The sequence below is a fragment of the Paramormyrops kingsleyae genome, chromosome 4 (assembly GCF_048594095.1).
Source record: "Paramormyrops kingsleyae isolate MSU_618 chromosome 4, PKINGS_0.4, whole genome shotgun sequence".
In the NCBI taxonomy this organism is placed as follows: domain Eukaryota; kingdom Metazoa; phylum Chordata; class Actinopteri; order Osteoglossiformes; family Mormyridae; genus Paramormyrops; species Paramormyrops kingsleyae.
Window position 1 is genome coordinate 42,585,984 of NC_132800.1, and position 142,397 is coordinate 42,728,380.

The 142,397-nt window shown below is 44.6% G+C and overlaps 7 protein-coding genes and 3 long non-coding RNA genes across 26 annotated transcripts; 3 read left to right on the forward strand and 7 right to left on the reverse strand.

The window, feature by feature from the left end:
* Positions 1-12,670: 12,670 nt before the first annotated feature.
* On the reverse strand, positions 12,671-20,378 carry zgc:112982 (uncharacterized). 6 transcript variants are annotated; one of them, XM_023845224.2, is made up of 10 exons: positions 20,224-20,378; positions 19,705-19,789; positions 19,023-19,613; positions 17,999-18,691; positions 14,328-14,497; positions 14,075-14,213; positions 13,926-13,983; positions 13,636-13,754; positions 13,423-13,507; positions 12,671-13,272 (listed from the first exon to the last, which is right to left on the reverse strand). In XM_023845224.2, exons 2-10 carry the CDS (start codon positions 19,743-19,745, stop codon positions 13,105-13,107), a joined length of 2,064 nt encoding a protein of 687 aa, XP_023700992.1. In that variant the 5' UTR covers positions 19,746-19,789; positions 20,224-20,378; the 3' UTR covers positions 12,671-13,104. The 6 variants fall into 6 exon arrangements, 5 of the variants coding, with proteins under 5 accessions (XP_023700992.1, XP_023700991.1, XP_023700994.1 ...); XM_023845223.2 differs by having other exon boundaries at positions 19,705-19,818; XM_023845226.2 differs by having other exon boundaries at positions 12,671-13,019; positions 13,152-13,272; positions 19,705-20,378.
* A 331-nt stretch (positions 20,379-20,709) lies between these two features.
* Positions 20,710-27,332, reverse strand: map7d2b (MAP7 domain containing 2b). 8 transcript variants are annotated; one of them, XM_072711394.1, is made up of 13 exons: positions 27,076-27,332; positions 26,047-26,109; positions 25,734-25,837; positions 25,391-25,527; positions 25,020-25,246; positions 24,777-24,927; positions 23,904-24,063; positions 23,679-23,783; positions 23,537-23,587; positions 23,006-23,036; positions 22,494-22,638; positions 21,878-22,134; positions 20,710-21,788 (listed from the first exon to the last, which is right to left on the reverse strand). In XM_072711394.1, the coding sequence occupies exons 1-12, from the start codon at positions 27,257-27,259 to the stop codon at positions 21,882-21,884; spliced, it is 1,611 nt and encodes a 536-aa protein (XP_072567495.1). In that variant the 5' UTR covers positions 27,260-27,332; the 3' UTR covers positions 20,710-21,788; positions 21,878-21,881. The 8 variants fall into 8 exon arrangements, with proteins under 8 accessions (XP_072567495.1, XP_072567494.1, XP_072567493.1 ...); XM_072711393.1 differs by having other exon boundaries at positions 22,494-22,641; XM_072711392.1 differs by having other exon boundaries at positions 23,006-23,084.
* Positions 27,333-28,828: 1,496 nt separating this feature from the next.
* On the reverse strand, positions 28,829-31,090 carry eif1axb (eukaryotic translation initiation factor 1A X-linked b). The gene is made up of 7 exons (XM_023845252.2): positions 30,977-31,090; positions 30,255-30,338; positions 30,040-30,143; positions 29,798-29,848; positions 29,454-29,535; positions 29,244-29,335; positions 28,829-29,112 (listed from the first exon to the last, which is right to left on the reverse strand). The coding sequence occupies exons 1-7, from the start codon at positions 30,990-30,992 to the stop codon at positions 29,107-29,109; spliced, it is 435 nt and encodes a 144-aa protein (XP_023701020.1). The 5' UTR covers positions 30,993-31,090; the 3' UTR covers positions 28,829-29,106.
* Positions 31,091-33,659: 2,569 nt separating this feature from the next.
* On the reverse strand, positions 33,660-56,224 carry rps6ka3b (ribosomal protein S6 kinase, polypeptide 3b). 4 transcript variants are annotated; one of them, XM_023845234.2, is made up of 22 exons: positions 55,734-56,224; positions 54,097-54,150; positions 42,853-42,969; positions 41,699-41,780; positions 41,419-41,499; positions 39,988-40,067; positions 39,793-39,899; positions 39,541-39,578; positions 39,255-39,454; positions 38,364-38,434; positions 37,727-37,815; positions 37,551-37,615; positions 37,047-37,149; positions 36,802-36,926; positions 36,586-36,708; positions 36,318-36,407; positions 35,989-36,147; positions 35,735-35,896; positions 35,570-35,646; positions 35,281-35,398; positions 35,041-35,181; positions 33,660-34,962 (listed from the first exon to the last, which is right to left on the reverse strand). In XM_023845234.2, exons 1-22 carry the CDS (start codon positions 55,794-55,796, stop codon positions 34,840-34,842), a joined length of 2,268 nt encoding a protein of 755 aa, XP_023701002.1. In that variant the 5' UTR covers positions 55,797-56,224; the 3' UTR covers positions 33,660-34,839. The 4 variants fall into 4 exon arrangements, with proteins under 4 accessions (XP_023701002.1, XP_023701001.1, XP_023701004.1 ...); XM_023845233.2 differs by having other exon boundaries at positions 36,586-36,711; positions 55,734-56,218; XM_023845236.2 differs by having other exon boundaries at positions 39,255-39,397; positions 55,734-56,216.
* A 2,744-nt stretch (positions 56,225-58,968) lies between these two features.
* LOC111860968 (uncharacterized) lies at positions 58,969-60,687 on the reverse strand. Its single transcript, XR_002842143.2, has 2 exons — positions 60,377-60,687; positions 58,969-59,155 (listed from the first exon to the last, which is right to left on the reverse strand). It is a non-coding gene; the product is annotated as an uncharacterized lncRNA (long non-coding RNA).
* A 920-nt stretch (positions 60,688-61,607) lies between these two features.
* pdha1b (pyruvate dehydrogenase E1 subunit alpha 1b) lies at positions 61,608-64,288 on the reverse strand. Its single transcript, XM_072711720.1, has 9 exons — positions 64,277-64,288; positions 63,582-63,755; positions 63,358-63,486; positions 63,198-63,320; positions 63,029-63,121; positions 62,749-62,936; positions 62,638-62,698; positions 61,885-61,952; positions 61,608-61,806 (listed from the first exon to the last, which is right to left on the reverse strand). Exons 1-9 carry the CDS (start codon positions 64,286-64,288, stop codon positions 61,608-61,610), a joined length of 1,047 nt encoding a protein of 348 aa, XP_072567821.1.
* A 3,961-nt stretch (positions 64,289-68,249) lies between these two features.
* prdx4 (peroxiredoxin 4) lies at positions 68,250-70,990 on the forward strand. Its single transcript, XM_023845181.2, has 7 exons — positions 68,250-68,524; positions 69,315-69,432; positions 69,516-69,632; positions 69,810-69,932; positions 70,086-70,216; positions 70,322-70,356; positions 70,726-70,990. Exons 1-7 carry the CDS (start codon positions 68,311-68,313, stop codon positions 70,774-70,776), a joined length of 789 nt encoding a protein of 262 aa, XP_023700949.1. The 5' UTR covers positions 68,250-68,310; the 3' UTR covers positions 70,777-70,990.
* Positions 70,938-91,533, reverse strand: LOC111860979 (acyl-coenzyme A thioesterase 9, mitochondrial). Of its 2 annotated transcripts, XM_023845179.2 has the most exons (16): positions 91,457-91,533; positions 90,781-90,872; positions 90,418-90,444; positions 89,946-89,991; positions 88,538-88,708; positions 88,380-88,417; positions 86,822-86,905; positions 86,599-86,702; positions 86,374-86,447; positions 84,456-84,523; positions 84,069-84,180; positions 75,329-75,419; positions 75,159-75,244; positions 74,984-75,071; positions 74,754-74,904; positions 70,938-71,537 (listed from the first exon to the last, which is right to left on the reverse strand). In XM_023845179.2, exons 1-16 carry the CDS (start codon positions 91,468-91,470, stop codon positions 71,488-71,490), a joined length of 1,296 nt encoding a protein of 431 aa, XP_023700947.2. In that variant the 5' UTR covers positions 91,471-91,533; the 3' UTR covers positions 70,938-71,487. The 2 variants fall into 2 exon arrangements, with proteins under 2 accessions (XP_023700947.2, XP_023700948.2); XM_023845180.2 differs by lacking the exon at positions 90,418-90,444.
* A 39,362-nt stretch (positions 91,534-130,895) lies between these two features.
* Positions 130,896-131,738, forward strand: LOC140588865 (uncharacterized). The gene is made up of 2 exons (XR_011990083.1): positions 130,896-131,231; positions 131,480-131,738. It is a non-coding gene; the product is annotated as an uncharacterized lncRNA (long non-coding RNA).
* A 2,214-nt stretch (positions 131,739-133,952) lies between these two features.
* Positions 133,953-134,633, forward strand: LOC140588863 (uncharacterized). The gene is made up of 3 exons (XR_011990081.1): positions 133,953-134,044; positions 134,142-134,323; positions 134,566-134,633. It is a non-coding gene; the product is annotated as an uncharacterized lncRNA (long non-coding RNA).
* Positions 134,634-142,397: the final 7,764 nt, after the last annotated feature.

Genomic DNA, 142,397 nt, shown 5'->3' on the forward strand with positions numbered 1-142,397 from the left:
AGCTGTTTTTTGTGTTTTGATGTGGGTACGTGAGTCTCAAGATAAGAATGAAGGTCAGTTATTTAAACATTAACGTGATTAAAAATTATGCTGCGTCCTGATTTATAGACGTCCAGAAAGATATCCCCCTACTGGCCGTACTTGAGTACTACAAGCTACATTCCAGCTTTTCGCACAAGCTCTGATCTCTTCCTCCGAGACTGGACACTGTAACCCAGACCACAGGAACACAGAGCCGCTTCCCCGTATGAAGCCAGAAGGCAGCGCTACTGAAAAAGGCACAGCTTGATGTGAGGCATATACGTCACATCACCAGAATCATAGCGTCAAACTCCATGCCTCCTAAAGGGAGGGGCGTCCTCGTGTACCACTTTAAGATGCGTCTTGGGTATTTATCGTCGATCCCTATCAGGCATTTCCATGCCAACCAGAGAAGCAGAGTTAATGGGGAGCTGCCAGGCATGCTGGGATTGCGCTGGGAACTTGAGGTGGAGCAGCAGCATCGCAGTGTCAGGCTGTTGGACTGTTTCATTCATCCAGGGCACTGGAGAGGCACAGAGTGCAGTTCCTTTCATGGCACTGCTGTTACCGTAGTAACTCACTGTTTGGATACTGATGATGACTGTATTAGATGTGATAATTATGTTGCAGTTGAAGTCACGGAGGTATTATTGGTATGGATGAGGTGTGTGTTTGTTTTAAGCCCGAGGGAGCAGGGTACAGCTCCTCGGGTGCTACTTGGGACACCACAAACGAATGACATGCCATTGAAGCCACAAGGGATGCTGCCAGCTTGAGTGTGCTGGCATGCAATGAGGGGCAGATGCCACCCTCGCTCACCGCCTGCTTCTAACCAGTCGGATTCATGACAATACAGACGTTTCAGCTTCAGCTCTGCCATCTTCTCCGTGCTTCGCCGTGGACGAGTGCTGGGCTGAGCGACACCTTCAGCATGAACCTGCTGCCCTTGCCTGGGAACATATATGGATTTGTGATGATCAGGTACAGTAAAGCCAGCCTTCAGAGCTGGGGCAGGAACGGCGTGACTGTCTTCAAGACAGGGGCTGCGGAATGCTCCCCGGTGATGAGAGCCGGGGCCTGTGAGCAAGACTGGCGGGTAACGGGATGAATATGCTGACAGCAGGATGACATGATGGAGGCATCTTAAGCCTGCCTAAACAAAAGGAGCAGCGGGAGACATTTTCACAAGCCAAGCAGTGCTCAACCCACCAGTGACACCAGGTTGCACATCAAGCCTCAGGATGCAAGCCCACCGGCGGTTGCTATAGTAACAGGTGTGGTGACAGCTGCCAATAATGGCAGCATACTGTTTTGTGAAGAAATGGAAGGCTGCCAGAATTGACTGAAAACATGCTTTTGCATGGTTGTGGACAGTAAGTGTTGTCACGGATTGGAAGGAGAGCCCTGGGTACTCAGTACTACAGCAAGAGTAAAAGAGTATCTAGAAAAAAAACAACTTGAGTAGCAAGCTACTTTACGAAATCTGAATTTGTTGTTAACAAACTTTACAGTTACAGGACTGCCCAACCAACAGCACATCCAATCAAAGAACAAAATTTGAAATTAAAATATGCTCTCCCAATAAACCAACAAAACATAAAATTTGCTAAAAAAAAACCTTATACCCTTTTATGACAATCAAAAACAATGTGTGATGGGCAGCAGCCTCATACACAGGAAAACAACAGTGTGGATGTTCATTGGGAAGGTTTAATTGGACAACAGCCTGTGCAGATACTGTATGAACTGTAGTGCGAATGTGGAAGACAAGGCTAACAGCAGGGAGACTGTTGTGACTCCTCAGGGAAAACTGATGCTAGCATTTTCTAACATTACAATGTCAAAATTTGAAGTGGTTCTTTGTGTAAATAAATGTGGGTATTAATAGTAATTTTTCTCTAAATACTAATTTATCTTTGGTCCAATGTCTTAAAAAACATCTTTAAAAAAATTAAGATGTTGCCTATAGTTAGGAATACTCCATGCTATTTTTATTCTTTAAACAAATACTATTATTGTTAAGAATTTCCTGCTTTAGGTTTCAACATACAGTATGTAATAAATAAATGGCCTACATGGTAAAAAAAATTACACATATCTTTCCATCCATTTTCTGCCGCTTATCCAGGGTCAGGTCACGGGAGCAGTAGTCTGAGCAGGGATCCCCAGACCTCCCTCTCACCAGCAACCTCCTCCAACTCCTCCGGGAGAATACCAAGGTATTTCCAGGCCAGCCGAGGGATGTAATCTGTCCCGGTGCCTCCTCCCGGTTGGACATGGCCAAAATACCTCCCCAGGGAGGATTCAGAAGGCACCCTAGTCAGATACCCGAACCCCCTCAGCTAGCTCCTTTTGATGCAGAGGAGCAGCGGCTCTACTCAGTGCTCTTCCCAAATGTCTGAATTCCTTACCCTGTGTTTAAGACTGAGCCCAGAAACCCTGCGGAGGAAACTCATTTCGACCGCTTGTATCCGTGATCTCATTCTTTCAGTCACTACCCAGAGCTTAGCATAGACCTTACGAGGGAGGCTGAGGAATGTGATCCCCCTAAAGTTGGGACACATCCTCCAGTCCCCTTTTGGGACCACCACCCCAGCCTCCCAATCAAAAGGCTATGCAATGTTGAAGAGGTGTGTCAGTCAAGACAGCCCAACAACATCAAGGGCTTTCAAGTACTCAGGGTGAATCTCATCCATCCCTAAAGTCTTACCACCAAAGAGTTTTTTTGACTACTTTTGTGACCTAGAGATGGACAAGTCCCACTCTGGGTCTTCCAGCTCCACTTCCTCCAACGAAGGAGGAACCTTTTTGAGGTTGTCCAAAAGTCCTTATCCATATCCTTACCAAACTCCTCCAACACCCAAGTTTTTGCATAAGCAACCTCCTAAGTCGCTTTCCACTTGGCCTGCTGATACCTGTTGGTAGTTGCTTCCGAAGTCCCACAAGCTAACCCAGCTCAGAAGGCTTTCTTCTACAGCCCGACAACTCTCTTTACCGCTGGTGTCCGCCACCAGGTTCGGGGATTGCCACCACAACAAGCACCAAAAACCTTAAGGCCACAGCTTCGCACCACCGCCAAAGCAATGGAGGCTTGGAACATGGCTCACTCAGGCTCAATATCCCCCGACTCCCTCAGGATGCAAGAGATCAGAGGTGCGAGTTAAAGATCTTCCGGACAGGGGTCTCTGCCAGATGTTCCCAACACACCTTACTATCCGCGTTTGGGTCTACCAGGTTTATCCAGCAACTTCACCCACTATCGGATCCAACTCACCACTAGGAGGTGATCAGCTGACAGCTCAGCTTCTCTCTTCGCCCAAGTATGAAAAACACACGGATGCAGATCCAATGATACGATTACAAAATCAATCATCGAACTGCAGCCCAGGGTGTTTTCGTGCCAAGTGCGCTTATGAACACCCTTATGTTTAAACATGGTAATCGTTATGGACAAACTGTGGTTAGCTCATAAGTCAAATAACTGATCAATGCTCAGGTTCGGATCGGGCAGGATATTACTCCCAATCACACCCTTCTAGTTTTCACTGTTATTACCCATCTTTAAATAATTTTTTTATTTAGCTAACTGATAATAATGACTGTATTTTGTGCAGCATCATCTGAATTTGTGAGTCAGACTAACATCACTGCATACTCTCGCCACATGAGGCCGGGCATTGTCGTGCACCAGGAGGAATCCAGGACCCACTGCACCAGCGTAGGGTCTGACAGTGGGTCCAAGGATTTCATCCCGATACCTAATGGCAGTCAAGGTGCCGTTGTCTAGCCTGTAGAGGTCTGTGCGTCCCTCCATGGATATGCCTCCCCAGACCATCACTGACCCACCACCAAACCGGTCATGCTGAACAATGTTACAGGCAGCATAATGTTCTCCGCAGCTTCTCCAGACCCTTTCACGTCTGTCACATGTGTCACACTGACTCATCCTGTTCCTCCTTGCACAAAGGAGCAGATACCAATCCTGCTGATGGGTTAAGGACCTTCTATGGCCCTGTCCATCTCTCCTAGAGTAACTGCCTGTCTCATGGAATCTCCTCCGTGCCCTTGAGACTGTGCTGGGAGACACAGCAAAACTTCTGGCAATGACACATCAATATGCGCCATCCTGGAGGAGTCGGACTGCCTGTGCAACCTCTGTAGGGTCCAGGTATCGCTTCATGCTATCAGTAGTGACACTGACTATAGCCAAATGCGAAACTAGTGAAAAAACAGTCAGAAAAGATTAGGACGGAAAAATGTCAGTGGCCCCTACTTGTTAAACCATTCCTGTTTTGGGGGTCGTGTCATTGTTGCCCCTCTTGTGCACCTGTTGTTAATTTCATTAACACCAAAGCAGCTGAAACTAATTAACAACCCCCTCTGCTACTTAATTGATGAGATGAATATCCAAGAAGTTTAGTTTACTTGATGCTATACTCTGATTAATAAGCGTTCCTTTAATTTTGAGCAGTGTATATACACTCACCTAAAGGATTATTAGGAACACCATACTAATACGGTGTTTGACCCCCTTTCGCCTTCAGAACTGCCTTAATTCTACGTGGCATTGATTCAACAAGGTGCTGAAAGCATTCTTTAGAAATGTTGGCCCATATTGATAGGATAGCATCTTGCAGTTGATGGAGATTTGTGGGATGCACATCCAGGGCACGAAGCTCCCATTCCACCACATACCAAAGATGCTCTATTGGGTTGAGATCTGGTGACTGTGGGGGCCATTTTAGTACAGTGAACTCATTGTCATGTTCAAGAAACCAATTTGAAATGATTCGAGCTTTGTGACATGGTGCATTATCCTGTTGGAAGTAGCCATCAGAGGATGGGTACATGGTGGTCATAAAGGGATGGACATGGTCAGAAACAATGCTCAGGTAGGCCGTGGCATTTAAACGATGCCCAATTGGCACTAAGGGGCCTAAAGTGTGCCAAGAAAACATCCCCCACACCATTACACCACCACCACCAGCCTGCACAGTGGTAACAAGGCATGATGGATCCATGTTCTCATTCTGTTTACGCCAAATTCTGACTCTTCCATTTGAATGTCTCAACAGAAATCGAGACTCATCAGACCAGGCAACATTTTTCCAGTCTTCAACTGTCCAATTTTGGTGAGCTTGTGCAAATTGTAGCCTCTTTTTCCTATTTGTAGTGGAGATGAGTGGTACCCAGTGGGGTCTTCTGCTGTTGTAGCCCATCCACCTCAAGGTTGTGCGTGTTGTGGCTTCACAAATGCTTTGCTGCATACCTCGGTTGTAACGAGTGGCTATTTCAGTCAAAGTTGCTCTTCTATCAGCTTGAATCAGTCGGCCCATTCTCCTCTGACCTCTAGCATCAACAAGGCATTTTCGCCCACAGGACTGCCGCATACTGGATGTTTTTCCCTTTGCACACCATTCTTTGTAAACCCTAGAAATGGTTGGGCGTGAAAATCCCAGTAACTGAGCAGATTGTGAAATACTCAGACCGGCCCGTCTGGCACCAACAACCATGCCACGCTCAAAATTGCTTAAATCACCTTTTTTTCCCATTCTGACATTCAGTTTGGAGTTCAGGAGATTGTCTTGACCAGGACCACACCCCTAAATGCATTGAAGCAACTGCCATGTGATTGGTTGATTAGATAATTGCATTAATGAGAAATTGAACAGGTATTCATAATAATCCTTTAGGTGAGTGTATATAAACACACACACACACACACACACACACACCATATAACAAATCCTAAATTAAACCATAAGCCTATTAGTATTTGGTGTTAATTAAATCGAAGTTTTATTAAACTGAGTTAACCAGACTGCGATTCTTTGTCTGGAGGAGTCCAGGCCTTCAGTCAGAATAAGGCTGAAAACGGGACTGCAAGATACATTCGTGCTACAGTTTGGATCAGTGCTCAGTCCCTTCAACTGTTCAATCCAATGGACCATTTCCTTCCATCTAAATATATCAATAAACATTAGGATATGATAAACTTTTATGGTAGTCAAGAGCAAAGGACACAATAATTTTAAAAATGCTCTTTTACCAAGGTGGTCTAGCAGTCAATAGTACAGAATTTAACTTTTTAATACACATAACTACATACACACCTGTGTGCCATATAAATATTGTAAATCAATGCATTTATTGACTTAATTACCAAAAATTGATGTTCTGACTCTGTATTTAATATATTCATATTTGTATTGCTAACAATAATGTAATGACATAACATAATGAACCTGGCTAGAACCAGTATTGCTGAATAGCTTTCTGACTTGTACTGGAACATGGTTAACTCAAGTGTGACATCATTCCCGACTGACTTCCGGCCTCCGAGGTAAATGGAACGCAGCATCTCTCTACATGACTCTGGCACTCACATACTGTAGTCCAATTAAATAAATCTTATCAAAGGTTTGCAGTTACGGTGGGGATGGGACGCTGCTGACCTCAACTCGGGACATTGTGGGTCGGTGGAAGGAATACTTCGAAGACCTCAATCCCACCGGCACTCCTTCCAATAAGGAAGCAGTGTCTGGGGACTTGGGGGTGGACTCCCCTATCTCTGGGGCGGAGGTCACTGAGATGGTTAAAAAGTTCCTCGGTGGCCGGGCCCCAGGGGTGGATGATATCCACCCGGAGTTCCTCAAGGCTCTGGATGTTGCTGGGCTGTCCTGGTTGACACGCATCTGCAGCATCATGTGGACATCGGTGGCAGTGCCTCTGGATTGGCAGACCGAGGTGGTGGTCCCCCTCTTCAAGAAGGGGGACCGGAGGGTGTGTTCCGACTAAATTGGGATCACACTCCTCAGCCCCCCTGGTAAGGTCTATTCGGGGGTCCTAGAGAGGAGGGTCCATCGGATTGTCGAACCTTGGATTCAGGAGGAGCACTGTGGTTTTCACCCTGGCCGTGGAACAGTGGACCAGCTCTATACTCTCGGCAGGGTCCTGGAGGGTGCGTGGGAGTTTGTCCAACCAGTCTACATGTGCTTTGTGGACTTGGAGAAGGCATTCAACCGTATCCCTCGAGGAGTCTTGTGGGGGGTGCTCCGGGAGTATGGGGTGCCAGGCTTCCTTAAGATGGCTGTTCGGTCCCCGTACGACTGGTGTCAGAGCTTGGTCCATATTGTCGGCAGTAAGTTGGACTCGTTTCCGGTGAGGGTTAAACTCCGCCAGGGCTGCCCTTTGTCATCGATTCTGTTCATAACTTTTATGGACAGAATTTCTAGGCGCAGCCAGGGCTTTGAGGGTGTCTGGTTTGGTGACCTCAGGATTAGGTCTCTGCTTTTTGCAGATGATGTGGTCCTGTTGGCTTCATCAGACCGTGACCTTTAGTTCTCACTGGAGCAGTTCGCAGCCGAGTGTGAAGCAGCTGGGATGAAAATCAGCACCTTCAAATCCGAGACCATGGTCCTCAGCCGGAAAAGGGTGAAGTGCTCTCTCCGGGTTGGGGAGGGGGTCCTTCCCCAAGTGGAGGAGTTTAAGTATCTCGGGGTCTTGTTCACGAGTGAGGAAAGGATGGAACAGGAGATCGACAGGTGAATAGGTGCGGCGTCAGCAGTAATGCAGGCACTGCATAATTCTATCATGGTAAAGAAGGAGCTGAGCCAAAAGGCAAAGCTCTCGATTTACCAGTCAATCTACGTTCCTACCCTCACCTATGGTCATGAGCTGTGACCGAAAGAACAAGGTTGCGAATACAAGCGGCCAAAATGGGTTTCCTTCGCAGGGTGGCTGGGCTCTCCCTTAGATATAGGGTGAGAAGCTCAGTCATTCGAGAGGGAGTTTGAGTAGAGCTGCTGCTCCTCTGCATCGAGAGGAGTCAGATGAGGTGACTCAGGCATCTGGTCAGGATGCCTCCTGGACGCCTCCCTGGTGAGGTGATCCGGGCATGTCCCACTGGGAGGAGGCCCCGGGGAAGACCCAGGACACACGGGAGAGACTATGTCTCTTGGCTGGCCTGGGAATGCCTCGGGATTCCCCCGGAGGAGCTGAATGAAATGGTTGGGGTTAGTCTGGGTTTCCCTGCTTAGACTGCTGCCCCTGCAACCCGACCCAGAAAAGCGGTAGAAGATGGATGGATGGATGGATGGATGGTTTGCAGTTAAGTCAGCTGTGGGGCATAGTTTGAGCTGAAATGGTTTGGGAGAAAAAATGACACTGATGGAATGGCTGAAATACACTCGTGAGACACACAAGTCATTAAAAGGTGAGCCACGTGTGACAAAGTAGCGAGTAGTGAGATGATGCTGGCAAAAGTAATGGAGTAAAAGTACACATTTCTTTTTCCAGATATACGCAAGAATGAATATAAAGCATTCACTGTTTAAGGGGTTGATTTTTTTCAAAAAGTTACTGAAGTAATTTTAACGGAATGTCGCACATTACTACACACCTCTGCCCATCACACTGTAAAGGACAGTTGCGGAGATGTCTGCCTATAAAAGCCAGGAGATGGAAGGGAGCTCCTCCGTTGTGGCATTAATAAACACGCCTCACCTTCACCTGGCCCAAGCTATCTTTCACCAGAGGACAGACTGTGAAAACTGTCCCATTGATGGAATTCTTCACCCCAAAACCCTCTGCTCGTGACAGCACTGAGATCAGCTTTTTCCCCAGAGTTGCAAGTGCGACATGAGGTCTAGGCCGCGAATACGGAACTGTGGAAGACAGCGCCTAAATTATTCACATGGGGAGTTTTTTATATATTCCAATGAATTTATTTCCTGTCATGGAGAGAGTGGGAGTGCTAGTAATGGGGGGGCGTTGGCATGACTTTGGGACCTGTTAGCTGGTGCGCTCTGGGGAGGAAACACCTTCTTAGTGACTGGGGCTGTGTAGAGATACTGTTGCACTAACAAGATGCATTTTGGCATCAATTTGTCCATCCTTTATTTCAAATTTGCATTTATCTATGTTTATTAGACACAGAGACAGAGACACATATGGAGACAGTGAGGCAAAAGAGACAGACAGAGAGAGAGACAGACATTAGGGACAGATGCGAGACAATGAGACCATAGAGAGAGACATGGGGACAGTAAGACCATAGAGACAGACGTGGAGACAGTGAGACAATAGAGACATACGTGGAGACAGTGAGACAATAGAGACAGACACAAAGTCAGTGAAGCATTAGAGACAGAATCAGTAACAGTGGGACTGTGTGTCCCCACCCACACTCTGCTTTCAGATCATTCTCCAAACTATTAAAAAGCCAGTGGATCCACGCCTACGAGCCCAGGCAAAGCAAGCTGGAAAGAACAGAGTCCTTGTGCCATAATAACCAAAGGCATAGATTATTTACATTCTCTGCCAGCTCTGTAATGGGCTGCAAATTTAGCCCCTGCCTTTGGGGGTGATTTCTGTATTAAAAGGAGAACACATGATCGATACTGCAATTTTACAGAAGCCAGCTGTGGGTCAGTCCTTACTGACAGTGTTAATCTAGCTCCTTGGCAGACAATATCCTTCATGTGTCTCCATCAGAATGGAGACAATGTCACATGCATCATGAACTGGCAACTAGCTCACTGCTTGCCAATTTCATCTTATTACATCAGCGGGAGGTCTCTGTGCCAGTTTGTGCCTGTCTGCCTATCTGTCTGCCTATCTGTCTATTTGTGTCTGCCTGTCTCTCTGCCTGATGAGCTGACTCGGCCTATCCATCTGTCTGCAGGACTCTCCATTGTACCTTTTAGCATGCGCCTGTTGAACCACAGGGAGGACTACAGTTCCTGTAGGCTGCAGGTGGGATCGACCATCTGCTTCGACAGGTACTGCAAATCCACTCCATTCCCTATAGTCACTACACCTCACTGTCTCTGGGTGTCTTCATCCCTCCCTCACCCCTGCAGCGCGTGATGACCCCCGTCTGGCCACTCCCTGTGCTTTATGTGTGCACCACACTGGAGGCACTGCCTGGCTCTCTAACATCTACCAATTTCGCCCAAGCAAAACTATCCTGACACAGTTACGACTCAGTGCCAATGTGGTGCAACTCCATTCAGTGCCACTGCCGCAGTTAATGGGAAGTCTAGGTCCAGATTCAAACGTGGCTCATTAATGGCTTCCCCCCCCCCGTCAGGGTGCGCTGTGATATAGAGGTAAAGCAGAAAGCACCACTCATAAACGGGGCAGCAGGCAAGGGATAGAATAAGGAAAAAGCACTCTGGAGAGACACAGACCCTCAGCAAACTCTCCCCCAGCTAAAGGCAGGAGGTGGTGGAAACATGTGGCTGTTTAGAACCCATCCACCTCACATGGACAGGCATCATAAACCCAGAGGGGAGGGGTCTGTCCACACAACTGCCACACAGGTCAATCAGGGAACTGTGACCAAGTGTGGAGGAACTCGAAGGTTGCAGGAAGTGTGAGTATGCAAAGTGATAACAAATTCATCAGTTATAACAAGTTAAAAGGCTGCTGGGGGAAACCCTAGAATGACTGCAGTTTAGTAAACAGTCCAAGCTTATGAAATATGAAATGACAGCATTTAAATATGTAATAGTGCTTGGCAAGTTATGCAAATCTATAATAAAAGTACATAAATCACAAGAGTACATTACCACCCTCTGAAACCTGAAAGTTTACATAATGATCTCACATTGGATTCGTCATTCGGGGGGAGGAGGTGTCGCATTCACCCATTTCGGTGTCCTTATCCTGTTATCATTAGATGGATTAAAAACATAGTTTTGTAAATACATTACTGTTGTCAGTCACCAATACCACTATGAATTACAGGCCACAGTAGCCTGCAGAATCAACATGAAAGAGACCAGCTGTGAGTGACCATTGGGGGCAATCTCAGTTTGCCCTGGCCCCACCCCCAATAGACAGCCTGTCTGCCTTGGCCCCACCCCATTCCTGAAACATGGCAAAAATTAAACATTTATAAGAGGAAGACAGACAGAAGGAAGATAGCAAAGAAGAGGGGAACCAAAAAAAGAACAAGTGTCATGTTCTCCGTCAATGATGAACAGCTCACCTGAATAGACCCTGACGTCTAGAACATTCCTAATGACGCAGAATCATTAACTTCAAACAGTCTGGTAATTAAGCAATGCACTTCTAAAAAATTAGGACAAACCTGGGACAGAGGCATCATGGCGCTCTGTCGCCACCTAATGGTGGTGAATTAAAAGGTCACCCTGCAGACCACAAAATAAATCAGGGTTCCCCAGTTCTGACACAAACCGACCCACTAAATTACGAAATTAGCCAATTAAGATGTATTTGGACAGGGAAATCTGTGAACTAGGGAACCCTGAAGTAAATCTTTACCACTGAACTGTGGTCAAGCAGTTGGTCCAAACAAAAGTGACAAGTTACACAATTAAGGAAGAACATGAGTTTTGCAGTGTGAAGAGCCACTGTCAGTGGCTCTTGCTGAAAACACCTTTTTTTAAAGCAGTATATAGCCAGATAACAAATTTGTCACTGAGGACATCCATCAGGGGCCCAGCCTAAAAGCTCTGGTGGTGTCCTGCAGGAGGCAAAGCCCCATACTGGGAAAGAGGGGAACGGAACTGCAGGAGGTGCTGCTGATCACACATTAAACTGTAGCAACCCCAGGGGGACAGACAGCAATGAAATACAGGGCAAGAATGACACAGCTGAGCCAACAAAGCAGAAACATGGTGGAGGAAAGACATCAGTGCTCAGGGGACAGCAAGTGCTCAAGTCGAGTGGAGCGGGACTAGGGTGCAAGTGGACACAGTGACAAGGGCAGCAGTACACCAAGGATTGAGGCAAAGGCGAGGTGGTCAGGGACACACTGGGGATCAGGCACAAGTCAGCGAGGGGGGCAGGGACGCAGGAACAGGCTACACCATCAGGAAGGTATTAATTCATGCGATTTACAGCATGATCATTAAGCACCCTTACAGTCAGTGAGTCAACAAATGGTGCAGCTGCTGCCTGAGACAGGATGGAAGGCAGCACCAGACAGGGGGGTGAAACCGCTCTGGAAATGATACTGAGATACTCTAAGGCAGGGGTCTCCAACTCTGGTCCTGGAGGGCTACTATCCAGTAGGTTTTCTATAATACCCGGCTTCTGATGAGCCACACTAGCTCTCAGGTAAATACCAGGGCCAGCTGTGGCTCATCAGAAGCCAGGTAGGATAGAAAACCTACTGGACAGTAGCTCTCCAGGACTGGAGTTGGAGACCCCTGCTCTAAGGACTAAGGCCCAGAGACAGGGGGGAGGCAGAAAAGGCCGCTGCAGGGAGGTACAGTTGTTTGAATCAACATTAAACATAAATCAAATTCACTAAACATGAAAGAAGCGACAGGGATGAAACATGAAAGGAGTGGCAGTGTTTCCGAACGGACTGAGCTGTAAACATCACACTGAGGGAGCACATGTGGTGTGGTGGGTCTCTGTCAAACAGTGCAACACAGGCCGCCCTCAGGCTGCATCTGTCAGTGTCGCACTGCTGGACCTTCACCATGACCTGAAAGACGATCCAGTGGGCTGATATCCCCACCCCCAAGGGCTGCTCTGTGTTTTCCTTTTTTGGCCATCAAATCCATAATAGGCTGACCCACAGCCAAATGTAGGAATGGTCATGATCAGGCTCTGAGAGTGCTTTAAGACCCTTTGCATCACCATGATACAGAGAGACAGGAAACAAACCTTTTAAAACGCAGATTTATTCAGGCCCTGATTCCCTGCGGTGTAGCTGAGAAGAGACCACAAAACAGCTGGCAGCATAAAGCAGCAGACGTGTCTGTTACATGGCCTCCCAAAGTGTTACTGCCCTCCCGCATGTCCGTACTCAGAACCGCCCTCCCCCGCAGTTCAGACCGTATGCCTCAGACACAACCAGGGAGGTACAACAGAGGAATAGCGCTCCCTTCGGATTTCGCAGGGCATACTGCTACACACAGAAGCTGCAGGGCCACAGGTCACCCAGCGCTTCTACAAGCCTCACGCATCTTCATTTGCTGGAGTATCTTCCATCTGTCCAACTCACCAATCGGTGACTGGAAGAGGGAGAGAGAGAACATGCTGGGGGAGAGCGAGCACACACACATGACCCATCTCTCTGTCTCACACACAGAAACAGCCTCAGGGAACCAAACATAAGGTGGGCACGAAGCTGCTCTGCAGCTGACCTTTGGCACTGTTTTCAGTCTGGCGCCAGCGTGGTCCAGGGCGGTTCTGAATGCGGCTTGATTTGCTCTGCAGACCGAAACCGGGTCTAGTGAATCCAAGCTGCATCTCGGAGACACCCCCCTAGAGGGATACATAGCACATGAACCACATGAGTTGCTGCCCCCTATAGGAAGTAGATAATTAAAAGAAACTGCTATTAATGCTCCCAGCAGCCCAAATTGCACTATGGCAGTGACCCCCCCCCCCAGGAGAGCTGGTCCCGCCTCTTACTGCCTTGTTGCCCCTCTGCCCAGCTGCCGTCCAGCCTCCCAAACTTCCCTGGGCCTTGCTGGAAAACTCGGTGTCACTCTGCATGCTGGGACATAAGATTACTGCCGTTAGCCGCTAGCCCAGCACTGCTACCATTCACATAACTGCGACATCACTGGATCATTGTTACTGCTGTCCCAACGCACTGACACAAAGCACTTGTATGCGTCTCACCTCCCAGAGGCCTGGTGAAAGCCCACACCAGGAATGGTGACCTTGACCTCCTCCAGCCGCTCTTGCCGGCGGCGTTCCAGGTCATGCCGGAGGTCACTGGGGTCATCCGGTGCTCGCCGCTTATGACAGGAGAAACAGGAACTGATTTGACAGAGTCAAACAGAACCGTGTGGCCCATTTGTGAGCCATAGAAACAGAAACAATCAGGAGGATAAAGAGAGGATAGGAATCCTGCACTGCCACGAACACCAGTATAATCTGGTGATAAAACACGGCATCATTGCACCTACCTGTTTGGGGCTGACCTTCCGGAAGGCTCTCAGCTCTGACAGGGACATGTCGATGCGTCTGTGAAAGCCAGATGACGTTACATATGACACACATACACCAACTGACAGACTGCATGTGAGCGACAGCATGTACCAGTATGGATGGTAACCTGTTTATCCGGGGGCTGCTGGCTCGTCCAGGCTTCCCCTCCTCCACCTGCTCCTCCTCCACGTCCTCATTTAACTGCCTACTCTGGACATCAGAGAACCTCTGGTTGAGGGTCAGGAGTGGCCTCTTAAAACAGCGCTCTGGTAACAAGACAGAGATCAAATCAAATAGTCAATGGTGAAAAGGGCTGCTGTATGATCTGCAAGAGCTGCCCATACTCCATGATGGAGGAGGGCCGCTCGTGCATGGCTGACCTTTGACCTGATGCACCAGAGTGATGATCTCCTGGGCGAAGGTCCCTGAATGGGCTGTGTTCTCTCCATGGGTACCCAATTGCTCCAGTGCCGGCAGGAAGTCCAGACGCTGCCGGCCCACGCTGACCAGGTCCAAAGACAGCTGCCGGTCCGCAGAGGACAGGGACTGGCTAGAAAGACATGAGAGTGTCTGTGGCTGCTTATCTAGGGAGTCCTGCTGACCTGAGAGCACCAACAGTTGCGGCAGGTCCTCGGGATCCTGCATGGAGGAGCCATTTCCCAGCTACACGAACGACAGTAACACTTACCATCTACAGAGTGGTTTCTTGTTAAAGTTATGAACAAAATTTTCAAGAGGTCACAGCATCACTTTGGGTGCGTTGGAGATGATTTGGAGAATGAGGTTTACATCTGGTTAAAACCTCCCCCTGGCAGGCAACTCAAAGCCAATGGGACAAGTGAAAGTTCATGCTTCCTTTCCAAATTTACTGTGTTAGTATCTCAACTGATTCAGATCAATAAATGTAAGATTTCCTGTTTCTCCTCCAGGGATGCTGGGCGCTCAGCTTCAGGACAAGATGCCCACAGCAAGCTTCCTTCAGCATAGCTCTGGGGTAGAGTCACATCCAGAGGGTGATTGGAAATTGGTAGCTCCGATAGACAGCTGGTGAGGAAACATCAGTCATCAGTATGCCTGTTCTCCAAGATGCATCTTCAGGCCAAAGCTCAAGCTCCTCAATCCCATCGGTCATCTCTGATTTCATAAGGTTCTGGACATTGCATTCCTATCAACTGTCAGCAACAGGTGACGGTGGGAAGAAATATTTTCAAAATTATAGGAGATGTGTATCAATCCATGAATAAAATGAAACAAACACTGAAACAAAATGAAGCATTACTTTGCAACTTCATCTATATTCTTCTCAGTCTATTGACACCTGTGGACTTCTGAAATAGACATTAGAAAACCTGACTTTGGATCCAGTGATAGCTGGCTCAGCTCAAGACTGTAGGGATTTAAAATGGTTCAGAAACCCAGACACATCCAGAATTTAACATTCCAAGGCGGTAATGCCGTCAGCTAGAGAATCACCAAATAAAATACAACAGCATGGCCCTCTTCGAGTCTTCAACTGAAATCAAACAATACTGAAACCTACAGAAGTGATTTCAGTTGGCAGTTTGGTTTTTTGCTTTATTGTTTGTTCTTTAATTCTGACAGTTGTAAAACTACAGTTCTACTTTGAAAGTAAACTTAAAGCTCATGGGTCCCATGTAGCCGAGAAACCAACTCATCAGTTAGCCAACTGATCATCACAAACAGAAGCATGATGCCGCTCTGTGTATTGGCACAGTCATGGTGGTGGTCAGTGTTCATGGCCAGCAACATCCAGCTTGCCTCTCTTTGAAGACACTGTAAAACTGGCGACCATTCAGCCTCCAGAGGGAGCTGCTGCTGCATCACTGGCTCCTGTCTTCCAGATGACCCCATCTGGCATCTGCTAGCTGCTTCCTGTGCTGAGAATCCATCAAGGCTCTACCCTTGGACCCAAGTGTACATCTTCCATACTGCAAGGTCACTCGGATGAGAAGTGATAAAGCTGGCATACCATCCACTCCGCATCCTGCCTTGGGGCCTGGGCTTCCCAGCAGACATCATGGACATCAGACAGGCATTAAAAGCTTCTGTCTTCAGCTTCATGAGTGATGAACACAGAAATTCATGCCTAGACGAAGAGATCTATTCAAGCTTCAGCTTCACATTCATGAGAAGAATCACAGGACGGGATTTTTGGTGAGTTTCTCCTGACCATTTGTTGGGTCTTCTGTGACGCATCAAACACACCAAGCCAATTTTCAGCCATTGGAAGCCGTCGGGTTGTTGGTGAGAGTCAGTGACTGTTTGTGGTGCTGGTGTGAGAGGCACAGTTGGACACAGCTAGTCCTCATCAGCGCTGTTTTGGCTGATTTAACATGTTGAATCGGTGTCAGAGCTAGTGGGAGAAACAGAGCTCTCTGATACGACTGTATGTCAACTGGTTCAGCACAGTTATCTGAGGCATGAAAGCAAACTGACAGGCATTTATCCAATCAGCCAGCCAGCCAAAAACTTCTGAAAAAGGGTGATTTACCAATCATCTCAGAGGGCTTCATCCTGCAAGCCCTCCAAATCAGACATATGCATTGCTTAAGGATCAAGAAAATGATGATCATTAGCTGTCAGATAAAATGGTGACTAAAATCACATTAGTACGTAACTGTGGGAAGAGGTACCTGTAAATACTCCACTCTCCTTCTTGCATTTACACATCAATAGAGGACATGAATATATATCATAAATGACTTTAAACTGGAATGTACTGATGAGACCTTAGATCTTATGTGAGTACGTTTACCATGACTGCTTGAGTTCTTCACCTGGTTTTTGGCATTGCGGTAACTCATCCACAGAGTCAGATTCCAGCCTTCACGGGTGTCATTTTGAAAAATGCAACTGTATTCCAAAGACTGAGCTTCTTCAGTTCCTTTTGGCATCAGCTGAAACACAGTCAGCCAAAATACTCTAATATTACACTCCTCCTTTTATCACTTCATATGCTCCCTATAGGCACTTGCATTAAGGTTAAGTCCTTGGTGATGGCTTTCAAAACCATTAATGGACAGGCACCGATCTCCACCAAGATGCTCCTCAAGACCTAGTCCCATGTTACAGTCCTCCATCAGCCACTTGAAGATTCCTCCACCATGTGAGGAGTCTCACTCCAAATGATTCTCGTGTGCAGTTCTCTGATGGTAGAATGAGCTGACGAACCACATCCAGTTATCAAATTCCCTCTCCACCTTCAAGAAAAGCCTCAAGACATACCTATTCCGGGAATTCCTGTACTAACCTGACACCACTCTATTTTCCCTGAATGTCCTTAATGTTATACTTTCTGTTCATTGAATAATCGTCTTACTAGGTTCTTGATTTGTTTGAAAGATGATGTGTAGCTCTTGCTCCAATACTGCTTACACTTGTACCTGTACAGAGGCTCAGTCTAGCTGCACTGACCCTGTTTCGACTCCTCGATGTCCGTTTGTAATGTGCTATTTGCATCATTTGTAGGTGATTTTGGACAAAAAAATCTGCTAAATAAAAATAAATAAATGTAAATTCAAATTATCCTCCCCTTGACTCAAAATCCAGGACAAGTACTGATAGACTTTCTTCTACAGGAAGAATAAAATGGACATTAGGAGAACACACTGCTCCTCAGTGTTTTTTCCCCATGTAACACAATTTTCTTAAAGGAGCACTTCCTCCATCTCAGGCCTAGAGGGTGCACTTCACACTCCAGCTCTGAACTGTACCATAAGACGATAAACCATAACAGATGCAAGGTTGGCAAGTTCACAAAACAAACACTATATAGTAAGTTTCAACAGCAGACTACGTAGCCCTTTATCCTTCCAGCAGAAACCAGAAGCCCACAGCCATACAACACTGTTTGTACCACAAAGATCCTCCGAAAGATGGGGATACCACAGTGGGCACAGAGACCACAGTGGGCACAGAAACGTAGCAATGAACACCAGTGTGTCTTACGCCCTAGCGTACTATAAGCACAAGAGGGAAGCATGAACTTTCACCACTGCCTGAGCTCCCGACAACTGCAGCGATACTATACCTTTGTCTCACTGCAGAGCCCCCCATGTCCACCTTGATAGTGAGAGTCTCCTGGGGGCGGTCTCTGCCACATGCTGCAGTGGGAGTCTTCTCCCCTTTGTCAGGCCGCCTTCCTGTCGCCTTGATCTTGTTCTGCAGTGGCATTTGCAGCATTTTCTTTGTAGCTAAACTGGGTCCAACATATCGAAGGTCAACATCCCCATTAGCATCCATTGCCAGGCAATTAAGGAGGTCCTGAGACATGGGCTTGGTCTGAGATTCCTGCTGTCTTTGCAAATTTTGGGTTGAGGTCCCCTTATTCCGAACAGGGCTCCTCCTTTCGCGCACGGGGCTCCTCCTTTCGCGCACGGGGCTCCTCCTTTCGCGCACGGGGCTCCTCCTTTCGCGCACGGGGCTCCTCCTTTCGCGCACGGGGCTCCTCCTGTCCTGCAATGGCCCAACTCTGGGCTCCTTTTGTCCAGGACGAACCCTCTCCTGCTGCTCCTCTCCCGACCAGTCTCGCTCTTCACGACCGTGTCTTTGGTGTTCACTACGATAGTAGCCATGGACCTGTGAGGGTGGACCATGGTCTGAGATTCCATGGTCGTATTCCACAATGACGTGCCCCCGCCCTGGGCTGCTGGGGTCCCGATGTTCCCTCCCTGATCTCTCCCGTAAGTGCTGGAAATCCGTTGACTGAGCACCTTCCACAAACCTGTGTCGACAAAGCAAGTAACAATGTTCAACACACATACACACAGAGTATTAAGCTCAGTGCTCCTCATCACACCCACCACCAGTCCTAACTTTGCATTTTGGGGCTCTGCACTACATGGTCACCTTCCACATTCACACACACAGGCATCAGTCACACCTTACAGACAAATGGACCTTTTGCATGGGGCATGCAGTAGGTGAGTCTTTCTCTTCGTGGCCTTGGGCTTGCGAGCACAGCTACACAGATCACTACGTCCCGGAATCACCCCAAGTGGGAGCTTCTGCAGTAACTGGAAGACCCACTGGCGATGTCCCCAACACTGACACACCTCTGTCTTCGTCCAGGATGGTAGAAGGCGGTCTCTCTGTGCTCCCTTGCTCCTCTCTCTGGAACCCATTCTTGCTGCTCCTGATGGTTACTGCTATGGCTATCCCTGTCCCATCCAGGAGGCGAGTCTCTCAGGTTGGGCCTGGCATCATAGTGAGCGTCTGGCGAGAGCACCCTTTTCCTGGAGAAAACCCTTTCTTCGGGATACCTCTGGAAGTTGTCATGGAAGGCTGCGCCCCTCCGGCTGCCACTGCCACTCCGCTGCTCTGGGCTTTGTGGCCATCTTCCAGAAGAGTGTCGGTGTTCATCATGACCCCTGTCCAGTGCTGATGGTGGGCTTCCACGTCGCCTGACAGTGCTCCCAGAATGAGGCGATCGTCTCAGGGGACTACGGGAACGGCCTCTCTTCCACATCCGGTGTTGGTCGGGTGACCCTGCCCTGGGCCGGTCCTCATGGTGCCACCTGCCTCCTTGGGGCCAAGTGTCGCCTCTCTCACCAACCTGTCTGTGTAAGTCAAAATCCATAGCATGGCTGTCGGGACAGTGATGATCTTCAAAATGCCCCGAGCTCCTCCTCTTCGAAGCACTCAATCTGTTTTAACAGACAGGAGATGCTTGTCTGAGGAGCTCCAGGAGAGGCTCTCTTCAAACACACAACCCACCCCACCTCTCGAGGCACTGACCTGTACGGATGCACGGGAGATCTTGGGCGCAGTCTTGACATTACTTTTACCTTGATGTGACAGTGATAGCTGGATCCCTGGAGAACTTGAATTTAGTCGCAGACATAAGCGCTGCTGCTTGCGCAAATGACGGCAAAACATTTGACACAAAAAATGAACTCAAGAAGAAGCATACAGCACAATCAGATATATGCACAGATAAAAAAAAAAATAACAAGATGTAACTGAGATAGGCTGAATCCAGAAGTGATGCAGTTTAACAATCTCAACCTGTTAATAATAATAATCACCAGGTAAAGAATGCATCGCATACAAGTAAGTGATTTAGCTGTAATAAAATTTACGCGGCATTCAAAACAGAAATCGTTTTCCGTGTGGCCCTCCAGGGCACCCTCAAAGACCTGGGTTCAAAGGAGACAGGGTTAGCTGTGCCCGTACTGGGGAGCCCGACCAGCAGCCACAGAGTAAAAAGTCCCCGGCAGTCTATCTGTTGCCTCGGATAGTTAGCGAATTACTTACCGCTCCCTTTACAAGCCGCGACACCAAAGTACTAGTCGGCCTCACACGGAAAAGTTTATAAACTGAATTCCGAAAAAAAACAGAGCGAGAAAAGCGGATTTCCATATAACGTGACGACTCCAATTTCCACTATTACTTATTTTTTAGGCGCTAGCCTACTAGTGCGCGAGCCGCTGCATCTTCGTGACCCGGAAGATTTCGGTCCACCGAGGGGGGCAGTCACCCGGAAGTAATATCAAAAGGCACACTGCAAGGCTGTGCAAGCGTACAAGTACTATAGGGAAAAAAAAGTGTTCTTTTGTTCTGCTTTAAAAGTGCATAGAATTGCAGTCATTTGGGGAACTGACTTTTTTTTCGAATATACGACATTAATTTTAACGAAATATGAGTATTATCAATGGAAGATATTCTGAGTACCAATTACAACAGTAGCAGGATAATTTCTCTGGAACGTTGTGTTTCACAGACAGACAACCACAAGCAAAATCTGGCTTTAAGATTTTATTTTTCTTATCACTGAAGCTAAATTTCATGCATCAAGTCTACAATGGGTTATGCAGCTGCTGTCTGCTGCAGCCACTGCTTGACGTAGGAGACCACAGTGCACTTTCTGTTTCGTTCCAGTGCAGAGCTTCATCTTCATTGGCTAAACTCATGTGTCACAGTGATCTTCACGTACCTCCTTGTAATCACTCATTCATCAAAACACATTACAAAAGGTTCAAAAAACAGTGGCAGGACACTGTGACCACAGTGCAAAATGACATATACGCGCATATAACAGTAACCCCCTAATAATTATACACATCTGAGCACAACATCATTTATGTGCAGATTCCCCATGGCAGTCAGTCTGACCAGACTGGGGCAATTGTCCTAACCTCCAGTACTGCAGGTGGGGTAGCTGGATGATAATTTGCAAGAAAACCACGGCACACAATACACTCCCAAATACCCTGACTTACAAAGCAGCTGGTTAAATGCAGGGTTAGCATCTTCGCAGGATTTTGTAGGGATGATAATCCTATTAGTGAGTAGTACGCAATATTTGCAAAATAAGCTCATTTGTCCTTCAAAAGATGTAGAATATGTGGGTATGCTGCTTTTCCACACTAGGTCATGTTTGCTAATAGCTCTGTACACGTGCGGTGAATGAGTGGCCACCAGCTTTCAATACTGTCCGGATGCAGAGCTACAGCTTTTGACTGTGCAGCTTATGAAAGCAGGTTGCAGTACATGACTTTTCTTTGGCAAATTTACACAAACACACACATTTGCGTTACTTTGACTGAATATGCCAAACACACTCGCTACAGAAAGACTTTACATACTTAAACCCATCTCTGAATTGCCTTCCATGTTAGACCTAGTAGATGCTACATTAAACAAACAGCACAAGATAGACAGATTGATAGATGAAGGTATCCCTGGGACAGAGGCTGTGGGAGTTTGCAGGAGATTCCAGTGCAGGCATCTATATAAGTAAAGTCTCCCGGTTCCATTGGGTTGCAGGAAGGTCTCTTTTGGACGGCTGCGGATCCATCCATGTGGTATTCCGGGCATTTCTGCAGCCGAAAGGGAATTCAGTCAGTGCACAGGAAAGACATGGTCAATCGTAACTCCAACATGATCACACCAGGTATGGGGTTACTACCTGACTACTGCAGGCTGAGGGTGCCTGACCTCTGGGTCAGAGACTGGATCATCTGTGAGTCAGCGCTAGGGCAGAAGCCCTCAATCACGTTTTTGTTGCAGTCACCCAGGCTGGCCTCAGGAGCAAGCTTAGGATTGGACACGAAGCCCGTGAGGCGCAGCAGGTCATCCAGGACCTGCCCACTGCTCGTGCTCTTGTTTTGGATCTCAGCAGGCAAGAATCCCTGGACAGGGAGGAGCTCCTCCTTAGAGACTGGGCTACATGGGAGAGCCAGGATAGGACATGGCCTGAGCGGTGTTCAGCTGCTTTCAGCTTCCCAAGGTCCATGCAAATATATACCCAGTGTGGTCATTTCGGTCATTTTTTTTTTAATCAGAGTGGAAGGGAACCATATATTTTTATCAGATTGATGTTATATATGATTGCTGCTTTTAAAAGCTTTTTAAAGTCATATTTACCAGAAATACATCAACCATCAAATCAAAAACATGCTATATTTGAGAGCATATTTTTCTACACTAATAATGACTGGAACAGATTTTTTTTCTTCTGATTTTAGAGGGTGTATTTTTGTAGACGAAGGTAAATAATGCTGGGCATCAATACAGCAGCCCACCTGACATCCATGGCCTGAACTTCATCAGCAAGGTCGTCCACTCCCTGGCCAATGAGACAGGACACTGGCGGCCCCGGTGGCCCCAGCTGCCCGAAGCTCCGCCCACTCACCTGGACATTTGTCTGCATGTTGACTTCCCCTGTACCTGCTAGACACAACATTGCCTCATTGTCCAGCATTTGTGCAAGAGCCTAGACAGTCTTTTATTTTTATTTGGGTAACATGTTTCTATTCAGTCCATCAAAATGCTATCTCCTCTCTGGTCACAAGATGGAGCACTATCCTCATAGCAGTGGTGTGTGTCAGTCCTGTGACTAACAGGAGGCAGAAGTAAGAGACAAAGGGTGGGTAAACCAGGATGTAGGTAGGGATATGGTGCTGCAGGTTGGGTGGGTGTGGCTGGAATGTGGCACTCCACGGTGGGTGAGTGTGGCTGGAGTATGGTGGGCATGGTTGGAGTATGGTGCTGCAAGGTGGGTGGGTGTGGTTGGCAGAGCTGTTTATGCACCTACCTCTGAGGTCATGTAGGGAGGACGAGACAGACTGCGGGAGAGAGACAGGACATGACGGCTCCACCCAAACAGCATCCTTCTGTGTCGACATGAACACAGCTGCATCAGCGATCAAAGCCAGTCTGACTGTGAACCATATGCAGTCAGATACAGAGCACAGCTTCGCTGAATGCAAACCAGTGATACACACTGAAGTGACACAAGGATGCATGCAGTGCACACCGCAGTGACACAAAATGGTAAGGATGTGTGCAGTGCACACTGAAGTGATACAAGAATGTATGTAGTGAACACTACAGTGTCACAAAAAGACAAAGATGTGGACACTCTTTTGGGTATTTTACCCTGTCTAGATCTTCACCACATTACACTCTTTCAGGAGCATTTAGAACAGTGTGTGACCTCATGGCTTTTTGTAAACCCTGAAATGAAACCACAGAGCACAGTGACTGTGTGTGCACACATGGTCAAAATCATGCACTGAGTGTACTGACATACATGGTGCTGGGTTCATACACTGCGGATTCTGACCTTGGTCTCAGGATCTGTCTTCCTGGTCCTCTTCATGATCTCTTCAATCCTCTTTGGAGAGACAGAAAGAGCGTGTCTAAGCTTTGCTAAGTAGTGACAGCTGATTTTTTAGCCACAATGCTATATGTGTGAGAATGGGCACCTTTTTCCTCTGCAGTCTCTCCTGCTCTTCCTGCAGTTTCAGCATCTCCCTCTCAATGCGCTTACGTTCTGCCTCCTTCTGGGCCCGAAATTCCACCTCCTCTCTCTGTAAGGAAGACAAACCCCCGCATCGCTCATGATCCTGCCATGATCCCTCATGATCCTGCCAATGGCTGCCTTTTAAGCTGTGCAGTCTTCACCTTTATTTCAGCTCTGTAACACACACCTCTCTCTCCAGCTGGGCCTGCAGATCCCTCCAGCGTTGCTCCTTGAGCCATCGTTCCTCCTCCAGTGCATGTCTCCGCTCCTGCTCCTCCCTCTGCCTCTTCTCCTCTAGGAGACGTTCCTCTTCCTCCTGCTGCCTTCTCAGTTCCTCCTTTCTCAGCCTTCAAGATGGAGACATGATGAAGTGTTGTTGTGTCAGTCCCCCCCCACACACACACACCTCTCCTCTTCCTCCTACCTGCATACATATACCTCTCCTCTTCTTCCTTCCTGCACTCATGCACCCTTCCTCCTCCTCCTATCTGCATGCACGTACCTCCCTTCTTCCTCCTGCCCACACACATGCACCTCTCATCTTCCTCCTGCCCACACACATGCACCTCTCATCTTCCTCCTGCCTACACAGACGCATCTCCCCTTCTTCCTCCTACCCACATACACACACCTCTCCTCTTCCTCATGCCTGCACACACACACCTCTCCTCTTCCTCATGCCTGCATACACACACTTCTCCTGCTCCTCTGGCCCACACCCATGTACCTCTCTTCTTCCTTCTGCCCACACAAACACACACACACACACACCTCTCCTCTTCCTCCTGCCCACACACATATATCTCTCCTCTTCCTCTTGCTCACACACACACACACCTCTCCTCTTCCTCCTGCCCACACACACACACCTCTCCTCCTCCTTCTGCCTACACACATGCACCAATCTTCTTCCACCGGCCCACACACACATACCTCTCCTCTAACTCCTGCCCACACACCCAAACACCCTAATGCCTGCACACACGCACCTCTCCTCTCTCCTCTTCCTCCTGCCCACACACACATATTTCTCTTCTTCCTTCACCCCACACACACACACCTCTCCTCTTCCTCCTGCTCACGCCGCTGCTTCTCCTCCTGCTCCTTCTGCAAACGGGCCTGGCGTCGTCTCTCTGCCAGGATTCTAGTGGCTTCCTCTGCATCTGTTGTCCCGGCAACAGGTTTTCCTGTGGGCGTCACTGGGGATGCATCTGTCACAAGGGTGGAAGTAGGACACCATTGCCAGGGATGACCAGAGCGCACAAACACTGGGACAGGAGGGCAGAGAGGAAAAGCAGCTGACCTGCAGCCAGCTCTCTGCTCGCCGGCCTGGGCATCTTCCTCTCGGGAGTCTCTGTCCTTGATGACCTCCTCTCAGAGGGGACGTGGTTTCTGGCCCCCTTCTCTTCCCCATCTAGCTTTCTATTTTCTGTGCCGTTGTAAGCAGAGCCATTTTTCAGTGGTGATGGGGGGTACAGCCCCCCAGGGCAGGGCGACTGGCCTCGCCTCCCGGGAAGGGAAGATTTTATCCTGGCAGTGTGACACCAGTGTTCAGTAACCCACAGCAGCCACACAACAAACACAGCAGCAGTTCTGCAAGCACATTGACATTAACCAGGTAGGAAGTACATTCCAGTTAAACAGGAAGTAACAACAACAGTTATAGGAAGGGACCTTCTGGGTGTGCCAGGGCCCTGGTTAGGGGTGCGGAGAGAGGGTCGCCTGGTCGGGGTGGCGGGTGACTCAGGGCGCCTGATGGGGGAGCTGCTGGGCAGGCTGATAGTGCATCTCTCTGCACCCAGTGGCTCTGTCTGAAAATACAGGAGCAACATTCCCATCAGTTTGCGTGTGGAATATAATTTTAAGGCCTTGTCACCCTGCTTGGGTACTTAAAGGAACATTCATGTTTTCATACAAGACAATGAAGATACAGAATGAAGGTGGCAGGCAGCAGGAAGTGAGGGCCATCAGGTAAACAGCAGTACACTATGTGCAGCAGGAGGATCCATGCACTGACCTTAGCGAAGTCAGAGGTTCCAGCTGGTGATTCAGTTCTGGTCCTCTTGTCGTCAGTATGACTTAGAGAGCGCTGGTACATGGACCTCTGAGGGCTAGGAGGCACTAGGGGCAGATATTAGGAACTGCCAGGTTAGACAGAAACACAGAGCATTTCCAACTTCCAGCAAGTGTAATGGGGGCCGAGCCCAAACAGCCACTGTAACTGGGTTGCTGTTTCTGAATAATGGTCCCCACAACGTCAAAATAACAGGTTTTTATTACAATATGGGGAACATAATCCACACACACACACGTGAGCTCAGTGTCATTACTGTATTCATCGATGATTCCAGGCAGGGTCTCAAGATCCGGAGTGAGGCTGCTTCCGTAGGTACCTGTGGGGGTGGGCAGAGAGGCTGTTAAATCTCCTCCGCAAACCTGACAGGAGAAAGACGTCTGTGTGATCATAATATCTGGCAGAGCTAACAGCCATTTCACTGCTGTAAATAAATCTGGGGCCAGGGTGCAGACGGCTTCCATCTTCCGCTGTGGGATCAGCATCAGGCTCCTCTCTCCGGGGACCCAGACGTGGCAGTGGAAACCAATGCAGAAGACTGTGTTGGGGTCAGTGTACTTGGCCACATGTATTCAATTACATTCTTCCTTATATATTTAAATGATGACACTGATCCCAGTGCTGAGGCCACCCTGCCAGGCAGTCCTTAACCTGCAGCCTTTCGCAGAACTGAGGCTGATCCCAGATCAGTCTGCTTTTGCTTGCAGCTTGTAAATATTTGATGTCCCTGTGCAGTCATTTTTACTGCAGCCCCAGCACACTGATGGTAGCGGCCATTGCGAACCGACACACGCCCAAAGCGACGCACTATCCTAGAAGGATCATATACACAAACACACACACGCAAACAGACACACAATGACGCGGTCCTGCCTGTATCACAGACACATACAATAACACAATCCTGCCTGTATCAGAGACACACACAATGACAAGGTCCTACCTGTATCACAGACACACACAATGACACGGTCCTGCCTGTATCACAGACACACACAATGACAAGGTCCTGCCTGTATCACAGACACACACAATGACACGATCTTGCCTGTATCACAGACACACACACAATGACAAGGTCCTACCTGTATCACAGACACACACAATGACATGATCCTGCCTGTATCACAGACACACAATGACACAGCCCTGCCTGTACCACACACACACGCACTGCGCAGAGCGAGATCCACACCCCTGCATTGCAGGATCCACACCCAGTCTCCAGTCACCCCCCCTGCTGGTGCCCCATCTCGGCCTACAGTACTGCCAGGCCCTGACTCACCCTCTGGGGGGGTATCAGTGCCTGCCCAGGTCCAGCGCTTGATGCGGGGGTCGCTGTTCTCAGGGCCCCACTGGGAGAGCGACACCAGTTTCTGCTGCATGTTCTGCTCGAGCACGGGGAAAAAGAGGTTCTCCCTGACAGAGCCATCGCTGCGGCGACGCAGGCTGGGCACTGGCTGCTCCATGGCACAGACTGTCTGGCTGCTCCCAGCTCTCTGCGCAGCTCTCTGCCAGCAGCCTTTCTCCTCTCTCCCTCTCTCTCCCTTTCCCTCCCTCCCCCCTCGCTCGCTCCACCCCCACAGCATCCCCCATGGAACCGTAGACTCATCGCTTACAGTGGTTGCTTCTCTCTCTATCTCTGAAACACCTCCATTACTAATTAACCCCTGCCAGACCAGAGGCAGCACAGATGCAGAAAAACATTCAATCCAATCAAACTGGACCACTGACACTGATTTGGGGGCAGAACCATTTATGAAAAGAGCCACCTTCACATTGGCATTTAACCTTAAGCCCAGGGACAAAGGAGCAGCAGCTCACTGACCCCACCCTGCTGGTGGGCTGACAGATATTGCATCTGAACAGAGCAGGTCTGTACAGCAAGTGGGGGCTGTCAGAAAGCCAGCCTTTATTCTGACAGGAAGCAGACAGCCACACCCAAGCCCAGACACCAGGGGAGGCTGCGTGCAGTTACACACGCACAAGGTTACCTGGGTCACTGAGAGCCAATTTACCGTGACATCAACACACAATAGAGGCGCGCTGTCATGTTAGCCCTGGAAGAGACCATTCAACATTACACATGGGGGAGTAGCAAAGGCAACAGCAGCAGTTTGCCTGATGCAGCGGTTTTGGCTCTGCTCAGCACGTGGGTGACTCGAGCTTAACAGCCACTCTCTCTAGGGCACAATCTGCCCGGCCGGAGAAGTTTAGTGCTTCAGGGAGACAAGGTTACCACACTGGTAATGTGAAGGTGGAATGAGGCAGGATTTCTATCTCATAATGAAGGTGGAACAGCTGCTGCTGCCCAACCATGCGACTGCACATAGACAGCCAATCGCAGACAGAATTGATTTCACAAGGTCAGAGGTCAGCTGCAGTTGGACCCTATGCACCTTCTGGCCCAAGCTGCCATGGACTTGGAATGATTAATTATAGTGGTATCCATGGATACAGAATTCTAAGAGCTACCTTTAGTTACCAGTGCTAGAAATACAGGTCCTGCATATATATAATGGATTCGCTTGCCATGACTTATCCTAGCCAAACACAAAGCGAGGGATTTTTTTTTTGGGGGGGGGGGGGGGGTCAGTGGTTTTGAAGCCTGCTCCATCAAAGCAGAGCAGAGCACAGTCATCACGCACAGCTGACTGATACTGAGGCACCAACCAGAGGTACAGCTGTGCTGGAGATTGAGACCACCAGCCCAGTTCTGCTGAAGGTCCAACCCTGGAAATAAACAGGGTGCATTAAGGCTGTCATTAAGCGAGGCCATCACCCATCTTACTCACTCGCTCGTACCACAGGGCACAGGGGAGCACATACTTGAGTCAAGAGTAAGAGCTGGGAAACAAACGGGGCTGGTTTCACATGCCGCTACAGAGACACATCCTCACCGGGCCCAGACCAGAAAGGCTTTATGATGAAAGCAAAAAAAAAAAAAGAAAGAGTCTGAACACACAGACCCACAGATAGTAAAATGCTAGCAACCTGGATGAACAAAGGCACAATCAAAACGCCAAACAAAACACAAGATGGTTCATCCTTTTATTGCAAATCCAGATATTCTTTATTCACACCAAGTGTGAAATAAAAACATAAATACAGTAAAACTACAAAGTTTTTTGTGAATGAGTGTTAGCAGCGGCCAAAGGCTCCTTCCGCCCTCAGGAGGGCAACAGAATAAACTTCCGTTTGAGCTCCAGCCTTATTCTTCTTCAAAGAGGATGATGATGAGGCCATCTTCGTCCTCACAGATGATGATGGCCATGGGTTGGGGGGAGTCACTGCGTTGTGAGGGGGGGGGGCTAGCCTAGATCTGATGGGCAGGCACATAACCCAACTGTCAGGGCACATTCTATGACTGTCAGCGACACAGAGCAACACAGAGCACCCCTCCCGCCACCCAACCCAGACACACAAATCACCATCAGCATCCTGCACACTTACATCGTCGATGTCATCATCATCATCGCCAATGTCATCAAACTGAATCTCATCATCGTCTCCAGGTCCGAATGTGTCCGTCTCATTGATTTTAGCTGATGGGTCAGAGGGACACGATTTAGAGATCCTCCCGTCCACCCATGACATCCGACCCCCCCGACTCACCAGCAGTGTGTCAGCGTTCACCACAAGTGTAACCTTAAGCGCACTCACCGTGCTCTGGAAGCTCTCCATAAGCCTTCAGACTCCGAGCTTCATCTGCGTTGTACTTCAGGATGACGTCAGCCTTGTTGTCCTGGAGATTGTAGGGGCAGAGTGAATGAGGTATACAGCACATAAGCAGCCTGGGGCAGTTTTTCTTGCCATTCTCCTGGCCTACCTCCAGGCCCACACTCATTGCGATCCCCTCCCCCTGTCACAAGGTACAGCTCAACATCCCACCAGTCTCACATATAAGCTGGTGTATTATATTAGCATTACACTGTGGATGTGTGTGCTGTAATGCTTCCTGACTTGCATCAGCACCTAGGTGTGAGCCTACAGGGAATCAGGCCCACCTGGTAGTCTCTCAGCCCCACCAGGATGATGTCAGATGTGTTTATCCAGACCTGGGACAGGATGAAGAAAGATAATCAGCCATTTCAGATGAGAGTGGTGTTGTTACGGCAGACAGAGACAGCAGACAGAGCACCTAATCAGATGGCTGTACGGCCGCAGGAGACAGGAAGGCTTCTAGAGACAGGAAATGGGGTGCAGGCCCAGGGGATGCTGGGAGTGGGAGGCTGGTTCAGGGACAGACCTTTTTCCTGAGCTTCCCCCGGATGTGGCAGAGCCGCTTCACGCCATCAAAGCACATGGCCTCCAGCCGCCCATTACCCAGCATCTTGATAACCTGGGCGTATTCTGTAAGGACCAACAGGGGTGTGGGAAGGTCAACGCTGTGCATCACTCACACAGGTATAGGAGGGGCTTTATGAAAAGCCATGCTCTTATTGGCTGACCGCTGCCACTCACCCTGTCCATCCTCCTTGAAGACCAGCTCTCGCTTCTCAGACTCATTTTCATTCTTACCTCGTCTCCGGTTCTTACCTCCCTTACCTGAAAAAAAAGCAAGTTAAAGATTTTCAGCCTGTAAAATCCTTCTGTTCTCCTTTTATCCACAAATTGAATTAGCATTGCGATAACCCCGCGCCCATCTCAGGTACATCGAACGAAGGGCAGAGTACATGACGGACGGAAGGCCAGTTCATCGCGAGGTACACACACCCACATGGACAACTCAGTTTCTAATGCCACTGACCAAAACACCAACGTCTCTGACATCAACCGGCTGTCTCTGTCCTGTACGGCTTTTTTTAATTAAGCGGCATTCGGCGGGATTATTCGTCCAATAAATCAAACAAGAAAGCGAAACGCAGCCAGTTTACTGAGCTCGATCACCAAATTATGTTTAACCTATATAACATAGACAGGGACTCGCTCCCCACCTCCCGGTCCGGGTCACGGGTTTCTGCTGAATATATTTCACAGCGACAGAGGCAGACGGCTCGTGTGGGCTGAGCCCTGACAGGCCGGTACAGTGCTCCCCTTCCCACGGGTGATCAACCCGTATGTCCAGGCGGATGGTGGCCAGGCCAGCTAGTTTACAAAGGGCTCTTGCCGTTAGTCCGTCAGCGAAATCCTCCGGACAAAGAACCTAGCCCGATCGGCGACAGAGCATCTATTCCGCGAATTACCTTTATTCTTGGGCATTGCGGCTTCCGGACTGAGAATTCACCGAACAGCGCAAACGAAACACGACGCTCTACGAAGATCAATTACGCATGCGCGAGTGGCTCTTCAACTCAAACTTTATTCATAACAGCGGACGCAAACGCAGACAATGAAAGTTAATTTTTCTGTATTCTTTAAGTTTATTGTGCTATTCATTTCATAATAATAATGTTTTTGTGCATTAAAGAAACGCTGTAAAGAAACACCGAAGTTAGCCTGGCACTGATTGATTTTATTCCTGAAAAACATCTGGAAACATGGCATGTTGAACAATTGTGCACATTTATCTGAATAAGAAGTCATATTTCCAGTTGGAATTTGGAGGTCTTATTCATCTTGGCCCAGGCAAACATGAAATGCATAGTACACAGCAGGTATACTTCTGTAAGGAAATACTGAAACTAGCCTGGCTCAGACAAGTTTTATTCAACAAAGACAGCATTTAAAAACAAAGGGGAGTGGAATTAAATTTTTTTAACAGGTCATGGTCAGGGGATGACTATTTAAATTGTTCTTGTTGTTTAGTCACGCAGTCGTGTTCAAGTCTTCGCGACTCCATGGACCACAGCAGGTCAGGCCCCCTTGTCCTCCACCGCCTCTCAAAGCCTGCCCAAATTCATGTCCATTACTGCCACTACGCTGTCTGTCCATCTCATCTTCTGCCATCCCCGCTTCCTTTTGCCTTCAACCTTTCCCAACATTATCGCCTTCTCCTGTGACTCCTGTCTTCTCATCATGTGGCCAAAATATTCAAGCTTCATCTTCATTATTTGTCCTTCTATTGAACAATCAGGATTGATTTCTTTTACAACCTTGTTAAACTCCTTTCCCAGTCTTAAACTACTCTGTTGTTCCATACTCAAATGTGACTGTTGCTTCTTGACTTGCATACAGGTTCCTTAGGGGAGAGATAAGATTGTCTGAGACTCCCATTTCTTTAAGAACTTGCCACAATTGTTGCTAGAGCCTAGCTTGCAGAATTTTTAGCATAACCGTGCTAGCATGTGAGATGAGTGCAGTAGTTTGAACATTCTTTAGCACTCCCCTTCTTTGAAATTGGAATATAAACTGATATCTTCCAATCTAGTGGCCACTGCTGAGTTTTTCATATATGCTGACATATTGAGTGGAGTACTTTAACAGCATCATCTTTTAGGATTTTGAGTAATTCAACTGGGATTCCATCAACTCCGCTAGCCTTATTGTTACCAATGCTTTCTAAGGCCTTCTTGACTTCATTCTGCAGGATGTCTGGCTCTAAGTCAGTGTTTCCACCATTGTTGTTATTGAATATGTTCAGATCTTTCTTGTATAATTCTTCGGTATATTCTTGCCATCTCTTCTTCTTGTGTTAGGTCCATACCCTTTTTTTCTCTTTTATCACGCCCATTTCGGCCTGGAAGGTTCCTTTGATAACTCTGATTTTCTTAAAAAGAACACTTGTTTTTCCAATTTTATTGTATTTTTCTATTTCTTTGCATTGATTTGCATTTGCATTTAAGAACTCCCCATTGACTTTCCTTGCTCTTCTCTGGAAATCTGCATTCAATTGGGTGCATCATCCCCTTTCACCCTTGCATTTTGCTTCTTTCCACAGGTATTTGTAAAGCCTCCTCAGACAGCCATTTCGCTTTCTTGTTTTTCTTTTTCTTGGGAATTTGTTTTGTTGCTGTTTTGTTTTTGTCTCTTGTACAGTGTTATAAACCTCTATTCATAGTTCTTCAGGTACTCTATCTATCTGATCTAATCCCTTGAATTTGTTTCACTTCCACTGTGTATTCATAAGGAATATTACTTAGATCATATCTGTATGGTATAGAGGCTTTCCCTTCTTTTTTCAGTTTCAGTTTAAATTTTGCAATAAGAAGTTCATGATCTGATCCACAATCAGTTCCAGGTCTTGTTTTGACTGACTGTAGGGAGCTTCTCCATCTTTTGCTGCAGAGTATATAGTCCATCTGATTACAATATTGGCTGTCGGGTGATGTCTGTGTATAGAATTGCCTTTTGGGCTGCTGGAAAAGTGTTTGTTATGACTAGTGAGTTTTCTGGACAAAACTCTATGTCTCTGCCCTGCTTCATTTTTGTTCTCCAAGGCCATATTTGTCAGCTATTCCAGTTACCCTTTGATGTCCTACTTTAGCATTCCAACCACCTATGATCAAAGTGAAAAATTTGTTATTAGTTCTAGATCTTTTAGGTTTTCATAAAATTTTTCAATTTCAGTCTCTTCAGCATCAGTGGTTGGGGCATAGACTTGCATTATTGAGATATTGATTGGCTTGCTGTGTATTCGAACAGGGATCAATCTGTCATTTTTGAGATCGTACCCCAGCACTGCTTTTCTTACCATTGGCTTGTTGTATCATGGCTACTCCATTTCTTCTTTTCAGGGATTCCTGCCCACAGGTGTACATGCAGTGGTCATCTGAGTTAAATTCACCCATTCTTGTCTATTTTAATTAACTAACACCTAAGATGTCGATGTTTAATCGCCAGCAGTCACGATGGTGTTATAACCGCAGAGGACACGGTGCAGCTGGTATGTCTGCAGTGTGGGCATATATTAAATTAAAAATATGAAAGCAATCCAACTGTCACTGGTAATTCCTGCAATGCAGAGACATTGAAACATGAATGCTCCCATACGTAAATATATACTTTTATTAAATTTTTATTAATGTCCTTGTATGTCGTATATAACTGCATCTGCAATGCAGATATTGTTTTTTTGCATTGTTTTGAAAGACAGCTATATCCATATAGGCGGTTCACCCACTAATGGATTCCCGCTTTTGCTAAAAGTTCTCACTTTCAATCACCGGTCATTCAGTAGTAATAATACGGGTTGACATCCATGGACCATCAGTGTGGCACTGAATCACCAGCTCATTGTACATATATACCACCAGGTGTCACTGTCATCGCGTCTGTGTAAACCTGAGATCTGCGGAGCTATAAATACTACAAAATAATGTTCGATGCAGCCACCAGAACGAAGAACTGGGCATGACAGGCTGAGGTGCACACAGGTCCAGAACGCCCCCCGCCGCAGGCCGTGACGTACATCTTCTGATCCGATGTGGAGAGCGAAATATGAGAGGTCAGTTAAAATGAGAAAACCCAGAGACCAGAACTTAGTTCCGGATGCAGAGAAGCAGCCATAAATGAGGCTATTTTCATGTGGTGCGGAGACAGGTAAAGACTACACAGGAAGGATTGGGACACCCTCTGCTAGGAGGGTAATAGGAGGAGTCCAAAAGGACACAGTCACATGGTCTTTTTTACAATAAAATGCCCTGCGGCAACCTTGAACAGATGTGTAAAAAAAATAAAATCAGAAGAGATGTGGCAGCTCTGGTGGCTGGATGGGGTATACAACAGAGAGCTGCCAGACCAGTTTTGGCCTGGCCACCTCTGTCATTTTCGAACACTAGATAGAGGCAGACTTTTGGCTATGGCCCAGCAGACATATCTGTGAGGATCCCAGCTGTGTGGCTCTCTCACCTTTGCAGTAGCCCTCCACTCATGTTAATGACCAATAGACTTTTACAAGACACAGAAGTCATTCTCACCCACTTCTGCTCAATTTCTTTTGCTTAAGTATCTCTAATTATTCAAAATAAAAATACTTATGCAGAATTTCAGTTTCCTAGCTTCTCCTGCTTGGATGCAAAAATGATTGTACAAGGCCATCTGTTCTCTTGGCCAGGAGGTGTGATGGTAACACTACAGGTCCAAGCTCTGCTACTCGTTCAGTGTTCGGGTCCCTACAGGGTGGCCGGCTGGGTCACACTGGGTGTCTGTGCCGCATGGAGGTCAGGGCTCACAGGGCAGTGGAGGTCAGTTTCTTGATGCCCCGTCGCTGAGCGATTGTCGAGGAGCCTACAGGCTCCAGCACTGGAGACACGTTTCTGTTCAGAGCTGAGTATGTTGCGGCCATCGCTCCCTAAGGGACAGGACCACCATTAGTCACCATGGCAATGATGCTACCATACTCACACGCATGGCCCCCACCTAGCCTCACCTTGACCAGGTGTGGGGCATCCTGTCTCCTAAGCTGGTACTTGGGCAGCTGGTCCTTCTGCACAATCCAGGGGTGTCTGAGGACCTGGGCTGCCGTCAACCTCTGATGGGGGTCCACATGCAGCATCTTCCACACCAGGTCCTGGGTTAGCGGGGGGTTCACAGTTAGAAGGTGTCCTTTTCCTATCATACAGTTGCATGTACACTAGGGGGTGCCGTTTCCGGTCCGAGCCAAACCCACCTTGGCCTCTGCAGAGACTGAGGTCCAGTAGCCCCCGCTTAGGGAGAACTTCCCACTGCCGATCCGGGCTAGAATTTCTTCTGGAGTATCATCAGGGCCATTTGCGAAAGGTGTGAACCTTTGTGGACAGAACTCATTTCAAACCCACTGGACAGTTCATTAACCCCACATTGTCACCATGGTGTACCTTCACCCTCAGGCCCCCACCTCAGTCAGCGTGGGATACCTACACCTTCAGGCCCCCCTCCCCCAGTCAGTGTGGGGTACCTACACCCTCAGGCCCCCCTACCCAGTCAGCATGGTGTAGAGGAGCACACCCAGGCTCCAGATATCACAGGCAGCATCATAACCCTGCTTCTTCAGCACCTGTAGAGGGTGACACAGACACCTGCCTAAGTAACAGAACACTTTCCTGTTCACCAAATTGGATTAAGGTGGGAGGAGCTACTGGAACCTCAGGAGCCACAAAGTTGGCAGTATAGCAGGGGGTCATCAGCAGCCCGTTCTCGGCACGCAGCTGCTTGGCAAAGCCAAAGTCACAGATGCGGATGGACTCGGGATTCCCGGACTCATCCACGTAGAGGATGTTACTGGGCTTCAGGTCTCTGTGGACCACCTGGCCACATGGGGGCAGTGTTATAGAAAGGTATACTAAGGCGTCATTATTCATCACCTTAAAAAACATTCTGGGAAACGCAATTCTCTTACCCCTTGTGCATGCAGGTACTCCACGGTTTTGGTGATGGTGTAGAGAACAGCGCTGGCCTCTCGCTCAGAGAAAAACTTCTGCCGGAGAATCTTGTCCAGCAGTTCTCCTCCTTTCATCAGCTCCGTTACCAGGTACACGGAGCGGCCGTCATCATAAACCTGCACGTACAGCCACATACAAGCAGAGGTGGAGGCCGTCGGCATTTGTCCGTTTCCCTCTTCAGCACCGAAAGCATTACAGGAACTGTGAGTCACTGAACCTGATATGAGTATGTCTGTAATCATAGGTAACTCCTAAACTGGGCCTGCCCACATGTGCTCCAACTCACTTCCTTCAGGGTGATGATGTTGGGGTGTTGCCCATATCTCAGCAGGATCTCCACTTCCTCTGTGGGGTCCCTCTTAGCCTTGTTGATGATCTGAGAATAAACAGAGATCTGCTCAGATGGCCTGGGAGAGGAGTATGGATCCAGGAGCAACCCAGTCCCCCAGAATACTCCCAAGAGCATGGACTGCTGAGTAAGGCCTGGGTGCAGGGTGCAGGGCCATAGCCCACCACCTCATCCAGCACTGGCATTAATACACCGTTGTTGTCACCTTGACAGCGAACTCCATGTTTGAGCTCTTGTGGATGCAACGCTTGCAGATGGAGTATGAGCCCACTCCGATGTCCTCTTTCATTTCATACACGTCAGAAAACTGCACTGTGGGTCTGTGAAGCTGCTGTAGGAAGGATACGGAGTAGAATCAGTACCAAGAGCACCCCCTTGAGACTGCCCCCACAACACCATACATGAATATTGGTGTGTGTACCTGTACAACAGAGGACACGCCCACACCTGCCAGTGGCTCACTCTCCTCCTCAGGGCACATGGCCACAAAGCTGAACCCACGGAAGAGCTGGTGGGCGTTGGCACTGGGGGGCACCCCTGGAGAGTCTGGAACAGCCACCACACACAGTGTCCTTACAGACAGAGCCCCCAGTGGCAACCTCCAGACACTCTTTATAAAGCGTGACCTTAATGTGTTACGTTACTTATTATAATGGAGACCCAGACCTTTGGGAGTTTTTGTGGTGAACTCCGGATCGAAGTAGAAGGTGTCATCCGGTCTAGTAGTCACAGGTTTGAATGGGGGGTAGATCTCTCTCCTGAATAATTTCTGTAATCAGAAATCCAGAGGTAGTAAGGTGCTGACACAAACAGCCTTGAAGCACACCACTAATAAAAGTAGCTGCTTCATGGTAGAGTAACACACACACACGTACGTGCACACACACACAGGTTTGTAATTATATCTTTGTGGGGACTCTCCATTCATTTTTATGGGGAATACTCTAATTCCAACATGACGACCATAACCCCTACCCAGCCTTAATCTTAACCATAAGTAACCAAACAAAATACAAGTCTTTTGGCATTTTTAGTTTTTTTATTTCATCCACAGGTCTTTGTGGGGACCTGAAAAATGGTCAAAATAACAGGTCTGTATTACAGTATGGGGCACATCTGGTCCCCACAATGTAATATGAAGCTAACGCACAAACACACACACACTCTTACATTCCAGTCTATGCTGGAGTAGAATGGGTGCCTCTTGATCTCCTCAACTCCATCTGGACCAGCTCCTGTAAAAAGACACCATGGCATTTAATTATACATCTCTTCTGTCCACATATCTGCACAATCACATACACACTGGGTAAAAACCAGTGGGTGGGCCAAGCCTCCCTGCTTACCTAGTCTGTTGGCTGGGTTGCGTTTGAAAAGATTTCTCAGCAGACTCTGTGCCTCCAAGCTCAGGAACTGTGGCATTCCCAGCTTGGCTCTTCAGACATAGAGACAGACAGCTACAGTGAGAGACATTGTCCAGCTGATGTGGCGAATACAATGAGAGAGAACATCCAGCCAATGAGGTGCATACAGTGAGAGAGACCACCAAGCCAACGTGGCGGATACATCAAGAGAGACCATCCAGCTGACCGGATCGATACAGTGACAGAGACCGCTCAGGAGACCCAGTGGATACAGTGAGTGAGACTGTCCAGCTGACAAAGCGGATACAGTGGGATAGACCATCCAGCCGACCAGGTGGACACAGCGATAGAGACCACCTAGCCAACCCGGTGGACACAGTGAGAGAGGCCACTCAGCCGACCCGGTGGACACAGTGAGAGAGACCATCCAGCCGACACGGCGGATACAGTGAGAGAGAACACCCAGCCGACGCGGCGGATACAGTGAGAGAGGCCACCCAGTTGACCAGGTGGATACAGTGAGAGAGACCGTCTAGCCGATGCGGCGGATATTTTGAGAGACCGGGAGACTGTTCCCTGTGTGGTCTATGTAACAAGGGCAGAGATCAGCTATACCCACTTGAGGATCATGGTCATAGTCTCCTTGCGGTCCTTCCCTTGGAAAGGCAGGGTCCCAGTAAGCATCTCAAACTATAAGAAAAAACAAAGAGGATCATGCCAGGTAGGGCTGAATGATTTGGGGAAAATATGTCATCTCAATTTTTCTGACAGAACTGATCTATATTCTATTGCAAGGATGAGAACTTGCTTGATATGAATAGCTTCCAACATGTATTTATTATTATTTTTTAAATGCACGATAATATATTGTCATATCAGTGCAAATGCTAATAAAATAAGTATGCATTTGCACTGTTGCAACAATCGATGACCACATGTATCACTTTTAAATGTGAATGTGCACTTGCGTACCCTTTATGTGCATCCTTGAACATGAAACAATTATCACAAAAGCTGTGTTAAGTTAAATAAACTAATAAAAATAAAACAGTTCCAGTAATAAAAAAACAGGGATCCTGCAGCTAACACTGCTTGTACCCCTACTAATAGAACCTTTATGTAAACAATCTCTGACTATGAAATAGGCAAGAAATTCACTTACAGTTCCGCAGCAGAATCAATATTTTTTTGCACCGCAAATGTAATGTTTTCCTTGGGTTTCACATGTTTGTTGGCATATACAGAGTTGTCTTCAACCACTTCTGCTTGGTGATCAAGACTGACGCACAAGGAGGACGCCATGAATTTGTAAAACTGTTCTCATGGCATTGTAAAACCCTGAGTCAGAAGTGCTGTATGATGTACCCTAAACCGCGGCCTTTGCCAATTTGAAATCGATAAGTTGTTCAGCCCTAATGCCAGGACTCACGAGAGAGCATCAGGAACCGCAACCCTCCACACAACACAACCGCAGCACACCACAGTGAGTAAGAACGCGGCAGAGACTCACCATGAGCACGCCGTAGGACCACCAGTCGGCGCTGTGGGTGTGGCCTCTGCGGTTCACCACCTCAGGGGCCATGTACTCCACTGTCCCACAGAAGGAGTACGCCTTGTTCTCATGGTCTATGGACTCCTTGCTCAGTCCAAAATCTGCAGGGGTTTTAGCTGTAAGTGTATCTTCCGGCAATCCAAGGCAGACCCACCCTTCTAAAGCACATCAGATCAAGCCATATTGAAACTGAAGAATGTGTTGGAGTCCCCTGGCTGCCAAATTCCAATATGAAATGACACACCTGTCAGCTTAATATGGCCGTCTTCATCCAGCAAAACGCTGAAATGACAGGAACAAAAGAGGAACATGGAGTGTTAGACTGAAATCTGACAAGCAAAATCACCTTCAGGTAAAGTACAGCACCGTCTGATGATGGGAACAACCACTAGCCTGAGGGTACGTCTAATGCAAGCAAGAATCATCAAAACGAAACAGGGAGGTGCTGGTGTGTCTGTGAGTAATGGGGGGGGGGGGTATTTCTGCTATCTCTCACTTCTCAGGTTTCAGGTCCCTGTAGATGATGCCCAAACTGTGCAGGTGGTCCAGAGCCAGAGCAAGTTCAGCCAGGTAGAACTTCACATCCTCTTCAGTGAACATCACCTGTGGCAAGGAAGAAAAGGGGCAGAAGGAAGAGGATGGTACTCACCCTCACAAACTGACAACACTCCAATCAGTAGAAGTGATTTACCTCTTTGGACAGACGGGTGAAGAGGTCACCACCTCGAAGGAAGTCCAAGATCAGGTAGAGTTTCCCTTCTGTCTGGAATGCTGTCATGAAGACAGACACAACAGGGATCAATGTCCTACCCCCTCCTCCTTCCCTCTTTCTCTTTGTGCCCTATCCCCCCCTCATGCCCTTCCTCTGCCCTATCCCCTCCTCACGTCTGCCCTCTCTCTCTGCCCTATTCCCTCTTCACGCCCTCTCTCTCTGCCCTATTCCCCCCTCATGCGTCCCCTCTCTCTACCCTATCCCCCCTCACGTCCCCTCTCTCTACCCTGTCCCCTCTCTCTACCCTATCCCCTCCTCACGTCCTCTCTCTCTGCCCTATCCCCTCCTCACGTCCTCTCTCTCTGCCCTATCCCCCCCTCACGTCCTCTCTCTCTGCCCTATCCCCCCCTCACGTCCTCTCTCTCTGCCCTATCCCCCCCTCACGTCCTCTCTCTCTGCCCTATCCCCCCCTCACGTCCTCTCTCTCTGCCCTATCCCCCCCTCACGTCCTCTCTCTCTCTGCCCTATCCCCTCCTCACGTCCTCTCTCTCTGCCCTATCCCCCCCTCACGTCCTCTCTCTCTGCCCTATCCCCCCCTCACGTCCTCTCTCTCTCTGCCCTATCCCCCCCTCACGCCCTCTCTCTCTGCCCTATCCCCCCCTCACGCCCTCTCTCTCTGCCCTATCCCCCCCTCACGTCCTCTCTCTCTGCCCAATCCCCCCCTCACGTCCTCTCTCTCTGCCCTATCCCCCCCTCACGTCCTCTCTCTCTGCCCTATCCCCCCCTCACGCCCTCTCTCTCTGCCCTATCCCCCCCTCACGCCCTCTCTCTCTGCCCTATCCCCCCCTCACGCCCTCTCTCTGCCCTATCCCCTCCTCACGCCCTCTCTCTCTGCCCTATCCCCCCCTCACGTCCTCTCTCTCTCTGCCCTATCCCCTCCTCACGTCCTCTCTCTCTGCCCTATCCCCCCATCACGTCCTCTCTCTCTGCCCTATCCCCCCCTCACGTCCTCTCTCTCTCTGCCCTATCCCCCCCTTACGCCCTCTCTCTCTGCCCTATCCCCCCCTCACGCCCTCTCTCTCTGCCCTATCCCCCCCTCACGTCCTCTCTCTCTGCCCAATCCCCCCCTCACGTCCTCTCTCTCTGCCCTATCCCCCCCTCACGTCCTCTCTCTCTGCCCTATCCCCCCCTCACGCCCTCTCTCTCTGCCCTATCCCCCCCTCACGCCCTCTCTCTCTGCCCTATCCCCCCCTCACGCCCTCTCTCTCTGCCCTATCCCCCCCTCACGCCCTCTCTCTCTGCCCTATCCCCTCCTCATGCCCTCTCTCTCTGCCCTATCCCCTCCTCACGTCCTCTCTCTCTGCCCTATCCCCCCTCACGTCCTCTCTCTCTGCCCTATCCCCCACTCACCATAGTGCAGTTTGACGATGAAGGGGTGGTTTACTTCTACCAGGATATCCCGTTCCATTTTAGTTCGTACTCGGTCTCGCACTGAAACGTGAACACATAGTAGCTAAAGATGTAGGCTGCACAATGACTCTCACTTCAGCATGATATATGATAATATAAACCTGAATTAATAACTAATAATTTGCTGAACTGGGTGGTTGCCATAGAGATGATGCAGATGATGGGGACACCGGGATATAGTGCAGTTCCCCATCCCCTCTTGGGTTTCTGGCTCAGGTACCTTTCAGGGTGGCCTTTTTCAGCACTTTCATGGCGTATAGCTGGCCTGCATCTGGCCCCGTCACCTTCTTCACCAGGAACACCTGCAGGACAAACAGAGACTAGGATAAGCTGTTCCACTGGGAAAATTAAATACAAAACCTCACATCCAACCTCATTCATGTTCATGTGCTCCAGTCTGCATCTGTCACTCTGAAACGAGGGTACATTTTATCTGCGTGGTCCTAGGAGATGGACACACACATTCTGTCTGCTTAACGCATTTTCATCACACCGATGCTTCTCTCCAAAGGTCAAAGGTCAACTCTGATCCTGCTATAGTCTCTACACTTGCTGTTCTAGATAAATCTCATTATGACACTGCTTCTGAATGCCCCCCATCATTCTGCTTCATGGTGCCACCCTGTCACATGACATTTGAGGTTCCAACAGAACCAGACTTTATGAAGCGGCCCGTACTGCAAACTGCAGGCCCACTGAGCCCAAGGTGTCCTATAACCCTGCATGTATGGTTTTGGGGTCACACTTACTCACACCAGTCTTCAGACCTGAGGGTAAACATTACTCTCAATTTCAGCTCTTGCTGTTCTGATCTGGGTGTGACATGAGACATGGTTGAGGACACATTACACACACACCTCAGCCATGGCAGGTAAATCTGTTCACAGTTGTTCTGACACTGGGGGGGCTGTATATGTGCAACATGTACGTCTCTCAGAAACAGCTTCACTCTGATCTTTGCTACTGCCAAGATGACGAGGAATATCTGAGTAAATAATTAACGAAGCTGCCGGTCATCCATTATTCACTGCGGAAGTTATGGAGGGTCCACCATAACAATATGATGGCTGTGTGGGAACCCCATCAGTGTGCCTGTCTACAGGAATACAAGTATTCTGTGTGCGTGTGTGTACTTGGGGTGGGGGATAATGCACATGGTAATCAACATGGTAACTACGAAAACTAGTTGTCACTGTGACATGGCCACACATCATCATGACAACCACCACCACTGAGCCCAACTAGGGTCAAGACTGGTCTCACACTCGGTGAGCCCTGCTGATACCCGGTGTTATAGTGGAATACAGCTGTAGAGTGCCACCTGGTTGTGGTTTCCCCATCAACTGTTTCAGTGAGCACATCCACACCACTCACCTTCCCGAAGGAGCCCTGTCCCAGGACTTTGCGGAGCTCAAATTGTCGTGGGTCAGCCCGCTCAAAGCCCTCTTTCACATGCTGGGTAATGCTGATCTCCTTCACTGAGCCTTCATCCTGAGGAGGAGGAAGAGAGATAATCAGAGTGTCCACATGAAGAGCTCTTTTCCAAAATGGCATAAATCCATTATGATAGTTTTCAGGAAAATTACATTTTTTTACCTAGACCAACAAATTTTGTTAATATTTAATTTATTCTGGTTTTTTTTCCCCCTTTTTTTTTTCTTTTTTTTTTAAATGTGTCCTGTCCGGCAGCTTTAGCAAGCAGAATAATGGTCTGAATGCACTGCTGTGTCAGACATATTTGCTTTGCCATGAGGGGCTCTATAAACTCTGTATAGGCCCTTCATGTTGGTCGATTTCTTTTTATTTGTATATTTATTGTATTTTATTTTTAACACATGTAAAATATTCCAGTTGCCGAGCTGTCCGGAAGGGAGTGAGGGGGTAGGGAGAGAGATTAAAAAGGAGGTGATAGAGGAGAAAAAAAAAAAAAAAACACGAACAAAGGGGGAGACAACAGTGGAAGAGAGGCTAAGAAAGACAAGAGTAACGTAAAAAGCACATATCAAGGCAAGGAGAAAAAAAAAAAACACAGCATTTGAAATACAACCAAAAATGGACGAATACAAAGACACAACCAGAATTAGAATAGAATAGAATAGAATATTCCTTTAATGTCCATCAAGAAAATAAAACAGATACACAGACATCCAAAATCGTTGCATGTGCTTGGAAGGGAGCGTGGAAGTGGGTTTGCATGTGTGTTCTTCTGTGTGGGGGTATACGTGTGTTGGGTGCGTGTGAATTTCTCCATGGAATGCACTTGATAGCAAGGGTGGGGGGCCGCAACCCCACCCCACAAGAGCCAGAGGCCAGCGGAGATAGACCCAGGAGACCCAAGCCGTCCACAGCCCCCCAAGAGCACAGAAGAGCCAAGGCCCCACGTCCCCACGACAGCTGCGTCCCCACCCCAGCAGGAGGAGGAGGGGGGAGACCCCAGGCGCAGCCCCCCGCAGCCAAAAGGGCACGAGCCCCAGAGAACCAGAGGCAACAGGCAGCCGACCCCGCGAGGGGGACGGCCGCTCCCGCACGGGCCAGAGCCAGGGCCCCAGGACCCCAGGCGGCCGGGAGCCGACCGGCCCCCGGTAGAGAGCCCCACCCACGCCGGAGAGGCCCGAGCCCCCCCCAGGCCACCACCCGGGGAGGAGGGCCAGCAACCATGCCAAGGAGGCAGCCGCGCCCAGGAAGGAGCAGCTAGCCCCGAACCCAGGCCCACACTGCCCACACAGACACCTCGCAGACACACCTCTCAGCCATACACATAGACCATACATCCACTCACACAACATACACGGACACATACACAGAGACAAAAAGACATAAGCCCATCCCCTCCGGACTGCCCTCCGCCATGCGGGGGAATGGACGCCACCCCCCAGCGCCAGCCGCAACCCCAGGGCACCGCCAGTCGGACGACCGCCCGAGTGCCCCCCCACCATCGCGGGCAGGGAGCGGGGGTGTAGGAAGACCCGCCCACTCTCCTCCCCCACGCACCTGTGTGAGAGGTGGAGTGTTGGATGCATGTGTTGGTGAGTGTATGTGGTGTAAGGGATGAGTATGACTGTTGAGAAACTTAAGATGGATTTAAAATTGACGGGGGAAGCGCGGAGGAGCACTGCTTGCAAACAACTCTCCTCCTCATCACCCCCCCGCCAAGACCCTCAATGTATACGGTGTAAGTAAAATTGAGGGGTGGGCAGCAGTGAAGAGGTGAGTGAGACCACCTCAGCGGCCCCACCCACCAACCTCTAGGTAGTGCCCCCACCCCCCAAGGCCCTGTGTGTATACTGATATGTGATGACTAAAGTGCCATTAAAACAAGGGGAGGCAGAGGGCCGCGCAGCACAGCGAGTAAGGCCATGTGAATGGCCCCCCTCACTGCAGCGTGCGCGGCACATTCCCACCCCGAGATCCTACATGTGTGCGTGGCATGTCATGTGAGTGAGGGGGGAGAGGGGCTTATTCTGTTAAAATGGTTTGTTGGCTCCGTCTGAACATGTTGAACGATGATTGTTAAATCAAACAACAGTATTGTTGATTATAAATTCAAAGTTTTTTTTTTCCAAAACACTATAAATCCATTCATTCTTTTCCAAAATGCTATACATCCATCCATTTATTTCCTAAAAGTTGTTTGTGTATGTGTGTTATGTGTGAACATGCAACATTTGACATCAAGGACTCATACAATAAATGAATATAAATCAAAATAAGTGCAAATGCATTAAATAAATTAAATAAATAGTAAAATAAAATAAATATTGTGGTGACAGCTTCTCGGTCGCAGCAGCCTTCTTTTTTTGTTGTTTTTTGTGGTTTTCTTTGTCCAGTCAGCGTTTTCTACCTCCAGCTTTTGGTCTCACTGGCTCATCGATGCCATCAAAAGGGTTTAAAGCACTCATTCTGAAGAGGACACTAAACAAGATCGCAACAAAACTCCATCGCCTCAGAGCACTGCCAAGTTCAATTAAGTTGCACACTCAGCGAATTCTGATTGGTCGAGAGTACATATCACGTTTTGACAAAAAATAGGTACGCCGCTTATTGCAGTTTGGATAGAAACGGCATCTTGCAGTACATCTTAAACAAGGAAATATAGCGATTTGGCATGAAATGTTGATGGAGCAGTGAATAGGTTCAGTGCACAGCAAAATAGCATGACAAACTCATTTTTTTAAAAATTTGTCGTTCATCGCGTTTTGGAAAAGAGCTCTTCACATGGAGATATACATGATCCTGACACAGGGCACGATTAGCGATGGAGACCTCAGGACACTCTGGGATCTACCTCCTGCTGGGGGGTGCCGGAACACCACCTTGACCCAAAAGCAGGTCATGCTGACATACCTAAAACAAAGATGAACAGATTTCATACAGAAAACGTGTCTGAAACACTCAGCGAGAGTATCAATCACAGCCCCATTAAATAACCATTCAGACTTTGTGAATACTGATCTCAGTTTCTCTCTGGCCTACAGGGGAAGTGAATGTGTCCTGGGATGATATTTTAGCATCGCTGACTCAGAGCACAGATGGCATGAGAGATGAGAGAGGAAGAGAGAGGGAGGGTGAGAAAGAGAAAGAATAATCAGTGTAACTGGGGAAAAAACACTAACTCTCCAGCAAACAAACCACCGTCCTTCCTGTAACGGTCACTCTCCAGCAAACAAACCACCGTCCTCGCTGTAAAGGTCATTCTCCATCAAATAAACCACCGTCCCCGCAGTAACAGTCACTCTCCAGCAAACAAACCACCGTCCTCGCTGTAAAGGTCATTCTCCAGCAAACAAACCACCGTCCTCCCTATAACGGTCACTCTCCAGCAAACAAACCACCATCCTCCCCGTAACAGTCACTCTCCAGCAAACAAACCACTGTCCTCCCCATAGCACAGATGGCATGAGAGATGAGAGAGGAAGAGAGAGGGAGGGTGAGAAAGAATAATCAGTGTAACTGGGGGAAAAAACACTAACTCTCCAACAAACAAACCACCGTCCTTCCTGTAACGGTCACTCTCCAGCAAACAAACCACCGTCCTCGTTGTAAAGGTCATTCCCCATCAAATAAACCACCGTCCTCCTCGTAACGGTCACTCTCCAGCAAACAAACCACCATTCTCTTTGTAACAGGAACTCTCCAGCAAACCAACCACCATTCTTCCTGTAACAGGAACTCTCCAGCAAACCAACCACCATTCTCCCTGTAACAGGCACTCTCCAGCAAACAAACCACTGTCCTCACTGTAACAGGAACTCTCCAGCAAACAAATCATCGGTTTTGCTGTATTGGGCCTCCCACCATACAACCAGGCACGCTCGCCAAAACTGACATGATTCACATTGCGTTCTGATCCAGAACTAAAGCAGAAAGTCAGTAAAACACCAGAAGAGGATGAAGCAGGTGTCAGAGAAACTGTGGGTGATTCAGCAGCTCTGCAGGAGTGTGTGTGTGTGTAGGGGGGGTCACTCCAAACAAGCAGTCAGGCCACAAACAGACACACACAGCCCATATATTTATATCTTGGTGAGGACTCTCCATTCACTTCCATGGGCATAACCTTAATTAATCCTCACTATGACGACCCCTATGTATCCCTAACCTTTACCCTAAACAACCAAACAAAGTACGAAAATTTAGGCTATAGCAGTTTTATGAAAATCTCTCTCTTTGGGGGGGAGGGAATGTGCCCATGAGGTTTTAATCACATTGTGGGGACATTTGGTCTACACAATATAGTATATGCATGACTCCCTCCCCCCGACACACAGACACACACACACACACACACACACATACATATATACATATATACATACATACACACACACACACACTTACTTAAAAATGCAGTGTCCCCCCATTCCATCTCTCTGGCTTATCATGTACAATTATGTAACACAATGGAACACCAAACTGGAGAAGCACACAGGGCAACTGGGAGATCTCTCTGGGTCGTGTTACACGATCGATAATCTTCAAGGTTACCGGAGGAGGCCGTGGGGGGTGTCTGCTCCGAGCTCGAGCTACAATGATGTGGTAGGGAGCTCAGGACAGGGGGAGAGAGCCTGGGAAAACAGCGGCTCGATGTTTTGAACTCAGCACATGGAGCCTCAAATACTGCTCATGCCATGAGGGTAGATTGACTGTTAACAGCCCTACTGTCACAGACACCAAAACATGGATCATTATATAATCAGATCAATAGAAGACACAGCAAAGGCACTATTAATCTAACACATAGGCAGCTGTACTTTTATAAATGTAATTTCTATCATGGCAGATCCCTGTATTTGTTTAACTAAAGGCTTTCAGGAAGCAGTAGGATCAGGACATTGACGTCATCATCCTAAGACCATCATCCTGTCAGACATTCTGAGCCTCAGGGGGTCAGGGGTCAGCTGCACAATAGCACCCAAGGCAACATGGCAAGCAGAGCTGATATGGAGTGCTCCTTCCTGCTGGCATCCTGGGCTGACGGGGGCATTTTTACCACACATTTCCTCCAGTGTCACGAAGTGATGCACAGCCAGCTTTTGGAGAGGCGTCTCGGTGCATCACCTGTGTGTCCATATGGGGGTGCCATTGTGCTCTCCCCCAGCTCCCCACTTGTCTCCATACTGCTCCCTTTGTTCAGCGTCCAGCTCCCTCTCCAGGAATGGACCCCACACTGCACACATTGTTTCCCTCACCTCATTATCAGTCACATGATCCTCTTTTATCCGACCTCATTATGGAAAGATTCAACATTAGTCTCAGAAATTAATTTGATTTCAGAAAGGATCCTACAGACAGAGATCTGAGCTGGCAGAGTCTATAGTCACTGTCAAACCCAATAAATCCATTACAAAGGGGACTTTTCCACTGTACCAGGTACCATAATTTGGTACTTCAAGGCACTGGTCATCCACTGCAGCTGAATGACATCACAACAGGAGGCAGGGTATTTTGTACTGAATGTAAAAAAAAATGGCTATAGTATATTATAGAGCTGGAAGATGTGATATATTAATAAAAACGTTGCATGTTATGCTCATTTTTTTTGTGACATGATGCATTATCCTGCTGGAAGTAGCCATCAGAGGATGGGTACATGGTGGTCATAAAGGGATGGACATGGTCAGAAACAATTAATAAAAACGTTGCATGTTATGCTCATTTTCTTTGTGACATGGTGCATTATCCTGCTGGAAGTAGCCATCAGAGGATGGGTACATGGTGGTCATAAAGGGATGGACATGGTCAGAAACAATGCTCAGGTAGGCCGTGGACACTCAGTGCATCACCTGTGTGTCCATATGGGGGTGCCATTGTGCTCTCCCCCAGCTCCCCACTTGTCTCCATACTGCTCCCTTTGTTCAGCGTCCAGCTCCCTCTCCAGGAATGGACCCCACACTGCACACATTGTTTCCCTCACCTCATTATCAGTCACATGATCCTCTTTTATCCGACCTCATTATGGAAAGATTCAACATTAGTCTCAGAAATTAATTTGATTTCAGAAAGGATCCTACAGACAGAGATCTGAGCTGGCAGAGTCTATAGTCACTGTCAAACCCAATAAATCCATTACAAAGGGGACTTTTCCACTGTACCAGGTACCATAATTTGGTACTTCAAGGCACTGGTCATCCACTGCAGCTGAATGACATCACAACAGGAGGCAGGGTATTTTGTACTGAATGTAAAAAAAAAATGGCTATAGTATATTATAGAGCTGGAAGATGTGATATATTAATAAAAACGTTGCATGTTATGCTCATGCAGTTCACATATCGTAGGGACAGCAAGAGTCAGCTGGATTGAGATCAGGCTTTTTCATACCTTTATACTGTCCAGACATCACAGCATGGAGGGTTTGGCATGGTGGGTTTAAGTTTCGCTAAGACATTTCTATTCTGTCACAGGAAACAAAACTTACCAAGAATTGCAAATTTAATGACTGTTCCTTTTCAAGATGATCTAGTTTGTGTAAAAAAAAAAATCAGTTTTCAGATGCTGCTTTTGCATGAGGTTTGTATGCACTTTCTAAACCAATCGTAATTATTTTCATTTAAATCACTCCTGTGTGGGATTTTGATTATTTTTTTAACTCATTTGCTGCATTATACACTCACCTAAAGGATTATTAGGAACACCATACTAATACGGTGTTTGACCCCCTTTCGCCTTCAGAACTGCCTTAATTCTACGTGGCATTGATTCAACAAGGTGCTGAAAGCATTCTTTAGAAATGTTGGCCCATATTGATAGGATAGCATCTTGCAGTTGATGGAGATTTGTGGGATGCACATCCAGGGCACGAAGCTCCCGTTCCACCACATCCCAAAGATGCTCTATTGGGTTGAGATCTGGTGACTGTGGGGGCCATTTTAGTACAGTGAACTCATTGTCATGTTCAAGAAACCAATTTGAAATGATTCGAGCTTTGTGACATGGTGCATTATCCTGCTGGAAGTAGCCATCAGAGGATGGGTACATGGTGGTCATAAAGGGATGGACATGGTCAGAAACAATGCTCAGGTAGGCCGTGGCATTTAAACGATGCCCAATTGGCACTAAGGGGCCTAAAGTGTGCCAAGAAAACATCCCCCACACCATTACACCACCACCACCAGCCTGCACAGTGGTAACAAGGCATGATGGATCCATGTTCTCATTCTGTTTACGCCAAATTCTGACTCGTGCAAATTGTAGCCTCTTTTTCCTATTTGTAGTGGAGATGAGTGGTACCCGGTGGTGTCTTCTGCTGTTGTAGCCCATCCGCCTCAAGGTTGTGCGTGTTGTGGCTTCACAAATGCTTTGCTGCATACCTCGGTTGTAACGAGTGGTTATTTCAGTCAAAGTTGCTCTTCTATCAGCTTGAATCAGTCGGCCCATTCTCCTCTGACCTCTAGCATCAACAAGGCATTTTCGCCCACAGGACTGCCACATACTGGATGTTTTTTCCTTTGCACACCATTCTTTGTAAACCCTAGAAATGGTTGTGCGTGAAAATCCCAGTAACTGAGCAGATTGTGAAATACTCAGACCGGCCCGTCTGGCATCAACAACCATGCCACGCTCAAAATTGCTTAAATCACCTTTCTTCCCTATTCTGACATTCAGTTTGGAGTTCAGGAGATTGTCTTGACCAGGACCACACCCCTAAATGCATTGAAGCAACTGCCATGTGATTGGTTGATTAGATAATTGCATTAATGAGAAATTGAACAGGTGTTCCTAATAATCCTTTAGGTGAGTGTAAATATCCCAATGTTTAAAATAACAGCAATATTTTATTTTTTTCCAATATCGTGTAGTCCTAGTATATTATATCAAAAAATCTTTTATTTTTTGTCATGCCAACCAGATCTTCTTATGGTTCTTCTAACCAGATTGCATTTAAAGCTTGGGTCTCTTCATATGTTCAAGTTTTTCTGGCCGAATTAATGTGTTTAAAGCCAGGCTATTTGCATAACCAACCCACAAAGAAAGCATTTGTAAGTCCCACCCCACTGAAGTACCAAAGAACCAAAAACATACTAATTTAGTACTTTGGGTACTGGAACTCAATTGGAAGTTAACGTAAAAAGTCAAGTACTAAAAGTGCTGTCCCAAAGTATGGTACCTGGTGCAGTGGAAAAGCGCCCAAAGAGTAACTCACAAAGAGTAAGCCACAATTATTGACTGTGTGGATACCCTTATCAGTCTTCCCTGCGCCCTGGCAGGTCCTGGTTCTGGCGCGTCCTGCCCAGGGGGTGGGCCAGCAGTGGGTTTTGACCCAGCAGACGCTTATCAATAACACCTTCAGTGTGTCACCGTGGCTGGACGTGCACCTGTTTGAACGTGCACCTGTTTGCCAACATACAGGCAGCACATTTGACATATATGAAGGCCCAGCCCAGAAAGAACTCTGTAGCTGACTACAGAGATTTGAGCATGTCCTATGCTCGTTCCCCTAGCAACATCAGCACAGGAAGTCGGACATGTGCCTGACTGGGTCCCACGTGCCGCTTGTACTTGCACTCACATGGAATATCTTATGGCCCCGCATCAATCACCCGTCCATGTGCTCATCCCACCCCTCACCTCCAGAGGGCAGTGAGGGTGGCCGCACAGCTAGCAGGAACAGGGTGTCTGACCCGACAGTAACAGAGGCGGCGGGTAGAGAGCAGTGACATGGGGGCGTAGGGGGTGTAATACGTTTCCAAAAAGCATAGTTGCTCACAAAATTAGCTACTTACAAGAATAGAACCACATAACAAAACGCTTCCAGCTTTGTAAGTAGCTAATGGAAGAAGTTTTTGGGAAACGAACCTCTGAGCAACAGAATTCATTATCATGCTGATTCAGAGATTCAAGTGTGTTTAAGGAGAATTTGTAAATCACTCTTACAGTGTGAATGGCGAGTGTCTCCATTAACAAAGGCATGCTGAGACACACACAGATACACACACAGGGCCCCGTGACACCCTGACTCCCAGCATCCCCCTGTGCCAGCCTCGATGCTCCCCTCTGGGGTGATGTCATCATGATGTCACAATAGCAGCACAATGAGCTCCTCCCCCCACCCACCATCTGCTCCCTCGCACAGCCCGTCCCTCTGCACCCTAGCTGGTCTATTAGATGCAACACTGTGGAATCGATTTCCCAGCCTGTTTTGGGATGGTATCAGGTCACTCCCCTAAGTGGGGCCATCTCCCCGATCCTCTCAACCTTTATGGCCTCCTGGCTTCCTGCTGATGGTGAAGCATAACTGCAGAATGATGTGCATTAGTGACCAGCTGACCCTCCCTCGTTGGGTCACTCTAGGCCCCCGACCCCCTCCTCACCAGGAGACACTAAGCACCTGACCCTCTTCTCATCAAGAGACTCTGGGCCCCACCAGAACCCCCCTGCCTCGCTGTGAGACCATGCCAGTACATTGATTAACCACGCTAAATTATCATTAATTTCTGGGTGAAGACAGTACCATCAACCCAGCAAGCCATTAATTATAACCATCCCTGAGGGTGAAAACACCATGCTTCACTCTCCCATCTGAGCACAAGCTCCATGCATCTATATATTCATTCAGCTATGATAAACCAACCACACCTGCAGGGGGCACTGCAAAAGAACTACACTGGACAGGATCATAATAACTGGGGATCTCCAAAAAGCCCCAGTTTACACAACACTCTGACTCTGGGACACTGTACTGGAGATTTTGAGCTGTGAGCATCTGCTGCTCAGTGGACCAGCAGGCAGACAGGCTGGGCTGTCATTAGCGGCACCGGCACCATTGGCAGCATTAGCTACAGTCAGTTTCAAAATGCTGATCTAGGATCAGAAACTTGTCCTGTTATGAAGGGGGAGAGACTGACAGGGTAGCAGAGGGAGCCAGAGAGTTAAAGGGGGGGTGACAGACAGGATAGCAAAGGGAGCCAATGAGTTGAATGCAGAGAGACAAGCAGGATAGCAAAGGGAGCCAGAAAGTTAAAGGGGGAGAGACAGGCAGGATAGCAAAGGGAGCCAGAAAGTTAAAGGGGGAGAGACAGGCAGGATAGCAAAGGGAGCCAGAAAGTTAAAGGGGGAGAGACAGGCAGGATAGCAAAGGGAGACAGAAAGTTAAAGGGGGAGAGACTGACAGGATAGCAAAGGGAGCAAAATAGTAATATAAATTATTATTCTGATATTTTCTGCACAAGTCCCACAGCAGTGAGGTTTGTTTCCATTTGTTTTATAAATTCAGAGAGCCAACTCATAGGGTTGCCAACCTTGGTCAGCTGGCTGGCGTGAGATTTTCAATTCGAGATAAGTTTGTAAGTGCATGTGCATGTGCATGTATGTAACACTTATTACAGAGGCACACAATGACGTCAAATGCATCATAAACATTCAGGTGGACACGTCCGCTAGTACTTGTGCAGAAAAGTATGAACCTGCATTTAAGGGGGGAAAGGGGAGCAAAGGGAGCCAGATACTTATAGTGGAGAGACTGACAGGATAGCAAAGGAGAAAGGACCATGCAGACAGGCGGACTAGCAGAGCTCCGAAGCATTCCGTTTCACACCCATTTAAAAAATCTGACATTTAGCCCTTCCCTCCATATTTCACAGATGCACCAGATAGCTTTTGCAAAACGCCCAACCCAAGAAACTGATAAAAGCCAAGTGACCTAATTAACGTCAAAATACCCCTAAACATGCAAAAGACAGCAGCACCAACAAGACTGTGCCCCCCCCCCCTCCCTATCAACCTATCATGCTGCCAACATCACTGCGCCCTCTGCAGGACCCCCCTGTCACTGCAGCTTGCTAACCCTAACTGGAGGCCTGGTACCAGACAGCCGTTTTTTTATTTGCGTGATCCTCACAAGTGTGTGTTCCTCATGTGTGCCTGTTCCTCACATATGCATGGTCTTCATGTGTGCGTGCTCAAACACACACACAGAAAGCGGAGCACAGATTAAAACAGGGAAAAGGTTGCTTTTTGGTTCCTCTTCTAAATTCTCTACCATCAAATTCAAGAAACCACAATGCAGCACTCACACAGACACACAGCTGCAAAGGACTGTGAGTACACAGGTCGAGGGGAGTGAAAACCATGAAGGGGAAGTGGGTAGAACAAGGCAGGCGGGGTTCTGCTGACATGACTTACCTCACATATGCCATCTTCATCCCCGGCGGACTCATCTGCGGCGTGGGGGGGGTCCTACGAGAATAGGCCTGGGTCAGTACAATGCGCCACCCGGGGAGACTGAGGTGCATCGGCCATGTTGGGACGAGGGCAGCTCAGATCTCTAAAGTGGTCAAAACACTTGCAGCTGTGCTTGGATCAGGGCCATGGCAACGAAGGGAGGGGGGAGGGAGGAGGGGGAGATGACACACTGCACATGTGGATGAATTTGGGGCTTTGGAGTGATTGTCCACCCTTAGTGAGAATAACTTCACCCATTATAAGATGTCACATGTAGAATGTCAAGTAGAATTTCAAAAAGCGGCCAGATCACAATCTAAGATTGTAAGTCCCATTTACTGTCCCAAAAAGCACCAGGAGGAGGCGCTGCAGTGAGTGTGACTGTCTGCCCCACAAAGAGCTGGGCTGTTATCAGTCTAGTTTCTTTCTGGTAATAAGCACAGTTACCCTGAGGTGTGACAGGGGTCCAAAGTCCTTCCTGCCCCAGCCCACCCCTTGCTTGGTGCCCCCTCCCCCCGCGAGTATCGCCAGCCCTTCCAGATGGATTGTGCAGAACACATCCGTTCATATATCCCATAGGCAGATTTAAATTTGCCTTCTTAGTAATATTTAATCTAATGGTTATATATAGTTTGATGCATTTCTGGGACAAGCCGGCTCAAAATGGACCGCTCACAAATTAAGCCATTTAAATTCAATTTAAAATCATTAACTCGCATGGAGAAATGACATCCTCATAATTAACTTCAGTTTCCCTTCGTCGTCTTGCCCTAGAAACTGCCTAACGGTTTCCTTCCGAACTCGGCGGTAGAACCAGCGGAACCGGCCGGACCCGCCGCGTAGAGATGGGGAAGGTCCCCGCTTGGTAGAGCTGAAGCCGCCCGAAAAGTGACGCTTAATGTCCTCAATAAACGACTTTTAACTTTCGTGCTGAACTAGGCGTTTCCCTATTCTGTGGTATATATCACATCCCATCGTTTAAGTCCATGGGGAAATATAGTAGAAAACACGAATGATTCTGCTTGAATTGATAGCCTTATCACATCAGATTTGAACAGTTTCTGGTTCTGATCGGAAACACAAGACAGCGCAGGACGAGCAGCGCCGCAACCGGAATGAGCCGCTACGGGCGAGTGAAGACGCCGCTCTTCCTGCGATAATGTGCCAGCAGACTTAAAGCGGTCATTGTTTCACTGTTTTAGGCGTTTAATGACTGGGGGGTGGCCGGTGAAAGCGCCCCCCCCTGTGTCCGGACGGTACGAAAATGACCCGAAGCCACACAGCGTCAGGCTCCCACGGAGTAAGTGACATCAATGCGAGAGAGTTACATTAATGCGGGAAAATTACATTGATGAGAGAAAGTGACATTAATGCGAGAGTTACAGGAATGCAGGAAAGTTACATTAGTGTCCGGGCACAGCCCGAGGGCCGCCGGCCGTGTGTCCCGGGACGGACCAGGCTGTAAACCCCCAAAGTTCAGCATTTATGCCTAAACAAAACTTTCCTGACGCCAAATGGCTCCGAGCTTCCGGCACACCAGAAGCTACACTTTTCTAACTCGATGTGCATGAAGCGGACCCCGTCCCAGCCGGGCTTACCTCCGCCCCCGCGTCCCGCACTGCCATCTTCTGCCACGGGTCGGCCAGCTGTGGCAGAGGCATCTTCTCCGCTCCGCCGCTCCTCCTCCTCAGTTCGGCTCCGGACGGGCACTTCTCCGGGGAGGGAGGTGGGGAGGGGGGGTGAACAGCAGACAAAGTGCGGAGCGCTACGCCAGGGACAGCACTTCGCGGACACTAACACGCAGCGGTCATCTCGATGAAAGAGCCGCTGAGCCCCGGCCGCTTGGCTGCTCCTCCTCCGCCACCGCCTCCTTTCCTCTGCGCTCTCCTGCTGCCGGCTCCCCACCGCACTCTCTCACTTCCGTCTCCCTCAACATGGCGCCGCGGCTCGTCTTACCTGTGTGTCAGAAAGCGGCTGCTTCCGAGTCACCCCTGCGTAATCGGGCGCGGGAGGAGCTCCGGATAGACCAGCCGGCCAGCCAGGACAGGTGAGCCGCGGCCAGGCGCTGGGCGGCACATTCCGCGCTCCATAATTAAATAAGTGGCGTGTGAAAATGTTCCCGTCACCACCTGCATCAAGCTTTTCAAGAGCTGCTGTTTTGCATTGCGTCTCCACCTCGATTACAGTGTAAATGCTTATCATACTTGTGGCTAAGTGGCGGCCTGTTCATTTCTGCAGGGAGGGAAATTCACATTGATACAAGCATGTAATAGGCCTACTATTAAATCTTCAAATAATACCAGAATAAGACAGGAGCATCACTGCCACCTCGCTCACTCCCCATGCTATTGTGATGATGTTGAGGATCAGGGGAACAGTCACATTCTTTAGCTGGACCAGTTTGGCCCACATTGACTGGTATTTCTGAGGACATTCACAGCAGTGTGCTGTTATTAGAAGCACCTTTGAGGAAAAAATTCAAGTCAAAAACAGCAGGTGACAACCTTTGCTCCACCCTTATCCGAAAGCAGCATGGAACCAGGTGACATATGCCCAACACTGGAATTGTAACACATCTGGTCTATAAAGCTCCCCACACATCCTGTGTGAGTCCCGCCTCCACATCCTGTTTCAGTACAGGGCAGCGGTCAGAGTGTGGCGATGGGGGGCACCAGTCCCTTCCCTGCATGGTCACTTTGCTCGGTACGGTCAGTGTTTCAGACAGCAGTGAACAGTGGCTTTGTTGAGCTCTCCGTCAACCTGGGGGTGGATGGATGGCTGCACAGTGTTCATAAGAAATGCCTTCATGTCAAAAATAAACCTACTTTATGTGACAGAAGGATAGCTCAGCATTCCAGAAAGGTCTCCAGATTAGCCCCGTTTCACTCACAGCTCATTCTCTCTTTTCCCTATAAATATCTGTATCCCTCCTTATTAAGTTCATTCATTATTAACTGCCTATTGCATCATTGCAGAGGAAAAGCAGGGACTCATCCAGGCCATAGGTCAGGGGTGGCAAACTCGATCCACGGAGAGCTGCCATGGGTGCGGGTTTTTGGTATGACCTCTCAATCATCCAATAACAGTGGGTCCCCAGGACTGGAGTTGAGAACCACTGCTTTACTATTGGCTGATTGAGAGATCATCCCAAAGACCCGCACCCACAGCGGCTCTCCATGGATCAGGTTCGCCACCCCTGCCATAGGTGGTGTGGAGATTCACAGGATTCTTCGGATGTACTTACAGCCATAAACCCCTACTGTCACCCCCTATTATCTAGGGGCAAGCGACAGGGTGGACCATAGTTGCCGCTACTGTTTGCATTATATTTGGAACAACTAGCTCAACACTTCAGACAAAATGAAGATGTCAAGGGAATTACCATTAAAGAGACAGAGCATTAATTGGCCTGTGACACAGACAATAGTTTGATTTATCTATGACAATCAGCATACTCTTTGCCTAAATTGATGCATTGATTAACATAGGTAAACCAAATTACATTTATATTACTATGACCCACCTTAAAAAATTATAAGCAGGTATTCCTTGGCATGGCAAACAGAGTCAAGTATTTGGACATGAACGTGCCAAAGGATTTGGCAAAACTATCAGAATGCAATTATCTGTCTATACATGCGAAAATTAAGGAAGACATAGCAAGATCGATGTTAATTCCGTTATTAGTCTCAGCTCAAAGATTGAACCCATTAAAATGATTATATTGCCCAAACTACTGTGTCTATTTCAGACCCTACCAACAGGGACTGCCCAAAACCAATTCAATGAAAGGGACAAAATGTCATCAAGGTATACTGTATATGGCAAGGTATAAGACCCAGGACTCATCTCAAAACTATGCACTTAAATTAAAAAAAAGCAGGACGGGACCTGCCTTCTTTCAGAGACTATGATATTGCACCACAGATTAGAGCTATGATAACCCATCATATGAGGCTCAATGGAAAAACACTGAAGAAAAAAGACTTCCCGTACCCATACAGGTAATTTTAAGCAGATAATAACATACATAGCTACATAAACATTATCGATAATCCATCGATGAAATGGACTCTTAAAGCACAGAAAACTATTATAAAAAATATAAAAGGAGATACTGTAATTCTTTAAAGACTTTACACCAAATAAGTCTAATAAGAGGTGAATAGTTCAGGTCCAGATTTTCCTTTAAATCAGAGCTAGATAAGATTTTAACAACTCTGAGCTAATAGTTAAGTTCTCCCCAAACAAGCTTGATGGGCCAAATGGCCTCGTCTCGTTTGTAAATTTCTGTAAATGTTCTTATGTAAACATCTAGACCAAGATTTTGCAGCTCATCACTGATGCACTCAATGGGACATCCAACACGTCTACTGTGCGACTCACGTCATGCACCGGGCCAGTGACAAATTTCACAGTTGGGCTCCAGTTTGAGCCGGAGCGGAGGGCCAGTGGCCACTCTGCTCCCAGTGCCAGTGCCATGCAGCTGTCGCACAGGTTCCCACGCCACACACGGCAAGCAGGAAGCCAGGCAGCTCACAGCCAGTCACTCAAATATGCGCTCAGGGCCGATCGTAAAGAGATAACTGCCGATGACTCGCGCAGATATAATTTTTGTTTTTCATGTTGTTTTTCTCTATCTACCACTGTTGGGTGTGCACTCAAAAAAAAAAGAAATTAACAGAACTATGCCACTATTGTATGCTACTATCCTGTTCAGGGTCCGGGGGGGGAGGAGGGGTCTGGAGCCTATCCCGGAGTCTACGGGCACAAACAATTAGGGTCTGACTAATATATTTTATCTTTGTATTATTACAAAAGCCGATAAACATGTTTTGACAAAACCTTTATTTATGTTGTTATACTCTTCCAAATAAGGTCTCACGTCCTGTAACCCATAATGTGTGAGGCCGTGAAACAGTGCAGGAGCTCAGAACTCGAGACAGAACAGCTCAGCTTCAGGCTGGACTGCATATTCCTTGGAGAAGTGCTCCTTCTAGTGGACATCTTGGAAACGTCCCTGCAAAGAACATAATGGTGAGAACAAGACCCATTTTAGTAGTTTGAACAGAACCGGAAAGAGCCCTAAGCCACTATCGTTTAGGCATAGTATAATAAATAAACAAAAACACATGAAGATTGATGACAGATGATTTATTATGATGCCTTGTATTGCTGCATCCTTAGAGTGGCAGGTATTTTGTCAGCCACCGTGAGAACTGCACAGTCTATTGGAATGTCCGTCCAGTTACAGGAGGGAGAGTGAGAGAGACCCCCATCACCAATGACCTAGCAACTTGTAGCCAGAGTCGGGTTGGCTCACCCTGCCCCCCCATGTCACATGAAGCACTGAGTTACAGTACACTACCCAAAAGGGTGAAGGGACACTCTAAGGCACGGGTGTCAGACTCCAGTCCTGGAGGGCCAGAGCCCTGCACATTTTTGGGTTTCCCCTCGTTTAACACACCTGATTCAGCTCCTTGTGCTAATTACCACATAGCTCTTGAGCTGAATCATTTATGGTGGAACAGGGAAAGAATTAAGCTACACAGGGCTCCGGCCCTCCAGGACTGGAGTTTGACACCCCTGCCCTAAGGGCAGAGGCAGGGAAGACACCCAAGAGCACTACCTAAGGAGGCCTGCAGGGGGAGCTCAGCTGCAGGTAATGATTCCATGATGCCTGGCCTAGCCAGTGGGCAGCAACAGAGAGCAGCTGCTGAGGCACCATCTCCCAGTGGGGGGGCGCACTAGGGGACCATGTATGATGACAGTTGACGTCACACTCGCTATAGTCGCAGTGTATTGTGGGTCGAATCGCCATTTTGGAGGTATATAACTCAAGAGCAAGCGTTTGCGTCCGCCTTTATCCTTCGAAAGATGGGATACTCGTGTTGTGTGAAAGGCTGTCATACTAAATCACAAGGCAGAAAGGTGGACCACAACATAAGATTTTTTCGGATTCCCACTTGGAAAAGAGGATATGGACGGCAGGTAGAGGAGGTGTTAAATTATTCCATGTATTATTATTTATTAAGCATTTGTATGGCTGTCTACATGATTACAGTTAACTTCATCATATAATTACTAATAACTTAACTTGAACATAAGAAATTAATTGAAGTAGCCATTTGGCTGCATCCAGACCTGTTAGAATCTAATATGCCTGGACCATGTCCCCCCTTAGTCTCCTTTGTTCGAGGCTGTACAGATTTGTTTGCAACTTTATTACAAACTAGCGTACCTTTGCAGTGACGATTGTGTTGTCGCAGTACTGCGTTCGAAATGTGAACAGATCCTGTACCCAGCCATTGATGAAATGTCCGTGGGCTTCAAGAGATTGATAGTTCTTGAACTGTTCATATGTGTAAGCGCTGATACCATAGACAAGGTAGTTTGTTATATCCAGAGATGAAGTTAGAGGCAACAATGTCCATTTTTTATGTGAGATCATACGGATCTATATTGTTGATTTTTGACAATTTAGCCAAATACCGATCCCTGGCATCATTTGTAAGTTTTTCTCTGTAAGGAATTTTCTCGTTCTGCTTTTTCTTATCCATTCTTCCTAGTGTTTGCGTCCGCGAATACCTTCAAAATGGCGAATGGGGGCGTGTCAGACAGTGCAGACACGTGACTGACAAAGACCGATTGGTCGACTAGCTGAGGGACATTATTTGACATTATTTATTTATTGTCACGTGACACAGAACTTCGGCCAGCTGGCTGGAGTGAGATATTCAATTCGAGATGTCTGCACACATGTAACAGTTCTTACCTAGTAAATAGTTTGCTTTTGTATTTAACCGTGTAAATACACATTTGACATAGCTAATTTTAAGTTTTATAATGGAATAATATAGATTTGCCGTAAGATTTCCAGCATGAGCCTGAAAGCGTGAGTGTCATGCCAGATGCTTGAGATTTGGCAACCCTGAAAACGTACATTTTTTGTTTCACATGAGTTTATTTATATAACAGATAACATTACTTTATACATATGTTAAAATGCAGAAACTTCGACGAACATGAAATCAACAATAAACTACGTCTATTTATCCAACATGTTATATAATACATATTGTATTTGAAAACTTTTCAGCTTTACGATTTCAGGAGAGCGCAGCCACTCTGTTAGGAACATTACGCTTTTTGTTTGCGGGTGTTAGCTTCGCTGCTGCTATTAACACGAAAGGCACATTAGCGCAGACAAAGGGCTCCATACGCCGAACTATACGTCTTGCTTGGCGGTCAAAGGCGTTTGACGTTCATTGGCGTGGGAAACGGCGGTTCTATTGATAAACCACTACCGAAAAGATTACAAACGCTGCGCCGGTTAAAATAAAAGCGCCCCGTCAGGTTTTAAATAATAACTAAATGTTTTAGCTGTCGGTCCGAGTCCGTATGGGACAGCTTCTGGGTCCGGACCCGGACCACGGTCCGCCTATTAGTGACCGCTGTTGTAGAAGATGTGGTTACATAGGTCCCTCAGGGGGGGTCTGGATCTCCTGCACGCACACATGCAGATGCACTGAGGCCCTGCTCTGGGTGGCAGCGGCACCCCCTGCAGGCCCAGTACAGACATGTACCTCACATTGAGCTATGCGCTCCTTCAGCATGGTGATGGGGTCGCCCTTAATATGCACCTCCTGGATTTCACCATGCGTCCGGTAGCTGGGTGGAGCCAAGCACATCATGAGAGTGGGGCTGGGAGCGGAGCCATGGGTCACTCACTCATACGCACGCTTCTACCTAATCCCGGGGTCACTCGTGCTGTGGCCATGGTAATGGTAGGTCTGCAGCTCCATCACAATGGGCCCCTGGAGCAGAAATGAATCAGAAATGGGTTTCCAGTCCTGCCCTCCGGTTGCCGGGTGACTAACAGGTGAAGGAGCCAACTACCTCATTTCCACACAGAGCTGGTGCTGGGCTGGTTCTTGCTTGGTGCCTTTTGAGAACTAGCCTGCATTTCCACCGGTTTCGTAAAAGAACGGAACAGAAATGTTACAAAAGTGGGAGTGAAAGTAAAGGTTAGTCTGTATTTTGTTTTTTGGATTTATTTTGCTGAACCAGAGTATGACTCATTGCACCCTGTCTCTACTGTCTGTATCCACATTTGTCTCCATGAAGGCTCCCTGTCTGTGTGTAAATACATTTATTCTCGATCGCTGTTTTACTGTTTTACTTTGCTGTCTGCCTCATGATTTCTTCGCCAGTCAAATGCCATAATATTTTATTTATTCGACCTGCAACATGTTTTTATACTTTATTATTAAATCTGGCCAGCAGATCGAGCTTTAGTTTTTCACAGAAAAAAAAAAAAACATTATAACTTTATTTCACTACTGCCGAGTTGTTTCCCTGCCACATTCTGAGCCCAGCTTTTCTGTGGTGCCATGCTGGAGCCATTTTTTTTTGCAATGGAAATGCGTGGAACCAGTGCCGGATTGGGAAAAAGTCCAGCACCAGCATCGTGTTGGTGGAAATGAGGCTAACGAGACTCACCTTCCCGGCCCTGCAGAAGTTGTCAGTGAACGTGGCCTCCCTCACACACAGTACATCCATACTGCCCAAGGGGGGTGGCACCCATCGTTATTGGTTTGTCTAAGGGGCTACAAAGGGCCACCCGGTTGGACGGCGCCCCCTCCCCGCATGCCAGGAATGAAGTTGCCCCTTCGGTAGTAGTCGGTGCTGGCAATCATGTGCTCCACCGAGGTGCCCATGCCATACTTGTTGTTCTCGCAGATAAAGATGCAAGGCAGCTTCCACAGTGCTGCCATGTTGTATGCTTCAAAGATCAGTCCCTGACATGGGGAAGGGGGCAGAAGGGCCAACATGAAGCCGGGTCCGGAGAGCGGGGAATAGGAGCTGGGGTGCAGCGGCAGTGTGTCTTTACCTGATTGGCTGCCGCATCTCTGTATAGCGTGGCAAACACCAGGTTACTGCCCTGGTACTGGCAGGCCAGGGCCACTCCTGCCTCCAGGAGCACCTACAAGCACAAAGGGTCTATGAGAACACACACATGCAAACAACACACAGAGTACATTTAGAGGGTCATGTAGTACCTGAGTGCCCATAATGCCATTCCCTCCATAGAAGTTCTTGGCATATATGTGCATGGAGCCACCCTTGCCTTTGGCCATGCCCACTTCCTCCCTGGGGGAGGAGACCAGCATGAACCCTTTAATCTGCATACAGTGGCACCCCCATCCCCATGTGATATGCACCTGTGAGTTCAGCCAGGATTGCCCACATGGGAACACCCTGCGTGAAGGTGAAGCCGTGAGCCTGGTACGCGGTGATCAGGTGATATGTGGGCTTGATGCCTGCCTCGATGCCCACAGCACATGCTTCCTTTCTGGTGGTGCAGAAAGCCACGCGGTGGTGAGGTCTCCCCACCATGAGCCTGTATGTATGCCCCTGTCACATGTCCCCACATCTGCTCTGACCTGGCCATCATACAGGTGACAGAAGCCACTGATGATTATCTGCTTGTACAGCTGGTTTGCCTTGAGCTCCATCCTCCTCAATGTCTGAATGGTCCGATAGTATTGGAACCCTTCCTCCCAAGTCAGAACCACTCGCTGGGCTGGGCCCTCCTCTAACCAGTGCAGGTCACACTTCTGTGGGGATGACGAGCAACACAGATGGCAAATCAGATCTCAGCAAATTACCAGCAAGTGTACAATCGTGGCCAAAAGTTTTGAGAATGACACAACTATTGGTTTTCATGAAATCTGCTGTTTCAGTGTTTGTTAGATATTTCTATGGTATATTGAAGTACAATTACAAGCATTTCATAAGTGTCAAAGGCTTTTATTTACAATTACATTACATTTATGCAAAGAGTCAATATTTGTAGTTAGCCCTTCTTTTTGAAGACCTCTGCAATTCACCCTAGAATGCCGTCAATCAACTTTAGGCCAAATCCTGAATGATGGCAACCCATTCTTGCATAATCCATGCTTGGAGTTTGTCAGAATTTGTGGGTTTTTGTTTGTCTACCCGCCTCTTGAGGATTGATCACAAGTTCTCAATGTTATGGTTAGGGGAGTTTCCTGGCCATGGACCCAAAATGTCAATGTTTTGTTCCCCGAGTCACTTAGTTATCACTTTTGCCTTATGGCACAGTGCTCCATCATACTGGAAAAGGCATTGTCACTAAATTGTTCTTGGATGGTTGGGAGAAGTTGCTCTCTGAGAATGTTTTGGTACCATTCTTTATTCATGACTGTGCTCTTAGGCAAAATTGTGAGTGAGCACAATGCCTTGGCTGAGAAGCAACCCCACACATGAATGGTCTCAGGGTGCTTTACTGTTGGCATGACACAGGACTGATGGTAGTGCTGACCTTTTCTTTTCTGGACAATCTTTTTTCAGGATGGTCCAAACAGTCGGAAAGGGGATTCATCAGCAGTCCAATCTCTATACCTTTTGCAGAATATCAGTCTGTCCCTGATGTTTTTCTTGAAGAGAAGTGGTTTCTTTGCTGCCCTGCCTGACACCAGTCCAACCTCCAAAAGTCTTCACCTTGATTTAATTAGCGACTGGGCTGATACCTGGCAGATGAAATTTTACATAGATAAATGTAAGGTAACCCATGCAGGGAGCAGAAATATAAAGTACAGATATTTTATGGGTTCCACTGAAATAAAGATAGCTGATTGAGAAAGACCCAGGTGTGCATGTTGATGCTTCCATGTCCCACCCTCGCCAGTGGGGAAACAACAAAAAAGGCCAATAGGATGTTGGGTTATATCTCTAGGTGTGTGGAGTTTAAGTCAAGGGAGGTAATGCTATGATTATATAATTCCTTGGTAAGACCCCACCTAGAATATTGTGTGCAGGTTTGGTGACCATACCTTAAGAAAGACATTGCTGCCTTGGAAAGGGGTCAACATAGGGCTACAAGAATGATTCCTGGTCTTAGAGGAATGTCTTATGAGGAGAGGTTAGCTGAGCTGAATCTGCTTAGCCTTGCACAAAGGAGACTAAGGGGGGACATGATCCAGGTATATAAGATTCTAACAGGTCTGGATGCTGTTCAGCCAAATGGCTACTTCAATATTAGTTTAAATACTAGAACTCGTGGCCATAAGTGGAAATTAGCAGAAAATGGATTTGAGAAAGCACTTCTTTACACGGCGTGTAGTTAGAGTATGGAATAGTCTTCCTGCTCGTGTAGTGCAAGTCAAAACCCTGGGTTCCTTCAAATCAGAGCTAGATAGGATTTTAACAAATCTGCGCTATTAGTTAAGTTCTTCCCAAACGAGCTTGATGGGCCAAATGGCCTCCTCTCGTTTGTAAATTTCATATGTTCTTATGCCTCACTGTGCATGCAGATGCACTCACACCTGCCTGCTGCCATTCCTGAGCAAGCTCTGCATTGGTGGTGACCCGGTCCCACACCTGAATCAAATTTAGGAGATAGTCCTGATGTTTGTTGGACTTTCTTGTGTGTCCTGAACCCTTCTTCACAACAATCGAACCTCTCTCCATGAAGTTCTTGATGATCTAATGAATGGCTGATTTAGGTACAATCTTACTAGCAGCAATATCCTTACCTGTGAAGTCTGTTTTGTGCAAAGCAATGATAACTGCATGTGTTTCCTTGCAGACAGCCATGGTTAACAGAGGAAGAACCACCCTCCTTTTAAAGCATTCATGCAGTCTGCTATTCTAAATCAAGGACCGACATGACAGAGTCTCTCATTTGTGTTAATGAGAAAATCACTGAAATGATGTCAGCAGGTCCTTTTGAGGCAGGGTTGAAATGCAGTGGAAATGGGTATTTTGGGATTAAGTTCATTTTCATGGCAAATTCATCTGATCACTCTTCAGAACATTCAGGAGTATATGCAAATTGCCATCGTAAAAACTGAGGCAGAAGACATTGTGAAAATCAATATTTGTGTCATTCTCAAAACTTAAGTATCACCCTGCAGCAGATTTTTTTACAGAATCTGCTGTACCTGGCGAGGTAAAAACAAGAAAGCTTTCTTTATTTGAAAACAGTTGTGTATTTAAATATACACTCACCTAAAGGATTATTAGGAACACCTGTTCAATTTCTCATTAATGCAATTATCTAATCAACCAATCACATGGCAGTTGCTTCAATGCATTTAGGGGTGTGGTCCTGGTCAAGACAATCTCCTGAACTCCAAACTGAATGTCAGAATGGGAAAGAAAGGTGATTTAAGCAATTTTGAGCGTGGCATGGTTGTTGGTGCCGGACGGGCCGGTCTGAGTATTTCACAATCTGCTCAGTTACTGGGATTTTCACGCACAACCATTTCTAGGGTTTACAAAGAATGGTGTGCAAATGGAAAAACATCCAGTATGCAGCAGTCCTGTGGGCGAAAATGCCTTGTTGATGCTAGAGGTCAGAGGAGAATGGGCCGACTGATTCAAGCTGATAGAAGAGCAACTTTGACTGAAATAGCCACTCGTTACAACCGAGGTATGCAGCAAAGCATTTGTGAAGCCACAACACGCACAACCTTGAGGCGGATGGGCTACAACAGCAGAAGACCCCACCGGGTACCACTCATCTCCACTACAAATAGGAAAAAGAGGCTACAATTTGCACGAGCTCACCAAAATTGGACAGTTGAAGACTGGAAAAATGTTGCCTGGTCTGATGAGTCTCGATTTCTGTTGAGACATTCAAATGGTAGAGTCAGAATTTGGTGTAAACAGAATGAGAACATGGATCCATCATGCCTTGTTACCACTGTGCAGGCTGGTGGTGTAATGGTGTGGGGGATGTTTTCTTGGCACACCTTAGGCCCCTTAGTGCCAATTGGGCATCGTTTAAATGCCATGGCCTACCTGAGCATTGTTTCTGACCATGTCCATCCCTTTATGACCACCATGTACCCATCCTCTGATGGCTACTTCCAGCAGGATAATGCACCATGTCACAAAGCTCGAATCATTTCAAATTGGTTTCTTGAACATGACAATGAGTTCACTGTACTAAAATGGCCCCCACAGTCACCAGATCTCAACCCAATAGAGCATCTTTGGGATGTGGTGGAACGGGAGCTTCGTGCCCTGGATGTGATCCCACAAATCTCCATCAACTGCAAGATGCTATCCTATCAATATGGGCCAACATTTCTAAAGAATGCTTTCAGCACCTTGTTGAGTCAATGCCACATAGAATTAAGGCAGTTCTGAAGGCGAAAGGGGGTCAAACACCGTATTAGTATGGTGTTCCTAATAATCCTTTAGGTGAGTGTATATCAGAGCTACATACATTGTTGTTGGCCTCAGTACATTTGTATCAATGGCAAACATATTTTGTGAACTACTGCCAGCTCATGCAACAAATGGCTCTCCAGCGGCTTCCGCAGATAAAAACTCCAAATGCCGCATTTCCGTACTTTGCTGGGTGGACGACGAGAACTGCACACGGAGTTTATCGCCCGTGTCCTAAAAGCAACGTGAAGACCGGAGTCTGTCACGAGTCACAACTGTTACGATTATATACTCGTTTTCAAATGAGACAACATTCATAACCATAAATCAGCATTTGAGACTGACAGTATCCTTTGCAAATTGTTCAGTGAATGTTGTTCCAAAGTGAGTGTTTTACTCACTTCAAATTCATATCTGCATAATTAAGTTATTCCACCTCAGGGCGCCTCCCAAGACAAATAAGCTCAAATACCCGCGAATAAAACAGATCCCATGTTATATTAGAACCAGTTAGCTGTCCACTTCTGCCACTGTTCAATTGGTTGCTACCCTTATGAAAAAGCAATAAACTCTCTTGCGCAACTCTGCTGACAAGTGTCTTTGCCTTATATTGGGAAGCAGATATTTAACCATGTGTGGGTGTCTTTGATAAAGTTTTATCTCGCATCAAACAAATTATAATTTACCTCTACTATACTACTGGAGAGAACACACCCTCTCTCTAAATCTTCGGCCACGAGATATGCATTTATCCTGAAATATGAGGGCGTACATCTTATTTCTTTACTTTTTAACATATTTTTGTTTCACTGTATGCCCCTTTAATGCAGAATGGAATATCTGTTCATGGAATTTTTCGAGCTTTTGTACCTTTAAGCGGGCTCATGGCGTGCGCGCACACGTGCGGCGGTGGGGTCGGGTTTGTATTTCTGCGCGCTGCGCGGTGGGACGTGCACGCTGTGCGGAGTAAAGATGGACGGGCAGCGCTGTGGTAAAGTGTTATTGGAGGCGGCTGGCATGCTTTTCGCAGTTTCATTGCTGCTCCAGCTTGTGGCTGCAGCTCAGGAGGCATCAAACGGCAGGAAGGAGCAGGAGTGTTATAACTACGCGGGCGGACACGTTTATCCTGGGGAGGCTTTCCGCGTGCCGGTGTCCGATCACTCTCTGCATCTCAGCAAAGCGAAGAGTGAGTTTCCTCGGCCCCGCATTAATTAAATTTGTGTTAATCTATTAATTTGTTTATTGCATCTGCTCACTAGCCTATTAAAGCTTGAAGGTATGGGAGTAAAACTTAGCATAACGCAGCGCTAGGTACCCCTGACCATCTGCTGCCAAGCGGTTAGAGACGCATATCAATCAGAAATGAAACCCTGATGAGTCTTTCTTCAGCGTCCTTATTTAAACACGGATTATCATCCTTTTTTGCATGTACCCGACGAACGATTCATCTTTGTATTTTATTTATCGGTAATTTGCATTACTAAGAACAAATGTCCTGCAAATCACCATTCGAATAATCGCGAACAAGTTCGTTAACATGTACATACGCGGTCGAGAAAGTTAAGTTGAATTAGCGCGGTAATTTCATGCGCTGTGCGTTTGGAACATGAGATCCCTGGATCGTCGCCCTCGTTAGGACACGTCATGGTGTAGGCTGTGTCCGCCGCTCACCTCCGCCACCTACAGCTCCTGTTGTTATACATGTATGGAGTGTTATTTTACGATTCACTTTTTCCGAGATGGAAAATCTGCAAATCTGCGCACGATGGCGTAATTAGGACTTGAATCACCACTCAATGTGCTAAATTGTTCTGCATTACCACTATGATACTGGTAAATGGTGGGCATTTCTTGGCCTCAGCTAATGTGTATCAACCAAATGTTTTTATTTTTGTTTGCAAATAAAGTATTTTGCTGATTTTCCGTGTAGTTTGAGTTTTCACCCCCACACGCCCCACGTCCCTGCTTGTCCCCAGTCTCCAAGCCGGCCCCTCACTGGGAAGGTACCGCCGTCATCAACGGTGAATTCAAGGAGCTTAAGCTGTCGGACTACAGAGGGAAATACCTGGTGTTCTTTTTCTACCCGCTGGATTTGTACGTATTGCTCCTGAAAGAATTCAGCATGTTATTAGCCGTGCTTCAGTCTAAAGGATCACACTTTTCCCTGTGTGTTGCAGCACATTCGTGTGCCCCACGGAGATCATTGCGTTCAGCGACCGCATCCAGGAGTTCCGTGCCATCAACGCTGAGGTGGTGGCGTGTTCCGTGGATTCACAGTTCACTCACCTGGCCTGGTAACCAACTGCAAATCCCAGATACGCTGCTTCCTGATATAGACCTATAGATACCTCCTCCAGTGGCCTGTTCATGAGCTGGAGGGTAAAAGGCTGTGACTTCCATAACTCTGAAATGTTGTGGTTGGACAACCCTTGGGTTCCCAAGCAAGACATCACTTGTTTCCGTGCCAACAGGATCAACACACCCAGGAAGCAGGGAGGACTGGGATCTATGAAAATCCCCTTGCTTTCTGACCTCACCCACCAGATTGCCAAGGACTATGGGGTCTTCCTGGAGGACCAGGGCCACACGCTAAGGTACAGGGGCTGCTTTAGCTTTCAGTGGAGACTCGCCTATCCTATCCAACCTGTTCCAGCAGAGAGCTAGCAGGTTCCGTCTCACTTTCTCATTTTCCCACGCATCCTCCTGCCCCAGTGCAGGCTTTCCTCATGTCCTTTGCTCTTCCTCAGGGGTCTCTTCATCATTGACGGCAAGGGCATCCTTCGGCAGATCACCATGAACGACCTGCCAGTGGGTCGCTCTGTGGACGAGACCCTACGGCTGGTGCAGGCCTTCCAGTACACGGACAAGCATGGAGAGGGTAGGAGCTGTGATTCTGACTGTTCCTTGTTAAAGCTGTACCTCTGACACGTCTGTGGGGCTCTGGGAGTCCGCGTCTTCTAAACGGGCCTGTCTCTCTCTGCAGTTTGCCCCGCCGGCTGGAAGCCAGGCAGTGACACGGTGAGTCCTGTTAATATGGTAACTCTGTATGATTCACTCCCCTGGGATGCAGGAGCACCCATCAGTCTGAGAGCCAGCCGACCAAAAAGCGGTTTCATAACATTGTGGGCCACCACAGGCTAAAGCTAGACTGCTCAGAAATGTGAGAGCATTAGTGGGTGGGTCCTTAAATTGTCCAATCAGATTGACCCAGATGCAGCTATGAAGGCTTGGTGGAACAAGCAGGAGCTGTAACACCTCCCCAAGATGATAAAATATGGCCTTAAGCAGGTCAGCGATTATACTACGGCAGACTGGAGGAACCTTAATGAGGACAGATGCATTACACTTCAGTAAAACATCCCCATTGATATTTTCTCTCTCTTACAGATAATCCCTGATCCTGCAGGCAAGCTTAAGTATTTTGATAAACTGAACTAAATCCTCAATGTCCACCTGCTTTTGTCCTTTCATACATACTGAATAACAGTTGACAGTAAATAAGTATAAAGATCTCAGTCCTGCCTGGATTATCACAGCCTGTGGCAGGGGAGAGGGCCACGTTTTTTCTATACATTTCTGTGACATGTTCACACATTGGCACCAATGTAACAAATTGAATTTAATAAAAAAAAAAATGGTAAAAGGTGTAAAATTTCTTGGCAGCTTTTATGTGGTGTCAGTAAACCATCTCGGGAATATGGATGCTCTGCTTGAGCTGGGGGGGCTGTCCCTTGACATTCATGAGTATCCATCTGACAAACCCCTTTTCCACTGCACTGGTGCTGGTACCATTCCAGTGCCATAATTGTGCGGGCTGCTGAACAAATTAAAGCTCTTTTAGCAATGTGAAAAGTTACTTTGTGTAGTAGGCATGGTTTGTGATGTCGCCGCCCAGCTCCCACTGGGCTCTCAAGTCAGTGGAAATGCCGGCCCATTCTTGCTGTTTCCCAACTTCAGCCCTGGTACCAGTGCAGTGGAAAAGGGGTAACAGAGGTACTGTCCCCAAGCAGGAGTGTCACTTCCTGCTTCCTCCCCCCCCACCCAACTGTGGAAGATAAAGCTCTAAATAAAAGCAGGTCCATGCAAATGTTTGCCTATAGTGGCAGAAGACGGAGGTGCCTCCAGGCTTGAATGGAGGTAGAGATGACCTCAGTGCTCCTGCGAGAAGTGCCGCTTTCCGTCCAGATATAGCATAGACTCTGTGGAAACAGACAAAGCACAGAACACATTCATCTGGGTTATCAAAGGCTGCTGCTGAAGAATCAGGGTGTACTCACACTACGCATGGTTGCCGTGAACCGGGCCCGAGTACGATTGTCCCCACTCCCCCTCTGGCCTGCACTCACATTGGGTTTCAGCATCCGTGCCAGAGCACGCTTACGTCATTATGGTGCGACGGTTTCAGGATAAACAGGAAGACGCAATGGCGTCCATCGCTCTGGTTACTTTGTTGATAGTAATTTTGAGTCGTTTGGTTCGTGGTGGTCCACAGCCCTCTCACAGCCTGTTGCTAAACAGGTCTATCGCTTTTGTGGCAAGAAATTTTTCACTCAATCGTGCTGCTCGTATGAGGAGGTGTGCAAGGTACCAGCTGAAGTGCAGCAAGGACTTTGCAGCTTTGATTACCGACTACAGTTTCCGTACATCGACAAGGTGAGAATTAATATACTGAAATGTCATAGAATACAATTGAAAAGTGTATTATGAAATTTGAAATACAATATGTTTCTAATGTTTTTTGTAATGATGACAGTAGCGTTCTATAGCTAATAATCATGTAACTTACTATCACTTGCTGGTTAATATTAGCTACATTCTTGTATTAAGACACCTGTATTCAATGGGACACATCACTATTATGTGTGCACTTGAATACTACTTTGTTGTTTATTTACATTTCAAAGTGCTGTAAGGTAATTGTGTATGCATAAACTATATACAGTTAACAATATTTCTCCATTCTGCTGCAGGACCATATGGATTCGGCAGAGATCTGGTGTGTGGTGGCAGCATGTTCTCAGCAGCTGGACAGATTGTGAGTGGAAGGCTAATTTCAGAATGAGAAGGACAGCATTCATGCAGTTGTGCAACAGCCTGCAGCTGCACCTTCAAAGACAGACCACTACATTCAGGAAACCAGTGCCCGTGGACCAACGTGTTACAATATGCATATGGAGACTGGCCACAAATGTTGAGTTCAGAACCATCTCCCATTTATTTGGGATTGGTCAGTCAACTGCTGTTAGCATTACCAACCATGTAGCCTCTGCAATTGTGAAAAATTTGCTTTCCCTTTTCATCAGAACACCCTCTGAACAGGAATTTGAAAGCATAATTCCGGATTTCAGAGACAGGTGGAGCTTCCCACAATGTGAAGGAGCTATTGATGGCACTCATATTGAGATTTTAGCTCCGCCTGTAAGCTCTGCAGACTACTACAACCGGAAAGGTTTCTACTCTGTTATTCTGCAAGGTGTGGTTGACCATCGACTTATGTTCTGGGACTTTAATGTGGGATGGCCGGGCAAGGTTCATGATGCAAGAGTTTTTGCAAATTCATCCTTGTTTGAGAGGGATCAGAGTAATACACTGTTCCCTCGGATAACAGAGAGGTTTGAAGGAGTAGATGTGCCAGTGGTGATTTTGGGGGATGCTGCATATCCATTACTGCCATGGTTGATGAAACCATATCCAGAAAATCAACAAACAACCCCTGCACAGACCACCTTCAACAACCGCCTCAGCAAGGCACAGATGACTGTGGAAAGGGCTTTTGGCCTAATGAAAGGAAGGTGGAGATGCTTAATGAAGAGGTGTGATTGCCGCATAGACAACATAAACACAATTATCAGCGCCTGTTGCGTGCTTCACAATTTTTGTCAAGTACATTTACATTTACATCATTTGGCAGATGCCCTTAGCCAGAGCGACTTACATAAGTGCTTTAAGACTCCACAATGAATTTTTCCCGATACTAGCTCAATAAAACCAAGGCTATGAATACCATCGATCTAATACTCTGTTGGAAAAGTGCTTTTTTAAAAAAAAATTTATTAAGTAATGCAAGTATAATGCCAGAAGTGCTAATTCAGGTATTTCTGGAAAAGGTGTGTTTTACCTATTACAAACATGTTATTAATAAAAACTAAAAAAAAGATAAAACTTAACCCTTATAATAAAATGCTAATTTTAAATACAGTAACAAAAACATGAACATGAACTTGAACAACTGTGCCTTTACAGGTTGCGATAAACATGTGTAGAGTTATCATCCTCAGAGTCTCCGCATGGTACGGATACTGCAGCTGAGGAGGAGGAGTAGCAGGAGGAGGTGTATGAGGAGGAGCATTTTTCTTGCTGGTAACGCAGGTGCTCCCCTTGCATGAATTCTTCATGATGTTGTTTCTGCATGTCTGGAAAGGCAGTCATCATGTCACTTACTTCTACCTTTCTCTTCCTCTTTTTGCCTTGTTCTGAAGGTATTGTCTCAGGTTCAGTCTATTCTGTTGTGTCCTGTATCTCATCACCAGTGTTTGAAGCGATTGTTGAATCTGAATTGAATGATGTAACTGTTGAAATAAAAGCAAAATAAACATAAATGTAAGCACTTTAATAAGTAGTAAAACCTTGTATAATTTACTTTAGGGACATGCACATACTAAATCAACAGAATAGCTATCAAATGGAACTGGTATGTATGTTAACGTTACTCACAGCTCAGGGATCTCTCCAGTCCTGTGTCCTCCGTATCAGATGATGTAGAATCCAGCGATCTTCGCGGATGGGACTCCAGCACGTTCGGTTGGCTAGATGGTTTGCTACCGATTATGCTGTCGACAGCGTCATACCATTGGAATTTATCTTTTTCGTCTGCAGAGCTGCCAGATTTACGGAGTGCATCCCGTACCTTTAAATACTGTGCCCGCAGTTTTTTAACCTTGTCTCGACACTGCTCGGTGGTTCTTTGGTATCCACGATGAAGTTGATAATCCTGGATTTTGCAAAATCTGAGTTTTTATGCGTTTTGTCCAGCTGTTCTTATATGCTCTCATCTGCCCAAATTTCCAAAACACATTGCACCTCTGCCATAGACCAAAGCGACCCTTTCCCCGCCATGTTGGTTTTGGAGCGTCGCAAAAATGTGACGTCACGCGTCCTGTTTCGTGCTCCAGCACGGTTAGCGCTCAAACTACATGCGAACCGCGCCCAAGTCCAACTGAACCGTGCTCTGGCACACCTCTTCCAAGTGGGCCAGGGACGGCTAAACGAACCGCGCCCGGGCACGGTTCGGAGCACTCACACTTGTCAAACAAACCGCGCTTTGGTGGTCAAACGCACTCGGGTACGGTTCTAACTGCTTAGTGTGAGTACACCCTCACTGTGAGGAGGAGATGGGGATGGAAGCAGAGGCTGACCTCCATACGTCTTTGGGATGACTGCCCGCACATCCTGTGGGAAGCTGAAGGTGAAGTGGAATATGTTGGTAGTGTTGTGCTGGCGCGTCTCAGGGTCCAGGACCTCTGTGTGAACTCTGACCTGGATGTACTTGCCCTCTGTGTAGCAAACCTATAACACAAACATACACCTAGGTTGAGTTCAAAACTCACTTTCTAGTCCAAAAAGAAGCACTCTGCATTGGTCTCACCTGTGAGGACAGAAGCAGCAGCGAGCCAATTTCCACTGGCTTCTGGAACAGGATGTCGTCAACCGCGACCAGATTAGGACGACAGCCTCTACAAGAGAGACACGGTGATGTGACTGTCTCCACCTGGTGGCTGAGTGCTGTGCACCTAGGTTCTGATTCTGGATCCTGGTCTCACCCGTAGTAGCAGGCATTGGCCCAGCCCAGCTCATACGCCTTCCTCATCAGGAAGCCGCCGAAGATGCGGTTGAAGATATTCCTCTCCTGTGATAGATAGGCTGAGTAAAGCCTCACCTCACTCCTAACCACCCATTTGGAGGTAACTGCAGGCAGCAACACATGGCCTACCTGAGGGTGACAGATCTCTAGTCCCTTCAGTTTGGCATCCTCCATCCACACCGAGTCGGGGGGCAGAATTCGGCTGCGGAAGCTCACTGTCCTGAAAAGCAACAGGGATCCCCTAAGCAAACTCAGACCATGAGCGGTTTAACAAAGCCGGAGACTTTCTGTGTAGCACATCCTAATTTTTCCGATTTCGTCCCTCGGTCACTAAAGGAGGGGTTTGTGTTTCACTTCTTTTACCAATCATCACTGTATTAATTAAAACCAGTGTTCTGGGTTAAGAAGAAAAGGCGCACCAATTTGTAAAGTTCCCCTTTTATTTTGTATGGCTTCTGTTAAGGGATACAAAACACTTGCATGTTAACCTGCAAAGGCTGTATGGAGCATTGTAAAGGTGCATCATGATGATGATAATTAGCAATGCACCGAAATTAATTTTTTTAGTCAGAGTACCGAAACCGAAATAAACTTTGGGTAATCATTTGATCATTTATATACCAATTTGATCAAATTAATGTATTCAATTCATTTTGTTTTTGTCCTTATCGATTAAATATATATACAGTGGTACCTCAGAACTCAAATTTAATCCGTTCAAAACTCTGGATCGAATCCTAAAAAGTTCGAGTTGTGATCGAATTTTCCCCATAAGAAATAATGGAAAACCAATTAATTGGTTCCCAGCCCCAAAAAATTACACCTAAATATGTTTTTTAGCATTTAAACACAAAATGAACAGGGTAAAACAAGAAGAGCATATATTGTACTAAACACATCTAAGCACATTTATCAAAACAATAATTTGTAAAGTAAGAAAATAAATGTATCCAAACAATGTGTAAAGTTAAAAAAAAAAACAATGTGTCCTGCCAACTATGTGTATATTAAAATAAGAAATCTTTATTTTTAAATGTATTTTATTATATAATAATAATTACTGTTACTGTCTATCATTGTCTAAATGAATTTTTACTGTCTAAATATATGTATTCAGCTAGTGTAAACATGCACGATGCTATCACAGCGCATGCGAGGCTTAGACTGAAGCTTTACCCTGTTTCAGCCGAGAGACGTGCCGCGTGACTCATTTCCCCGCGCGTACAAGTTATCTTAGGTCGGCGTTCACGGTTTGACTTCTGAGATTCAGATCGAGTTCTAGGTAATTTTTTTTCCCCGAACTGGTTGGTTCGACTTTTAAGAAATTCGAGTTCTGAGTTCGAGAACTAAGGTGTAGCTGTCGCCAGGAAATTGGTGCTCATGCATTTATTTAATATTTATTTGAATTTTGTTTAGTGAATGTATTTTGTTTCATTTTGTTGGCAACATGTTGTTATTTGTAATATTACTTGTAAAGGTTTAATTTAGAGTGTTTCTTGTAATAGTGCCTCCTACTGTTGAGTGGAACAAGCTATTTATGTAATCACATGACCTAGTGTAATGAGCAGCGGAAGGAAGGCCAGGTTAGGAAGCAGAGTGAACAACGGCTAAGAAAAGAAAATCAAAAAGGATTGAAAGAAAGATGTAATGTAATGCAGTAATGTCTCCTAACTCTGGTCAGAAGGAGCACACGGTATGTCACTGTTTTTGCCATTTCTTGTTTTAATATGTATGTTTAATATGTATGTTCGTTGAGTTTGCGCTGTCTTGTATACACAGTAGAAGCATGTACATTGCTTACTTAAGACCCGCAAATGATTATTGTATGTGTAACGGTGGAAGAATTTTGTAGAGATGAAGTTGTAATGGTGGTGTTTCTTTATTTCAGTTTTTCACGGTGTTTCATGGTGTGATTTGTTACGTCGATGGAAGAAAAATAAATAAAATTATCGCGCTAAACATCAGTTGAATCGTGAACTAATTTCTGACAGAAGAAAAATTAGGAGCCGTTATATAAGGTACCACTGTATATAAATGCAGCTTGATGGAGATAAGTAGACTTTATTTCTTCTGCATACTGCATTCCATTATATAGACTTAAATGTCAAATAAACAATGAATGTCAGCCTCCTTTACAGCCCTTTTGTTATCGCTAATGTGCCATTAGTGTTAATAACAGCGGTGAATCTAACACCCTGAATCAAAAAGGGAGTCGGGAAATTATAAAGTTAAAAAGTTTTTATAAAATACAAACTGTTTGAAATGTTGGATAAATAGATGTAGTCTATATAAACAAAACTGGTTTCAAAATAGTGGATCAAAAATCTTTAGGTATTTATTTCAGTGTAATTATGTGTATTGTATTACATATTGAATGTAGGACACTGGTGATTTAATGTTTGTCAAAGTTTCTGCTTTTTAACAACTATAAAGCAAGGTAATTTTTTTATATGAATCACCCCAGGTGAAACACTTAATAATAAAGTATGTTTTTATTTAAAATGAATTATAAATTGTATTTAAATATTACATAAAACTTACTGCAATAAATATAATGCAAAACAAATGAGACACACAGCCGACACTCGCAGTCCATTAGTGGTGTGCAATACTACAAGATTTGGTATCGATGCGATACCAAGTAAATACAGGGAAAGTATCGCCGATACGATACCAATATCGATACTTCTTAATAATTAAGGTGGATGCATCATCAAATTGCTAAAGCTGAATTAATAAGAACATAAGAACTATACAAACGAGAGGAGGCCATTCGGCCCATCGAGCTCGCTTGGGGAGAACTTAACTAATAGCTCAGAGTTGTTAAAATCTTATCTAGCTCTGATTTAAAGGAACGCAGGGATTCAGCTTGCACTACATTATCAGGAAGACTATTCCATACTCTGACTACACGCTGTGTAAAGAAGTGCTTCCTTAAATCCAGTTTGAAATGTTCTCCCGCTAATTTCCACCTATGGCCACGAGTTCTTGTATTTGAACTAATGCTGAAGTAACTATTTGGTTGAACAGCATCCAAACCCGTTAGAATCTTATAGACCTGGATCATGTCCCCCCTCAGTCTCCTTTGCTTGAGGCTGAACAGATTTAGCTCAACTAACCTTTCCTCGTATGACATTCCTCTAAGACCAGGAATCATTCTTGTGGCCCTACGTTGCACCTTTTCTAAGGCCGCAATGTCCATCCATCCATCCATCCATCATCTACCGCTTGTCCGGGGTTCGGGTTGCAGGGGCAGCAGCTTCAGGAGAGGCACCCAGACCTCCCTCTCCCCAGCTACCTCTACTAGCTCCTCGGGGGGGACACCGAGGCGTTCCCAGGCCAGCCGAGAGATATAATCCCTCCAGCGAGTCCTGGGCCTGCCCCGAGGCCTCCTCCCTATAGAACATGCACGGAAAACCTCTCCGGGTAGCCGCCCAGGAGGCATCCGCACAAGATGTCCAAACCACCTCAACTGGCTCCTTTCGACGTGAAGAAGCAGCGGTTATACTCTGAGGCCCTCCCGGATATCCGAACTTCTCACCCTATCCCTAAGGGAGAGCCCAGACACCCTGTGGAGAAACCTCATTTCGGCCGCCTGTATTCGCGATCTCATTCTTTCGGTCATTACCCATAGCTCATGACCATAGGTGAGGGTAGGGACAAAGATGGACCAATAGATCGAGAGCTTTGCTTTTTGGCTCAGTTCTTTCTTAGCCACGACGGACCGGTTAAGCGCCTGCAAAACTGTACACGCCGCGCCGATTCGTCTATCCAGCTCCCGATCTCGCCTACCCTCACTCGTGAACAAGACCCCGAGATACTTAAACTCCTCCACTTGAGGCAGTACGTCTTCCCCAACCCGAAGAGGGCAAACCACCCGTTTCTGGCTGAGAACCATTGTCTCGGACTTGGAGGTGCTAATCCTCATCCCTGCCGCTTCGCACTCGGCTGCGAACCGCCCCAGTGCATGTTGGAGATCCCCAGCAGATGAAGCCAACAGGACGACATCGTCTGCAAAAAGCAGCGAGGCAATCCTGAGGCCACCAAACTGGACACCCTCAACACCCTGGCTGCGCCTAGAAATCCTGTCCATAAATATTATAAACAGGACCAATGACAAAGGGCAGCCCTGGCGGAGCCCAACCCGCACCGGGAACACGTCCGACTTATTACCGGCAATGTGGACCAAGCTTCTGCTCCGTTCGTACAGGGACCGAATCGCCCACAATAGCGGACCCCGGACCCCATACTCCCGAAGCACCCCCCACAGAGCACCTCGGGGAACCCGGTCGTAAGCCTTTTCCAAATCCACAAAACACATGTAGACTGGATAGGCAAACTCCCAGGCCCCCTCCAGTACCCTTGCAAGGGTATAAAGCTGGTCCAGTGTTCCACGGCCAGGACGAAAACCGCATTGTTCCTCCTGAATCCGAGATTCGACTATCGATCTCACCCTCCTCTCCAGTACTCCGGAATAGACTTTCCCAGGGAGGCTGAGAAGTGAGATCCCCCTGTAGTTGGAACACACCCTCCGGTCCTCTCCTAAATCCATGCTGGCTATCCCTCAAAATGTTATTTGAGTCCAGGTAATCTACCATTTTCTCTTTGATTATAGCCTCCATAACTTTACCAGTTATACAAGTTAGACTGATTGGCCTATAGTTTGACAAATCACTTCTATCCCCTTTTTTGAAAATGGGCATTATGTTGGCATGCTTCCAATCAGAAGGTACCACATCTTCAGATAAGGATTTTTGAAACAGTAAAGTTATGGGTCGGCAAATAATATCCCTCATCTCTTTTAACACTATAGGTAAGATGCCATCAGGTCCCTGTGATTTATTTATTTTGAGCTTAGCTAGGCTTTGCAAAACATCAGCTTCAGTTATATATATATTAGTTATAGACGATGCTGTATTAGTAATAAGAACTGGTAAGTTACTAGTGTCCTCAACAGTGAATACCCGTGCAAAACTATCATTGAGCTCATTTACTATATCAATGTCGTTTTCAATTATAAGACCCTTACTATCCTGCAGATTAGTAATTTCAGCTTTTAGAGCTCTTTTAGAGTTAAAATACTGGAAGAAACTTTTAACGTCATCCTTAGCCTCCAATGCAATCTTCCTTTCGACATTCCTTTTAGCTCGTCTAATGTCATTTTTTAACTCAGCCTGTAGATTTAGATACTCTTGCTTTATTCTGTCATCATCAGTTATTTTCAATTTCTGGAAAAAAGCCCTTTTCCTCCTTACTTTATACTTTATTTCCCTAGTAAACCACCTAGGTTGCAATTTCCTATATTTATTCTTGCTGGAAACAGGTATGAAGTCCTCTTGCACTTGCAATAATGTGCTTTTAAAAAATTCCCATGCCTCTTCAACAGTTTTGTTATTTAACTCCATTCAGTTCACAGTTTCTAGTTTTAATCTCATACAATTGAAGTTAGCCTTCCTAACATTATATATTTTTGATTTGGACTTTGCTCTTCGGGCACTAAACTTAACCTCAAATTTAACCATGTTATGATCGCTACTATCAAGTGGTTCTAAAACGTCCAATTTACCAATCTTGTCCTGGTTATTAGAGAAAACAAGATCAAGAATGGCATCTCCCCTGGTAGGGGTGTTAACAAACTGAGTAAAAAAACAATCCTGTACTAATTCCATCTCCAGTTCATTTTCAGAAGAGCCAGCGACAATGTCCCACTGCATCCCCAGTAGATAAAAATCACCCATATCACTGTATAACAATCTGTTTTCCTCATCAGCTACATTAGGTGCTCTGTAACAAACACCGACAATTAGGCTATTTGAGTTTTTAGCATCTAATTTTACTCATATAGCTTCCGTAGTTTTACTTATATCAGTAAGCTCCCTTGCCTGCAAGTTTTCCTTTACATATACTGCAACACCACCTCCCTTCTTACCTATACAGTCTTTACGGAACAACGTGTAACCATCCATATTATATTTTTGTCCATCCTTTTCTCTCAACCACGTTTCAGTTATTCCTATAATATCATAAGAATCCGATGAGATAAAAGCCTCTAAATCATGATTTTTATTCCTAATACTCCTGGCGTTTAAATACAGACAACAAAGGATAGGCCTATTACGGTGCCCACTTATAATATGATTTATTGGGGCTTTCCGTTTCCCCCCACTTACACTTAACTAACCTCCCTGCCCCCCCAGTCCCTAGTTTAAACATTCCTCAACTACTCTACACATACGCCTTCCCAGTACACTGGTTCCCCGGAGCCTTTATGTGTTATTGTGATTTTTATTTTGATTAATTAGGTAAAACCCAGGACAGAATTTGGGCAAAGTTTATAAGTAAATAAATACTGTAGTGCGGAGGTACCGGCCGGCAGCGCGGCATATTGGACTGATGCCAGCTTGTAACTAGTTCTCAGTAATCGCTTGTGTGATTATAAATGTGCTGTGTGTTATGTCATGTATAGTGGTTAATGTTTATTGTTGTATGTAGTGTGTGTGTATGTGTGCGTGCACCCACTGTGTGTATGAGGAGTAAACGGGGCGATGTGCACTGTGAGCAGTGCCAGTGTGTGGGTTGTAGTAGTGCGGGTGTAATAAACGCCATATGATGATTAAAGCCCGAACTATCCCTGCTGTTTAATTATTGCGAGCATGACTCAGCGACCCACTAATATTATAGTGCAGAGGTCACTAACAGGCGTACCACGGTCCGGGTCCGGGTCCGGACCCACAAGTTGTCCTATACAGACCCGGACCGATAGCCAAAACATTATTATTTAAAATCTGACGCTTCTATTTTAACCGACGCAGCTTTTGTGGTCTTTTCGGTAGTGGTTTAGCAGTAGAACCGCTGTTTCCCACGCCAATGAACGTCAAACACCTTTAACCGCCAAGCTAGACGTAGTTCGTCTCATGCAGCCCTTTGTCTGCGCTAATGTGCCATTAGTGTTAATAGCAGCAGCGAAGCTAAAACCCACAACCAAAAAGCCGTAATGTTCCTAACAGTGACTGGTCTGTCCTGAAATCATACAGCTGAAAAGTTTTTAAATACAGTATGTATTATATAACATATTGGTTAAATAGACATAGTTTATTGTTGATTTCATGTTCGTTGAAGTTTCTGCATTTTAACATATGTGTAAAGTAATGTTATCTGTTATATAAATAAACTCAGGTGAAAAAAAATGTACGTTTTCATGGCTGCCAAATCTCAAGCATCTGGCATGACACTCACGCTTTCAGACTCACGCTGGAAATCTTACGGCAAATCTATATCATTCCATTATAAAACCTAAAATTAGCTACGTCAAAGGTGTATTTAAATGGTTAAATACAAAAACAGGCTATTTACAAGGTAAGAATTGTTACATGTGTGCAGACATCTCGAATTGAAAATCTCACTCCAGTCAGCTGGCCGAAGTTCTACGTCACGTGACAATGAATATTGTCAAAACGTTTTTGAATTGTACTGAATTAATTTGTTTTGACAGTCAGGTACTGATTAAATGCAATGTTGATGCAACTTTGAGGTTACTTAAATATACAGTATATCACACTAAATAGTTATACATTATGATCTTCCGGACCTTTGCTTCGAGAAATTTTCTCTAACTGGACCTCTTAAAATTTTAGTTGAATACCCCTGTTATAGTGTGCATGTGTGTGCCCGCGCCTGTTTGCTAGCCTGGCGCCGCTGAGTCACGTGACAGCAATTGAGAGCAGCAGCGCGAACACAGACAGCCGCAGTGCATTTGGAAAAGAGACTGAAACTGAAGTATCGATCTCATTGAACTGGTATTGATCAATATCAATACCAACATCCATCCATCCATTTACTTCCGCTTATCCGAGGTCGGGTCGCGGGGGCAGCAGTCTCAGCAGGGAAACCCAGACTTCCCTCTCCCCGGCCACTTCCACCAGCTCCTCTGGGGGGATCCCGAGGCGTTCCCAGGCCAGCCGAGAGACATAGTCCCTCCAGCGTGTCCTGGGTCTTCCCCGGGGCCTCCTCCCAGTGGGACATGCCCGGAACACCTCACCAGGGAGGCGTCCAGGAGGCATCCTAAGCAGATGCCCGAGCCACCTCATCTGGCTCCTCTCAATGCGGAGGAACAGCGGCTCTACTCTGAGTCTCTCCCGAATGACCGAGCTCCTCACCCTATCTCTAAGGGAGAGCCCAGCCACCCTGTGGAGAAAACTCATTTCGGCCGCTTGCACCCGCGATCTCGTTCTTTCGGTCACTACTCACAGCTCATGACCATAGGTGAGGGTAAGAACGTAGATTGACCGGTAAATCGAGAGCTTTGCCTTTTGGCTCAGCTGCTTCTTCACCACGACAGACCGATGCAGTACAATTTCGGTCAGTAATTTCAGACTTTCAGTTTTGACCAAAACCGAAAATTCAATTTTTGGATTTTTTTTAGACGCATATTTTCTGTAGTCAAAATTTCAGTGCATCGTTAATAATAATAACAATGATGGTAAGCTGTGGGTTAATGATCCTGCTCAAGGGACATGGGGTTATTCTACTGAGGCCTAGCTCGAACCAGTGTTCACAGACATAGGGTTATTCTGCTGAGCCAAATACTGCCCCCCACTCGGTGACAAACCATTTGAACATGAAAGAAATGTGGTGATGCCATATAATAAAGAATGTAAGTGGTTAAAGAAGGGAAACGCTAATTCCTCCCTTGTTGACCCAGGGATGCATTGAAATCCGGAAGATCAGGATGTCCCTCACACAACGCCAACCATCAGGTACAGCTACACAAATCCAAGTCAGTAGATAGAATGGCACATAGATACATATGTGGACAGTTACTGAAGGCTTGCCGATCTGCAGGGAGACAGAGAGACGCTGTGTCACTCACTTGGAGTCCAGGGTGTTCAGAAAGAGGCTGTGGACGAGCTCTCGCTCCAGGAGCTTGGGCGCCACCTTCAGGAGGGAGGCAGTACTGAGGTCCACACGTCGCTTTTTGTTCTCTATGGGAGCAGGAACACTGAGTACAGCCAGGCAACTCCAACACACGGGGTCCTCGACCTCTCCCACTGGGTCCTCTCCCGCACAAACACGGGATCCTCACCCTCACCCGAACACGCACAGGATCCTCGCCCTCTCCCACACACGCACGGGGTCCTCGCCCTCTCCCGCACACGCACGGGATCCTCGCCCTCTCCCGCACACGCACGGGGTCCTCGCCCTCTCCCGCACACGCACGGGGTCCTCGCCCTCTCCCGCACACGCACGGGGTCCTCACCTTCTCCCTCCTGGAAGATCTTCTCTTCCTCTGGCCCCTCAGGTTTCAGAGGGTTGACAAACGCAGCCCTGAAGGGAAGCAAAGGCAGAACCATGTCAGCGAGGCAACTGAACTGAACAAATGAGTAAGACCCAAATGAATGAAAGTGATCTAAATGGACCCAACTGAGCGGGAGGGGCTCAAACGCGCAAAAGCAACCCAAATGAGCTTGTGGGGGAAACTCAAACTAACTAGTGTGATCCAAACGAGCAGATGGGACCCAAAAGAGTGGGTTCGACCCAACTGAGCAAATGTGCGGGATCCAAAAGCAGGGGCAGGACTCAAGAGAGGATGTCAGCAGACATAGCATCTGCAGCTCAGACAAGGTTATTGATCTGAAACTAAGCAGGTTTTGACCTGGCCAGTACTTGGATGGGAGACCAACTAGGAAAGCTGGGTTCCTGCTGGATGAGGTGCTGGTGTGGAGATCAGTTAGTGCATCCTGTGGTCTGTGTGGATCCCAGTGCAGTGATGGAGACACTGTGCTGTAAAATGGTGCCATCCTTTGGATAAGATGCAAAACTGAGGTCCTGACTCTCTGAGGTAATAAATGATCCCTGGGCATCTTTCAAAAGAGTAGGGGCCTTAGCTAATGTGTACTGATGCAGAATGGCTCCTGCATCATCCAGGAGGGGGCTACACAGTGGTGGTGGTTGAAATGGCTCCCTGTTGGTACTAGAGCTGGGCGATATGGCCTAAAAATAAAATCTGATTTTTTCACATAAATTCCGATTTTACTCGATTTTCCCCTCCCCTACTCAAAATCAAACTACAGATGACAAAAATGGTTCAAAACAAGTTTTAACTTTATTTAGCTATTTTTTTTTTTACTTTAGGGTTAAAGTGCAATCTGACAAGCCATAAAAGATGCTTGTACAGTAAGTGAGATGGCAGACCACGCCATTGTAAACAATTTTAGAAACTTGTAAAAACTTTTAGAAAGCTTTCTCTATAGCTTATTTTCAAACTGGTAACAACACAATACGCCCTCAAACTTATAAATAAAAGTAATAAGTAATATTGTAATAATAATAGAAAAAAAACACACAATTCTATCATGTCAGCTTGGTATTAAGTAAATACTTTATGCCATTGGGCTTGACATAGTGCAAAAGAAAGCTTTTGAAAAATTGCCAGTGTTAAGAAAAATGAGGCACGTACTTCGGGTCTAAAACTTTTAGCATGTTAATGAATCCCAGCTTTTCCACAGTATGTATGGGCACCTTGTCTTTTGCACTATACATCGCGGCAGCGTTTGCTATCGCCTTCCATCGTGCCCGATTCTTATCATATGGCACATAGTTCGAAAATGTGTCAGGGACGGTTGCTTGCTTAACTTTGTTGTGCTGGTGCTGCGGCTATTTTCATTTCGCTGGGAGCGGCACTTCTCCCACTCCGCTGCGTGCCTCTGCTTTACATGCTGGAATAAATTAGTCGCGCTGCTTCCTTTGGTTGCAACAGTTTTTAAAGTCTTTGCAACGAGGACTTGTTTGGTCTGTGTCCGACCTTGCAAAACCGAACCAATTCCATATTACAGATGTAGCAACACTTTTCTTGGGCACAAGCGCCAGCTTTTCCCCTGTCATTGCCATGTTGTTAGTGAATCTGCTAGTGTTTGGGTGCGCTGCGCTAATTTACCCGTGAAGAATGGTGCGACGCATTAGTTCCGCTTTTGGCACTCGTGTTTAAAAAAAGTAATAAAATCGATTTTCATGAAAACACATCGTCCTGAACTGTAAATTCGAAATAATCGATTAAATCGATTTATCGCCCGGCTCTAGTTGGTACTGTAAAGTGCTTTGGGTGTCCCAAAAACACTATATAAATGTAACATTCATTCAAATGAAGGGGAGGGACCCCAAAGGGGGCCGGGCTGTACCTCTTGTTTTCCGGATCTCGTGCCACCATGACAAATGTAGCATCCAGGACAGCACTGTAGGCCCCATCATGGAACTGCAGGGACAGGCAGAACCTTGTGAGTGTATGTCATGAAACATTAAGAGCAGCGTTCTTCTCACATCACACAGGTAAAGAGGTATTCTCTGCTTCATAGAAGAATATAACATTAACATGCAGCTGTTTGACTGCAAGCACATGCAGATACCTGAGACATATGTATCTTGGCTTCAATGGAGGACTTTCCCACCCATGTCACATGACCTGTGAACTTTATGTCACAGTCTGGATAGATGATGTTCTTCCTCATATCTTGAATGATGAGAGAATTAAGTGAATCATCAGCAATAATCAGCAATGTCATTTCACACGAAATTGAAATGTGTGGTATAACAGAAATGTTTTAATGAGTCAAAGCCTGGATACAGTACCAATCTTGTCCACTAGGGCGGTGACAATGGACAGTGGTGACCTTGACTGTGCCTTGTTCCTTGTGTGGGAGTAACAAATCAGTACTGTTCAGAGAGAACCAAAGGGGGTAGGGGGTTAGACAGTAATGCGGCTGATGGTAAGATGGCTGATCAAGGGGAACTCAACAGGAAAACAGATGCACCCTCGTACAAGCTGCCTCTGTCTAGGCCTCAGTTTCCCATGAATCATTGCTGCTTGAATCAACACAACATAAAAAAACTGTCTGGATGATACTCAAATGATCACTGCAGACCGGCCCTGGTGGGCTACATGTCAAGAACCAGAATCTGGCATGCATTATTCCTTAATCTGAGTAAGTATTATACAGTGGTACCTCAGAACTCGAACTTAATTCGTTCAGAACTCAGGTTCGAATCCGAAAAAGGTCGAGTTCTGATCAAATTTTCCACCATAAGAAATAACGGAAAACCAATTAATTGGTTCCCGGCCCCAAAAAATTACACCTAAATATGTTTTTTTTTTTTAGAATTTAAACACAAAATGAACAGGATCAAACAAGAAGAGCATATACTGTACTAAACACATCTAAGCACATTTATCAAAACAGTAAGTTGTAAAGTAAGAAAATAAATGTATCCAAACAATGTGTAAAGTTAAAAAAAAAACAATGCGTCCTGCCTCGATCGTCCGCTCCTTTCGTGTGCCACGCCCCCTCGCTAACCTCGTGTATAATCCCCGTGTGATCAGCTGTTTCTAGTCCGCGTTTCAGTTTGTTTCCCCAGTCCAGTCATTGCATTGTCCGTGTACTTTTTTCCTGCCTTACCTGTAATTAAACCCCGTATTCCCCGATACCCTGACATCTGCGCCCTTGTCTCTGTTCCATCCCCAATCGACACGATCATAATATTATAATTAAATGTATTAATGGTTTATTATTAATGATATTAAAATGATAAGAAATCTTTATTTTAAATGTATTTATTATATAATAATAATTACTGTTACTGTTTATCAATGTCTAAATATATTTTTACTGTCTAAATCAGGGGTGCCCAATCTTATCCGCAAAGGGTCAGTGTGTATGCAGGTTTTTGGGATAACCTGTAGGTCAGCTGTTCAAACCCAGGTGTTCAAACCCAGGTGTTCAGTCAATCAGTCCTCTAATTAGTAATCTAATTAGGAAGTTGCAGCAAAAACCCGCATACACACCGGCCCTTTGTGGATAAGATTGGGCACCCCTGGTATGTATTCAGCTAGTGTAAACATGCATGATGCTATCATAGCAAATGTGAGGCTGAGACTGAAGCTTTACCCTTTGTTTCCGCTGAGAGACGTGCCGCGTGACTCCTTTACCTGCGCATACAAGTTACCTTAGGTCGGTGTTCACGGTTCGACTTCTGAGATTCAGGTCGAATTTTAGGTCATTTTTTATTGAACCGGCTGGTTCGACTTTTAAGAAATTTGAGTTCTAATGAGTACTGAGGTACCACTGTACATTCCTACCATTGTCAACTTTCATATGGATTCAAATGGATTCATGGCAGAGCCGCGTGATACCTGCCAAGCTGTCCAGGTCCTCAAGGATCCGGCCAAACCTGTTGGGGGGAGGGGGGTGCCACAGGAGTGAGGTCAGTGCAGTGGGCCTCAGCGTAAGCTCTGACAGCGGATATAGGTGTCTGTGGGCACAGCTGCTATTATGGCAGCCAAGGTCTTACCTGACGGTGTCGTGAAATGTCAGGTATTTTTCCCTCAGGCTGGGATCGGTGCCCAGTGGCAGGTGCACCTCAACCAAACTGTCCTGCATGCGACGGACAGGCAGCGCATCCTGTGAGGGGGCCAGATGGGAGCCCAGGGATGCCCGCTCTGCCAAAGCCTGCTGGTGATCCCTAGGCAATAGGGCATGGACCTCTGATTATTATGGGCTACATTGGTGCTGGGAAACAGCCAAGCAACTGAAACTCTGTGACAACTAAGAGGAGGATACAAGACTGAAACTTCCCAAGAGGTACTTTCCCCTGTAAAAAAAAAACTATCCTGAACAAGTTCATTTACAGAAGAGCCCCACTGTATACCAGTTAAATTAAAATCATCCATAACCACCACCTCATTTTTATTACTCATAATCCTGATATAATCATATAACATTCTGCTTTCCTCTGCAGCTACATTAGGTGCTCTATCATGAACAGCAACAACTAGGCCATTTGAGTTTTTAGCCTCTAGTTTTATCCATACAGCTTCTGTACTTTTATTTTTATCAGTGAGCTCCCTTGCCTGCAAGTTTTCTTTTACGTATACTGCAACACCATCTCCCTTCTTGCCTATCCGGTCTCTATGGAATAATGTGTAACCATGCATGTTATATTCTTCTCCATCATTGTCATTCATCTTTTTTCTGTTATTCCTATAATGTCTGATGTAATTATAGGCCTCTAAATCATGAATTTTGTTTCTAATAGTCCTAGCATTTAAATACAGACCGCAAAGGGTAGGCCATTTACAGTGCCCACTTCTAATATTAATTGGGGCTTTCCGTCTCCCCCCACCTATATTCTTGTCGTTAATCATAATTAAAAGGAAAATAAAACAGTGAGACACAAAAAAATTAACTGAAATGTAAATAAACTGCAAAACCGAAGTAAAATAAAATTATAGAAATTAAAATTTGGGGTTCCTATTTTTGAGTTTAAAAGCCTATATTGGCCTACCAGATGTTCCTCCACTAAATAATCAATGGTAAGTGTAGCTTCGATAAACGCATCAAATTGACAAAATTACATATGGCCCAGCGAGATTAAACTGTGTTTCAAAGAGATTAGAATTAACATGGATGTCCTTGTCGAAAACTCAAAACAAAACTGAAAGAAATACTGAAAAAATGAAACTAGAATTACCCTGCTTCTCTTTAGCAAAGTTGAGGAGGCCAAATTATATAACACTTCCTATAAAGTACCATCAGGTGGCAGTGTTTCTTCAGAATCGAAATGAGCACTACCATAAACCCTGGGCAATGTAATACCCTGCACCGAACATGAACAGAAATGAGTGTACAGTGGAAAGAGCCAGCTGCCTAACAAGCCCTGTGACAAAGGAGGGGAATGAAATGGTTGAGCAGGGCTGTACCTCCAGTTGGTTGACGCTCCCACAATCTCCCTCAGACGGTTCCTGACTGGAAAACAGTCAGAGATGAATCAGTCAGAATTTCCCCAGCCCTCAGCCTGAATTATGGGCAGTGGAAACAACAGCAACAGCACAGGAATAAACGGTCACACTGAACCAGGCAGCAAAAAGCAGAGTGAGAAACCTTCTGGAGAAATTATAAATAAAAGAAGAGCCAGGCACGCACAGACACTCTTTGTGAATGAGGCTGGATTTGTGCTGCTGTTAATTAGTTAATATACAGCTACACAGCTGACAGAGCAGGTAGAGGGTAAGTCAGAGACAGAGAAGGCTGATCTAGTGGAAAAGCTGTTTTACTGGCGCCACACGCCCAAGCACATTAGGAACACATGCATTCAGCAGGCACTGCATCAGTGGCAGCTTTTAGCAGGGCCTGGGAGCAGGCAGAGCACACTGAGCATGGTTACCAACACACCATTGCTGACGAGCAAGTGCGAGTTTCCTGCAGAGACAAAAGAAAAGAGCCGTGGGTGTCCTGAAAACATTCGGGTGCTGATGACACACCAAGCACACTGCTGCACTCCAGTGCAACTCTGCCTGGATCACTATCCCCCCAGGGCAGGCTTAAACTCACGATTCATTGGATGCAGTCAATTTAGTCATGGAAATCAATCCAAAACAAATCCACATGAGATAATCCCCAAAGGTGAATGCTCATGTTCATGTTCATGTTCTGTAGACGTTTCATGCAAAAACAAACGCGTCACACGTGACAGCTACCGTCACAATTCCAAAAAGCGGCAGGAAACTTTAGTAAAAAAATGTGTGTCCGGTTTACCTTCCGCCATATCGGGGGCCATGCCATGGCTGGATGTGGTTGCTATGGTCATAGCTCTAGTAGCGAAGGAGGCGGCCCTTAACAACGGGAACCTTCAAGGACGTCACGCACGTCCAAAGGAGAGGGAGATTATTAATGAATTGAAGCCATTCTTCTACCTGATCACGTTCCAAAAGCATGTCACGAACATTTTTACTTTGGGCGGCTACGCTAGTTATCCGACATACTGTTGTCATTAATCTATCACAATGGAATACTATAGAATAATTTGTCATGCAAAATCAGAGTTGCCGACTCACGCATCTGGTGTGACACTCACGCTTTCAGGCCCTCGCGCTCACGCAAGAAATTTTACGGCATATCAATATTATTCCATTATAAACCTAAAAGTGGCTATATCAAAATCGTTGAGGTAGTTTGTAAACCCTACAGACTATTTACAATGTAATAAAAGTGTTACATGCATGTAAATGCGTGTGCCTGCGCAGACTTGTATACAATTAAAAATATCACTCCAGCCAGCAGACCAAAGTTGGCAACCCTGTAAAATCATAAGGCCGATTTAAACGCAGGCCTTACTAACAGCCACGAATCTCACGTAGTTATCTGTATTTGTCATATTATACTGTTATACTTTACCTGGCTATATATTTATATACCTACGAATTATATTTACCTTGTTAGCAGCATTTTCGTGAACACTACCCCTACTACTACCCGGGTAAAGGATGCAGACTTCCTGCATGACGTAAGTTTGAGACGTGTGACGTAACCACGAGCCATATATTCCAGAGAAAGAGCGCAAGTGGTTTGCAGTCGGTCGAAGAACCAATCCAGAGTCCTGCACGGGCCCTGTTTTGTAAACCCGTACCTGCAGTGCCTAAGACTGCATTCGATCCGTTATCCGACAGCAGCTCGAATTTAGTTCCGTACCCGGTCCGACCCGCTTCAGATTCCGGGACCCGAAACAGAACCGAATTACAATCAGTTAACTACATCAGTCGGACAACATTTTTTATTGGCTCACAGATCACACAGCACCAACAATAACAAATGTTGTACTTAATTCGAAATGTAGGCCTATGCCTGTGTAAATAAAAATTAGGCCTCTGTTTTTAAAATGGGTTTAAGCGTACCCATTTAGACCCGTGGTCCACCAGTGGTTCCAACCGCACCCATACCCCCAAATTACATAGTAGGATCTTTTTCACCCATGACACAAAAACTTATGAGTCACCCGTCGTGTACCCGAACCCATACAGCACTCTGAAAATTCACTTTATCAAGCCATCCATCATCCAAACAGTGATACCAAATAAGATTACTGGGAAACTTAGAGGAAATTCCTGACAATGTAGGGCACAAGGCTGGGGTTCACCTGGGTCGGGATGCCAATCCACACACATACACACAGTAGGTATCCATATTTTTGCGGGGACCATCCATTAATTTCTATGGTTATAACCCTAATCCCAACTATGACGACCTTAACCCCTACCCAGCCCTAACCATATCCATAAGTAACCAAACAAAATGAGAGATTTTTGGCATTTTTAGTTGATTGCATTCACAGATCTTTGTGGGGACCTGAAAATGGTCCCCATATCAAAATGTAATATAAACATAATCCACATACATATATACGTTCAGTTCAGCTAATAGGTGCCCAGATAGCACACATATGTTAAAATGACATTGATTCCATATCAAACAAAGGTTGAAACAACGTTGATCTTCAATGTTGATTTAGCATTGACCTTGCTTGTTGAAAAGGCCATATATAACCTTTTTTTTATTATTCTGTCTTTTTAATTTGGATTGTCTTATATAGATTTTGTAAATTGCTTTTATGTTTGTTCTTTTATCATTTGTTGTGTACAGTGTCCTTGAGTGTCTTGAAAGGCGCTTTTAAATAAAATGTATTATTATTATTATCTATCCAACATTGAAAAATCAACCATTTGAGATAAGGACTCAACGTTGTTTCAGCACTTGTTTGGCAACTTCTTTATCCATTGATTTAATGTTGAATTAGTGTATGTTGAATCAATATAGGGTTATAATTGTTTCACAAGTTAATTAATGTTGAAATTATGTTATATCCAGCAGGGCTTTCTAAAGTTGAATTAAAAAATAACATGTACAAATATTCAACTTGAAAATGTATTATTCATAACACATTATATATACATTCACAGAAAAATAGCACAATGATAGTAATTTGGTAATAATTTTATAATTACAAAAACACTGAAGAGCTAACTGACGCTCCCAACCCGCCTACACCCACTACTGTTCATTTTCTCTTTGCATCTCCCTGACGTTCTGGTGTATATCGAAGCCATTTCGTCACAGCATCACTGAAGATCTGATGGGTCACTTCCTTGGTGCCGTAGAGCTTCTGGTATTGAAGAGAAAATAAGCTGAAATTAAAGATTTAACAAAACTAAAGATTTACAGTTAATTGATCAACAATACATACAGTCATGTGAAAAAATTAGGACACCCCATTAAATGTTTAGTTCTTTATTAAGAAATATCAACATATCACTATTAAATCTTCTTTGAAATCATATGTGTAGATAAAGGTGATGTAACTGTCACCTATGCAAGAAAAAAGAAACAAATTCACTTATTTAACAGAAGAAATTAACTATGATGCCAATTTCCACTTAGGAAAAAGTTAGGACACCCTCATATCAATTATTATTTAAAATGCCTAGAGTTAGATTCAGATGCACCACATCTGGTGAAAATGATTAGAACATTATCACAGAGCTTTTTGGTGGAGTCTGTCTTATTTATACCATAGACATTTAGTTTGGTTTTTTCTTGATTGTTGAAATGAGTGGGATCACCATGGTGAGATCCAAAGAGCTCTCTGAGGCCTTCAGAAAGAAGCATGTAGATGCATATTGTCACGTCCCGCTCCGTACGATCCCGATGTGTGCCACGCCCCCCTCATTACCTCGTGTTCAGCCCTGATTGCGATCCCCTGTGTCCTGTTATTTCTGGCTTGTCTCTTGTATTTAGTCCTAGTCTTAGTCAGTCTTGTCAGATCTGTCATTGTCTTTTGCTGAATAAACCCCCTTCTACCCGTAAGTTTGGCTCAGCTCGCCTGCTTCCTGGTTCGCCTATCGGCCAAACGTGACACATATGAGTCTGGGAAGGATATAAAAAGATCTCAAGACAGTTTGGAATCAGCCATTCCACTGTCCGGAGAATAATTTACAAGTGGAGAACATTTAAAACAACTGTCAGTATGGCCAGGGCAGGCTGTCCTAGCAAGTTCAGCCCAAGAGCAGACCCCAAGATGCTGAAATAAGTCTCCAAAAATCCTAAAATGTCATAACAAGTCATACAGGAAGCTCTTGCCACAGTTGATATCAAGGTACATGCATCAACCATCAGAAACAGACTGCAAGTTTGGTTTACATTGGAGCTGTGCAAGGAGGAAACCCTTGCTGTCAAAAAAATACCAGGGCAAGACGGAAGTTTGCCAGAGACCCACCTAGACAAAGACCGGGACAATTGGAACAATGTGCTTTGGATAGATGAATCTGAAATTGAATTATTTGGACATAGTAACAGAGGACAGTTTGGTGTAAACCAAAGATATATTTTGAGCAAAATAACCTCATGCCAGCTGTGAAGCATGGGGGTGGAAATGTCATGGTTTGGGGCTGCTTTGCTGCAGCAGAACCTGGCCAGCTCACCATCATTGAATCTACTATGAATTCTTCATCATATCAGAGGGTACTTGAGGGCAATGTGAGATCATCTGTCCAAAAGTTGAAGCTGAAGTTGAGGTGGATCATGCAAATGACAATGACTCAAAACATTCCAGTAAATCTACCAAAGAATGGTTTACAAGAAAGAGTTCTGGAATAGTCAAGTCAAAGCCTGAATCCTATTGAGATGCTGTGGGGTGATTTGAAGAGGAAGTGTATGCAAGACACCCTTCAAATATCAGACAGCTTAAGGAATTCTGCATTGGAGAGTGGGGGAAACTTTCTGCCAGTCGATGTCAGAGATTGATAGATGGTTATAAGAAACGTCTCATTGAAATTATTTCAGCCAAAGGGGGAAATACTAGCTATTAGGGCACAGGGTGTCCTAACTTTTTCCTCAGTAAGCATTGGCATCTTAGTTAATTTCTTTTGTGAAACAAGTGAATTTGTTTCTTGTTTTTTCATCGGTCATGCAATTAAATCACCCTTATCTACAAATATAATTTGAAACAAGATTTCGTCATGCCCAGGTCCGTCCGATCCTCGTGTGTGCTACGCCCACCTCGTTACCTCGTGTTAATCCCTGATTGTACTCACCTGTTGCCTGTTCCTTTTGCCTAGTCTTGTGTATTTAGTCCGTGTCTCAATCGTTATCCCCCAGATTTGTCATTGTATTGTCGTAAAGTTCGTGGATGTCTGCCCTTGTGTTGACAATAAACCCGTTTACCTGTCGGTCCGGCTCAACTCGCCTGCTTCCCCGCTCGCCTGCCTGCAAGGACGTGACAGATTTAATATTGATATGTTGATATTTCTTAATCAAGTACTAAATATTTAATGGATGTCCTAATTTTTTCGCATAACTGTAGCTGAATTGTTTGATCTACAGTTACTAAAATGGATCAGCATCTCCCTTACAATTTGTATTTAGAGGACAAAATAACTGTAAATACAAAATAAAATTACAGTGGTACCTCAGTTCTCGAACTCATTAGAACTCAAATTTCTTAAAAGTTGAACCAACCAGTTCGAAAAAAAATATCTAGAACTCGATCTGAATCTCAGAAGTCCAACCGTGAACGCCGACCTAAGATAATTTGTTCGGCGGGGAAATGAGTCATGCGGCACGTCTCTCGGCGGAAACAAAGGGTAACACTTCAGTCTCAGCTTCGTATTCACTGTGATAGCATCGTGCATGTTTACACTAGCTGAATACATATTTAGACAGTAAAAATACATTTAGACAATGACAGACAGTAACAGTAATTATTATATAATAAAATACATTTTAAGATAAAGATTTCTAATTAATTATTTTAATATAATTAATAATAAACCATTAATACATTTAATCATAATGATATTGTCCTGCCGAGCGGGGACGGAACGGAGACAAAGGCGCAGACGTCAGGGTATCAGGGAATATTGGGTTTAATTACAGGTAAAGCAGGCAAAACGCAGACAGACAATACAACAACCGGACTGGGGAAACAAACTGAAACGCGGACTAAATACAGAGGACTAATGACAACAACCAGAAACAGCTGATCACACGGGGATCCCACACGGGGTTAACGAAGGGGCGTAGCACACGGAAGGAGAGGACTATCGGGGCAGGACACAATGTTTTAATTTTACATGTTGTTTGGATCAGGGGCGTAGATTTAGGGTAGACGGAGGGGATGTGTCCCCACCAATATCCTCCGACCATTGAAATGTCCCCACCAATAATTTAATCCACTTAAAAAAAAAAAACAATCGTGCTGTCAACATTAACCTAGACACGCAGAAAGGGATAAATCACGTTCTCTCCTTGAGTCCTCCCGCCCCCAAAACACATATGAACATTTTGATTGGCTGTGCATTTCCCTGCTATCATGTGAGAGGCTGTGGCTGCGTTCAGATACAAGCAGCGCCAAATGCAGTGGATTTTTTTCCCCGTGCAAGAAGGTGTGTTGGGTGACACATGTGAGGATGGCGGCAGCAAAAAAAAAAGAAGCTGGACATAAGGAGCTTTTTTTCAAAGAAAAGTGTAAGTCACTTCAAGTTCGCTAGTGAATCCATCAAAGTCCATCAAAGTAACGACAACAGTTAACGTTAATGCTAGTAGGGTTTTTTTTTTTTTACCGCTTTGACGCACATTCATTATAGCAGGGCAGGCTATAGTCTGTGAATACGGACTTAAAACTAACAGCAGATTAAACAGCTAAATGTAAAAGTATAAATATGATCCCTGTCAGTTCTCGTAATCTAATGACGACTATTTGTCAGAAATCAGTCTTGTGAAAGAAATTGATATGCTACATACTAATATTGCCATGGCTAGAATTTTATTGACAGTTCACCAATAGACAATCCACTTCGCACAAATAGTTTTTAAAATGCATTCACTGACTTGGCAAACATTAATGATTTGATTCGAGATTTGCACACAAACACTCAGAAAAAGTGAAATAAAATGATTGCTGTTTAAATGGCATGTGTTTATCCTGTTTTGTCAGGTGACAGAACCTAAACAACTGTGCTGTGCATCAGACAGTGATGGAGAGAAGGGGTCACAGGTGATGTTGAACGATGACTTGATATTATTATACCTAGTTGTCCTGAGATTTAACAATGTTACCAATAATAAGCTGAGGCGTTCTCTGTCAATGCTCATAAGGAATCCCTCAATGTTTTTTTATTAGGGGACAGAAGCAGATCAGCCATGTTGTAGTTTAGGTGAAGAGGCAAGGTCACAGGAGGTGAATCTGAATGTTGATTATATATAACATTATAATATGTGTGTGTGTATTATACATGTTGATTATACTAATATTTAACATTATGAGGAGTGATAGGCTGAGGATGTAAGTGATTCATTAGTGTTTTTGGCAAAAGTTTTGAACTCGCATGTCTCACTTTTTTGTCACGCTATTTCATCAGGTGGCAATCCTGTCAGGTACTAGTGCAGTCAGAGGGGAAGAGTTAGGGTCAAAGGTGAGGCCTATTAAAGGCATTGTCCAGCCCCCAAAAAAACTTTACTCACTATTTACTCCTTAAGTGGTTCCATTCCTTTGACATTACACTATTCCTTAATTTAACTTAATGAATTGCATTTCAAGTGGATTAATATCAATCGAAGCATTGCTAGTATTAATGTAAAGTGATTTTGCATTTTGCAGCATATTAAAAAAACATGCATTCCGTGGACGGAGTTGGGGTGGTGGGGTTGGTGGGTGGGGAAGGGGATGGGGGGGGGGGGGGTGGAGTCATAGGTCCCCACCAATGTCCAGAGCAAATCTACGCCCTTGGAATGTTGATTATATATAACATTATAATATGTGTGTGTGTATTATACATGTTGATTATACTAATATTTAACATTATGAGGAGTGATAGGCTGAGGATGTAAGTGATTCATTAGTGTTTTTGGCAAAAGTTTTGAACTCACATGTCTCACTTTTTTGTCACGCTATTTTATCAGGTGGCAATCCTATCAGGTACTAGTGCAGTCAGAGGGGAAGAGTTAGGGTCAAAGGTGAGGCCTATTAAAGGCATTGTCCAGCCCCCAAAAAAACTTTACTCACTATTTACTCCTTAAGTGGTTCCATTCCTTTGACATTACACTATTCCTTAATTTAACTTAATGAATTGCATTTCAAGTGGATTAATATCAATCGAAGCATTGCTAGTATTAATGTAAAGTGATTTTGCATTTTGCAGCATATTAAAAAAAACATGCATTCCGTGGACGGAGTTGGGGTGGTGGGGTTGGTGGGTGGGGAAGGGGATGGGGGGGGGGTGGAGTCATAGGTCCCCACCAATGTCCAGAGCAAATCTATGCCCTTGGTTTGGATACATTTATTTTCTTACTTTACAAATTACTGTTTTGATAAATGTGCTTAGATGTGTTTAGTACAGTATATACTCTTCTTGTTTTATCCGGTTCATTTTGTGTTTAAATGCTAAAAAAAAAACATATTTAGGTGTAAATTTTTGGGGCCGGGAACCAATTAATTGGTCTTCCATTATTTCTTATGGGGAAAATTCGATCAGTACTCGAACTTTTTAGTGTTCGATCCGGAGTTCTGAACGGATTAAGTTCGAGTTCTGAGGTACCACTTATTTTCATTTTTAATTCTTCATTCTGCCAATTATGATGCAGATTTGTTTGTTTAATAAATGGTGTTGTTCACAAAACTACAAAAAGTAATTTGACAACATAGTAATTCACTACATTCACTGCTTTTCATGGCTCAAGGGCCATTTGTTAGACTGCACAACATAATTTAGCAGGACTGAAAGAAGGTGAGAACTCCCCTAGTGGCTATGGGAGTACATTTCCATAGAGCAGGTATTATGTATGGCAGCCTCATTGCTTTTAGATCACAAGGTGGGATAGAAGGACAAATCAAATCAATTTGCTCATTTAATAGTCATTACTTTTCATGACTCAAGGGCCCATAAACATGCACTCATCTAGCTGAAGCTGGATTTGAACCAGTAACCTTTGGATTACAAGCACAAATACTTAGGCTACAGAGCTACACACACTGACTCAGTTTAATTTGTAACTTTTCAAGTGGAATGAATTACAATGTACCACTTTCATGTGTCATCTGGAGGATGGCAGAGTTTTTACCAGGGGCGATTTTAGCCCATTTTTGGGGGTGCTTCAGCACCCCCAAAATGAATAAAAGCACCCCCCAAAGATTTCTAACTTTTTTTTGACAGTTCATGCTGTTTATGTGAGACAGTATTAAAATATGAAAAATCATTCAGATGTAATATTTTAATAACCCCCCCAACCAGCCCCGAAAAATGGTTCGTTCCAGCTTCACTCTCTGCTACTCTGACTGGCTCCAGCAATGGTGGCTGAGACGCATTGGAGCGGTGGTGTGAGTACTTGGCTTAAAACAGGACATGTTAGCTGCATTTAACCTTCAGTAACTCTTTCTTTATATAGTTAGGTAGTAGGAGTCAGACCATGTCTCTTATTAGCTGAAAAACATTACCCTCACAGGTAAACTGCAGTGTTGAAAACACGTTTTCTGACGATGTTTGCTACCCTACAATCCGCCCTACTCTGTAGGAAAATCAGCAACATTTTGACCGTCCTGTTGCTCCCATTGAAATTTATGTAGCCTAAATCTAAAAACTTAAATTGCCAACCGTTTTACCAGTCCTCTTTGAAATGGAACGAGAGAAGCTGGTTATTTTTTCATGTTCCGAATATTAAACCTAAGGTAGCTAACTGACTGGATGCCCATTAACTTTATAACTTCTGGTGTGTGTGTGTGTGTGTGTGTATTGCACAGAAAGACAGCCAGGTTTATAATGGATATAAGGAAGTTTTTTCAAAAAAAGGACGGGCATTCAGGTAAAAGTAGAAGATCATGATCTGTCAATCAAGAATAATGTTGGATCAGTGTTTAAATAGTCATATATTTTATTAAATGTACACGTGGTTTGGTTATTTGCCTTTTGATTGAAAGTACACTGAGAGAAGAGTTTTTTTATTAGTGATGTTAATAGTATTTTTTTATATTAATTAGTGGTGGGCATAGATTAATTTTTTTAATCTAGATTAATCTCACTGTAACCTGGCTGTGATGTCAGTTGAGAAAGAGATGCTTGAGAGAGTTGACCACCAAAAAGTGATAGACAGATTTGCCAGCCACAAGGTGAGGCGACATAGGTTAAAATAAAAAAACAAATCTGCAGAGTCATAGTAGTATCTGCAGTAAAGATCTTTTCATACATTGCATACATTGTACCATAGGCAAAGTTGCCTCCATCTTTATAATTTTTTTTATTACAGTTTTTCTCGATTGCTAAAACACTATAACCAATCTTTTGAACTAAAATTTCAAAACCATAATGCTATTTTTCAAAAAGCACACCCATTTCCCTGAACTATAAACACTATTCCCCTGCTTTAAGACATGAGTCAAATTTGGTGAACTGTTACTGCAAAACTCTACACAGAAATCCCTACATTTTTCAGTGCTTACACCATGTGGTCATTTAGAAAGTACTAACATTATTGAATGCTAACTTAAGTCAGCAGAGTTTAAGCTCAGTTAGCACACAATTAACCAAGTGGAAACACTAGGAGTCAAAATTTATCACACACCAATCAGAAACTTTGATGGATAGATAAAAGGGCCAAAGTCAGCTCATTCAGGTTTGAAACAATGGATCCAAAGAGATGCAAAGGAGGAGGTCGAGGAAGAGGAGTAGAAGGAGGTCCAGGACATCAGGGAGGACGAGGTGGAGGAGGAGGTGGAGGAACATAATTGGCCATCGGGCTATTGTAAATGTCCCTAGTCAGCGTGGAGGGAATGTCACTATGTGCGCAGCCATCAGCCAACGAGGGGTACTCCACCGCCATGCCATTCTAGGACCCTATAACACTATGCTTCTCCTTACTTTTCTTGATGGTCTAAGACAACATATGTTCCAGCTGGACTACAGGGAACCAGCACAGCCAGAGCAGCCTCACTACGTTGTTGTAGTGACGCTGGATAACGTCAGCTTCCATCACGCTGCTCTGGTTCATGACTGGTTTACCAATAACCCAAGGTTTTCTAACATCTTTCTGCCTGCATACTCTCCCTTTCTAAACCCGATAGAGGAGTTATTTTTGGCATGGCGGTGGAAAGTGTACGACAGAACCTTATGTCCGTGTTCACCTCCTCCAGGCCATGGAAGAAGCCTGCCTAGACATATCAGTAGATGCATGCCAGGGGTGGATCAGGTATGCATGAGAATTTTACCCCCGCTGCCTGGCTAGGGCCAATATAGCCTGTGATGTGGATGAGATTCTCTGGCCTGACCCAGACCAAAGACAGGATGCTGAGGTGGAATAATGTTTTTGGTGTGTGTTGTACTGTATAGTACATGAATAAAAATGTGTCACTGTATATACATTGGTTGCGTCTTTTGTGTTCATCATATGAAAAGATTTTTGAGGGGAAGAACCACAAGCAACATAACTTGCCAGTTTTGGCAATATTGTTTTTAATTTATTGCACCAATGTGTAAGACTATGTTGTAGTGTGTGTGTTTTTGAGGCCTTGTGTGTGATGTCTGTGGGCAAAGTTTGGTTTTTCAGCAACAGTGAATGGTTTTGAGTGTGGAGCTTCATTTTGACCTGAAAATATGATGTTTGGGAAATTGGGTGAGACGTTATGGATTTGTGTTTACTGTTTTGAGAATACGAGGCATAGTTTCAAGAAGTGTGTTTAAGCAATCGAGAAAAACTGTAATATTTTGTACATTTGTGTATTTCACAGACTGTTCTATTTTTTGAGGGTATTTTTTATGTATCTGTATTATATTATACTTACACATTAAAAGTGAATCCCTGTCCAAAAAATGCACTCCGTTTACTTTTTACTCACTATTAGCATCATTCATTACTCTCCTCCAGTAATTAAGGTTAGGATATGTATTTTTTTTTATTCCAATCCATTCTTCTTTTGCAGTAGTGGTCTTTTGCAGCATTTAAAAAAAACCTTTATCAAATTTGATTCCAAAAAGTGTTTTGCTTTTCTTACACAAATGTTGGAATTAAATTGTTAAAATGTACAAAACAGTCATGTCATGTTTTTTGACAAGGACCCAGGCACAGAGAAACTCTTAGGATTTAATAAAGAAATTTGCAGACTTGCACAGAGATCGTAAAATGATGACTGATGACGGAGACGAAGACAACAGACGAAAAGGACAAGGAGGAACAGGGGTTTAAATGCACAAAGGAGACAGTCAGATAGAACTCGGGACAACTGGAGACATTTAAGGATGCGGGGACTGAAAGAGGCAGGGAAAAAGTCTCATTGTGACGAGTAAAGTGTATCTTGCCTTGCTGGGCAGCTCTCTGGGTGCTCAGCACCCCCAAAGCTCTGAACCTAGAATCGCCCCTGGTTTTTACTCCAATGTCCCGTCACTACTGTGGAGGATTGTGGGATCCACACAGAGACCAGAATACTGCCCACACTGGAAACACCAACAGAAGCAGCCACCAGATAAATTATTTTTCCTCCAAGTACTGAGCAAGGCCTACATCTGCCTAATTTCAGAACCTACAGATACAGTGGTGTGCAAAAGTCTGGAACCACTTGTGAATTTTGTGCCTTGTCAATGTTTTGACCTTTTATTTTAATTTCTTCATTCACCCAGTAGATTAGTCTGTGTACCACCTTATAAGGGATACATTTAGCTATTAGAATCAACTTTTCAAGATCACTTGTTTGTAATTTTACAATTTTGTTGATACTGGAAAATAGCTACTATGACTTTTATGGATCCTGCACCAAAACTGGTTTGAGATTGACCAGAAATAACATGTGCTAACTGGACAATTGGAGGCTACTTTCGTCAGCCAGTCACAGCCAGACATCTAGCTAACAGGGCAGGTATACAAATGCTTGGCCTTTTTGGGTTTCATATACTTTCTGCATCCTTTGAAGGTCATGGTCTGGGGCTGCATGGCTGCCAGTGGCGTCGGACATCTGCACATCGTTGATGGAATGGTCAGTGGGACCAAGTACATCACAGTACTGCAAAAGTGTATGGTGCCATCAGTGCAGCAGCTGTTTACAGGCCGGTTCCTGTTCCAAGATGACAATGCACCGTGCCATTGCTCCAAACAGGTGATCAACTGGAAGCATCAGAACAATATCGAGTCAATTGACTGGCTTGCCCAATCTCCCGATCTGAATCCGATTGAGAACTTGTGGCACAAGGTGCCTAATATCCAAAAGACATCCAAAATCAAAACATGAGTTGATTGAGTCACTCATTGCAGCCTGGAACCATGTTATCACCCATGATCACCTCATCCAACTGGTTCACTCAATGCCGACACGGTGCAGGCAGGTGATCAAGAACAAAGTGTGGCCCACCAGATACTGAGCCATCACTGAGACACAAAATGTCCTTTTTCAAGGCCACCTACGCGAACATGAAGAAAACTTGACACATGTCTGTTCTACTATAAAGTATTACTCATTTATTTTGCACCTTTGGCCAGAGAAGTACATTACGCAAATTACTCAAAAAGACAATTGACATGGGAACTTTAACAAACAAACTCAGAAAAGTAAAGCCAAGCTAGAATAAAAACTGGATTTTAATAGCCAACTGTATCCCCTGTAACACTGTTTTCAAATAAATGTATTGGCTCAACGAAGGAGTTAAAATAAAAGGAAAAGTTGGAAAAAATGCAAAATTAACAAGTGGTTCCAGACTTTTGCATATCACTGTAGTGTGGCTGCGTTTTTATAATGAGCACTCCTCTTCACAAGCTGTGCAATACCATTTAACATTTGTTATGTGTTTGAATTGGCTCTTGGTCATGCCAGTACAGACACGGTGTTGCCACCTCTGGTATCCATCACAGAGTATCTACAGTGGGATTAACAACATACAGTATAAAACAAGTAGCCATATTTTCCCATCTATCAAATGACTACAGTAATTTTCCTCACTTCATCTTTATTTTGAAACTGTCCACACCATTGGCGGGCCTCCTCAAGAGATACAATAAGGAAATAAGCATGAATTTACTGGTGTGCAGGCATTCATCATTATACTTATCACCCAGTTTGCCAAGCATGTTCACATACCCTTCTGACTCACTTTGCCTGAATGACTTGCCCTTTATTGTGCTGTTGTGGGTTTTTTTCACTGTAACACAATTCAGTCTTCAAATGACTTTACACATACCATATGTGATGTTATCTGTTATTGCAGCCACACATCCATTTCTCTCACACTGTTTTTTGCATTATCTCAAATTAGTTGTACCCTTGGCAGAGCAATCTGACTTTTCAGGCTCAGATTCTGTTAAAACATAGCTAAAAGGCCCTTCTGTCAAAAGGGGCTGACAGACATTCGCTATAGTCATGTTAATATAACATAATATACTGTATAATATAATATAATATAAAATTCTTTAAAACCTGTCAAGTCTAAAACTGTAATAGTAGGTGTACTTGCTTACAAAACAAAAAACAACAGTTCTCTTACATAACTTTTGTAGTGTTTGAAGGATTTTATACTGCCTTTTTTAACCACAACTGTACAATTGATTAACCCCGCCCATTACAGCTTTTTACCCCTAACTGTGCAGTATCTGTATAAACTGGACATATCTGGTTTGACCGCCCCAAAGAGCGTTGGTAAGTTAACGTTTACCTTGCCTTATGTTTCTATTAAAGTTTTTCTGAATTGCTAAAACACTAAACCTCATTCTTGGAACAAAACTTCCAATTGCCAAAACTCATTTATTGAATCAATCACTCGTTTGGTGAAATTTTAAACACAAGTTGCAGATCTGAGCAAAACACATTCCCATTCACCAAAACACATTTTGCACCGTGGTGAACTTTGATGCAAAATAGAATAGGCTGCAGAAGTTAAGCACAGCCACCATACAGTAGTCATCATTTACAGTTTTTCTTGATTGCTTAAACACACTTCTTGAAACTATGCCTCGTATTCTCAAAACAGTAAACACAAATCCATAACGTCTCACCCAATTTCCCAAACATCGTATTTTCAGGTCAAAATGAAGCTCTACACTCAAAACCATTCACTGTTGCTGAAAAACCAAACTTTGCCCACAGACATCACACACAAGGCCTCAAAAATACACACTACAACATAGTCTTACACATTGGTGCAATAAATTAAAAACAATATTGCCAAAACTGGCAAGTTATGTTGCTTGTGGTTCTTCCCCTCAAAAATCTTTTCACATGATGAACACAAAAGACGCAACCAATGTGTATACAGTGACACATTTTTATTCATGTACTATACAGTACAACACACACCAAAAACATTATTCCACCTCAGCATCCTGTCTTTGGTCTGGGTCAGGCCAGAGCATCTCATCTACATCACAGGCTATATTGGCCCTAGCCAGGCAGCGGGGGTAAAATCCTCATGCATGCCTGATCCACCCCTGGCATGCATCTACTGATATGTCTAGGCAGGCTTCTTCCATGGCCTGGAGGAGGTGAACACGGACATAAGGTTCTGTCGTACACTTTCCACCGCCATGCCGAAAATAACTCCTCTATCGGGTTTAGAAAGGGAGAGTATGCAGGCAGAAAGATGTTAGAAAACCTTGGGTTATTGGTAAACCAGTCATGAACCAGAGCAGCGCAACAACGTAGTGAGGCTGCTCTGGCTGTGCTGGTTCCCTGTAGTCCAGCTGGAACATATGTTGTCTTAGACCATCAAGAAAAGCAAGGAGAAGCATAGTGTTATAGGGTCCTAGAATGGCATGGCGGTGGAGTACCCCTCGTTGGCTGATGGCTGCGCACATAGTGACATTCCCTCCACGCTGACTAGGGACATTTACAATAGCCCGATGGCCAATTATGTTCCTCCACCTCCTCCTCCACCTCGTCCTCCCTGATGTCCTGGACCTCCTTCTACTCCTCTTCCTCGACCTCCTCCTTTGCATCTCTTTGGATCCATTGTTTCAAACCTGAATGAGCTGACTTTGGCCCTTTTATCTATCCATCAAAGTTTCTGATTGGTGTGTGATAAATTTTGACTCCTAGTGTTTCCACTTGGTTAATTGTGTGCTAACTGAGCTTAAACTCTGCTGACTTAAGTTAACATTATTGAATGCTAGTGCTTTCTAAATGACCACATGGTGTAAGCACTGAAAAATGTAGGGATTTGTGTGTAGAGTTTTGCAGTAACAGTTCACCAAATCTGACTCATGTGTTAAAGCAGGGGAATAGTGTTTATAGTTCAGGGAAATGGGTGTGCTTTTTGAAAAATAGCATTATGGTTTTGAAATTTTAGTTCAAAAGATTGGTTATAGTGTTTTAGCAATCGAGAAAAACTGTAAACACAATGACTCAAAACTGTTCACACATGTTTCTAAACATGAGAAGAAGCCAAAGAGTGACTAAAACATACAATATGTGCGAGATGAGAGTGCCATAGGTGAGTTGAATTCAACATCAACGTACAAATGGGTCACACAGAGGATTCTTCCCGCATCACCCAGCAAGGGAGAACATTTCGTGTGATGCAGACAAAGTTTTCTGTCCTGACTCAGCCTTGAGACATGGTGATGAGGCGGAATGAATATTCTTCCTTGACTCTGGTTTGGCAGTTGCACATCATTTTACCGTAATATACCTCCCATTTGGATTTTGTACTTTGTCCTTTACAGTATCTCTTTTGGAGGACTGAATACTGCAAACATTACACATCAGTTTAGCATAACTGTATACAAACATTTCTGGTAGACAACAATTTTTTTTACTATGGTTTTGTGGTTGCTAATTTTGCAGCTCAACATGCAAAAGACCACTCTATATGCCAGTTTTGACTGGTAGTGTTTTTTGCTATAGTATGTAATGACTGCTGAGTAGTGTTTATGCACCGACTGGCATGATGTGTGATCTGAAAGCAGTGTTTGCTTTTGAGCAAAGATAATATAGTTTTGAGAAGATTGTTTGATTTTGCAAGACGAGTCAAAGGTTTTGTGTAGCTTGAATTTTAGGGTTTGTGCTTAGTGTTTTGAGAAAAGGAGAGGGCATTTTGGGAAATGTGTTTTAGCAATTCAGAAAAAATGTAAAACATTTTATTTAATTTTGTTTTGTTCTACAGTAGTGGAATTTCCATAGTTATCTTCAAAGTAATTTTAAGCAGTGCACGTTCATAATGCGCTACAGCACCTTGTTTGTCGTGTGTTCATACTAAACACCAGTGAAATGAGGTAATGAGTTCAATGTTCAACGAGGAAAGGTTAGTTGAGCTAAATCTGTTCAGCCTCAAGCAAAGGAGACTGAGGGGGGACATGATCCAGGTCTATAAGATTCTAACAGGTTTGGATGCTGTTCAACCGAATAGTTACTTCAGTATTAGTTCAAATACAAGAACTCGTGGCCATAGGTGGAAATTAGCAGGAGAACATTTCAAACTGGATTTAAGGAAGTACTTCTTTACACAGCGTGTAGTCAGACTATGGAATAGTCTTCCTGATAATGTAGTGCAAGCTGAATCCTTGGGTTCCTTTAAATCAGAGCTAGATAAGATTTTAACAACTCTGAGCTATTAGTTAAGTTCTCCTCAAGCGAGCTCGATGGGCCGAATGGCCTCCTCTCATTTGTATAGTTCTTATGTTCTTATGTTCTTATCAAAATCCTAGTTTACTAAAATTAAAGAATATGAAGCTGAAAATATGTAAACAATCACATGGATAATATTGTTGTTGCATTAAACCGTTAATTTTGACCGAAGGGGTTACTCAGATAAATCTCTTGGTAGTCAATTCAATAATGTGAGCGCACAGCTTTTTACCGCAGAAAATTATTTGTATGTTGAAGGCATGCTTAAAGATAAAGCAATTTAGAATTCTAAAAAGTTAACTGATTTGGTACTATTTTGTGCACTGGCGTGCACAGATAGAGACGAGGTGGTGCTGAAGCACTTGCCCTTTTGCCCTCAGTCCAAAAAAGTGCCCTTTTGAAAGACGTGATTTTTTTTTTTTTTTAAAGCTGCGCGATTTAAAAAGGTGTGAAAATAATGGCTTGATTTGTGCCCCTTCTTCAAAGACACCTGAACCCTGTCGCTTTTTCACTGTCACCGTGTCACGTGAACACGCTTGCAGTTCATTTGTTGTGAGGCGCGTAGCAGCAGCATGACATAGGACTACTTGGAGTAGGCATAGTAGGCTAACTATAGCGACTGGGAGCCACGGCGGACAACACGGCAGCTCTTTCCCTTCCCAACCAGTCAGGTAACCCATGAATCGAGTGAAATTATTCTGTTTGCCATCTAAGACCAACCTGCAATTGTTTTGTTGTGAAGTAGCCTGTCAGAAACTGCACATGACAAACTTTGCCAGCTTGCCCCCTCCATCCATCCATATGGATAAACAAAAAAACGACACATTTAAAATGTAACCTAAACCATTTAGGCAACCCCACTCTCCATCAATTCCGACCTTTTTGCATACACTATTGAAAATATCACGTTATGCTATAGGCTACATGCCGTTAGGCAGAGGGCTCTTTTGAGCCCATTTTTCGTTACAAATTTTAGGATGATCTCACGGAAATCTGTGAATAAATACAAAGTTTTCAAACTGAAGTCAGTGACGGGAAGACATCACACTTTTTAGAGATGGAACTGCAGAAAAACCTAAAACCTTGACATGATTATGAATAATAGAATTATGGACGTTTCTCCGTTTTTGTGGATTAGCCTTTCCATAACTAACGTCAACTACTGTCCTACTTTGGTAAGATTGAAATTAATGTCTTTGACTGTCTTTAGTAGGTGTGATTTTTGATTTTTAGAGAATGTTTTGAAATAAAAGTCAAATTGCATTTAACCTGTGCGTTTTTTTTATTATAAAAAGAAAAGGTTTTCCACATATGCAAAAAGTGCCCTTTTTTCCCCCTGGAGCACTTGCCCCCCAAAATGTCTGTGCACGCCACTGATTTTGTGGCATAAACAGCACCCAACAGCCGAAAATTGCTATGTTTACACTGACTGAAAGAAATATTACATTTAACTGGTACATGTACATTTAAAGGAACACACCCTAAGAGTTAATAGTAAACATTGAGACTAACACTCCACACTAGTGATAAGAAAATTTTATTATAAATGTCAGCTATGCATAGTGTCCGTGTTAACCCCCAAAAAACAAAATAGCTTAAATAATACTGGGGTGTGGACCCAAATAGATCCATCAAACCCTAACCATAACTATTGACAAGTATCAGCACAACCCATACCGTCTAAATGTGCGGCCAAACTGCAGTCAGGCGCACTTCACCCCTTGGGGTCAGAGCTATCCGAGTGGCACACATTAACAGTAGATTAGGTTTATTGCATCCTAATTCTGCTTTAGCACATAGTGTTTTTCCTACTCTAGAGCTGCTGAGTTGCAGTGCTGAGATCAGGAAGACCCTTACATTTGCAGTGCATGGCTACTCCAGGATTCATCATCCACTAATCTTAACTGATCTCTTTAATATTTAGACTGGCTTCTCCAATGTAGTCTCCTGCAATCAGTAGTTCACCCACAATTTCATAATGTTGTGATACTTGGAAACAAGAACTTAGGTGCAGATTTATTCTAGTGACTCAGCAGTTTGCCAGTATGTCCAGTATGTCCTGTGTTTTGAAGGAACTTTTTCATAATCATCCGCAATGAAGGCACTGCTAGCCTGTAGTACAAAACAACATACCTGAACCATTGAGTAATTCCATTGCCATGATCTCTCGGCACCTTTTAATATCTTCTGGAACACTGATAAAACTGGGTATCCGGGGAAAGTAGTTACAGTTTTTCTTAGTTGTTTACACACAATTACTTGTACTTGAGATACAATGACTACAACATGTAACTGATGCACCAACCCCCTGAACCAATTCTGCTAAACTACAAGCACAATTCCTGCTTTACACTCAAATTGCAGTTTTAAAACACACTTTTTTCAAAACACTAAACACAATTCTCTGAATTTGGCACAATTTTCATGAATAAAATCTCTTGTTTTCACAAGGAACACACTGTCATTCAAAATTGTACAGTCAGTTGCCCTACTTTGCATACTAACTCATCACATGGGTAAACACCTGTTACACATAATTGCAATTTAGAAATCAGAGCTTTATAAAAGGGCAACAGGTGAGCTCTTCAGTTTTGGAGCAATGGATGCCAACGTTGGAAACAGAGGCAGAGCCAGAGGAGTGAGAGTAAGAGGAGGAGGACGGGGAGGAAGAGGAAGACCAAGGAATGTAATCTCTGATGAGATCAAAGCCACTTTGGTTGACCATGTGGTCAACCATGGTCTAACAATGAGGGAGGCTGGGCAAAGAGTACAGCCAAATTTGAGCAGGTACACTGTAGCATCCATCATCCGGACTTTCCGAAATGAGAATAGGTAAGAAATCTCACTGTACTCAATGAGTACATTACTGTAGTACAGTATTGCCTGTGGACTGTTCTGTAGACTGTGAAAATACTGTAAAGTATGTTTCAAGTATTTGGGAAATGTTTTCCTACTTTGTATTCCTACACAGTAGGCCTATTTACAGTATTTTACACTATACTATTTGTATTGCAGAACTGAAAGATTACCAACACGAGGTGGTCGGGGGCGTCTTCGGTCTCCTGAACAGGAGACTGAAATCATAAACATGGTTCTAGAAAATAACGCCATAACATTACGGCAAATACAAAGAAAAATAATAGAAAACAACAACATATTTCAAAATATTGATAGGGTAAGCTTATCAACACTGGACCGTGTCCTGCACAGAAATAATCTGAGGATGAAGCAGGTCTACAGGGTGCCATTTGAACGCAATTCAGAAAGAGTCAAAGAATTGCGATATAACTATGTGCAAGTAAGTCCCATACAATCCCACAATTGATGCATACTCTCAACACTGTATAAATTACAGTATACCTTTTTCAGTACTGTACAGTAATCATACTCTGATTGTGCTTCACAATAGTGACCACTCCAAGTCTGTATTACGTATCATGTGTGTTTCAGAGAGTCCTTGAGCTAGAGGTGGCTGCAGTGGAGCACCAGTTCATCTTCATTGATGAGGTTGGATTCAACCTCACAAAAAGACGAAGGCGGGGAAGGAATGTCATTGGCCAGCGTGCCATTGTTGAAGTTCCTGGCCAGCATGGTGGAAACATCACAATGTGTGCAGCAATTACCAACCATGGTGTCATCCATCACCATGTTACCCTTGGCCCCTACAACACTGCCCATCTGATCACATTCCTGGAAATCCTACACAACACACTCATTCCACCAGATCAGATCGATGGCCCAGAGCAGCTCAGGTATGTTGTCATTTGGGACAATGTAAGTTTCCACCGGGCTGCTCTGGTTCGTAACTGGTTCACTGCCCACCCACGTTTTTTAGTTGTTTATCTCCCTCCATATTCTCCATTCCTCAATCCTATTGAGGAATTTTTTTCTGCCTGGAGATGGAAAGTGCATGACCGAAATCCACACACACGTATACCCCTTCTCCAAGCTATGGACGATGCATGTGGAGATATAGCAGTTGATGCTTTTCATGGCTGGATTCGCCATGCTAGGCGATATTTCCCCCGCTGCTTGGCCAGGGCAAACATTGCTTGTGATGTGGATGAGGTGCTGTGGCCAGACCGAAACAGAAGAGAGGATGCAGCATAGTTTTTTTTTTTTTTACTGTAACTGTATTCAGTAAATTCTTCTGTTCGTATATGTAGACCACGGTATGTGCAACTTTGTGTTGGTTGGCATGAACACTGTGTACATTGTTTTTGTGGGAAAAATACAGTAAGATACATTTGGTACCGTGTATTTGTGTGTTTTGTATAAAAACAATATTCTGAAATATTTTACAGTGCACTTATGTAGGCCTATGTACTGTCTGTAGTAAGTGTAACACTGAACAAAAAAAGGCTTACAGTAAGTCATTATGAGGAATGGAGAAGTGGTCATAGTGTTTTACATTAAGCACATCAGTGATCAACTGCATGGTTCTTATAAATGTCTATTCATATGATGGTTTGTGTGTGTCATTTGAAAACAAAATACCATTTTGAAAAGAAATTATTTTGTTACATTGTTTTGAATGTAAAGTTTCATTTTGCAGGAGAATTTTGCAGGAGGTTTTGCTCATTGTGTGTGTGTTTTTTGATTTGTGTGTAGAGTTCTGACAATATGAGGCATGCTTTCAGAAAATGTGTGTAAACAATTGGGAAAAACTGTAATAAGCTGCTTGCCCATCTGTTGACAAATTTTTACTTGGGGTTATATAACAATTAATAATGATGGTCAACACATTCATGTAGTAGTACAAAAATGTGACTGCAGAAAATGAATTCACTTCCATTATAAACACACCACAACTGCAGCAGTCTTTTTGCAATGTATGAGCAACTGTGGCTGGATTCCATTTTTTTCCACAAAACACTTGTTTCCCCAGTTGCTCATTGCATAGTGTGAAGAAATTGCTGGGGACATAGCACAGCTTTTATTAGCAATAGAAGGGTGCATTTTTGTTTGTTTTTTTTCCTGTTTGCCCGTTTTTTTGGGGTTTTTTTGAGAAGTTTTTAGTAACTGTCCATTACCGAAAACATTCTGCTGCTTTCTTGGATTCCAGAATCTCATTTTCTTTCTGTGGATCCAGCAGCACCACAGAGTTTGTGTTGGCATTAAGGTACTAAAGTGAAAAGAATTTTTGGAATTAAGTAGTTTGATCATTTAACCCTTTATAAAAGTAGTTACTTGAAAATGTACATTTTGCTTCTTACCACAAGCACCCAGTGAACACGACGCATGTTCAATGCTCCAATCACGGCCCCATATTTGTCTAGATGTATTTGGGTATTATAAAACAGCACAGATAAAATGTCCACTTGATACACTTTAACAGATTCTTCTTCTGAAGGTCTTCTCTACCCTCTAAAATTGCACCAGTCAAAAAGTGGTCCATGACAAGAACATTGTCTTCCATGTTCAGCTCCTTCTTCATCAGGTGGAGGTAGAAATCTATGGCTTTATTGGAACATAATGCAAATATTATAATTAACCACTGATGTACAGTTATAGCAATTACTTTGTTAAAGCATAATCACTTGTATACCTCTCCAGCAAGCCAGTTGTATGGCTTCAGTGACAGGAATTCAGTGTGATGAAGGTTAAAGCTGCCACTGTTATCAATACTGGCCACTACGGTGTTGTTTGGCTTCTTGGACCATAGTTCTTTAACCTATTAATCCATTAAAGTTATTTATGCTTCTGGATTATGCAAACATTAGAACAGGTTAAACAAAAATCTTTGTGTAGAAGCCTTGTGACTTTTTCTAATACACCCTTAATGTGATGCCTAGCAATGGAAACAGTCATTGGTTAAGGGGTGTTTTCTATCTATCAGTTTTGTACCCTACAGGACTAAAATGTAACAGCATATACTGTCTGTAACAGCATATACTTTTTCTCCTGCAAGTTGAAGCATCTGCAGATTTCCCCAATCTCAATCTAATTGATCATCTGTGGGTCAGTCCAGTCTGTGGTAGCAGATCCGCTTAGAAGATCCGCTGGTAATGCTCTGGTACCAAACACCACATGACACCTTCTGGTTCTGGCAAATTGTGAGCACTATAGGGAATATTTGGTCTCATATAAAACTGAAACCAACCAGGAGACATTACTTCTTTTTAAGTCCAACATTGAGAGGAATAAGACTTACCCGTATTCATGAAAAAATAAGCATCATATATATGTAAGTAAACTAAAGGGAAGGGTATCCCATGCTAAGTAACTGTTTATTTAATTCTTGCTTATTGAAAGAGGAGTAGAAGCCACATTACTTTACTCATGTGTTGTAGGAAATCTGGGTCCAATACACCACCATGCTGTGTAGCTGTGCTTGACTGTGACTGTAACATAAAACATGAAGTGTTAATAACTGTAGATATAGTTTTTCTATTTCCATTAACATTTTTTCTTACCCACACACACATTCCTGGGTAGCCTTGGAATCTGGAGCTGGCAACACCGTACCTTCTGATGTCGGCCCTTTCAGTCCAGATCTCCTCCGTCCAGCTTTTCTCACCATTTTTTTTTAATGGAAGGAAGTTTTTTTAGTTTTTTTCTCTTCATAGCCAATGGCCAACCGGGCAGCAATGATATGGCAACACTGCTATGCCATATTACAAGAACATGTTTCAGATGGTGCTAATGTGGTTATGTATTTTTGTCCTCTCCATCCCGTGACAATGAAGGACTTAGATATTGGATCTAAGGATATTTTATTTTGTGTTGGTATTAGCTCTGCCATTGACTGCCTTGATGACATTGCTGAGTCCACTGCCTTGATGTTTTCTTCTTGCCTGGAACTCTCCTTATAGAGGCCCACAAGTTCCAGTGTTAGAACATCAGCTGGGAAGTCCAGCAGGTCAGGTGTGACAGCAACAGAGGGGTCGTTCAGGTGGAAGCATACAAGGTTGCATCTACCTCTTAGGATTTCATTGACGTAATATGTTTGCAGATGGAATAAAAAGAGAAAACCATTTTTTCTAGGCGAACCTCCTTCCAGTCAACCATTCGCTTAAGCGTGGTGTTGAAGCTCTCTGAAGCACTATTGGTTATTTCCGAGAGTGTGAGGCCTAGATTGTGGAGAGCAAATGTAGCACTTCTCTTTATGTCACCTTCAAGGCCTTTGAAGTATTTTTGAAATGACTGAAGAATGCATCTGACGTTTTCAGTGTAAACATCATCCTTCTGCTCACTCAACTTCTGTACCTGGTGTTTTACATTACGGAGAATGTGATTCCATCAATTTACTCTGTAAATCTCAGGAAGATTTATGGCGATGGCATTGCCAATGGCGGTCTCACGGTCAGTGCATATGACAAACTGTTTGTTATTAAGTTCTGGCAGGAGGTTAGCTAATTCATGGAAAAATGCTAAATGGGTTTTTTTCTGTCCTGTTTTGATGCAATAGAAAGGCCAGTGGCATTACAGGGCACCCATGGAAACTGTTATGGCGATACACTAAGGGAGAAACATAGAAGTTGCCCAAGTTAAAGATGGTGTCATAATGAATTACCTGTGGGATATGTGGGTTATTGGTATTGGCCATCATTAGCCGGAATTCTGCAATCATTTCTGGCAGAGCAGTCACGACAGATACCTCAGGATAGACACGCATGTCTGATACAAACCCTTTCAAGTAATTACATAATATGTAGGTTGCAGTGACGTCATGCTGATTGAGCATGCCATCCATTCAAGCACGTTTGACTGTGTTCTGTACCTGGTCCATATCCCTGGGAAGGTGAGTCTCAAGGTGGGGCTTACATAGTATTGGAGCATTTATCATGTCATGGTATGCTTCTGATGGAGGCAAATGTTTTCTCTCTTTGATCATTTTTATGACACCAGGAGCAGTGCGCAGAAATGGTCACTGGGACCCAGAAGAATTGCCATGCGGTTTGGGGATGTAGGCCTTCTCATCTCCAAGGTACTGAATTAAGAAGAACGGTTTGTTCTTAACCTCAAATGACCGTTTTTTTAAAGACTTTCCCATTACATTTTGACAGGAAGTAGCGAACTGTCACATGGCAAAGCTCATTCTCATATGCGGAAATGTACACCTCTCCGGACTTGGACAAGGAGACAAACTTTGATTAACATCAGACACCAGAGTCCCTTTGTTTGTAAGTACCTGTTTCTTTCTCCAACAGTCATAAAATTTCCTGCGTTTTCTGAGTGTGTTGGCCTCCCCACATTTGGACACAATTTTTCCCCACAGTCCATCAGGCAGTCTGTACCCTTGCCCCAACAAACTGGAGCAGTCAGTGCCTAATGCCACAACAGCCTCTTTGATGGCATCACAAATCTTGATTTGTGTCTGTGGAATTTTTGCAAGTTTGTTCTAGGACAGAAAGTAAATTATATAATTTATAATGTTATCATGAAAATGTTATGAATAAAATATGTTTTATTAAGAAAGTCCAGTTTCAGGTCTTCAGGACCAGAAACTGGTCTTGCACTTGAGTAACATTACTGACTATATTTGAGCATTAATGTTACAGTTTTGTAAAACAGTTCTGTAATGTTTACAGCCAGTAAACTGGATCAGGTTAGTTGCTTAGTAAGAGTTTTACAGAAGGGAAATAAACCAATTTGAATAAATAAATAACTAGAAAATAAAGTGAAAAGATAGTTGCTAGTTAGCAGGTTAACAGAACATGCTGCTTCAGCATCTCTTAAATAAGTAACATGTTTAATATTTAGGGTAGTGACTGTCTGCAGGCATCAGTGAGCCCCAAAATCACAAAGGCCCGACAACGAATGCCTGGTTTGAGTGGTGGCAAACTCTGCTGTCTATTGGCATGCAATGCACAATTAGTGTCGTTTTATCTAAAGTCAGTGTGAAGACAAGAGCTCTAGTGATTTATTTATTTATATAGCATGAACTTCAACACTTTCAAGCCTCTTTTCTGTAAGGGTACAGATCAGCTTGGATGCTAACGTGTTAGTTTCAGTTTAGTAGACACTTACTAATTCTTATTTATCTATGATTTGTTAGGTAATTAAGGTATATGCTTCAGTATTTACTAATGTTCTAACCATAAGTGAATGCATTACCTCATCATGACTCAAGCATTAGTTCAAATATTAATATATGCTGATTTGTGTACCAGTATTGTGAAGTGTTACCTAATTAATTGTGCTTTCCAATAAAATATGTAAATACTAGGTGTCTGAGGTTGAAAGAATGTAATTATCTAAGGACTTTTAAGTTTTAAGCAACCGTAATTTAAATATAACCATACACAAACGTAATTTAAAATCTGTCACATATCAGTTAACAAGTCAAAAGATTTTTAAATGTGTCAGGGTTAGTGACTTTGTGACTTTTCAGGGACTTTCAGTTGTATCAGGCTTGCACCTGAGTTATCCAGTGAATGAGAAGGAGAGACTGGGTTTGAAAGAATCGCTTAGAATTGTTCCTTTGCTGCAGCTACACACCAATTGTCAGGGCTATGAGGCAGGCGAGCAGGAAAGCAGGCAAGCGGAGCCGTGACTTCGGACAAACAGGGTTTAATGGTAATGGGATGGCTGACAGGCACGAACACCAAGACAATACAATGACAGATCTGGGGTACACTGACTTAGACACGGACTAAATACAAGACACAGGCTAAGGGTAACGAATCACAGGTAAGAGACAATCAGGGAATCACACGAGGTAACGAGGTGGGCGTGGCACACATCGGGAGCAGACGGAGCGGGGCGTGACACCAATCTTTCCTGATCTAGAAAGCCTAGCCAAAATGTTTTATCTGGTGGGTGGGACCTGCCCTTTTCCTCATTTTTGTTTGTATTGTAAGCCTTTCATTTATATAGTTGCATATTGTTATTATTTACTTTAAATGTTTTCATTATCATTTTATAGATTTAATGACATTATAAGAATGCCATAGCACAAATATAGTTGTTAGGCTTAAGAATATTTTGTTTAAGTAGTCTTTATTCCACCATTCTAATTAAAACCAATATCAGCCCAATGAAATGGTGCTTAGCCACTATGTTGACCAGTGTTCAAACCAGGCGCCCCAATAGAATCCCGTTTTAAAATTATACTAATACCGGGAAAATTCTTCACTGCCTTCATTTAAATATCTGCATGTTCACTGCGCTTTTAATATTATTTTAATATTATTTTATGTATTTCATTGTATTATTTATTATTTATATTTTATACTACCTGTGTTTCTTGATTGATTTACTTATTTTTGCTCTAAGATTTTCAATTTGAACTATATTTATACTTTATTTGTAAAGCACATTGAATAAAATCAGTGTATTATAATATGCCATACACTGTAAAAAAAGTTGAAACCTGTCTGCAAAACTCTGTAAAATTACAGAAATTATCCCTGAATTAATAAATTTTACGTATAACGGCAGTAATGTTACGTATAAAAAGTAATGAAAAATACTGTTTAATTTATAGTGTTAAATTTATTTACCATTTTCTCAAATTACGTACAAATTTATGTAAAATCACATTTTTATGTAATTTAAAAAGTAATTCATAATTTAAAGATTCATGACCATACTAAAAAAATTTCTTTGTAATTTTGAGGTAAATCCTATTAGTTTTACATTACTTTGACATTTAACTTCTAAGTCCAATGTTTTTTTTTTTATTACTTTTAAAAAGATTATCCAAAATGAAATTGCACAGGTGAGGCAGCAGCAGCCCCTCATGTTTATGTAGATCATCAGCTCCATGTCTTCTAAAAGCATGAATTAGGAAATATAGAGGACTGATATACTCAGCATCCATGCATGTGTTAGTCCACCCCCCCACAATGTAAAAAAATGAGACCACATCATCACTTTTTTTCTTTTCATATCTTTTGCATATTGTGGGCATGTCTATGTAAAATTTATAGGTTGCTCATGTTTCCTCATGTTTGTTGCGCCCCACCTGTCTGGTCTCTTCCCCACTAGTGTTGCCCGCCCCACACTTTGAGAGGCAAGGAGCTATACCATTGTAGTAAACATTATGAATCTGGCTGGCACAGTAGATTGATAGCAATAGGAAGTATATCAATGGCTGATCTATGTAGTTAAGTGTAATCCATATGGCGTTCAATGCTTCCCCTAGGTTTACAGCTTTTGGGGGGGGGGGCGATATTTTTTTTTTAATAATTCTGGCCTCATCGATGTGCATATAGTCACACTCTGGAGTCCTGTCCGGTTGCTTAACCATTTAAATCCTATGGAAGCAGCAAGAGTGTGCTTGTTCATGTCACGATCCACTGGGAAGCAGGCGACAGATGCCGTGAATATAAACAAAAGGGTTTTATTTCCGGGACGACACACTGCAAGACACACGTAACATTACAATGATCGGACTGGGGAAACAAACGGAAACGCGGACTAAATACAATGAACTAATGACAACAATCAGAAACAGCCGTGAAACACTGGGAATCCACATGAGGTTAACGAGGGGGGCGTGGCACCGAAGGATCGCCACGATCGGGGCGTGACACTGAAAACATTTCAATCGTAATTTCATTGCTTAAATATTCAGTACAAAAATATTCGGCTTCCAACATTCTGTCACGCCCCGCTCCGTCCGCTCCCGATGTGTGCCACGCCCACCTCGTTACCTCGTGTTCAGCCCTAATTGTGATCGCCTGTGTCCTGTTAAGTCTAGCTTGTCTTGTGTATTTAGTCCTCGTCTGAGTCAGTCTTCCCCAGACTTGTCATTGTAGTGTCCGTCGATGTCCGTACCTGTCAGTCTGTATCCGAATAAACCCCGTTTCCCTAACTCCTGGCTGCTACTCGCCTGCTTCCTTGCTCGCCTCCCCACCGAACGTGACACATTCAGTTCCAAAGGATACGTATTTTAAAGTGCATGTTTATAATTCAACCACATGAATTCAGTTCATTTAATTTCGCCTCAAAATAAATTTCAAAAAAACAAATTCAGTTGAAAATATTCCATGTGTTTTATTCGCATCTTTATTATACAAGCAGTAACATTCAGTCCTCTTACTGCTTTACAATATTCAGTCCCGTTATTTTCGCTGTTTCAAATACGCTGCCACAATTTCAGTGGTTTAAAATACGATCCGAAATTCAACCCTCTACATCCGGGACTAGCAGGATGAGCCATAGATTGCCGATAGAGTTCTTTTCGGGAACCGCGATCAAAATGGAGCAAGCGATCAGTACAAGTACTGGGGGGTATTCCAGAAAGCTTGGTTAACTTACCATTTGGTAAATCATAACCTCTGGGTTGATATACCCCAAACCCGCATACCATGAGTATGTCGGTTCCAAAACACCTGAGAAGAGTAAGTTCAATCAACCTCCTATTGGTTACCCAGAGTTAATGCGCGTGCACAGAAAGAATATACTAAATCGTGTTTAATAAATAGTTCAGTGATCGTGTAATCAAATATTACCTTTTTGCAGAATGTTTTTGCAGAATGTCCAATAAAGACGTTTTCAATTGATCGCCGATTTCACGAGTCAGAATGGAAAATCAAAGTGAAAAAAAGAGAGCGGCATACTTCACAGAGGCGGAGTTGGAAGTTTTAATGCACGCATATGAGGAATTCAAGCCAATAATAATGAAAAAAAGCAATACGGCTGCATCGGCTAAAGAAAGAGAGTTGGCTTGGCAAAAAATAACGGACAGAGTAAATGCGTGTGTATTAAATTGCAAATTTGACATCGCCTCCCCTTTTATTATAATGCAAAATAATTAAACACCGCTTCCGCATCCTTTTGACTGTTAAATCACTATGAAAGCATTTACTTGTCCTGCCATTCATTTCTTTAGGTTAAAATAACAATGAATATATGGTTTTTTATTTAATAAGGTGTAATCCTTCTGGAGCCAGAAGAACTTTGAGCCAAGTCAAAATGAAACACAAAAACATTCTGCAAAAAGGTAATATTTGATTACACGATCACTGAACTATTTATTAAACACGATTTAGTATATTCTTTCTGTCATGTAGCTAACAGAAAAAAGGCTGAAGCCCGTCTAACTGGCGGGGGCCCACCACCACCTCCCCTCACCCCATCTGAGGGCAACATGCAGTGGTAACCAGCATATTGTACTGTCCTGTAATGATTACCTATAGTTAGTGGAAAAAAGTAATGAGTTTGATAATTTTAACAAGGCAAAAAATTAAGGATACAAAATCAAGTTACCTGCACATTGATACTATGAATAGATTTCCTATTAACATAGTCTCCCTCATTTATTGAAGGAGCTTTAATAGGAATGTAGGTGTCATCAATGCACCCAATTATGAATGAATGAATGCCTTTTATTGTCACTATACATAACGTGGTTCAGCAGGAAGTTAATCTCGGGTAAGTAATTGTAAATTTGGTTATTTTAAAAGTAAAATTTAAAGGTTGTTATCGCTGACGCTGCCGGATAATTTATAATAAAGTACCGATTTAACGCAAGTGTTAATTTAGTGCTTTAGTGTACTCGGCACTTTATTTTAACTATACGTTAATTAGATCAACTAAAAGTTTAAATAATCTCTATTAATATACTGGGCTGGGAGTAAAGGACGGGGACATAGTGAGTTAGGTAATTATGGGGCCAACTCAGTGTTGTGTTTGCAAGATGTTTGCCCTTCTGGATGCTTGCGTCCAGTCGGACTTCGTCTGCGAGCGATGTGGGTTAGTTGACTCACTCATGGTCCAGGTTCGTGACCTAGAGGAGCGACTGGCTCTCATCCAGCATAGCAATGAGTTAAAGGAGAGAGTTAATACGCCTTCTAGGGAGACTATGTGTACGTCACAAGCGGGGAGGGGGGAGAATGATGAACAGGTAGGTCGAGCGAGCTGGGTGAACGTAGGTCGTAGACGTAGAAAAGGGCGTACACAGTTCACAGAGGCGGCATCACCTGAAGTAACGGTTTCTAACCGCTTTCAGGTGCTTCCAGCTTTAGAGCCGGAAGAGACTGGGGAGGCAGGTGGGCCCTTGGGCACCAAGGAGCCACCTAACCCCAGTAGGAGGGAGGTTGTGGTAGTAGGGGATTCAATTATAAGAGGTGTAGATAGTTATGTGTGCACCCGTGATAGAGGGTCCCGTACGGTGTCTTGCCTGCCTGGTGCCCAGGTAGGGGACCTTCCAGATCGAGTGGACAGGCTTTTGGCCCCAGCCGGGGTGGATCCAGTGGTCGTGGTGCATGTTGGCACCAATGACATAGGAAAGGGCAGAAGGGCTGTTCTGCAAGATAAATTTATAGAAGTCGCGGATAAGCTTAGAAGCAGAACATCCACGGTGGTATTCTCTGGAATACTTCCCGTGCCACGTGCAAGTCAGGCAAAATTAGCTGAGATAAGGGGATTAAATGCGTGGCTAAAATGGTGGTGTAGGAAAGAGGGGTTCAGGTTTATGGGGCACTGGAAGACCTTCTGGAACAGGTGGGACCTGTTCAAGCCGGACGGGTTGCATCTGAACCATAGGGGAACCAGTGTATTGGGGAGGCGTATGTGCAGAATAGTTGAGGAATGTTTAAACTAGGGACTGGGGGGGCAGGGAGGTCAGTTATGAATTTATGTGGGGAGAGACGGAAAGCCCAAATAAATATTAAAAGTAGACAATGTAAAAGGCCTACCATTAGTGGTCTGTATTTGAATGCTAGGAGTATTAGAAACAAAATTAATGACTTAGAGGCTTTAATTTCTTCAGACAATTACGACATTATAGGAATAACTGAAACATGGATGAGTGACAATGATGGTGATGAATATAATATGGATGGTTATACGTTGTTCCGTAGAGACCGGATAGGCAAGAAGGGAGGTGGTGTTGCAGTATACGTAAAAGAAAACTTGCAGGCAAGGGAACTCACTGATAAAAATTAAAATTCAGAAGCTGTATGGATCAAACTTGATGCTAAAGATTCAAATGGCCTAATTGTCGGGGTTTGTTATAGGGCACCTAATGTAGCTGTAGAGGAAAGCAGAATATTATATGATGATATCAGGATTATGAGTAATAAAAATGATGTGGTGGTTATGGGTGATTTTAATTTACCTGGGATACAGTGGGACACAGTCTCTGGCTCTTCTGTAAATGAACTTGAGATGGTGGAATTAGTACAGGATTGTTTTTTTACTCAGTTTGTTAATACTCCTACCAGGGGAGAAGCCCTTCTTGATCTCGTTTTTTGTAATAACCAGGATAGGATTGGAAAATTAGAGGTTTTAGACCCATTGTACGGTAGTGATCATAACATGGTTAAATTCGAGGTTAATTTTAGTGTCCGAAGAGCAAAGTCTAAATTAAAAGTATACAATGTTAGGAAGGCTAACTTTAATGGTATGAGACGGAAATTAGAAACTGTAAACTGGACAGAGTTAAATAGCAAAACAGTTGAAGAGGCATGGGAATTTTTCAAAAGCACATTGTTGCAAGTGCAAGAGGACTTCATACCTGTTTCCAGCAAAACTAAATCTAGGAAACGACAACCAAGGTGGTTTACTAAGGAAATTAAGAATAAAGTCAGGAGGAAAAGGGCTCTGTTCCACAACTGGAAAATAACTAATGATTTCAAAATCAAGCAGGAGTATCTAAGTCTACAGGCAGAGTTAAAAAATGACATTAGGCTATCAAAGAGGGATGTAGAAAGAAAAATTGCATTGGAGGCTAAGCATGACAGTAAAGGTTTCTTCCAATATTTTAACTCTAAGAGAGCACTAAAAGCTGAAATCACTAATTTGCAGGATAGTAAGGGCCTTATAATTGATAACGAAATTGATATGGTAAACGAGTTTAATGATTATTTTTCAAGGGTGTTCACAATAGAGAACACAAGTAATTTACCACCAATTAATACGAATACAGCATCGTCTATGACCAATATATGTATAACTGAGGTTGATGTGATACTAAGCCTAGCTAAACTCAAAATAAATAAATCGCAGGGGCCTGATGGCATCTTACCTTTAGTCTTGAAAGAGATGAGGGATATTATTAGCCAACCTTTGACTTTAATATTCCAGAAATCGTTATCTGCGGGTGTGGTACCATCAGATTGGAAGCATGCTAATATAACACCCATATTCAAAAAAGGGGATAGAAGTAATCCAGCAAACTATAGGCCAATCAGTTTAACTAGCATTACTGGAAAAATAATGGAAGCTATAATTCAAGTGAAAATGGTAGATTACCTAGATGCAAATAACATTATAAAGGATAGCCAACATGGATTTAGGAGAGGTAGATCCTGCTTAACGAATCTGCTTGAGTTCTTTGAGGAAGCTACAAGTGAAATTGATCACAAAAAGGCCTATGATGTGATTTACTTAGATTTCCAGAAAGCCTTTGATGTTGTCCCCCACAAACGGCTCTTGTTAAAGCTTAAAGCTGCAGGAATTTTAGGAACTGTGGCAGCTTGGATCAAAAACTGGCTAACTGATAGGAAGCAGCGAGTAGTTATTAGAGGCACTATGTCACAGTGGGCCTCCGTTTATAGTGGGGTACCGCAGGGTTCAATTTTAGGACCACTATTGTTCCTAATTTACATTAATGATATTGACACGAATACATACAGTAAACTGGTGTTACGTCTGGTAACGGCGGCGAGCAGGGAAGCAGGCGAATCAGCCAAGACGTCAGGTAACGAGGATTTATTCGGGCAGACAGGACTAAGGCACCAACAAACATCAACGAACATTAATGACAGATCTGGGGAAGACTGACTCAGACGCGGACTAAATACAGAAGACAAGCCGACATAACAAGGAACAGCTGGGCACGATCGGGAAAGCACACGTGGATAATGAGGGGGCGTGGCACACATCGGGAGCGGACGGAGCGGATCATGACAGAACCCCCCCCCAAAGGCGCGCACACCGGGCGCGCCCGAGAGGAGGCGACGGACGGGACGAGACCGGGGAACAGGACCTGGAAAACAAAAGCAAAACATCAACGAGACACCGGAAACAGGACAGAGACACAGAACAGGAACAAGGACCAACAGAAAGACAGGACCTGACAAAGAACCGGGAAGGCAGACAGACAGACCAAGAAAGGAGACACAGAAGGAACAGACAACGGAGGAACAACAGGGCAAGGAGTGAACACAGGAGACACCGAGGGACAAGGAGCAAAGACAGGACGAACAAAGGGACCAGAAGGGAACGGAGGAGACACAGAGGGACGAGGAGCAGAAACAGACGGGACGGAGGGAAAGGGAGGAGGAAGCAGGGGAGCCCGAAGGAACCCAGGCGGGCGACGGGCAGCGGCTGGAGGGGCCGCAGGCGAGAGGGAGGAGAGAGCCGAAGGGGACCACCCAGGGGCCAAGGGAACGGGACGAGGGAGTGACGGAGGGGACACGGAGGGAGCAGGAGGGAACCCCAGTGAAGGCAGGCAGGAGGGGGAAGCCGCAGCAGGCGGAGGCGCAGCCGGAGCCGGCGAAGGCGCCGTCCGACGCCAAGCCGGAGCAGGGGGGCCCGGAGGCGGCCGACACGGAGCCGGAGGCGGGACCGAGGACCGGCACCGAGGAACCAGGGGGGAATCCGAAGGCGACCGCCGACCCCGAGCCGGAGGACCCGCAGGCAGCCACCTAGCCACAGCCAGGGGCCGAACGGGCGAGCCAGGGGGCAGGGCGGGCGGGACCCGGGCCCGACGTCTGTGTCCCCGTCCCTTGCGGGACACCGAAAGGCGGGGTCCAGGGGGCTGTTGACCTCGCCGGGGCAAGGGCGAGGGAGTCATGAGGGAGGTCAGTCCTGGGCGGACAAGAGTCAAGGCCTCAACAGGCGGGGCAGCCAGAGCCGCGGGCGTGGCAGCCAGAGCCGCGGGCGTGGCCGCAGACGGGGCCGCGGGCAGAGCGGCGGCCTCAGGCGGGGCCGCGGGCAGAGCGGCGGCCTCAGGCGGGGCCGCGGGCAGAGCGGCGGCCTCAGGCGGGGCCGCGGGCGGGGCCGGCTGGACAGGCGAGCAGGGCTGGGCCGGCTGGACAGGCGAGCAGGGCTGGGCCGGCTGGACAGGCGAGCAGGGCTGGGCCGGCTGGACAGGCGAGCAGGGCTGGCCGGACAGGACAGGCGAGACGGGCAGGACCGGCGAGACGGGCAGAACAGGCGAGACGGGCAGAACAGGCGAGACGGGCAGAACAGGCGAGACGGGCAGAACAGGCGAGACGGGCAGAACAGGTGGGGGTGCCTCAGTCACTTGGCCAGTAGGGGCCGCCTCGGCGGGCGCCCCAGTCACTCGGCCAGCAGGGGACGCCTCGGCGGGCGCCTTGGGCATTCGACCAGCAGGGGGTGCCGCAACGGGCGCCGCCGTCACGCGGCCAGCAGGGGGCGCCGCAACGGGCGCCGCCATCACGCGGCCAGCAGGGGGCGCAACCGCGGCCACCTCAGGCCGTTCAGGCACCGGCAAAGCAGGTGAGACAGGCAGGTCAAGAGCCGGCAGGACAGGCAGTTCAGGTGCCGGCAGGACAGGCGGTTCCGCTGGCAAAGCGGCGGAAGCTGCAGCAGGCGGTGCCGCGGGCAGAGCGGCGGCAGCTGCAGCAGGCAGGACCGCAATAGGCGCCAGGATCGGCGCCGGGCGTACAGGCGCTGCCCCTTTAAGGGCTAGCCGTGTTCCCCGGAAGGTGGAAGTCGCCTGCGATGGCGGGATAGCAGCGGCGAGGCGGGCGTCAGGTTGCTGCGGTACGGGGGCGGTGGTTTTGCAGGGTGCAAACACCGCCGGATCCAGGATAGGAAGGGGTTCCCTTCGATATCCAGTGGGGAGCGAAGCAGCGGAGAGGGAGACAGCTCCTAAAAAGATTGCTGGCTCTGCTGTTGATCTTTTCTTCCGTCTGCTGTTTCGCCGTGTCTTCTTCCCTCCTGTGCGTGGAGCCGAGGACAGCGCAGCGGTTTCGGAAGTCAAATCGAGAGGCTGATCGACATCGCGAACCTCCAGCAGGGTCCCTACCTCCCTCACTCTTCGCCGTAGCTGCTGGAGATTAACGCGCACCTTTTCCGCGAGGTGCGCGTCCTCTTCTAGGGACATCCCCTCCAGGATGTCCCGGCTCTGGATCGCCAGATCCCATGCCTGGGGATCTTTCCGGACATCGGGCTGGGCGATCCAGTGAAGCACCTCGTCAACGAGACCGAGGTAACAATCCTCGGTCACGGGGAGTGCTTTGTTCGTGAGATCTGTCATTCTGTTACGTCTGGTAACGGCGGCGAGCAGGGAAGCAGGCGAATCAGCCAAGACGTCAGGTAACGAGGATTTATTCGGGCAGACAGGACTAAGGCACCAACAAACATCAACGAACATTAATGACAGATCTGGGGAAGACTGACTCAGACGCGGACTAAATACAGAAGACAAGCCGACATAACAAGGAACAGCTGGGCACGATCGGGAAAGCACACGTGGATAATGAGGGGGCGTGGCACACATCGGGAGCGGACGGAGCGGATCATGACAACTGGTTAAATTTGCAGACGACACTAAGGTGGACGGGGTAGCAGATACTAATCAAGCAGCAGAGAGGCTTCAACGGGATCTGGATTTAATTAGCGAATGGGCTGATACTTGGCAGATGAAATTTAACACAGATAAATGTAAGGTAATCCATGCAGGGAGCAGAAATATACAGTACAGATATTTTATGGGTTCCACTGAAATAAAGGTAGCTGATTACGAGAAAGATCTCGGTATGTATGTTGATGCTTCCATGTCCCACTCTCGCCAATGTGGGGAAGCAATAAAAAAGGCGAACAGAATGTTGGGTTATATCTCTAGATGTGTGGAGTTTAAGTCAAGGGAGGTGATGTTACACTTATATAATTCCTTGGTAAGACCCCACCTAGAATACTGTGTGCAGGTTTGGTCACCATACCTCAAGAAGGACATTGCTGCCTTAGAAAAGGTGCAACGAAGAGCTACGAGAATGATTCCTGGTCTTAGAGGAATGTCTTACGAGGAGAGGTTAGCGGAACTGAATCTGTTCAGCCTTGAGCAAAGGAGACTAAGGGGGGATATGATTCAGGTCTATAAGATTCTAACGGGTCTGGATGCTGTTCAGCCAAATGACTATTTCAATATTAGTCTAAATACTAGAACTCGTTGCCATAAGTGGAAATTAGCGGGAGAACATTTTAAAACAAATTTGAGGAAGCACTTCTTTACACAGCGTGTAGTCAGAGTATGGAATAGTCTTCCTGCTATTGTAGTGGAAGCTAAAACCATGGGTTCCTTTAAATCAGAGCTAGATAAGATTTTAACAACTCTGAGATATTAGCTAAGTTCTCCCCAAACGAGCTTGATGGGCCGAATGGCCTCCTCTCGTTTGTAAATTTCTTATGTTCTTATGTTCTTATGTATTACATGTATTCCAAATTACATTTGGAAACCCTGAAATAGAAAGTCATATATGGAAGTATCAAGTGTGTGTGTGTGCAGGATGAATACATGTAGGCTATAGATATAAATAGTATGACTACATATTAAATATGCATCATAGATTTTACTACAAAGGACAAACCTACCACTCTGTGGAATTCCACTTTAATAACACGCAGAGCTTTATGGACAGGGAACTGTACAAACGTGTGTAAGAAGCGTTAAGTACCAGACATGCTCTACACACAGTTGCCTTTCCCCCATATTGTACAAAAAATGCCCTGACGCAAAAAACCGAAGTGCTATGTACAGAATGTTTTCTGTGCTAAGCGCAGACCCGCGGTTTGGGTTTGTGACATTTGCAATATGCGGTTTCAAGAGATGTTAAGTAAATTAACGATTCTTTTGAAAACCGATAACGCTTTTTCAAAAAATCATTAGGAAATGAAAAGATATCAATACGCGGTCTTATAACTCTCTCCCGGCGAAAAAAACCTTGTATAATTTGTGCCTCCATGTCCACAGGATCGTCATCAAAAGGGCACGCCATGCTCAGTAACCTTCTGCAACAAACTGACCCTGGAACATAACCTGCTCAGTAGCAGGTTATCTTCAGAGAGTAAGCTGCTATGGTTACGTACATACCCAGAAAGTTAACCTCCGTTTTTGGAACCGAAAGATGAGGTTATCCACTAACTTACCCTTAAACTTACCCGGGTATGTCACATAACCTGCTTTCTGGAATACCCCCCAGGGGCCTGTACTACGAAGCGGGGTTACTGGCTTATCGGGGTAACTTGTCGGATTTAAGGTAGCACCGTTTAAATGGATCTCATTTACATTTTGCCCAGACTACCTTAAATCCGACAAGTTACCCTGATAATCCAGTAACCCCGCTTCGTAGTACAGGCCACAGACTTGTTCGGAGGTGCAAGTTACCATGGCAACTCAGCGGGGATTCATTTAAGACACGTTGATGGAACGGAACTCTCACTTAAATAAGACAGACATATCGAAATAAGCCAGACTTTCCCTTAATCCTGCTTCATGGAATACCCCCCAGTTTAGTCTTTGTAGCAATGTTGCTGGAGAAATAGGACACATTTGCACTTTTATTTTAATACAGGAAAAGATATGTGCGAGTAATTGGACCCTTGAAAAGAAGTACAGTAATAATACTGTAAGCAGTCACAAACAATAAGCACAAATAAACCACCATACTAATACGGTGTTTGAGCCCCTTTCGCCTTCAGAACTGCCTTAATTCTACGTGGCATTGATTCAACAAGGTGCTGAAAGCATTCTTTAGAAATGTTGGCCGAAATTGATAGGATAGCATCTTGCAGTTGATGGAGATTTGTGGGATGCACATCCAGGGCACGAAGCTCCCGTTCCACCACATCCCAAAGATGCTCTATTGGGTTGAGATCTGGTGACTGTGGGGGCCATTTAGTACAGTGAACTCATTGTCATGTTCAAGAAACCAATTTGAAATGATTCGAGCTTTGTGACATGGTGCATTATCCTGCTGGAAGTAGCCATCAGAGGATGGGTACGTGGTGGTCATAAAGGGATGGACATGGTCAGAAACAATGCTCAGGTAGGCCGTGGCATTTAAACCAGGGGCGTAGATTTAGGGTGGACGGAGGGGATGTGTCCCCACCAATATCCTCCGACCATTGAAATGTCCCCACCAATAATTTAATCCACTTAAAAAAAAAAAAAAACAATCGTGCTGTCAACATTAACCTAGACACGCAGAAAGGGATAAATCACGTTCTCTCCTTGAGTCCTCCCGCCCCCAAAACACATATGAACATTTTGATTGGCTGTGCATTTCCCTGCTATCATGTGAGAGGCTGTGGCTGCGTTCAGATACAAGCAGCGCCAAATGCAGTGGATTTTTTTCCCCGTGCAAGAAGGTGTGTTGGGTGACACATGTGAGGATGGCGGCAGCAAAAAAAAAGGAAGCTGGACATAAGGAGCTTTTTTTCAAAGAAAAGTGTAAGTCACTTCAAGTTCGCTAATGAATCCATCAAAGTCCATCAAAGTAACGACAACAGTTAACGTTAATGCTAGTAGGGTTTTTTTTTTTTACCGCTTTGACGCACATTCATTATAGCAGGGCAGGCTATAGTCTGTGAATACGGACTTAAAACTAACAGCAGATTAAACAGCTAAATGTAAAAGTATAAATATGATCCCTGTCAGTTCTCCTAATCTAATGACGACTATTTGTCAGAAATCAGTCTTGTGAAAGAAATTGATATGCTACATACTAATATTGCCATGGCTAGAATTTTATTGACAGTTCACCAATAGACAATCCACTTCGCACAAATAGTTTTTAAAATGCATTCACTGACTTGGCAAACATTAATGATTTGATTCGAGATTTGCACACAAAGACTCAGAAAAAGTGAAATAAAATGATTGCTGTTTAAATGGCATGTGTTTATCCTGTGTTTGTCAGGTGACAGAACCTAAACAACTGTGCTGTGCATCAGACAGTGATGGAGAGAAGGGGTCACAGGTGATGTTGAACGATGACTTGATATTATTATACCTAGTTGTCCTGAGATTTAACAATGTTACCAATAACATTGTTATTTGGGGCAGCGTGTGGCTCAGTGGGCTAAGCCGTGTGCCTGTAATCACAAGGTTTCAGCACGTCTGCGGGTCCGTGAGCAAGACCCTCAATCCCCAGCTCCCTGGGCGCCGCTACGGGTGGCTGCCCTTCGCGGACAGCTTGCTCTACAAAGAGCAAGTTGAGGGAGGCGTAAAAAACAATTTCCCCACGGGGATCAATAAAGTATCAATTATTATTATTAATTATTATAATAAGCTGAGGCGTTCTCTGTCAATGCTCATAAGGAATCCCTCAATGTTTTTTTATTAGGGGACAGAAGCAGATCAGCCATGTTGTAGTTTAGGTGAAGAGGCAAGGTCACAGGAGGTGAATCTGAATGTTGATTATTAGAGGTCGACCGATGTATCGGTTTTGCCGATTAATCGGCACCGATAGTTGATTCCCGGAACTATCGGTTATCGGCAAAAATCCACGCCGATAGTTTTTCCGGGTTGCGTCAGAGCTGAAGCGGCTGAGAACGGTCCGTTGTCCTTATACAGTGCGAGAGCCAACATATATATCTATGGCAAGAGCCGCCTCTATAGGCGAAAATCGCTGTAAAGCACATGCTTTTGTTTTGACACGTGATACTGTTAGTTGCAAGGAGAGCGCAAGCTGCCTGGAGAGAGCGCGGTGCACGGACAACGCTGACACTTCAAATGCACGTTTAAAACACAGACAGCGAAAAGGTATGTATACAGTACACTACAGTACATGTTTTCATCTCAATATAAAGTAATTCATTTGTTGATTAGATTCTGCATTGGAGAAAGAACAGCAGTATTTTTGTCGACAAGGCTGAGAGGACGCTAACATTAGCAGTACATCAAGCGGTTAAAATAATGTGGCAAAAATACACGCAAGTCCGACCCAAATGTTTAATGTCATGATTGTTACCATCAGGAACGCGTTCGATTTCAGTTCTTTTTATCTTCAGGCACAGGGTGCGATTTGCCGGGGGGATGGGGGGATCCGACTGGAGCGCTTCGAAACAGTGAATCTTTTTGCGACGCAGTGTTTTACTGATTCGGAGTTTCAAAAAGCTCTGTTGATACTTTGCTCACCTTCTCTATATAATATATTTGTTGTTTGAAATGAAATCATTACTATTATAGGCCTAACTTACGATGTTTTTATTAAATTTGTTATCACGTAATACAGCTCCCTTCGTATTAAAACCATTTCATGACGTGAAACTCATTATCTGGTTCTTGCCTTAAAAGACGGGTATATAATGAGCGTTGTTAACAGATTACACAAACAGTTTGGTCAACCTCTGCCTATGGAGAGAGAAAAAAGTTTTCAAAATAGAAGCAAATATAGTGGGAGACTACACATATAATATACATTTATATAATTAATATTATATATAATTATAATATTATATAATTATATAATTATTATTATAATTCATTTTGTATGTAACTTTTTTTTTATTTATTTGCAGTGTTACTTTTTCTTTCAGTTTGAAAGCATGTCTTTAATTTACCTCAATATTTATTAATATATTCATATTTATTTCATATAGCACATTTTCATGATTCAGTACTGTTTTTTTGTTTGGTTTTTGTAATAAAGTTTAGTACTATTTTACATGTAGTGTTATGTTTTAATTTAGTTTTTTTTTTTTTTAATCCAGTATCCATTTTAAAAACTATCGGTTAATTAATCGGTTATCGGCAAGTACGGACCAACCTAGCTATCGGTATCGGTAAAATTCAATATCGGTCGACCTCTATTGATTATATATAACATTATAATATGTGTGTGTGTATTATACATGTTGATTATACTAATATTTAACATTATGAGGAGTGATAGGCTGAGGATGTAAGTGATTCATTAGTGTTTTTGGCAAAAGTTTTGAACTCACATGTCTCACTTTTTTGTCACGCTATTTCATCAGGTGGCAATCCTGTCAGGTACTAGTGCAGTCAGAGGGGAAGAGTTAGGGTCAAAGGTGAGGCCTATTAAAGGCATTGTCCAGCCCCCAAAAAAACTTTACTCACTATTTACTCCTTAAGTGGTTCCATTCCTTTGACATTACACTATTCCTTAATTTAACTTAATGAATTGCATTTCAAGTGGATTAATATCAATCGAAGCATCGCTAGTATTAATGTAAAGTGATTTTGCATTTTGCAGCATATTAAAAAAACATGCATTCCGTGGACGGAGTTGGGGTGGTGGGGTTGGTGGGTGGGGAAGGGGATGGGGGGGGGGTGGAGTCATAGGTCCCCACCAATGTCCAGAGCAAATCTACGCCCTTGATTTAAACGATGCCCAATTGGCACTAAGGGGCCTATAGTGTGCCAAGAAAACTTCCCCCACACCATTACACCACCACCACCAGCCTGTACAGTGGTAACAAGGCATGATGGATCCATGTTCTCATTCTGTTTACGCCAAATTCTGACTCTACCATTTGAATGTCTCAACAGAAATCAATACTCATCAGACCAGGCAACATTTTTCCAGTCTTCAACTGTCCAATTTTGGTGAGCTCGTGCAAATTGTAGCCTCTTTTTCCTATTTGTAGTGGAGATGAGTGGTACCCAGTGGGGTCTTCTGCTGTTGTAGCCCATCCGCCTCAAGGTTGTGCGTGTTGTGGCTTCACAAATGCTTTGCTGCATACCTCGGTTGTAACGAGTGGTTATTTCAGTCAAAGTTGCTCTTCTATCAGCTTGAATCAGTCGGCCCATTCTCCTTTGACCTCTAGCATCAACAAGGCATTTTCGCCCACAGGACTGCCGCATACTGGATGTTTTTCCCTTTGCACACCATTCTTTGTAAACCCTAGAAATGGTTGTGCGTGAAAATCCCAGTAACTGAGCAGATTGTGAAATACTCAGACCGGCCCGTCTGGCACCAACAACCATGCCACGCTCAAAATTGCTTAAATCACCTTTCTTTCCCATTCTGACATTTAGTTTGGAGTTCAGGGGCTCGTTCTTCGTACGTTGCTTAAAACATCCGAGATCAAATGAGACATCCAAGATGATATCATCGTGCTAATCATGATCCGGCTAATTGGGTTCTTCGAACACACCTGTTGTTTATGATTAGTATCGCTGGATTGAGTTATCTGAGATAATTGCGCATTCATGCATTGGTTTAAAAGGGGATATGTATCGATAGTAGAAACGATGATTAGCAACGCTGTTATTGGCTGTTCAGCATGGCCAAAGAACGTGCCCAGTTTTTCTCCCAAGCAGAACAAGAGCTTTTAATGGAAGGTTATGCCGAATTTGAGTCTTTAATTAAAACGACAGGAAACACCTCAAAGTCTGCAAAAGCCAGGAGAGAGGGCTGGCAAAAAGTAGCAGACAAATTAAATGCATAAGTGCTGTCCATGGTAGATGTTTCTATTACTTTCTACAGTGTGTATTTTTGCATTTTAATAATTTCATATTTACTTTGTTCTTTTATGTCAGAGCCACCACGGGACCCACTAGAACATGGGGACAAGTAAAAGTGAAGTACAAGAATATTCTACAAAATGGTAGCCTTTAATTCTTATACTGTCTTTATTTTAAAAAGCCACTTTTTTTCCTTTTTAAAAGCCACTGTTAAATAATGTGTTTGTCTGTTTATAACAGCCACCAAAAAAAAGGCTGGAAAAAAAAAACAGGTGGTGGTCCTGCACCACCACAATATACCCCAGCAGAGGAGCTGGCCCTTGGGTTGAATGAAAACCGAACCATTGTGGAGGGCATCCCTGGGGGCAGCTCTTCCTCAGACCCAAAGCCAGGGACCAGTAGCAGCAACACCTTCATTGCTGGTAGGCTAAATGAGCTTTCAATTCTCTTAGTACACTGTAAAATTATTTGTTGCTGCATTAAATGAAGTATAATCCAAATGGCTGGTACAGTCATTTCAACCATTTGTGAAAGTGAAGACTTCTAAACTTTTAGTTAATATAAAATGTTGCCATGAGTTATTGATCACATTATATTTTTTACAGTGTAGTAAATTGTAATGACAATTATTTGTTTTTATTTATTTTTTTCCTCTTTTGTGCAGTTTTACATAATACACCAACATTTTTACCTGTTCCCAAGCAAGTGGTGGCTGAAGCATATGCAGTAAGTTGTGTACTTTTTCTAACTCAGATGACTGTCCTTTGGAGGAAGAACCTGTAAGTGCATAAAATAACTTTACACTAATTTGTATATACTTGTGTACCTATTCTTTCTGTCTGCAATATGAGTTGCAGGAGTCCACACCTAGAGAAAGGCCTACAGAAAGGCTTGCAGAAGAGTCTGCACAAAGAACTGATACAGAGGTGGACAGTGTTGTACTTTTACATAAGAACATAAGAACATAAGAACTATACAAACGAGAGGAGGCCATTCGGCCCATCAAGCTCGCTTGGGGAGAACTTAACTAATAGCTCAGAGTTGTTAAAATCTTATCTAGCTCTGATTTAAAGGAACCCAAGGATTCAGCTTGTACTGTACTACGTTATCAGGAAGACTATTCCATACTCTGACTACACGCTGTGTAAAGAAGTGCTTCCTTAAATCCAGTTTGAAATGTTCTCCCGCTAATTTCCACCTATGGCCACGAGTTCTTGTATTTGAACTAATGCTGAAGTAACTATTCGGTTGAACAGCATCCAAACCTGTTAGAATCTTATAGACCTGGATCATGTCCCCCCTCAGTCTCCTTTGCTTGAGGCTGAACAGATTTAGCTCAAATAACCTTTCCTCGTATGACATTCCTCTAAGACCAGGAATCATTCTTGTGGCCCTACGCTGCACCTTTTCTAAGGCTGCTATGTTCTTTTTAAGATATGGTGACCAAACCTGTACACAATATTCTAGGTGAGGTCTCGCCAAGGGATTGTATAATCTTAGCATTACCTCCCTTGACTTAAACTCCACACACCTGGAGATATACCCCAACATCCTATTTGCCTTTTTTATTGCTTCCCCGCACTGGCGAGAATGAGACATGGAAGCATCAACATACACACCAAGGTCTTTCTCATAATCAGCTACCTTTATTTCAGTAGGTCCCATAAAATACCTGTACTTTATATTTCTGCTCCCTACATGGAGTACCTTACATTTGTCTATGTTAAATTTCATCTGCCAGGTGTCAGCCCAGTCATTAATTAAATTAAGATCCCGCTGTAGCTGCTGAGCCGCTAGTTCAGTATCTGCTACACCACCCACCTTGGTGTCATCTGCAAATTTCACCAGTTTACTGTATATATTGGTGTCTATATCATTTATGTAAATTAGGAACAAAAGTGGTCCTAAAATTTAACCCTGCGGTACCCCACTATGAACGCAGGCCCACTGTGACATCGAGCCTCTTATAACTACTCGCTGCTTCCTATCCGTTAACCAGTTATCAATCCAGGTCGCTACAGTTCCTAAAATACCTGTCGCTTTGAGTTTAAGTGAGAGCCTCTTGTGGGGAACAACATCAAAAGCCTTTTGGAAATCTAAGTAGATGACATCATAGGCCTTCTTATCATCAACTTCCTGAGTAGCTTCCTCAAAAAACTCCAACAGATTTGTTAAACAGGATCTACCTCTCCTAGATCCATGCTGGCTATCCCTCAAAATGTTATTTGAGTCCAGGTAATCTACCATTTTCTCTTTGATTATAGCCTCCATAACTTTACCAGTTATACAAGTTAGACTGATTGGCCTATAGTTTGACAAATTACTTCTATCTTTGATCTCGTTTTTTGTAATAACCAGGATAGGATTGGAAAATTAGAGGTTTTAGACCCATTGTACGGTAGTGATCATAACATGGTTAAATTCGAGGTTAATTTTAGTGTCCGAAGAGCAAAGTCTAAATTAAAAGTATACAATGTTAGGAAGGCTAACTTTAATGGTATGAGACGGAAATTAGAAACTGTAAACTGGACAGAGTTAAATAGCAAAACAGTTGAAGAGGCATGGGAATTTTTCAAAAGCACATTGTTGCAAGTGCAAGAGGACTTCATACCTGTTTCCAGCAAAACTAAATCTAGGAAACGACAACCAAGGTGGTTTACTAAGGAAATTAAGAATAAAGTCAGGAGGAAAAGGGCTCTGTTCCACAACTGGAAAATAACTAATGATTTCAAAATCAAGCAGGAGTATCTAAGTCTACAGGCAGAGTTAAAAAATGACATTAGGCTATCAAAGAGGGATGTAGAAAGAAAAATTGCATTGGAGGCTAAGCATGACAGTAAAGGTTTCTTCCAATATTTTAACTCTAAGAGAGCACTAAAAGCTGAAATCACTAATTTGCAGGACAGTAAGGGCCTTATAATTGATAACGAAATTGATATGGTAAACGAGTTTAATGATTATTTTTCAAGGGTGTTCACAATAGAGAACACAAGTAATTTACCACCAATTAATACGAATACAGCATTGTCTATGACCAATATATGTATAACTGAGGTTGATGTGATACTAAGCCTAGCTAAACTCAAAATAAATAAATCGCAGGGGCCTGATGGCATCTTACCTTTAGTCTTGAAAGAGATGAGGGATATTATTAGCCAACCTTTGACTTTAATATTCCAGAAATCGTTATCTGCGGGTGTGGTACCATCAGATTGGAAGCATGCTAATATAACACCCATATTCAAAAAAGGGGATAGAAGTAATCCAGCAAACTATAGGCCAATCAGTTTAACTAGCATTACTGGAAAAATAATGGAAGCTATAATTCAAGTGAAAATGGTAGATTACCTAGATGCAAATAACATTATAAAGGATAGCCAACATGGATTTAGGAGAGGTAGATCCTGCTTAACGAATCTGCTTGAGTTCTTTGAGGAAGCTACAAGTGAAATTGATCACAAAAAGGCCTATGATGTGATTTACTTAGATTTCCAGAAAGCCTTTGATGTTGTCCCCCACAAACGGCTCTTGTTAAAGCTTAAAGCTGCAGGAATTTTAGGAACTGTGGCAGCTTGGATCAAAAACTGGCTAACTGATAGGAAGCAGCGAGTAGTTATTAGAGGCACTATGTCACAGTGGGCCTCCGTTTATAGTGGGGTACCGCAGGGTTCAATTTTAGGACCACTATTGTTCCTAATTTACATTAATGATATTGACACGAATACATACAGTAAACTGGTTAAATTTGCAGACGACACTAAGGTGGGCGGGGTAGCAGATACTAATCAAGCAGCAGAGAGGCTTCAACGGGATCTGGATTTAATTAGCGAATGGGCTGATACTTGGCAGATGAAATTTAACACAGATAAATGTAAGGTAATCCATGCAGGGAGCAGAAATATACAGTACAGATATTTTATGGGTTCCACTGAAATAAAGGTAGCTGATTACGAGAAAGATCTCGGTATGTATGTTGATGCTTCCATGTCCCACTCTCGCCAATGTGGGGAAGCAATAAAAAAGGCGAACAGAATGTTGGGTTATATCTCTAGATGTGTGGAGTTTAAGTCAAGGGAGGTGATGTTACACTTATATAATTCCTTGGTAAGACCCCACCTAGAATACTGTGTGCAGGTTTGGTCACCATACCTCAAGAAGGACATTGCTGCCTTAGAAAAGGTGCAACGAAGAGCTACGAGAATGATTCCTGGTCTTAGAGGAATGTCTTACGAGGAGAGGTTAGCGGAACTGAATCTGTTCAGCCTTGAGCAAAGGAGACTAAGGGGGGATATGATTCAGGTCTATAAGATTCTAACGGGTCTGGATGCTGTTCAGCCAAATGACTATTTCAATATTAGTCTAAATACTAGAACTCGTGGCCATAAGTGGAAATTAAGGGAGAACATTTTAAAACAAATTTGAGGAAGCACTTCTTTACACAGCGTGTAGTCAGAGTATGGAATAGTCTTCCTGCTATTGTAGTGGAAGCTAAAACCATGGGTTCCTTTAAATCAGAGCTAGATAAGATTTTAACAACTCTGAGATATTAGCTAAGTTCTCCCCAAACGAGCTTGATGGGCCGAATGGCCTCCTCTCGTTTGTAAATTTCTTATGTTCTTATGTTCTTATGTTCTTATCTCCGTTTTTGAAAATGGGCGTTATGTTGGCATGCTTCCAATCAGAAGGTACCACACCTTCAGATAAGGATTTTTGAAACAGTAATGTTAAGGGTCAGCAAATAATATCCCTCATCTCTTTTAACACTATAGGAAAGATGCCATCAGGGCCCTGTGCTTTATTTATTTTGAGCTTAGCTAGGCTTTGCAAAACATCAGCTTCAGTTATACTGTATATTAGTTATAGACGATGTTGGATTAGTAATAAGAACTGTGGCCTGTACTACGAAGCGGGGTAAGTGGCTTATCGGGGTAACTTTGCGAGTAACTTGATGACGTGTGGTGTAACTTCGCGATTAACCCGTACTACGAAAGGTGGGTAGGTTTTAGTCGAGACATGTTGCTATGGCAATTTACCCTAAGTCTTAAAACTGCTCCGAGCAGTTTTTGTTCTTGTTTAAGTCGAGGTTTCTGCGTAAGCCAGCCCTATATGAGCACCGCCCCTCCCACTACAATTTCTCCGAAGACAATGCCGGCGTACCTGGATGATCCATACTACACTGGCGCGCGAATCGTGAGGGGCTCTCTCTGTTAATATGTATGAAATGGAGCAATGGCATATACCGGTAATATGCATACAATGTATTAATAACTGTTACAGAGAAAGTTATTCTGAAAACCCAAGGGGTGTGCATTGTTCCCTGTTGTCCACTGATCAAAGCACACTTCACTAGATGTACCTGTCTTGTCTAGTTTTAAAGTTATTAACCCATTCATGTATTGTCGACTGCACAGTATACGGATACAAAAATTAATTAAAATTTGCATGTAAAGCAATCTGGGAAACAAAGGGGTGTGCAACAGTCGCCATGCATGAGCCCAAAATACTAAACCACCATATATCATTACAGCTGAAAGGACCTATATTATATTAGCGATTAACATGATTTGGCACAAATCACAAAATGTTTTGAAGCAGAAAAATAATCGGTGTGCATCTATGTCTGTGTACTGGACATGACAATTCTGTCATTAAAAACGGCCACCTTAATTCCGTAAAGATATTAAAGCCATCGAATATCGAATATGAGGCTAACTTAACCGCGGTGACAGGTTCCAAGTCGTTTTCTCACTACACATAGGCTATGCTTCTTTTTTTCGTTTTGTCCTGTTGTAAATCATTTAATTGTTTGTTAAACAGTGGCTCACCTTCTATCAAGTGTCATATTAACAGACACCTTTTATTATTAGCTGTAAAACATAGAAACACGCTATTAGTGAAGGCTAGACACAACAAATCTTTCATAATGAGTAGAAATATAAATACATAGCCCTACCACTTGACATGATGTTTCTATATTTCATCTTGACTTGCTGCGACGAACGCTTTCCACTACTATTGCATTTGAAATCGGATCAGTTATTGTTAACATTAGGTTTCATTATGAGTAACATATAGTAATGGAACTTCAGGGAGCATTATATTACTTAGCAGCATATAATAGGTGACTTCTGAATTGTGTCGCATCTGTTAGCCTCTGTATTTATTAACAGTATTTCAATTCTTTTCAGAAAACACTACATTGTCTAATACTCGGTCGTGGGATATTTTAGACCACGTTTTATGACCGTGAAAATGTACGTATGCATTTTCTTCGTCGTCAATACGTTGCCAACAAGCTTGCCTGCTTTTGTTACCTGCAGTGGTATTGGACTTTCTTTAAAGGGTTGATTTAAACTCCTCATAACGCTGCATAATTAGCATGCAGTCTTCCTCCGTGAAACATATGGAGATCGCGCTATGAGTCAAACGGTGCCTTGCGTTGCCGAACGTGTTCCATATATGTGAACGCGCACAAACTCCAATGCAGTTAACACCGATTTAACAAATCAACTTCTTAACTGGCGTCGTAGTACTGATTAGCCCCGATGGAGTCAACATGATTTTGTTAACCTCGCGTTCGCAAATTACCTCGGGGTTAAGTCTAATTTGGTTAAACCCCCTTCGTAGTACAGGCCACTGGTAAGTTACTATAGTGTCCTCGACAGTGAATACACGTGCAAAACTATCATTGAACTCATTTACTATGTCAATGTCGTTTTCAATTATAAGACCCTTACTATCCTGCAGATTAGTAATTTCAGTTTTTAGAGCTCTTTTAGAGTTAAAATACTGGAAGAAACTTTTAACGTCATCCTTAGCCTCCAATGCGATCTTCCTTTCGACATTCCTTTTAGCTCGTCTAATGTCATTTTTTAATTCAGCCTGTAGATTTAGATACTCTTGCTTTATTATGTCATCATCAGTTATTTTCCATCTCTGGAACAAAGCCCTTTTCCTCCTTACTTTATACTTTATTTCCCTATTAAACCACCTAGGTTGCAATTTCCTATATTTATTCTTGCTGGAAACAGGTATGAAGTCCTCTTGCACTTGCAATAATGTGCTTTTAAAAAATTCCCATGCCTCTTCAACAGTTTTATTATTTAACTCCATCCAGTTCACAGTTTCTAGTTTTAATCTCATACAATTGAAGTTAGCCTTCCTAACATTATATATTTTTGATTTGGACTTTGCTCTTCGGGCACTAAACTTAACCTCAAATTTAACCATGTTATGATCGCTACTGTCAAGTGGTTCTAAAACGTCTAATTTACCAATCCTGTCCTGGTTATTAGACAAAACAAGATCAAGAATGGCATCTCCCCTGGTAGGGGTGTTTTACTTTTTACTTTTGTTGCATGAGGCATGTTTTGACCCTTTTTTTTTTTTCTTTCACAAAATGACACAGGGTGACATCTGTTCCCTATATAAACAGCATCTTCAACAAAAAATCGAGTATTTTGACCTGAAAAAACACAAATTAAGAGGAGAAATTGAACTCAACAACTTCAAAAAGAGAAAAATTGCACTAGAGATAGAGTTGCTTCAAAAAGACTTTCAGAGTAAGTGCTAATACACCATTTGACACATAGTAGTATTGCTGACTTTACATAACTATCTGTTATTGCAGGCAAAAGATGACTTGCTGGCTTTTCTTTATAAAAAATTGTTTAAATAAAACTCCAGGAACTAAGCATATTTCTCTTGTCTTATTTTACACATTCAAAAATGGTGCTCCACAATTCTGTCCCGTGCAGCTCTGCCACTAGGTTGGTCCAAGTGCACTGGCTGGAGGTCATCATCAGGCTGCACCTCCACCACAGGGGTCCTCTCCTTTCTGATGGTGGCAATATTGTGGAGGATGGCACATGCAACAATTATGTCACAGGCCCTGTCAGGTGCAACCCTCAGACCCTTCAGACACTGAAATCTTTCATTTAGTTGCCCAAAGGTCATTTCAATGCGTGCCCTTGTCCTGGCTAGAGCTGCATTGTAACGGGTTTGTGGTCCAGGGTTTGGGTCAGAGAAGGGCTTCATAAAATGCTGCCTGCAGGCATAGCCCCTGTCTCCAAGCAGGATCCCGTCAAAATCCCCTGTATAATGGAAAAATGCAGTTTTGTTAGGCTCAGCATAAGTGTGTGTAATACTGTGAGCTTGACATTTATATGTTCCGTTACCACGTTCAAATAATGTGCATAAATGTGACTCTCTGAAAATTCTTGAGTCATGCACTGATCCTGGCCATTTTGCTTCCACATTTGTTATATGGAACATAGCGTCACACACCATCTAAGATTTTAGTCAGTCAACTGCATACTTTTTGATCCATTTCTTTTTTTTTTTTTTTTTTTTATGTAATATATTACTAATCTGGAATATTATAAATTGTAATAGTTAACATACCTGCACATTTATACTGTGAACCCCCTTTCTGTTCACAAAATCCCCTTCATTGGGGCCTGGTGGGGCCTTGATGGGGATGTGTGTGCAATCTAT

Coding starts and splice junctions, on each gene's coding strand:
- zgc:112982 (XM_023845224.2), bottom strand. CDS start 19,745: ATGTCAAGACTGCGCCCAAGATCTCCCGTGCATCCGTACAG. Junction 14,498..17,998: donor GGCTCTGCAGTGAGACAAAG/GTATAGTATCGC, acceptor ATGTCTTTCTAG/CCAGTCCCTGTCCTCTGCGG. Junction 13,508..13,635: donor TTTCACCAGGCCTCTGGGAG/GTGAGACGCATA, acceptor CTTATGTCCCAG/CATGCAGAGTGACACCGAGT.
- map7d2b (XM_023845249.2), bottom strand. CDS start 27,259: ATGGAGCAGCCAGTGCCCAGCCTGCGTCGCCGCAGCGATGGCTCTGTC. Junction 24,928..25,019: donor GAGCAGAGAGCTGGCTGCAG/GTCAGCTGCTTT, acceptor CCCTTGTGACAG/ATGCATCCCCAGTGACGCCC. Junction 23,085..23,536: donor AGACAGATCCTGAGACCAAG/GTCAGAATCCGC, acceptor ATGTCGACACAG/AAGGATGCTGTTTGGGTGGA.
- eif1axb (XM_023845252.2), bottom strand. Junction 29,849..30,039: donor GGGGGAAGCTCAGGAAAAAG/GTCTGTCCCTGA, acceptor ATCCTGTCCCAG/GTCTGGATAAACACATCTGA. Junction 29,336..29,453: donor TGGAGAGCTTCCAGAGCACG/GTGAGTGCGCTT, acceptor CTGACCCATCAG/CTAAAATCAATGAGACGGAC.
- rps6ka3b (XM_023845233.2), bottom strand. CDS start 55,796: ATGCCTCTGCCACAGCTGGCCGACCCGTGGCAGAAGATGGCAGTGCGG. Junction 39,455..39,540: donor CGGCCATATTAAGCTGACAG/GTGTGTCATTTC, acceptor GATGTGCTTTAG/AAGGGTGGGTCTGCCTTGGA. Junction 37,816..38,363: donor ACTATGACCATGATCCTCAA/GTGGGTATAGCT, acceptor CTATGTCTGAAG/AGCCAAGCTGGGAATGCCAC.
- pdha1b (XM_072711720.1), bottom strand. Junction 62,937..63,028: donor GAGATGCGGCAGCCAATCAG/GTAAAGACACAC, acceptor TCCCCATGTCAG/GGACTGATCTTTGAAGCATA. Junction 61,953..62,637: donor ACTTCTGCAGGGCCGGGAAG/GTGAGTCTCGTT, acceptor TTTCTGCTCCAG/GGGCCCATTGTGATGGAGCT.
- prdx4 (XM_023845181.2), top strand. CDS start 68,311: ATGGACGGGCAGCGCTGTGGTAAAGTGTTATTGGAGGCGGCTGGCATG. Junction 69,633..69,809: donor CAGTTCACTCACCTGGCCTG/GTAACCAACTGC, acceptor CCGTGCCAACAG/GATCAACACACCCAGGAAGC. Junction 69,933..70,085: donor GACCAGGGCCACACGCTAAG/GTACAGGGGCTG, acceptor GCTCTTCCTCAG/GGGTCTCTTCATCATTGACG.
- LOC111860979 (XM_023845179.2), bottom strand. Junction 84,524..86,373: donor CGAGATCCGGAAAACAAGAG/GTACAGCCCGGC, acceptor GCTTCCCTTCAG/GGCTGCGTTTGTCAACCCTC. Junction 75,072..75,158: donor GCCAATGCCTGCTACTACGG/GTGAGACCAGGA, acceptor TCTCTCTTGTAG/AGGCTGTCGTCCTAATCTGG.